General features: G+C 44.0%; 1 protein-coding gene and 1 non-coding gene across 3 annotated transcripts; one reads left to right on the forward strand and one right to left on the reverse strand.

Annotated features, from left to right (window-relative positions):
• Positions 1 to 39910: 39910 nt before the first annotated feature.
• Positions 39911 to 39982, reverse strand: TRNAC-ACA. The gene has a single exon. It is a non-coding gene; the product is annotated as a tRNA-Cys (tRNA).
• A 13647-nt stretch (positions 39983 to 53629) lies between these two features.
• Positions 53630 to 115116, forward strand: ZNF366 (zinc finger protein 366). Of its 2 annotated transcripts, none has more exons than XM_006078182.4 (5): positions 53630 to 54025; positions 96144 to 97495; positions 100160 to 100351; positions 111078 to 111252; positions 114123 to 115116. In XM_006078182.4, exons 2-5 carry the CDS (start codon positions 96158 to 96160, stop codon positions 114644 to 114646), a joined length of 2229 nt encoding a protein of 742 aa, XP_006078244.2. In that variant the 5' UTR covers positions 53630 to 54025; positions 96144 to 96157; the 3' UTR covers positions 114647 to 115116. The 2 variants fall into 2 exon arrangements, with proteins under 2 accessions (XP_006078244.2, XP_006078245.2); XM_006078183.4 differs by lacking the exon at positions 53630 to 54025 and adding an exon at positions 72337 to 74357.
• The last annotated feature ends 29063 nt before the right edge of the window (positions 115117 to 144179 follow it).

Genomic DNA, 144179 nt, shown 5'->3' on the forward strand with positions numbered 1-144179 from the left:
AGTGTTCTTGCCTGGAGAATCCCAGGGATGGGGGAGCCTGGAGGACTGCCGTCCATTGGGTCACACAGAGTTGGACACGACTGAAGCTATTTGGCGGCAGCAGCAGCAGCAGCAGAGAGCAATAGAGAGAAAGAAAGAATGAAAAGAAACAAAATAGTCCTAGGAGTGCAAGTAGGATGGATTATCAAGAAAGGATAGGGTCTCCAAGGGTTGAAGCTTAGGGGAGGGGCAAGAAACCAAGAGTGTTAGAAAGAGACTGCATTGCTCTGAAGCAGCACAGACCTATAGAACATCATGAGACTTCAGCCTGCCCCAAAGGTGCACACTTGGTGTTGTGAGAACTCCTGTTCTGGCACAAATCCAGCACTATTAGATTGGCCCTGAGGGTTTAGGGAACAGAGTTGGAACAGAACAGGGTCAAGAGTTGCCAGAGGCAGCCCTTAGAAGTGAACTCGTCTGGCCACATTTTGATCTTTGGGTCGGTGGCATTGTAAAGTTAGCACATGACTGTGAGTAGAGGAAACACAAAGTGAGAAGCCCTTTCTATGAGGGCTTGCTCTGGAGGAAACCTCACTAGTTCATAGTTGAAGTTCTGAGAAATCTGTCATTAACTTTCAATATAATGTGTTCTTCAGAGTGCAGGTTCTGAAATCAAATGGATTAAAGCGCGAATCTTCACTCAGCCACTCAGTGACTGCTGTATCAGTCAGCCCTTTAGGAAAACAGAGCCGTGTCAGTTACTGCTGCTGCTGCTGCTAAGTCGCTTCAGTCGTGTCCGACTCTGTATGACCCCATAGATGGCAGCCCACTGAAACTTAATAAAGAAAACTAATTACAAGTGGAAAGAAAGATGAAAAGCTGAACAGGAGACATTGTGATCCATCCCTTTTGCTTCCTCTCCATCTCAGGATCTTTCAGCTTTAGTTCACACTGAAAATTGTTTACTTCTTCATATATTTCCCAATCTAATTTTATTGGAACAATAATCTTATGAGATCAGTTCTTTTTCATTTGGTGAAGCTCTTTATTCCAGGGCCCTATGGCTTAGATGCTTTTGAGTAAGGAGCTCACCCTTGGTCCAGTCAGCAGTTTTGGAAGGAGTAGGGCAGGATGATGTGGTCCAAAATATGGCTTCCTAGGGGCTTCACTGGTGGGTCAGTGGTAAAGAATGTCTCTAATGCAGGAGTTGCAAGAGACACAGATTCGATCACTGGGTCAGGAAGATCCCTTGGAGTAGGGCATGGCAAACCACTCCAGTCTTCTTGCCTGGAGAATCCCATACACAGAGAAGCCTGGCAGGCTACCGTTGATAGGGTTGCAAAAAGTTGGACACAACTGAAGCAACTTAGCGTGTACGTATGCGTGACTTCCTAGTGCTGTTCCTCTAGAAGGGCTGTGACTGGGTAACCAGCAGGCGTCTCACTTCTGTCCCCATGTTCCTGTGCTCTCAGGAGTATTTTGGTTCCCATAATTCCACAGGAGCTAGAACTCCTGGCCACTTCTGCTCACTTACGGCTCAGACCTCTATGGTCCCTCTTTCTACTTTTTCTTTTCTGATTATAGTACTTACGGATATTTATCTTGTTTGAACATGGTCATGTTTTTTTATTTTCTTTTTTGTATATCACAGCAGTGCTTTTAGTATAAAGCAAAGCCTCAAATTTTAATTCACCACACCATCTCAACTAGAGTTCATGTCACTAATTTCTAAAATTTATGTGTAATACAAGGTTGGAAGTTATCAAAATTAAGTTCATATGAGAAACTCTTTTAAGAATAACAGGTGACCAAACAGAAAATAAGAAAGAGATAGAGGTAACCTTAACTCACACGTTGAAGGGACATGACATTGATGCCAGAGAAGGTATATAAAGAGTATTGTGAAGACTATAACTTCAGGCATAGACAGTTTTGATGACCAAGGTCTCCTTATCTCAAAATCAATAACTCTCTTATATTAACAAAGCAAAAACAAAACCCATAAACAACAATAACAATAAAATAAAAAAACAACCAACATTCTGATATTGGTGAATGGATGACTCAAGTGATGAAGGGAACATGAGCTCAAAGACAGTTGCAGAGACTGAGATGAGGGTAAGCCACTTTGTCTTAAAAATCATCAAATCCTCTTTGCCTCCTCCCAACACACTGGCCAGAAATCCCAAACCAACCAAGAAAAAATCATGAATAGACGGGGACTAGGCAATATATGAAAGCATGTGAAAAAAGTGAACTGCCCACGGGGTTAACTGTTGAGTGAACAGAGTTTCTAGGGAGTAAGGATCATGGCAGAGGATTTCTCAGCCCATCTCAGTTTCTGCCGCAGAGGTGGACGGAAAGGAGGGGAAGACAGAACTAAGCAACTCAACTCTGTCCCCCAAACTCCCGGGTCTGTGTGAGTCCTAAGCACCCCCAGACTGGCTGTGGGTGAGGACTGTCTCTCCTCAGTTCCTCAGTGGTCTGTCAGGACTTACACCTAAGCATTTTCTGGTGTTTTCTTCACCAAAGTATTTGGGAGAGTCCTCTCACCCTCTGGGTTGGGGATATGGCAAAAGAGGACTGAGAATGTTCTGGCCTTGGCATCCGAGGGAGAGAAAATCAAAGCTTCCTGATTATTAGGATGCAGTGGAAGGTGGGGCTTTCTACTACCTTTCAGACTTACAGAGTGAGCCCAGATTGATTAAGGAGTGAAAGAACTGTCTTCATCGACAGGATTCTTCCTGGCTGGAAATGTTGGGGCTGGACTTGCTGATTGGAGAAAGGAAGGCTCATTTAGTGCTGCCAGAATAGAAGGGCCTGGATGACATCTGCAAGGTTGTTCTTGTCCTCAGAACAGACAGGATATCGACTAGCTGCCTCCTGAATGATTGCACTGGGGCTGAAAAGTAGATCAGGCCCTGGAGAGTCAGAGGGGGAGAAGTCCAAAGTGAGGTGAAACTGACATGGAGGAGGGGAGGGTGAGCAGGGGAGTCAGGGGACCTGAGACCTTTTCTGGGCCCTGAGACCCTCTCACAGTGTGGCTTGGTCTTTTCTTTCCTCTTCAAGAAAAAATGAGGACAAGATCATTTTCAAAGTCCCTCCAAGTCTAATACTCATTCACACAGGTTGGGTAGAGGGATGGGGGCACCCAGGGCATGGAGACCAGCTCAACTGGACGCTAAGGGGACAATTTCACTTTAAACATCAAAGTGGCAAAAATGGTAAAGAGAAGAAAGGACCCAGTTTCTCTTCTCTCAGAAATATCAGAAGATTTTAGATCTGATTTCATCAAAGTTTTTTCTTTTTTTCTCTCTCTCAAAAAAAGATTATACTGTATTTTACTCATAATCACTTCCAATGACTTCAATACTTCACCAGCCTCAGTGTAGCTGCTGGTTTCCACATTTAAGGTGGAAGATCTTCATTTAATGATCTTAAAAGTGGTGGTATGAAGCTGGCCCATGGCCACAGTCCTGGAAATTACAGAGGTTGTGTCTAATGTTTTTGTTCCTTTATTGTTTATTCAGATCCAACCCTCACCTTTTCTTCCAGATAGAAGAGTCCCAAGGGAATGCCTCTTTAGAGTCACTCACTATTTATCCAATATTTGTTAAGAGCTGCTGTGTGTTGAAATCTAGCACTGAGACAGACGCTGGTGACACAGGGGAAAACAAGACAGACGAGATCTCTGTCTTCTTGGTAGCTACAGACGGGTGTGCACACGGAGGGGCACAGCCTGAAACAAGAAAGCAGAAAATAAGTTATGAAGTTATGTACTGTGATAAGAGCTGTGAAGTGGACAAAGAGCTGAGAGAGGGGAAATGACTGGGTGAAGATGAAGCCCTTTGGGTGTGGGGCAGAGGTGAGGGGACCTCTTGTGTGTGGGCAGAGGTGTCTTTGCAGCGGTCACATTTCCTCTAAAACTTGTCAGGCAAAGCAGCTATGCCAAGAGTGCAGCCCTGACTCTAGGCAGAGCAGAACTACTGTGGCGTCTGACAGGTAAGAGTGACCAGTGAAAGGAGCTGATGGATCCTCAGAGAACTGGAAAGATGAACGCATGTGCTCTTTTCTACACACTGTCGTATGTGGGGTTTTAATTTGTAAGATTTAGTTTAGCTATCAAGAAAAGCTTCCTAAGTCTACAATATTAATATGAAACATTGGCAAAGGCTCTTAAGACGAGCTGGAACCACTCACAGGCCTGCCCCTCTTCAGTCCAGGACCTGTCAGAAATGAGCTTGCTGTGTTGTCACTTGCCACGTGAAGACCAACAGGCGTACTTGTTTGCAAAGTTTGGGACTGGAAAAATCTCCCTTTAAAAAAAAAAAAAAAATCATTCCGTCAGTGGAAGCCCAAATAATGGAAAATGAATTCGAATGATAAGTTAACCCTTATTGAACCTAATCTTTGCCAAGCTCTTAGAAATTGTTTTACATGTTGATTTTAAACTTCATCTTTATGAGGTGAGAGTTATCATTATGCTAGTTTTACACCTAAAAGCAACTACAGAGAAGTCCATCTGCTAAGACCCCAAGGCCATAGGGCCCCAGACCCTGTTCACTTACCCATTTGGTCACACTGCTTGAGGCATCAGTTTCCCATAAGGAATTCAGCGCATACAACATTAGTAAGGAGGTGTGAAGTTTCTCTGTTTCTAGACTTCTTTAAGAGAATGTCACTATTCCATCCATGGGTGAGATTTGTGGAACTCGGGAATTTGCATTTTTAGATTGTTGTCTGCTGCTGCTGCTGCTAAGTCGTTTCAGTCGTGACCGACCCTTTGCGACCCCATAGACGGCAGCCCACCAGGTTCCCCCATCCCTGGGATTCTCCAGGCAAGAAGACTGGAGTGGGTTGCCATTTCCTTCTCCAATGCATGAGTTGTCTAGTTGATTCTAAATGCTATTGACTAATGTTTGAAAAGCACACAAAGGGCATTCACAAGTATGGAGCACATAGGCTGGATGGATTCTGAATTCCTTCAATAATAACAGTAGTAGTAGTAGTAATAGTAGCAATATCATTTCTTGAGTGCTTTTTCTGGGTCAGACATTATATTCTGTTCAGTTCAGTCGGTCAGTTTTGTCTAACTCTTTGCGACCCCATGGACTGCAGCACGCCAGGCTTCCTTGTCCTTCACCAACTCCCAGAGCTTGCTCAAACTCATGTCCATCGAGTCAGTGATGCCATCCAACCATCTCATCCTCTGATGTCCCCTTCTTCTCCTGCCTTCAATCTTTCCTAGCATCAACGTGTGTTCCAATGAGTTGGCTCCATCAGGTGGCCAAAGTATTGGAGCTTCAGCTTCAGCATCAGTCCTTCCAATGCATATTCAGGACTGATTTCCTTTAGGATGGACTGGTTGGATCTCCTTGCTGTCCAAGGGACTCTCAAGAGTCTTCTCCAACACCACAGTTCAAAAGCATCAGTTCTTCGGTGCTCAGCTTTCTTTATGGTGTAACTCTCACATGCATACAAGACTACTGGAAAAACCACGAGATGAGTGCAATTGTGTGGTAGTTTGAACATTCTTCGGCATTGCCTTTCTTTGGGATTAGAATGAAAACTGACCTCTTCCAGTCCTGTGGCCACTGCTGAGTTTTCCAGATTTGCTGGCACATTGAGTGCAGCACTTTCATAGCGTCATCTTTGAGGATTTGAAACAGCTCAACTGGAATTCCATCACCTCCACTAGCTTTGTTCATAGTGATGCTTCCTAAGGCCCACTTGACTTCATACTCCAGGATGTCTGGCTCTAGGTGAGTAATCACACCATTGTGATTATCTGGGTCATTAAGATCTTTTTTGTATAGTTCTTCTGTGTATTCTTGTACCTTTTCTTAATATTTTCTGCTTCTATTAGGTCCATACCATTTCTGTCCTTTATTGTGCCCGTCTTTGCATGAAATATTCCCTTGGTATCTCTAATTTTCTTGAAGAGATCTCTAGTCTTTCCCATTGTATTTTTTTCCTCTATTTTTTTGCACTGATCACTGAAGAAGTCTTTCTTATCTCTCCTTGCTATTCTTTGGAACTCTGCATTCAAATGGGTATATCTTTCCTTTTCTCCTTTGCCTTTAGCTTCTCTTCTTTTCTCAGCTATGTGTAAGGCCTCCTCAGACAACCATTTTGACATTTTGCATTTCTTTTTCTTGGGGATAGTCTTGATCACTGTCTCCTGTACAAAGTTACGAACCTCTGTCCATAGTTATTAAGGCACTCTATCAGATCTAATCCCTTGAATCTATTTGTCACTTCCACTGTATAATCGTACAGGATTTGATTTAGGTCGTATCTGACCTAAATCCCTACTTTCTTCAATTTAAGTCTGAATTTGGCAATAAGCAGTTCATGATCTGAGCCACAGTCAACTTCTGGTCTTGTTTTTGCTGACTGTATAGAGCTTCTCCATTTTTGGCTGCAGAGAACATAATCAATCTGATTTTGGTATTGACCATCTGATGATGTCCATGTGTAGAGTTGTCTCTTGTGTTGTTGGAAGAAGGTGTTTGCTATGACCAGTGTGTTTTCTTGACAAAACTCTGTTAGCCTTTGCCCTGCTTCATTTTGTACTCCAAGGCCAAATTTGCCTGTTACTCCAAGTATCTCTTGACTTCCTACTTCTTCATTCCAGTCCCCTATGATGAAAAGGACATCTTTTGGGGGGTTGGTTTTAGGTTTTATAGGTCTTCATGGAACCATTCAACTTCAACTTCTTCAGCATTAATGGCTGGGGTATAGACTTGGGTTACTGTGGTATTGAATGGTTTTCCTTGGAAATGAACAGAGTTCATTCTGTTGTTTTTGACATTATATTAGATGTTTTGATGTGTGATTTTATTTAATCTTGATAATTCTGCAAGGAGGGTATGATTTTACATTTTACAAATGAGGAAATCAGCGCAGAGAGAAAAATAACATGTCTAAAGCCATACAGACAGTGAGTTGCCGAACTGACATTCAAAGTCCATCTGTCTGTTCATGTTCCACAACGTCATACTTGGTATCTGTCATTCTGCAGGGTCATTTTTCAATTCTGGGTAGCCAGATCAACCTTGATTTTTTTTTCTTGGCTCATCTCAAAGCATAGCCAGATATTTAAATGAAATCTTTCTAGGCATCTGGCCTTTGGCAAATTGTTTAGCCTTTTATTATCTTCTTTGTAAAATTGGGGAAAAGTAGTGCCTACCTCATAAACTTATTGTAAGGATTAAGTGAGATAGTCGACATAAAGTATTTAAAGAAGTATCCCACATTCGGTAACACTCAATGAATGAAAGCTGTTATTACTATTACTACCATTATGCTGTCCAATTCTTCCTCAAATGAATTGGGACAATTGTCCCATGATCAGAATTTCTGACAACCAAAAATTATGCTGGTTCCCTCTTGACCCTCTTGAACTGGCAAAAATCAACCTACTCTGTAAAAAGCAAAAGCAAAGAGTCCTCAGATAATCTTTGACCAGCCCTCACAAGATAACAATCAGGGCATAACATTTCTCATCTCAGAACCCTCCAGGGGCAACTCGAGCTCTACTTGTGCCTTTGCAAGTTCATCTTCTCATTCCTGCTGTTTTTCCTTTGTTAGGTAAACTTACACTTTTCACTAATCATTAACATCCTCTCCATCTATCTATCCATCCATCTATAAAATACTTGTTGAGGACCTATTTGGTGCCACACACTCTTCCAGGCAATGTGGATGCAGCAGTGGGAAAAAAAAAAGTTCCCTCCCCTCTTGGAGCTTACACTCTAGTGCAGGCTGAGAAATTAACATAAACAAGGCAAGTATAAAATCAATAGATGATGATAAGTTCTATGGAGGATCCTAAAGTAGGGAAAGGGTATTAAGAATGCCAGGGAGTGCAATGGCAATTTTGAAGAGTGTTTTCAGGAAACCTTCACCAAGAAAGTAATATTTCAACTAAGGCTTAAAGGAGGTGAGGGAGTAAGTCATGTGGATTTCTGGAGGAAGAACTTTGCAGGGAAGATTTTAGCAAGTAAATAGTCTTGAGGCAAGCATATTTGAGCGGGAGAGATGGTATTGGTAGCAGAGTCAGAGGAACCATGTAGACCCTTTTAGGTCGCTCTAAGTCTTTGGCTTTTACTCTGAGTGACAAGGGATGCCATCAGAGGGTTCTGAGCTGAGAAATGTTATGTTATGACTGATGTTTTCATGGCAACACTCTAGTTCCTCCATTGAGAATAGATTATAAAGGGGGCAAAGACTGAAGTAGAGTGGCAATTATATGACTGCAATAATGCAAGGTGACTAAGGAGAAAAGAAAAATTGTATTAAAATAATATTGGGTAGCTCAGCAAATATGAGCGGTCTGAAAGCCAGCTCTGTCACACTGTAACACTGGCCCTGTGATGTCCCCCACGGCCAGCACTGCACACTCAATGCTGTAGCCTGCACTCCAGATGCCGCTGATGCCAGACCCGTCTGCTAGAACCACTGTCTAATGTCATCCTCTGTCACTTCTGATCATTGGGCTTCTAATTCTAGGTCTGGAGCTATTACTCTTGGATCAGGTAGCTATGCCCATGCTCTAGCTACAATTTGTTGTTCAGTCACTCAGTTGTGTCCAACTCATTGTGACCGCATGGACTGCAGCATGCTAGGCTTCCCCATCCTTCACTACCTCTCAGAGCTGCTCAAACTCATATCCATTAAGTCCAAGACGCCATCCAACTATCTCATCCTCTGTTGTCCCTTTCTCCTCCTGCCTTCAATCTTTCCCAGAATCAGGGTCTTTTCCAATGAGTTGGCTCTTCCCATCAAGTGGCCAAAGTATTGGAGCTTCAGCTTCAGCATCAGTCCTTCCAGTGAATATTCAGGGTTGACTGGTTTGATCTCCTTGCTGTCCAAGGGACCCTCAAGGGTCTTCTCCAACACTACAATTTGAAAGCATCAATTCTTTGGCACTCAGCTTTCTTTATGGTCCAATTCTCACACCCGTACTTGACTACTGGAAAAACCATAGTTTTCACCAGATGGATCTTTGTTGGTAAAGTAATGTCTCTGCTTTTTAATATGCTGTCTAGGTTTGTCGTAGGTTTTCTTCCAAGGAGCAAGTGCCTTTTCATTTCATGGCTGCAGTCACTGTCTGCAATGATTTTGGAGCCCAAGAAAATAAAGTCTGTACTGTTTCTATTTTTAAGCCAGTCTCTTTGCGAAGAGTCGGACATGACTGAAGCGACTTAGCAGTAGCAGCAGCGTGGGACCGAATGCCAATGATCTTAGTATTTTGAATGTTGAGTTGTAAGCCAGCTTTTTCACTCTCTTCTTTCACCTTCATCAGGAGGCTCTTTAGTTCCTCTTCGCTTTCTGCCATTGGTGGTGGTAGTTTAGTGACTAAGTCGTGTCCGACTCTTATGACCCCATGGACTGTAGCCTGCCAGGTTCGTCTGTCCCTGGGATTTTCCAGACAAGAATACTGGATTGGGTTGCCATTTCCTTCTCCAGGGGATCTTCCCAATCCAGGAATCAAACCGGAGTCTCCTGCATTGTAGGCAGATTCTTTACCAATTGAGCTACAAGGGAAGCCCCAAACAGTTTTGTCCCAGATCATGTTTGGAACATTTTTTTCCATGTTAATACTGGAGTGGATAGCCTTTCCCTTCTCCAGGGGATCTTCCCAACCCAGGGATTGAACCCAGGTCTCCTGCATTGCAGGTGGATTCTTTACCAGCTGAGCCACAAGGGAAGCCCAACATTCTGCCATTAGGGTGGTGTCATCTGCATATCTGAGATTATTGATATTTCTCCTGGCAATCTTGATTCCAGCTTATGCTTCATCCAGCCTGGCATTTCACATGATGTACTCTGCATACAAGTTAAATAAGCAGGCTGAGAATATACAGCCTTGACGTACCCCTTTCCAAATTTTGAACTAGACCATTTTTCGATGTCCGGTTCTAAGTGTTGCTTCTTGACCTGCATACAGGCTTCTTAAGAGGGATGAAAGGTGGTCTGGTATTTTCATGTCTTGAAGAATTTTCCACAGTTTGTTGTTATCCACACAGTCAAAGACTTTAGCATAGTCAATGAAGCAGAAGTAGATGGTTTTCTGGAATTCCCTTGCTTTTTCTGTGATCCAACAGATGTTGGCAATTTGATCTCTGGTTCCCCTGCTTTTTATAAGCCAACTTGCACATCTGGAAGTTCTCAGTTCACGTACTGTTAAAGCCTATCTTGAAAGATTTTGAGCATTACCTTAATAGCATGTGAAATGAGTGCAATTTGCAGTAGTTTGAACATTCCTTGGCATTACCGTTCTTTGGGATTGTAATGAAAACTGACCTTTTCCAGTCCTGTGGCCACTGCTGAGTTTTCCAAATTTGCTGGCATATTGAGTGCCGCACTTTAACAGCATCATCTTTTAAGATTTTAGATAGCTCAGCTGGAATTCCATCACCTCCACTAGCTTCATTGGTAGTAATGCTTCTAAGGCCCACTTGACTTCACATTTTAGGAAGTCTAGCTCTAGGTGAGTGATCACACCATCATGGTTATCGAGATCATTAAGACCTTTTTTGTACAGTTTTCCTGTGTATTCCTGACACCTCTTCTAGTTACAGTGGAAACAAGCAAAGTGCCTGACATGCTCGATTTCTATAGTGGGAGATGGGCGACTCCCAACCACAGGACATGGATTTCAAGTGTTAATTGGCTGTAAAAGAATGACAAGTATCCACAGCTGGTGGGTTCTCCTGTTCTTTAGCTCTTCTGCCTCGTTGTGTACCAAACAGCAGTTTGGGGTAAGTCTTCTCATGGTTTTTCCACAATGGCAGCAGCAGTAGAATACAACTGTTCTCATAATTATCCACACTAGTTATCTACACCTCACCTTCACAACACTGGTGATTCAGGTACATAACGTGAGCTGTGTTGAGATGTTATTTCCATTGTTCTATGGCATCTTACCTATCCCATCATTGAAGGAATATTGATTCCCTCCTCCTGCTCCTTTCTTATCACTATAATTGACAGTTCAGAATGGAGAATATACAGGGAAATACATTGAAAACTGACATGTGAAGTCAGGGATGAATAATGAACACCCTGGTATCCTCATAGCTGTCAATATATTTACCTCAAGCACTTTGTCAAAAGATGACTCATTATTGAATGAACCAAACATTCGAGATAAACAGAATTTACCATCTGCCATTCTTCACTTATCTTAGAGAGACTAGACAACCAGCCATTATGTTACATCCTGTAAAGACTTCTCTCCCCCCACCCACTTTCTATTTAAATTCAGTATTAATAGGTACACAATGGCCAAGAGGAATTCACATGACTTTCAGACCTGTACGCTGAAATGGCCTAAAAAGGCTAATTCATTGACATTACTTGCAAAATTGTTAACTCAAAAGTTAATATTCGCAGATACTTATTAGAGATTGCAAGTGTATTACTCTCTTCACTCTTGTTTGATCTTATGCTTTCAATTTTTACTTCTTGCTTAAACCTTTCAGTGTTGTTAAGCAAAACCTTGATGAGATTTTAGAAGATAGTTCCCCTGCTGAAATAAACTGGGGAGCTGTTAAAAATGCCTACATCTGGGCTCACCCACAACCAATTAAGTCAGACTCTCCAAGGCTCAGCCCCCCACCCTCCTTCATTCTGCAGCCAGGGGCCGAAAACCTCTGGTCTAGGCCTTGGAAGCATTTGGATATTGAAATCAAAAAACATCCAGGTGGTGGCTCAGCTGGTAGCTGAACTTGACTCAGATGAGACAAGGCAAAGTATCAAGTAGTCTAAAGATAGCCTAGGCTTTACAGCAGGAAGAAGTAAGTATTAACACAGGGCTGTGAGAAGGTAAAGAGGTGAGGCTGTAGGGAAGACTGGTGCCTCCTGCCAAGGTCACACTGTTCTATTCTTGAAGAAGAGTTAAAAAGCTGAATTCCATCCAAGGGTAGCTGCTGCTGCTGCTAAGTTGCTTCAGTCCTGTCCGACTCTGTGCGACCCCATAGACGGCAGCCCACCAGGCTCCCCCGTCCCTGGGATTCTCAAGGCAAGAACACTGGAGTGGGTTGCCATTTCCTTCTCCAGTGCATGAAAGTGAGAAGTGAAAGTGAAGTCGCTCAGTCCTGTCCGACTCTAGCGACCCCATGGACTGCAGCCCACCAGGCTCCTCCGTCCATGGGATTTTCCAGGCAAGAGAACTGGAGTGGGGTGCCATTGCCTTCTCCAACCCAAGGGTAGAATCAGCCTTAAAAATGGGCAGATGACTGTCTCAAGTAAATCAAACAAGATGTAGGAAAATGGGTTGGAAAGGGTGTGTCTTGTCAGGGCTAGAGAGAGAGATCCTCAGGGATGATAACAGAGGGAACCAGAGACTTTGTTTTGGAAGGCAAGGCTGCAAACGAAGGCAGTATCCTGAGAAGTGCAGCTCTCAGAAGCAGCAATGGCAGAAGCCCTATTGAGGCCCTGCAGGCCTAGGACTAGTCAAGTAAGCCACTGGGGCCTGTGCAGCTGCTTGCAGGGTGGCGGGGGGCGGTTGGGAAGACTTCCTGGTTTCACCGCCTCCAGGTCTGATGTCCCTGGACTTCTTAGGGATTGTGGCCCCTCTGCACCTCTTGAAAGTAAGTGTTGGTTGCTCAGTCGTGGCCGACTCTTTGCGACCCCATGGACTGTAGTCCTCCAGGTTTCTCCATGTGTGCAATTTTCCAGGCAAGAACACTGGAGTGGGTTTCCATTTCCTTCTCCAGGGAATCTTCTGGACTCAGGGATCGAGCCCAGGTCTCCCACATTGCAGGCAGACTTTACTGGCTGAGCCACCAAATAAATTGCTGTTGTGATTAAGCCAACTGGAATAAGTCCAGTTTCAAAGAAGAACTCTGAATGATACACAAACATTCTTATATAAGATTCATTCAAGTCAACAAGACAGATAATATTATTCCTACTGAATAGAAAAAAAAAAAAGTGAGATTTAGAAAAGTTAAAACGTTTCACAAAAGCCAGAGAGCCACAAAAGGGGCAAAACTGAAGTCAAGTTCCCATGTGAATGATCGCAGAGCCCATGCCTACTCCTCTGTATAGAGCCTGGAAAGGGGCCGCAGAGGCTGTGTAGGGGAAGTTTGAATACCTTTAACTGGGCATTCTTCTCCTTTCATGGTTCGGCTGAGGGCAACGACCTGGGGCTCAAGTTTGCCTAAAATTTGCTAACAAATGTGTGCTTTCTTTTCAAGTTATTCAAAGAATGTGTGCTCTGACTGGATGTTTCCATGGTTTTTTATTTTTGTAGTTCATAATTTCCTAGCAATACAGTCTTTCTGAAAAATTTCTTCCTTTTCAACACAGAACTTGAAGGAGAAGGGATTTTCCCCTACCCGTCAGCCAGTGTCAAAGTGGTCACACGTCTGTGGCCTTGAGATCTGGTTTTAGAAGAGCTAGGTAGGCAGTGAGTGTCCAGGAGAGAAGAAACCAGGGGTCACTGTGGGCTCCCCTTCTGGGTGGGTGCTCACAGAGACCACCCACCTATAACCTCCAGAAACAAAACATTAATTCCACGAACCACTGCAGCCAGAGCAGCTTTATCCAGCAAACCAACTCCAGTTCTCCTTGGGAAGGCCGTGAATTTAAAGCTGGAAGGACCTTAAAAATCTCATTTTGCATGTGAGAAAGCCATTCCAGAAGGATTTTCCTGAAGTCGCGTAATTAGCGGCCTGTAAGGCTCATTGCTTTGAGTTGAACACAACAGGAACTACAGAAGCAGTTTGTAATTCGAAGGGAAAAAAAAGAAGAAGCTTAAGAAAAAAAGAGCATATGGATCTTTATGTATTTTATAACTGGGGAGACACAGAACACACCAAGAGTGACCGTGTGAACTGTGAAAGCGCTGCAGGGACTCAGGGGCGGGCGAGCCACGAAGAGCGGGGTGGGCTGACAGGCTTCTGGCGGAGTGGAGAGGCCATCGAGGGGCCGGGCAGCCGGCCGGGGCGCGGAGACCAGCCGGAGTGCGGCGGGCCCGCTGCGGCACAGCCCAGGAAAGGGAGCCCGCGTGCCCCCTGCAGCTCTGGGTCCCGGAGCAACGCCGGGGAAAGCTGTGGAGACGGCTCTGCAGAGTGAGCCCGGTTAGGGAGCGGTTTCGCCATCCCTTATTCCCGGGGGCTGCGCGAGGCTGACTCCTCGTGGCCTCTCCACTCGCTTCCTTGGTCGCCTGCAGCCGCTTCAACCGTGACGACACTGCGGAAGACGCAGCACACCCGGCTTTTTTCAAGCTAGCTGGGGGTGGGGACACGGGCGGAGCCGGCGCTCCCCCTTCTCCCCTACACTCCTGGCTCCGCAGCCCTGCTCGCATTCCCAACCGCCTCCGTCCCGCAATCCCTCCTCTTAAAAATGAGATCCTGCAACTCCAGATGCAGCTTTCAAATCTCAGTTTCAGTGTATTTGTGTTTCCTGTCTGCCGAATCCAACTAACTGCTAGTCATGGTGCAGAGGGGAAAGAAAAATGTACCTGGATGCTTCTTCAATGTATTTATTCACGGTAACCATGATGTGGAAAGAACAGGGGCACACTGTAAAATCCAGGAATAGGACTGTCCGAAGAATGGGAGCAAGACAAGCAGGTCACACAGCCACTGTTCCAGAAGGTGGCAGGGACCTTGCCCTTCCTTCTCTGGTGCCTCCACCTCCTCTGCAAGGGAGAAGGGGAGAGGAACTGGGGGGAACCACTCTTGCTCCACCCCACCCTTTATAGTTTGCAAGAAAAATAGGGTCTAAGTCAATTGCCCAAGTTTTGGTTGATTTTGCCTTTTGAAGCACTAGCTAAGGGCCTTATGGTCCTTCCAGTATAGATAGAAAGCTTTTTTCATTCATTCATTCCACAAATATTTACTGAGTGCCAGGCATCCTTCCAATGAAAAAACCTAACATCTTTGCCAGCAAAAGAATTTACATTCTCAGGGAAGAAAAGGAAAATAAAGGACATAACTAATAAATAAGTGAATTACATGTTACAAGGTATTTAAAACAATAAATCACAGTAAGGGGGGAATCAAGAGCATGGTGGGTTCCTATTTAAAGTCAAGTGGCCTAGGTAAACCTGGGCAGGACAACAAAATGGAAAGTGCCAGGCAGGAATGAGACCATCTGCAGATTAGTTACCCCTGCCCTAGGGCAGTCCCTTAGGAATGCTTCTTTGTGTTCACAGATTTGCATAGAGAGAGACCCTGGAAGAGGCTGGCTGCCCTTCACTTCTAGAATAGGATGGGAAGTGAAGCATCAATAATTCATATTTTAGTAGAGCAAATAAAGCATTATAGCTCTGACTTCCATTCCTAACCTCTGGAGAACTGGGGAAAGGGTATGATTCTCGAAAACAGGTAGGAAGCTAGGAGAGGGGAAAGATGATAAAATGCAAGGAATTTTGTGTTCTGATGGGCACAAGGGTGGGAGGTTGCTTCTGGGAAAGTTAGTGCGAGATGGGTCCAGCTTTAGTGCAGAAAACAGCTATATATGGCATAATGTCAAAGGATATACTTTAATAACCCTAAATTAGGGCTAAAAATAACAACAGTAGTTAAAATAGCTGGTGTTCATTGTGTGCTTACTATGGCATTGTGCACAGGTTTCACCCCTAATCAACCTCTTAGACTCTGGCTTTTCTTCTACTGGTGCTTCAGCTAAGCTCCATGAGAGGACTTGCTCTGTTCGCCACTGTGCCTGGAACAGTGCCTAGCACATGACTGGCGCTCTCCATCCATGAATGAGTGATTGCTTGGTGCTCCTGCTTCAGGCCTTACAGTGAGAGGTTGAGGAGGTTTTAGGCCCTTTATAGTCTTCAGAGTGTGGCAAACATAATGACATACCTCTTTATTCTTACAGCTAACTGTTCTGCCAATGATGCCAGGCCTTCTTAGAGTCCTTTTTCTTCTCCTTACAATGTTACCACTTTCCCCTCCCAGATGGTGGATGGGTGGGTAGAGGAGGAAAAGATGAAACTGAAACCATGCCCCCTAGAGAAACAGAAACTGATGGCTTACAGGAATTCTTGAGCTTGTCTTACAGAGCAACAAAGAAAAGAATAGTTTGTTAAAACCCTTCTGCTTGTAACTGGCTTTACTGATTAAGCTCGCCCAAGTTATTTTGTTTTTCTTTCTCTAACTGCATCCCCTCCCAGCTTCAAATAGCCCAGTTGTTTTACAAGAATTTGGAGTCCGCTCCTGCCCAGTGTGAGCTGGTTAGGGCTGGTTGGGATCACCCACCCTAAACTAGGCCTGTGCAGGTGTCCAGTGAATGGCCTTTTGACGTCAGAGGGCTGGAAAACTCCACCCTCGGATCATTATGAGTATGTAACTTGGATGTGCTTACACAGTTCACCAATTACCACACTTTTTAGCAATCTCCACCCTTTCTCAGTGCCCAAGAACCAGCCCCCCCACAACTTATCCCATAAATACCCCAACCCTCTCAGCCTCAGGAAGGCAGATCTGAGAACTGTTCCCGTATTTTCTCACTTGGCTGCCTTGTGAGTAAACACTTTCTTGGCTGAAAACTCAGCTTCTCAGTGTTTGGCAAGCTGCACATCTGGCAAACACACCTGGTCATAATAGGAGAGGATGGGGGGAGAAAAAAACTATATATTACCATTTATCCATTACCTCATTTAGTGTTTACAGCAATCTATTTTACAGAAGAGGAAACTGAGACAGAAAAGTTTAGTAGTTGCCAGGACCTTATGGCAAGTTAATGCCAAGGAGCTTTGGGCTCCAGAGCTGTGCCCTTACCTGTCACAGTAGCTGGGAGGAAAGAAAGCATATGCCATTATGTTGCATCACCTCCACTGTCCTGCTGCCCCACCTCCAGGTGTAGGGCAATATTTAGGGCAGTTTCCTTTTTCTCTAGGGGCCTCTCTAATAAAAGCATGCAAGTCCTTTAACAATGAATTCAAAGCAAGAGACCATGTTATTTTATTTCTTGGAACAGTGAACTGGGTTGAATTCACTATTACTTATCATTGGCTCATTGCTTGAGGAGTTTTAGGCCTCCTCAAGATAATTTGGGAGCAGGGTTGCTGTTATCACTCTCTGGCCTGTTTACTGCCTCTGAGGTTGTCCAGGGACCAGAGTTCATTAGTGCCTGTCTTGTACTTGGTGTGAAGCAAGTCCCTGAGTAGGGAGCATCAGGAGGGTCGAACACTGCAGCAGAAAACCTCCTACCCCATCTGACTACAGTGATGTTGGCAGTTACTGTGGAGAATAACTGAAAAACGATACTACACAAATTTTAGTTTTAATTGTATATATACGTGTAAATCAGTAGGTACACACATGAAGTCATCAAATACCTGTAAATTCACTTGCCATCTTTTCATGTAAGGCTACCCTTTTGCTTTGATTATGGATTGGCTGATGGGAGTTCTGTATTGCCTTTCTGGAATAAATCACACCCCTAGTGAGTCACCAACTATTTCCAATTCGGGTTTCTTTCAAGTGAATCAACAACCTAAAAACAATTTTCAAGTAAACTGAGTACAGAATACTTTTAGATTTGGGGGCTATTTCTCCCTAATCTTTTAGAGTTGTTTTTATCACATCTAATTTGATAGCGAGGTTTCTGTGTGTGTGAGATTCAACTTTATGAGTCTTTTCAAAGCATTCAAATGAGTTTTTATAGAAACAGTTCTCTTTTTTTCTATTTACATGCTTTGAGTTTACCTATGAATTGATTAAATTATGTAATTATAGTAATAACACTCCTGGTATAGGCAGATGTGGGAACAGACCTATGCTTGGCAAACTGATCTTTGGCAAACTGAGTGACATAAAAGTTGGAGCTGAAGACTCCATGAAGGCCTGTAAGCAAGCTCAGTTCTGAGGGAGCAGATGAAAAGTTAACTGAGGGAAGGTGGAGGAGCCTGTATGCAGAGAGAGGCAGGGTCTCTGGGGACTCTGATGCACAAGGAGGAGGGAATAGCTGACTCCTTGAGCCGTCTTATCCTGATAGCTTTCCAGTTCTGAATTCTGTTGTGATATATATAAGGATTCTTTGGATAACTTCCTTTTTTTTCTGGGGTCACGAGTAGATCTCTGTTCCTTAATGCTCAAAGGACAGAAATGGAACAAGGACCCATTACCTGAATACCACATATAGACCACCAGAAGTCTAAGGTGTCCAGGGCATGGGGGCCAACACTGAAGACTTCCAGTCTGCTCAGCACACTGGCCTGCTGCTATTTTTCCTAGGTTGTCTTCTGGGTTTCCCTAAGTCCCTTCTCTTCACTCTTGAGGACTCTCTTTCTTCCCAAATCATCAACATTTCTAGCTTTGCTCTGGCTTCTCTTGCCACTTGCTTTTCATTTTTCTTGACTTTTTTCTGCTGCTTCTGTTTTTCTCCCACTTAATCCTCCTGGGCTTCTGAGTTTTTGACATCTCCATGGCTGACTTCTATAACTTTCAGAGGTCCTTCTCTCCCAGATGTGCTCTTTTATCTGAGGGAAGAACTGATTGCCTTATGTCTTCTGTAACCTTCAGGGTTTGAATCTGCCCAGAGTCCTCACTCCCAGAGGCCTTGGGGAATATTTTCAGGTTTGCAGCTGTTGTGGAGGATAGGGGGTGTCAGATGTCTGAGTAATATCACTTGACTTTTAATGCGTTATTATTATTATTAGCAGCAAAGTCTTGCCTTTGGAGTCTTTTGCTTATTTTAAAATTAGCTTGCATTCCACCAGCTCAAACTAGCTGAGCTGTGGGGGGCAAATGAGCCAAGGTGTTTGTTATGCTAAATTTCAGGAAAAAGTCAACCTGAATTAAAAATTGACCTCAGGGGGTAATGAACAAAATAAATGTTGTTATATAATTAAAAACTGATGATAGTGCTGATTTTAATGCTATCTAGATAATGCTTGAACATAGTAAGCAAATGTCCAATCGGGAAATCTCTTACAGTCCACTTTCTTAAGAGATTGGGAAACCTATTCTTTGTCTAGTTTCTGGAGTCCCATGGGTCTTTTACCTCTTAGGTAAAGCTGGAAACAGAGATCACATTGGCCTAATAACAGGAGAAAGTAAAGTGACCCAACATGTTTAAAACACCACTTTCTCCTCTGTATGGTTACAGAGAGAAAATATGAAGTAAATTGGTTCAGAGTACAGCTTTCCCCCTTTTCCCTTGTCCCACCTTAAAATGTAGAAAAATAGGCTTCTCATCCCCGCCACCCCCCACCCCAGTCTTCCTGTGGAGCCTTATTACCCTGGAGTGTAAAAGACTTCTGAGCACCAAACAAATAAACAATCCAGGAATGCAACCCTTCTGAGAGAGTCACATGAAAGCAAAGCAAAGGAAGCGTTGGGAGGAAATATTGAAGGTGTGGCGCTTGGTTTCCTTCAGGGGAAAAGGTCATGGTGAGTTTCCAAGCCTCCACCCAGGCCTCCATCCCTTCCTGCAATCCTCCCTCCATCCCTTCTACCATCCATCCATATATGTAGCTTGGAATTAAAGTTTAGATGTAATTTTTGCCAAGGCATGTGTATTAACATATTTATTTGAGGTGATAAAAATAAAAAAACAGAAAGCCATATCTGAATGACAGTGAGTCTGACTTTGCTAATTAATTTTCAGTGAGAACAGTTTTGACAATTATGTAACATGGTGGACCATTTTCTATAAATTGTATGAGCTAAGTTTGTAGTTTTCAAGTTTAAAAAAATTACTGTATTGATTTAAAACACAGTGGAAATTCCACTCTTTGCTTTTATTTACACTGATGATAAAATTTTTCGATGCCAGCTTAAAAATGTGTTAATGGGTATAGAGTTTTCCAAAAATATTTTGCACTGGGAATATCAGAGCCGAAGAGGAGAATACAATTGGTGAAGAAAATTGTTAAGAGAGCAATGATGTTTTATTTAGAGAAGATGAAGAGAGGTGAGACTTCCTGCTGGTGTGTGTGGAGATTGTGTTCCAACAATTCAGTGCAATCGAACAAATGTTATAATCACTTGCTCTGCACAGGACAAGATGTAATGGGCCCACAGAAGTGAGTGAATGCTGATGGTATTTCCATGTCCTTAAACTAGGTTAATTTTTATTTTTAAAAAGTCTATGCAAAAAAAAAAACAACAACAAAACGGAGGTCTATGCAATACACCTTTGGGCGCGGGAGGTAGTAGGTGCCCTAATGAAATAAAAATAGGGTATCATAACTCCAAAATTGTTGTGAGTCTTGCAAGTGAACTGTCTTCCTGGTAGAGCAGATCAGAGCATCAAACTATTAGAACAATATCTGGCGTTTGCGGGACGTTCATGGCAGCACCCTGCACATCATGGCAAACCAGACAAAGCCAAGTGTCCGTGGACATACACATCCTGTACATGTAAGCAGCCGAATACTTTTACAAGCATCGCAAGAATCAACAAACTACAGCTATACACAGTATGTTCGAATCTCACAAACATAAAGTTGAGTAACAAAAAAGACACAGAAGGGGATGCAGGGTATGACTCTAGGTTCAGAAACAGGAGAAACAAATCCTCGGGTCAGAAGGTAGCCAGGATCAGAGTTATTCCTGAGGAGGCAGTCGCTGAAAGGGACTTGAGGAGGCTTCTGGGTGCGGACCGGGTTCCATTTCTGGACCTGGCTGGGTATAAAGCTGACCACCTATGATTTGTTTATTTTTATGTATAAATATTACACTTAAAAAATGAAATAAATAAAATAAACAAAGACAACAGTAGTCTGGTGTTAAATCAGTTTGGGATCAAATGGACAGATTTGCTACTCTGATTAATTGGACTTGAAGTAGGAAATATGAATAAAGATGTTTCAGGTGGTGGAAAGTGATTTGAATGAGTTGAGGATTTGAGAATGGATATTCAAGAGTTCTGTGTATTGTTTCTACCCCATCAGTTGTAAACCAGAGTTCTCATCTTTATCACACCTGACCTCAAGGGCTCTCAGACCTCTGGCTCTTATTTAAACTGTAAATCTTACACAATGTGAGCTCACCTGCTGGGTCAGAGGCCAGCCCATGGTCTACTTCTACACATGCCTTTCCTCAGGTGTCTGCAATACAAACATCCATTCCCTTCACTCCCCTTCTGAGTCTGAATAAATCCTGAGGTGGCTGGAGAGGAAGCTTCACCAGCCTGAGTGACCTGATGAGAAATCTCTCCTGTGAAAGCTGAGGGGAAGGACTTAGGAGTTTCAGCTTCTAGACACCCAGTGGGTGATGTTACAAGTATTAGAGGATCATCTTCATATGATTGACAGAGCAGGGAAAGAGAGAGAGGCCCATTCTATGAATCTCACAGGAGGTGACAACGAGCTACCTGAATGAAACAGCTTGGCACAGGCAGGGCTGAGAATCCCTCTTGAAAAACTGAGGCTGACTTACCTAAGACCGACACTGCTTTACAGTACTTTGGAAACACTAGAAATCGCTTTCAAGTTTTCCCAGAGATGACATGGCCCACTCCCGACTGGGTGCAGCTCCATGACATCAAAGCCATCCAGCTCGGATGGCACATGGCCCTGTCCAGGCTGTCTTGGGGCGGGTCAGCTGACTTGGAGAAAACAACACTCCTCCACGTGACAGTCCTCACATGCTGCGGACTTGAGAGGGAAATCCTCTGGATTCTGACAGCGCTCCTGGGGCTCTGCCCCGGCCCAGCCCTGAGGCTGCAGTGGGAAGAGAGCCTGGAGAAGCTGCATGGTGCTGCCATTGCTTCTCCAGTGACCAGGGAGAGCTGCAGCCTGAACGCCTTTGTTCTTCTCATCCCCTGTGGCCTCTGCTGACTGGGGCTTCAGAAACTCAGCCCGGCCTTTCCCTCTTTCTCCTCACTCACCCGCTCCTCACTCCCTCCCGCTTACTTCCACATTTCACTGGAGAGCAGAGCGCTTCTTAAACCTCACAGTTCCCCAGAGTTTGTTCCCCAGTATTGTTACCGCTCTACAGGAATCAGTTCTATCCCTCCCATTCCCTCATGCTCTTCTCTCGCTTTCTCAGATTCTCCTGCTGGTGTTCCTTCCCGTGTCTACAAAGGCAGGAGAGAGAGGAAGGCCAGCAGAGGGCAAAGAGCACCAGAGCTGAATCAGGAGGCAGATGAGCTGTTTGGGTTTGGTCACTGATGTGAATGACTTTGGGCAAACAGTACAGATTCTTGTCTGGGCACCAGTGTTGACATCTGCAGAGGGAGTTGGGTCCCCCCAGGGCAGAAACCCAATGCCACATGCTGTGTCGGTATTGGTGCCATGAGGATGCAAAGAATAAACCTGTCCTGGCTTTTACAAACTTACTGAATAACATTACATTCTTTCTGACAAGCGTGCCACCCCCTCATCCCCCCGCCAGGGACTGGATCATAGTAGCTTCTTGTTGTCAGGTATGATTTAACACCTCATTTTATTTTCGAAAATTTGGTGAAATGGAGACGATTCAAAGCTTTTCTTTTGCTGCCACAGATGTCCACATAATTGCTGGATCCTCTCAGTGGGGAAAATGGTCTTTGTCCTTACCTCAGGGTAGACAAGAACATGACAGCCAAATCCAGAGAGATGAAATAGATAAAGCAAACCAGAGGTTTATAGAGCTGAGCCTGGCAGAGCTGGAAATAGAATTGTACTAGGGAAGAGCATTGGATTATGTTTGAATTTTTGCAGAAACCACTTAACCCACTTCTTACTTTGTGTCTTATAGCTCCCACTAACCCTTATGTTCAAAGGGACAATCTTCTTTTGATTAAGCAAACCCAGATTCTTCTTATATTTGTGCCCACACCCTGGTAATGATGTGAGCATGTTTTGATTACCTTCAGGCATCAAGGATAAGTGAGAATAAATGTTTCTCACTTTCTGAACAATTTACATGGAGATGGGGTTTTGTTTGATAAGGGGGGAGGAATATAAATGGGGATTTCTGTATGAATATTCAAAATACAAGCCAAAGACTCTGACGTTTATGCTGGAGTCAATACTTCAGTATGACCTAAGGATTACATTTCTATCCGAATATGAACTATGTTGCTTTGCATTAGGAAGGAGAAGAAAATAAATATATCTCAGTGCCTGCTGTGTGCAAGGCACTTTATATATGTTAATTTATTTGATCCTGAACATAAATCTCTAAGGAGATATTTTATTCTCTTAACAAATGAAGAAACATGAAGAGGATATTCAGCAGCTATAGAACCAAAGCCAGAATTATAACCTACACTCTGAAGCCACTGTTCCATGGTCTTGTTAAACCACATCTCTGCCATCTTTCCCCACCACATTTAATTTGGCTTTTAAAAATTAATGCATTATTAGTTTATTTATTTTTGGCTGTGTTGGGCCTTTGTTGCTGTGAGGGCTTGTCTCTAGCTGTGCTGTGCGGGCCTCTCATTGCGGTGGCTTCTCTTGCTGCGGAGCGCCGCTTTAGGGCACATGGGCTTCAGTAGTTGTGGTTCCCTGCCTCTAGAGCACAGGCTCAATAGCTGTGGTGCGCAGGCTTAGTTGTTTTGTGACATGTGGGATCCTCCCTGACCAGGGATTTTCCTGAATTTGCAGGTGGATTCTTTACCACTGAGCCACCAGGGAAGCCCTTCATGTAAGTGAAAGTCTCTCAGTCTTGTCTGACTCTTTGCGACCCCATGGACTATATGGTCTGTGGAATTCTCCAGGCCAGAATACTGGAGTGGGTAGCCTTTCCCTTCTCCAGGGGATCTTCCCAACCCAGGGATCGAACGCAGGTTGCCTGCATTGCAGGTGGATTGTTTACCAGCTGAGCCACAAGAGAAGCCCAGGGAAGCCCTTAGTCAGTTCAGTTGCTCAGTCATGTCCAGCACTTTGCGACCCCAGGGACTGCAGCACACCAGGCCTCCCTGTCCATCACCAACTCCTGTCCCAAACTGATGTCCATTGAGTGGTGATGCCATCCAACCATCTTATCTTCTGCCGTCCCCTTCTCCTCCTGCCCTCAATCTTTCCCAGCATCAGGGTCTTTTCCAATGAGTCAGTTCTTCACAGGTGGCCAGAGTATTGGAGTTTCAGCTTTAGCATCAGTCCTTCCAATGAATATTCAGGACTGATCTCCTTTAGGATGGGCTGGTTGGATCTCCTTGCAGTCCAAGGGACTCTCAAGAGTCTTCTCCAACACCGCAGTTCAAAAGCATCAATTCTTTGGCACTCAGCTTTCTTTATAGTCCAACTCTCACATCCATACACGACTACTGGAAAAACCATAGCTTTGACTAGATGGACCTTTGTTGGCAAAGTAATGTCTCTGCTTTTGAATATGCTGTCTAGGTTAGTCATAGTTTTTCTTCCAAGGAGAAAGTGTCTTTTAATTTCATGGGTGCAGTCAAGCCCTTAATTTAGTTTTAATTCATTTTGTTCCTGGTCATGTGCTAGTGGTGTGGCAAATACCAAAGAACAAGATGAACCCCTTTTGGAGGGGTTAGTACTTTGAGAGAAATTAGAGCCACAGAAATGAAGTGAGTATATTTCATGTATAAAACTCAACATGTAGGAAGATGTTGAGTTAACAAGTAAATGAAATTCAACTGTGTGAAAATAGATGGGTATTAAATGAAGGCCTATTAGGAATCCATCCTCGAACAGATGCAAAAGGCTTCAAGCTAGAGGTGGCACTAGGCACTGAGAGATAAAGTTGGCAAGATGAGCATGGTCTTGCTGGTTTGGGTTAAGAAATACAGTCTTCTGTAGTGTTGTCTAGTTCTTTTTTTCTTTAGCTATACTGCCAGCAATTGAAGGTGAGAATTGAGGCATCTTCTGATAATTACCATAGTTCAGCACTGGTCACACAGTAAGAATAAACAAATACTAGTTAACAAACGCTAGCTTACCTGGTGGCTCAGATCGGTAAATCGTCTGCGTGCAATGCGGGAGACCTGGGTTCGATCCCTGGGTCAGGAAGATCCCCTGGAGAAGGAAATGGCAACCCACTCCAGTACTCTTGCCTGGAGAATCCCATGGACGGAGGAGCCTGGTGGGCTACAGTCCATCGGGTGGCAAAGAGTCGGACATGACTGAGCGACTCCACTTTCACTTTCACAGTTACTTGGTACACTCATGCAAGCTCTGAAAGTATATATATATATATATATATATATATATATATATATATACCTGCTGCAAGTCCTTTAAATTTAAATAACCCAAAGAAGGGAACCTAAGTCATAGGTCACCTTCACCGTAAGTTTCTCACTTATTCAGATGATTTTTGCAACTATGTCAGGCTGTATGGATCTTCCCTCATGGCTCACTGGGTAAAGAATCTGTCTGAATGGCAGGAGACCCTGGTTCGATTCCTGGGTCAGGAAGATCCCCTGGAGAAGGAAATGGCAACCCACTCCAGTATTCTTGCCTGGAAAATCCCATGGACAGAGGAGCCTGGCAGGTCACAAGGGTCAGACACGACATAGCGACTAAACCACCAACCACCACGGGCTGTACAGTTTATGAAAAGACCCTGATGCTGGGAAAGATTGAAGGCAGGAGGAGAAGGGAATGACAGAGGGATGAGGTGGTCGGATGGCATCACCGACTCAATGGACATGAGTTTGAGCAAGCTTCGGGAGTTGGTGATGTACAGGGAAGCCTGGCATGCTGCAGTCCACAAGGTCTCAAAGAGTCAGACATAACTGAGTGACTGAACTGAGCTGTATAGTTTATAAAGCGCCTTCAAATATGATGTGTATGTCCTTACAGTAGACTTTTGAGTAGAGATGGCAGGGATTAGATCCCCATTTCACAACTGAGGAAACCAAGGGGAAGGAATTTCCACATGTTTAGGCTATGATGTGTTGTAGAGCCTGAACTAGAGCAAAAGGCTTTCAAATCATTTTTATCCTGTAAAGATCTTACTACATCCAGTGCTGTGTATAAAACTGGAGGTTAGCTTAAAGTAAATTTAGCATATTTTCTTGAGAATTATGATCTTTCAATTTTATGACCATCCTTAAAGAAGTCCAGCAAGGTGGTTATTTTAGGTTCTTTTGCTTAATGCTTAAGAGTTTAGATACTGTCATCAGCCTATCTAGACTTCACCACAGAAGCTCTGTAAGTTTCAATTTGCCCAAGTTTAAAATGGAGAGAATAATTATGCTTACCTTATAGGTTCTTTCTCAAGATTGAATGAGGAAACATATAGCAAAGATTGAGCATAGGACCTCTTAAGACATTTGAAGTTACTTCATCACTCCTTTGTAATTTTTTCTTTTTGCTTTTCTTGTAAATCATTTGCCATTGTTTTGTAACTTTATTGGCTTAAACTTTTTAAGATTTTTTGAGAGAAATTTTGCATATAATTAAATGCACCCACCAGCAAGATGTCAAAGTTTTAGTTGCATTATATGCTTACCAATCCTCTTCTTCATTTTGGCTATTTGTGGGCTTCCCTGGTGGCTCAGACGGTAAAGAATCTGCCTGCAAAGTGGGAGACCTGAGTTTGATCCCTGGGTTGGGACGATCCCCTGGAGAAGAGCAGGGCAAACTACTCCAGTATTCTTTTCTGGAGAATCCCCATGGACAGAGAAGCCTGGTGGGCTACAATCCATGGGGTCACCAAGAGTTGGACACAACTGTGTGACTAAGTACATAGCACAGAGGTTTTGTAATTGTATCTCATTGTGGCATTTCTGAGGATCAGTGATGTTGAGCATCTTTTCATGTGTTTTTTTTTTTTTGCCATTTGTATGTCTTTTGTAAAGTGAATGCCCAAATCTGCCCATTTTTCATTGATTACTCATTATTGAATTGTAAGAGTTCTCTATATATTCTGGTACTTCATCAGAAATATATATTATAAATATTTTCTCCTAGTCTGTATTCTTTTCATTTTTTAGTGGTATTTTCCAAAGAACATAAACTTTTAATTTTGATGAAGTCCAATTTGATAAATTTTCCCTTATGGTTTGTGTCCTGAGGAGTCTTTACTCACCAAGATTGTCAAGGCTTTCTCCTGTATTGTATTCAAGTTTTATGCTTTTAGCTCTTATGTTTAAATCTATGTTCCATTTTGAGTTAATTTTTGTGTGTCATGTGAGGGAAGCGTTGAAGTTTATCTTTTGCCTAGGAATATCTAATTGTTTCTTCAACGTTTGTTGAAAAGATTATCCTTTCCCCATCAAATTGCTGTGGGGGAAAAACACATTTTATTTACTGTCTTCATGTAGGCCTGTATCTGGACCCCTCTTTGATCGGTATGCCTATCTTTCCAATGAGACCAGCCAGTCTTGATTACTGTAGTGTTATTATGAGTCTTGAAATACGCAATGTAAATCCTCCAGCTGTGTTCTTCTTTTTCAAAATTGTTTTGGCTTATCTAGGTTCTTTTTATTCTCATATAAATTACAGAATCAGCTTGTTGATTTCTATCCAAAAAAAAAAAAAAAAAGGCTAACTGCTCTATCTAGCCTTCCATTCCACACCATTCATCTCTATTGCTTCTTTTCTTTGTAGCACTACTTGTAATTATATTATTATTTCTTTATTTACTTGGATGTGTCTGCTTCTCTTGCTGAAGAGTAAGAATTGCATTGACTCTATATATCAATTTGAGGAGAATTCACATCTTACATTTTCTAGTTTCCCAATATTGAGCATAGCATATTGCTGCATGTATTTAGGTCTTTAATTTTTCTCAGCAATATTTTCTAGATTTCAGCGTAGAAGAATTGCAAAAACTTTGCTAAATGTATCCCAATGTATTTCATGTCTTTAAATGCACTTATATATTGAATTTTAAAGTTTTAATTATTTTTTCATTGTAATATTTTTGAGTAAGATGATTTTGTAAACCATATACCATATGGCCTTGTTAAAGTCACTTACTCATTTGTAGACTTCCTAGCATTTTCTATGTTTATAGCCACGTTTGCTGAATGTAAAGACAGGTTTATCTCTTCCTTTCCAATCATTTATTGTTATTGTGTGTATTTGTTTGTGCATTGTGTAATTTGTTCCTTTTATTGTTGAGTCTTACTCTGCTTTTGGATAACCCCAACTTTTTTCATCTATTTACCTAGTAATCAATATTTGGGGTTATTTTAAGTCTTGAGGTATTACAAACAAAGCTTCTATGAACATTTGTTTACAATTCTTAGTGTGTGCATGGGCTTTCATTTCTCTTTGGTAAATACCAAGGATTAGAATGGCTGGCTCATGTTCACAGGTGTACATTTACCTTTGTCTGCCTGTAATGCAGGATACCCAGGTTAGATCCCTGGGTTGGGAAGATCCCCTGGAGAAGAGAATAGCAAGAATTCTTGCCTGGAAAATCCCATGGACTGAGGAGCCTGGCAGGCTACAGTCCATGGGGTCGCAAAGAGTGGGACACAACTGAGGGACTAACCCTTTCACTGCCTTTGTGAGAAAATGCTAAACTACTTTCCAAAGTAGTTGTACTATTTTACATTCCCACTAGCAGAAAACTCCATGAATTGGGGCTGCACGTAGCAATCACGTAAGGGAAATTTTGAAAATGCTGATGTTGGGGTCCTTCTTCCAGAGATTCTGGGTTAATTGGTCTGGGGCACAGCTTAGACATGGGGGCTTTTAAAAGCTCTCCAGGTGGCTCTAAAAATAGGAAACTTTGAGGAACATCATCGTAGTAAATTATTTTACACATTCCACATAGAAAACAAAATATGTAGTTGCTATTAAAAGCTAATGTCAATAAGTACAGGATGATCAATATCTGATGTTTTTTATCCATGATAATTGTATGGCCTCTCATGTGTACCAACAAGGTTAAAACTCAATTTTAGTGTTCAGAATCATCATGTGAGTCCTCCCACCCCATCCCCCAACCTGCTGCTGCTGCTGCTAAGTTGCTTCAGTCGTGTCCGACTCTGTGCGACCCCATAGACGGCAGCCCACCAGGGTCCCCCATCCCTGGGATTCTCCAGGCAAGAACACTGGAGTGGGTTGCCATTTCCTTCTCCAATGCATGAAAGTGAAAAGTGAAAGTGAAGTCGGTCAGTCCCCCAACCTAACCAGCGCTAATTCACAGAAAGCCCTGCATCCCTCTCCAGATCTCCCCCTCATTTTGATCTTGGAGTTGTCCAAGGTCAATTACTTGCAGTTTACTCAGTTCTAAGGGCCAGTTCTGCTTCTAAGCATCTCACAGAGAAAGAGGTGTAGAATTTACTCCCTCCCCCGGTAGGTCCTCCGTCTTTTCCTGCCACATTGACACATGACACTTACTTATGGTGGTCTGTGGCCACAGGGATGGCTTTGCTGGAAGCAGCCAGCAATAGCTCTTCACTTACTAGAAAAATAATAAAGTTGTACTTCACCAGGCACCTGCCATGTCTGTTTATCTACACTTCCAAATCTCCAACTGAAAGAAAACATGAAAGGCTTTTTTCTTTTTTTTTTTTTCCAGTTTTGTTTTGTTAGCTGGTTAGATGGAACTTGAGCCAGAAACGCTTCCTTTTAAAGGTAGCTACTGATATCTTTGCCTGCCTGGGACTTAAGTGTCCCCTCTGAATTATCCAAGCATAAGATGAATTGACACTTATGTAGGTAGAATGGAAGGTAGAATGACATTTATGACCTAAAAAAAGAAGTTTTTTGCCCATCGCAGTGGTCCATGTTATGAGGTAGTGTCACTCAGTCATGTTTGACTCTTTGCAGCCCCATGGACTGTAGCCCACCAGGCTCCTCTGTCCATGGAATTCTCCAAGCAAGAATACTGAAAGTGGGTTGCCATGCCCTTCTCCAGGGGATCTTCCCGACCCAGGGATTGAACCCAGATCTCCTACATTACAGGCAGATTCCTTACCATCTGAGCCACCAGGGAAACCCCTTTGTTATGAAGAGGTGGTCCATAAAGGGTTTAAAAAAAAAGTTGTAGGGAGGGAGATGAAGAAACTTTCTGGGACGAGAGATAGGAATTCTCTTATGTTTTAAAGTCCAGTGTGATTCTGACTGAAGTATGCGCCAACAGGAAAAGACATGGAGGGCTCTCTCAGGAAAACCCACGGGGAAGGAGGAGGGTCTGGCTGGTGACCTGGGCTGAGTAACAGGCCTGGATGTCCTGTGAAAAGATCTGGTTCAGATCAGCCCGCGGTTGTAGCTAAAACACATTTCCAACTTCCCAGGAGTAAGAGGCTCAATCAAAATGCTTATCTTAGGAGCCCCAGCAGGGGGCCCTAGTCGGCCCATTTCCAGCCCTGCGTGTGGCCTGCGTGAGAGGGGCAACCCAGTCCCCAAAGCAGCCTGCTTAAATCAGCAGCTAGTAGTCACACATAGAATAAAAAATGTTTTCTACTGAAGTATAGTTGATTTACAACCTTGTGTTAATTACTGCTGTGCAGCAAAGTGACGCAGTTACACACGTATATACATTCTTTTTCCGTATCCTTTTCCATTATGATGGCTTTTAGGCTCTAAATCAAGATATGTGCTGTAAGTATAAAATGTAAACTGGACTTTGAAGACAATATAAAAAAGATTGTAAGATATCTCAATAATTTTTATGTTGACTACGTGTAGAAATGACAACTTTTTACACGCACCAGGTTCACTTCAGTTCAGTTCAGTCGTGTCCGACTCTTTGTGACCCCATGAACCACAGCACTCCAGGCCTCCGTGTCCATCACCAACTCCCGGAGTTTACCCAAACTCATGTCCATTGAGTCAGTGATGCCATCCAACCATCTCGACCTCTGTCGGTCCCTTCTCCTCCTGCCCTCAATCTTTCCCAGCATAATGGTCTTTTCAAATGAGTCAGCTCTTCGCATCATGTGGCCAAAGTACTGGAGTTTCAGCTTCAACATCAGTCCTTCCAATGAATGCCCAGGACTGATCTTCAGGATGGACTGGTTGGATCTTCTTGCAGTCCAAGGGACTCTCAAGAGTCTTCTCTAACACCACAGTTCAAAAACATCAATTCTTTAGCACTCAGCTTTCTTTATAGTCCAACTCTCACATCCATACATGACTGCTGGAAAAACCATAGCCTTGACTAGACGTACATTTGTTAGCAAAGTAATGTCTCTGCTTTTGAATATGCTGTCTAGTTTGGTCATGACTTTCCTTCCAAGGAGTAAGCATCTTTTAATTTCATGGCTGCAATCACCATCTGCTGTGATTTTGGAGCCCCAAAAGATAAAGTCAGCCACTGTTTCCCCATCTATTTCCCATGAAGTGATGGGACCAGATGCCATCATCTTTGTTTTCTGAATGTTGAGTTTTAAGCCAACTTTTTCACTCTCCTCTTTCACTTTCATCAAGAGGCTCTTTAGTTCTTCTTCACTTTCTACCATAAGGGTGGTGTCATCTGCATATCTGAGGTTATTGATATTTCTCCTGGCAATCTTGATTCCAGCTTGTGCTTCATCCAGCCCAACATTTCTCATGATGTACTCTGCATATAAGTTAAATAAGCAGGGTGACAATAGACAGCCTTGACATACTCCTTTTCCTATTCGGAACCAGTCTGTTGTTCCATGTCCAGTTCTAACTGTTGCTTCCTGACCTGCATACAGGCTTCTCAGGAGGCAGGTCAGGTGGCCTGGTATTCCCATCTTTCAGAATTTCCACAGTTTATTGTGATCCACACAGTCAAAGGCTTTGGCATAGTCAATAAAGCAGAAATAGATGTTCTTCTGGAACTCTCTTGGTTTTTCTATGATCCAGCAGATGTTGGCAATTTGATCTCTGGTTCCTCTGCCTTTTCTAAAACCAGCTCGAACATCTGGAGGTTCATGGTTCACATATTGCTGAAGCCTGGCTTGGAGAATTTTGAGCATTACTTTACTAGTGTGTGAGATGAGTGCAATTGTGCAGTAGTTTGAGCATTCTTTGGCATTGCCTTTCTTTGGGATTGGAATGAAAACTGACCTTTTCCAGTCCTGTGGCCACTGCTGAGTTTTCCAAATTTGCTGGCATATTGAGTGCAGCACTTTCACAGCATCATCTTTCAGGATTTGAAATAGCTCCACTGGAATTCCATCACCTCTACTAGCTTTGTTCGTAGAGATGCTTCCTAAAGCCCACTTGACTTCACATTCCAGGATGTCTGGCTGTAGGTGAGTGATCATACCATTTTAATTATCTGGGTCGTGAAGATCTTTTTTGTATAGTTCTTCTGTGTATTCTTGCCACCTCTTCTTAATATCTTCTGCTTCTGTTAGTTCTATACCATTTCTGACCTTTATTGAGCCCATCTTTGCATGAAATGTTCCCTTGGTATCTCTTAATTTTCTTGAAGAGATCTCTAGTCTTTCCCAGTCTATTGTTGTCCTCTATTTCTTTGCATTGATCACTGAGGAAGGCTTTCTTATCTCTCCTTGCTATTCTTTGGAACTCTGCATTCAGATGCTTATATCCTTCCTTTTCTCCTTTGCTTTTCGCTTCTCTTCTTTTCACAGCTATTTGTAAGGCCTCCCCAGACAGCCATTTTGCTTTTTTGCATTTCTTTTCCATGGGGATGGTCTTGATCCCTGTCTCCTGTACAATGTCACGAACCTCTGCCCATAGTTCATCAGGCACTCTGTCTATCAGATCTAGGCCCTTAAATCTATTCTCACTTCCACTGTATAATCATAAGGGATTTGATTTAGGTCATCCTGAATGGTCTAGTGGTTTTCCCCACTTTCTTCACTTTAAGTCTGACTTTGGCAAGAAGGAGTCATGGTCTGAGCCATTATTGTCACAACTTTATTATTTATTTTTTGGTTTTGGGTGTGCTGGGTCTTCACTGCTGCACGGGCTTTCCTCTAGTTTCACTGAGTGGAGGACCACTCTCTCGTCGCAGCACATGGACATCTCGCTGTGATGCTTCTCGTTGTGGAGCACAGGCTCTAGGGCACTCGGGCTTCAGCAGCTGTGGCACGGAGGGCTCGGCGGTTGTGGCCGCCAGACTCGAGAGCACAGGCTCAGTAGTTGTGGTGCATGGGCTTAGTTGCTCTGAGTCATGTGGGATCTTCCTGGATCAGGTATCAAACCGATGTCTCCCACATTGGCAGATGTATTCTTTACCACTGAGCTACTAGGGAAGGCCTAAAAATACATTATTGAAATTAATTTCTTCCTAATGTGGCCACTGAAAAATGTTCAGTGACATACATGGCCCATATTTTTAGCTTGCTTTGTATTTCTTTAAAAAATTTTTTTAAATTTAGTTAATTGTTTTTGGTTGCATTGGGTCTTTGTTGCTGCGTGTGGGCTTTCTCTAGTTGCGGTGAGTGGGCTTCTCACTGTGGTGGCTTCTTTTGTTGCAGAGCACAGGCTCTAGGCACATGGACTTCAGTAGCTGCAGCATGTGGGCTCAGGGGTTGTGGCTCGTGGGCCCCTAGAACATACAGGGCTCAGTAGATGTGGTATTGTGTTGTATTTCTATTCCCATTCTCAAGTCTGGAGTCATTTGGAAGCAAGGACTATCCACTAGGATGCTTCAGTGTTCTTATGAGAGAAACCTCAACTCAAGTGGTGTAAATAATAATGAGGAAACAGTCTGAGGCTAGGAAGTGCTGGGGTTGTTAACACAGTGGTCCAGCGGCATCATTAGGACAGGGGGCTTCGCACTTTTCCACTTTACTTTGATCTGGCTCAGCTCAAGGAGAATATGTATCTGTGGTGGTCCCCAAAGTCACATGCACACATTTTTAATGTCCAGAGGAAATAAAGGGGAGGGAGTGGTGACTTGTCTTATCTCTCTTCTTAGGCGTGAGGAAGTCTTCTCCAGACGTGCCCTCCCTTCCCACCTCTGCCACGCTCTTATGTCTGATGGATCAGAATTGGGTAACATAGCTCATGCTGAGCCACTCACCAGCTAAGTAACTGGATACTTCATGGCTTGAAGTAATGTGGGGTGAGACCATCTGTTGGAAAGAGAACCAGGATCAGGACAGGAAGAATGGCTATTTTGGACTAAAGAATAAGCCCTGACATTCTTGGACAATTCAGAGAGAGGGCACATTTCTCACAAGGGTCTTTATACATTCTGCTATTCCAGCTGAGCTGATTTAGTTTGAAACATGATGCAGCTGCTGTTTTATTTGTATCCTCAGGCTACTGAAGTTTAATAAGTATGTTTACATAAATATACCAACAAAGCAAATAAAATCTCATAGCTCAATGTGACATGGAGAGAGCACTGTATCTTCATCAAGTGAAAGTCACTCAGTCGTGTCCAACTCTTTGCAACTCCATGGACTATATAGTCCATGGAATTCTCCAGGCCAGAATACTGAAGTGGGTAGCCTTTCCCTTCTCCAGAGGATCTGCCCAACCCTGCGATCGAACCTAGGTCTCCTGCATGGCAGGCAGATTCTTTTACCAGCTGAGCAACAAGGGAAGACCAAGAATACTAGAGTGGGTAGCCTAGCCTATCCCTTCTCCAGTGGATCTTCCTGACCCAGGAATCGAACCAGGGTCTCCTGCATTGCAGGTGGATTCTTTACCAACTGAGCTATCAGGGAAGCCCTATCAATGGAATACAAAACATTAAAAAAAATGTCATACCAAAGGGTTCAGGACATTTTAATATGGAGGGGGAAATGGGGTGGAAGGTGGTTTCCACACCATGCAGCAATTTTGGGAACACCAGCTTAGTGTCCTGCAACTTGATTCTGACACTGTGAACTAGAAGATAGTGTTAGATCCCACCAGTTAAGGGCTCAGGCTCAGTCCCACAAGACTGCCCCCCACATTGGTGTCAGATAACAACTGAAAGTCCAAGTTGTCACCTGTGCATCTGGCTCAGAAGCTGCTGCTTAAGGCTCAGAGGTTCCCTTGACCCCCTATTCAGGTTCAATTGATTTGCTAGAGTGACTCACAGAATTCAGGAGGAAACCAGTTTACTCACTAGGTTACTGGTTTATTATAGAAGGATCTGGGACTTCCCTGGTGGCCCAGTGGTTAGACTCTGAGCTCCCATTGCATAGTGCATGGGTTCCATCCCTGGTTGGGGAACTAAGATCCCACATGCTGCTTGATGTGGCAAAAATAAAACAAAATAATAAAATAAATCTCAGAAACAGCCAGATTGAAGAGATACATAGGGCAAAGGTATGGGGAAATGCTGAGGACCTTCCCTGAATCTCCATGTGTTTCTCAATCTAGGAGTTCTCTGAACCCCAGCCTTCTGGGGTTTTATGGAGACTTTATTACCTAGGTAGGATTGTTTAAGTCATTGGCCATTGGCTTTTTTTTTTTTTTTGAGGAAAAAACAAAGACAATTTTTTTAAATTGGAGGATAATTACTTTACAACGGAGAAGGAAATAGCAACCCACTCCAGTATTCTTGCCTGGAGAATCCCATGGACAGAAGAGCCTAGAGGGCTACAGTTGATGGGGTCCCAAAGAGTCAGACACAACTGACATGACTTAGCACGCATGCAATTACTTTACAATGCTGTGTTAGTTTCTGCTATACAACAATGTGAATCAGCTACAGGCATTCCTACATCCCCCTGCCCTTGGACCTCCATCCCCCCGCCCCACATCCCCCTCTAGGTCCTCACAGAGCACCCAGTGGCGCTCCTTGTGTTATATTGCAGGTTACCATTATCTGTTTTACACATAGTAGTGTATATATGTCAACGCTAGTCTCTTGATTCAACCTCCGGGGGACGAGGGTGGGTTAGGGAGTGGCACTGAAATTTCCAGCCCTCTAATCACATGGTTGGCTTCACTGGCAACCAGCCCCCAGCTTTAGGTGCCTCTAAAGTCAAATCTTTAACATAACAAAAGACTCCTTTTCACTCACATCACTTCTGCAATTCCAATGGTTTTAGGAGCTCTGTGTCAGAAACAGTGGTGAAAGACCAAATATACGTATTTCTTATTACAAAACACAGTATCACTGATACTCAGAAACTAAAGGAAAAATCTCTTTCTAAAATTAAAAATAGCAAATGTTTGGAAAGTTGAAGTCATGGGGCAAGTGGAAAGTAGATTCTGTCAAAGTTCCTTTGTAAATGGGGCTAAGTGAACTGTGCATCATGGTGGACCAAGGTTTCTGAGTTAAGCAGGGTGCTGGGGCAGTACCTCCACAAGGGAACTGGGACTTAAATAACTCAGCTGACCATTCAGCAATGGCCAGACAGATTTTGGCCACTTGCCCAGAGGGGCACAGACTGGAACTGGAGTCTGTCTAAGGTAAGAGCCACTACACGGTAATACTCAACCGTTCTGATCAAAGGACCTGTGGCCATTCAGTTCCCAGGTAGTCCTAGGATTCATGCCATTCTCAAGGTCAGCCCCAGGGATTTGGGGCTTTACTTAGGCCTAGAGTCTCCAGATTTTTTTGGGTAGTGCCCACTCCCTACACCCACCCCACCATTTGAGCATATATCTCCAAAATGTCTGTCTAATTATACAAGCAAGCAATCATATCAGTTCACTATAAAACATATGCAAAAGAAATTTTTTAAGGATAGAGAAAAATGTAATAAACCATGCTTTAAGGTTTCGTGCTAATATAATGACCCTATTTGATCATGAGTGGACATCAACTGATATTAATTGAGGTTTTCATTGATGTTCACTTCAGTTCAGTCACTCAGTTGTGTCCGACTCTTTGCAACCCCATGGACGGCAGCATGCCAGGCCTCCCTGTCATCACCAACTCACAGAGTTTACTCAAACTTATGTCCATTGAATTGGTGATGCCATCCAACCATCTCAACCTCTGTCCTCCCCTTCTCCTCCTGCCTTTAATCTTTCCCAGCATAATGGTCTTTTCAAATGAGTCAGTTCTTGGCATCAGGTGACCAAAATATTGGAGTTTCAGCTTCAACATCAGTCCTTCCAGTGAATATTCAGGACTGATTTCCTTTAGGATGGACTGGTTGGATCTCCTTGCAGTCCAAGGGACTCTCAAGAGTCTTCTCCAACACCACAGTTCAGAAGCATCAATTCATCAGTGCTCAGCTTTCTTTTTAGTCCAACTCTCACATCCATACATGACTACTGGAAAAACCGTAGCCTTGACTAGATGGACCTTTGTTGGCAAAGTAATGTCTCTGCTTTTGAATATGCTGTCTAGGTTGGTCATATCTTTCCTTCCAAGGAGTGAGCGTCTTTTAATTTCATGGCTGCAGTCACCATCTGCCATGATTTTGGAGCCCCCAAAAATAAAGTCTGCCACTGTTTCCACTGTTTCCCCATCTATTTGCCATGAAGTGATGGGACCGGATGCCATCATCTTTGTTTTCTGAATGTTGTAAGCCAACTTTTTCACTCTCCTTTTTCACTTTTATCAAGAGGCTCTTTAGCTCTTCTTCACTTTCTACCACAAGAGTGGTGTCATCTGCATATCTGAGGTTATTGATATTTCTCCCGGCAATCTTGATTCCAGCTTGTGCTTCATCCAGCCCAACATTTCTCATGATGTACTCTGCATACAAGTTTAATAAGCAGGGTGACAATAGACAGCCTTGACGTACTCCTTTTCCTATTTGGAACCAGTCTGTTGTTCCATGTCCAGTTCTAACTGTTGCTTCCTGACCTGCATACAGGCTTCTCAGGAGGCAGGTCAGGTGGCCTGGTATTCCCATCTTTCAGAATTTCCACAGTTTATTGTGATCTACACAGTCAAAGGCTTTGGCATAGTCAATAAAGCAGAAATAGATGTTCTTCTGGAACTCTCTTGCTTTTTCCATGATCCAGCGGATGTTGGCAATTTGATCTCTGGTTCCTCTGCCTTTTCTAAAACCAGCTTGAACATCTGGAAGTTCATGTTTCACGTATTGCTGAAGCCTGGCTTAGAGAATTTTGAGCATTACTTTACTAGTGTGTGAGATGAGTGCAGTTGTGCGGTAGTTTGAGCATTCTTTGGCATTGCCTTTCTTTGGGATTGCAATGAAAACTGACCTTTCCCAGTCCTGTGGCCACTGCTGAGTTTTCCAAATTTGCTGGCATATTGAGTGCAGCACTTTCACAGCATCATCTTTCAGGATTTGAAATAGCTCAACTGGAGTTCCATCACCTCCACTAGCTTTGTTCGTAGAGATGCTTCCTAAGGCCCACTTGACTTCACTTGCATTGATGACATAGCATATTTCAAAAATACAGATTCAGGCTTTTAGTATTTTTGGCAGATTTCTTTGCAGATCTGATTATTTTGTTTTTACTTTGTAATATGGATGAAAGTGTAGGGAAAATGTCAGCTCTCCCATCTTCTTGTTCTTTGCTTAAGCTTGCACTATTAATATTCTATTTAATTTGTAGTTTTTTGGCAGGAATATTTTTAAGCCAATTGTTCAAATTGTTAGTTGGCAGCATACAAGCTGTACAATGTTACAATGTACTGAAAGAAAATGAAGGCAGGATGGTGTAAGGGTGAACCCCTTCCCATTGTGGAATTCCCAGTTTTCCCTCAGGATGATTTCAGCTCTGTACTGTATGACCATCTTATATATGGACCAGGTAAGAGCACCAGTGTCATTAGGTATATTAAATGTTGATAAATATAAATTTCTTATGGAAGAGGATAAATACAAATATCTTTGAAAGTTCTACCTAGCCTTCTCTAGAGACCAGTGGGTTGTACTTTTTCATTTGCTAATTCAAGTTGGAGATTCTGGTGAGAATATGAATGGTTGTTTAAAGGATGTTTGTTGTCGTTCAGTCGCTAAATCATGTCCAACTCTTTGCGACCCCATGAACTGCAGCACACCAGGCTTTCCTGTCCTTCACCATCTCCCAGAGTTTGCTGAAACTTACGTCCTTTGAGTTGGTGTTTATGCGATGTTTAACTAAGTCCTTTTCACCTATAAATATACCATTTCTATATGCCATCTCAGGTATCTTCTTGCCCAGTAGCTGACAAAGGCTTAAGAGAATTCAATTTTGTCTCAGTAGAGGGCGTCCCTTCCTTCTAGGACTGTAGCAAGCCCTTAGCAACAAGAGGCTGTCTTCAGACCTGGGACCTATGAAAAGAGGCCATGAGAGCAGTCTGTGTATCTGTAAGGGCTGAATGAAGTTCACTCATTATTCATTTCCTGCGGGGACTGAAGTCCAGAGAACTGCTCAGAACTACATGACTGGCTGATGACTAAACCCACACCTGAATTCAGGCCTGCCACCCTCTGTCCAGTACACTCTCGAATATTCCTCACAGCCCTCTGATGTGTGCTTGTTAAGCAATAGTAACACTAGCCCATTTTTACATAACGTGATTATTGATATAGTTGAGTTTTAATCTATCATCTTATTTCATGATTTCAGTATGTCCAACCTCTTCTATGATTCTTTTCTAATTTTTAAACTTTGTGGCTACACTTGGTCTTCTAGGTGTGAGCCAGCTTTCTCTAGTTGCTGTGACTGGGGGCTACTCTTCACTGGGGTGTGCAGGCTTCTCATTGTAGTAGCTTCTCTTTCTGCAGAGCACAGGCTCTAGAGCTCAGGTTCCATAGCTGTGGCATATGGGCCCAGCTGCCCCAAAGCATGAGGGATTTTCCTGGATCAGGGATCAAACCCACATCCTCTGCATTGGCAGGCAAATTCCTAACCATTGGACTACCAAGAAAGTCCATCTTCTGTGATTCTTTTGTTTTCTGACTTCCTTTGGATTATTTTTTTCTCCTGTCTCTTCTTCCAGTGTTAGATTAAAAACTATTTTCTTAATATTTATTACTTTAACTTTGGATTAACTTCTCTAAGTGAAGTGAAGTCGCTCAGTCATGTCTGACTCTTTGCGACCCCATGGACTGTAGCATACTACGCTCCTCCGTCCATGGGATTTTCCAGGCAAGAATACTGGAGTGGGTTGCCATTTCCTTCTCCAGAGGATCTTCCTGACCCAGGGATCGAACCCAGGTCTCCCACACTGTAGGCAGAAGCTTTACCATCTGAGCCACCAAGGAAGTCCAAAGTGAAAGTCAAGTCGCTCAGTCATGTCTGACTCTTTGCGACCCCATGGACTGTAGCCTACCATGCTCCTCCATCCATGGGATTTTCCAGGCAAGAGTATTGAAGTACGTTGCCATTTCCCTTCTCCAGAGGATCTTCCCAACCCAGGGATCGAACCTGGGTCTCCTGCATTGTAGGCAGATGCTTTACCATCTGAGCCACCAGGGAAATCCAACTTCTCTAAGTCTAGTATAAAAAATTTTTTTGTATATATTGATCTTTGCCATTGGCCTATGCAATTCAGAAATATAAGAACACTTTAATCTCATTTAACCACATCTCAATTCATTTGCTATTGTTGTCAAAATTTTAAATTCTATATAATTTTAAAATTCCATAGATACTTTGGTTTTTTGCTTTTCATATTTTCCTTTATCCCAAACTTTCCATCTGGATTATTTTACTTTATTTTGATATACATCTTTTAGAATCTCCCAAACTCTCTCGTTTAAAAAAGTATTCATTCATTTTTATTATTGAGCAAGCTCTCTGTGTGTGTGTGTGTGTATATATATATATATATATATATTCACACACATACTAGAAACAGAATTCTAAACAGGCAGTTGCTTTCTTTCTGCATGTTGATAATACCATTTTACTGTCTTGTGATTTCCATTATTGATTTTTAGAAGTCAACTATCAATTTAACTTTATATCTTTGGTACCATGCCCTTTTCCCTATGGTTGCTCTTAATATACAGTATATATAGAGTTCTGTTTCTTTGACTTACTATGATTTTATGTATCTGGGAGTGCTGAGTGCATATACTGTATAGAAACAATTAGGCTTCTTGAATCTATGGACTGATGTCTTCCATTAGTTCTGAATATTCTCAGCTATTATATCTTAAAAAACTATTACCTTTGGCTCTCTCTCTTCCTCAAAAATAAACTCTTACTCAAACAAGAGTCTCTCTCTTGCTTTCTTCTTCAGACATAGCAAGGTGGTTTTATAGTTCATGGCTAATGATTTCAACAGGTATTAACTCCAATGCTTATGAGCCTATTTTAAAATTTCTGTTGTTTTTGCTGGCTCAAGCTCAATGTGTTTTGTTTTCCCTGTATGACTCGTGATTTTTGACAGTGTGTTGGACATTATATTTCAAAAACTATTTGTAAGAATAATTTGAGGCTTAGCATGATAGCATCTTCTTCCAAAGAGGATTTTCATTTGCCTCTGCCAGACACCTGATGTCCTACCAGTCTGGATCCATCTCAAACCAAGTTCAAGGCTTGAGCTTCCAGGGCTCACCCAGATAACATACAGGCAGAAGGAAATTCAGTGCAGAGATTGGTTTACTCATGATTCACCTTACCTGAAGCTGCAATTCTTTGGGACCCCAGTTTAAAGTGGAGGCAGTTTATTAGAATTTCTACCCTTGGTATGTTGCAAGTCTCACATTTTGCTCCCTGGCCCCAGAAATTTGTCAAAAGTGCAGCTCAGTTTTGCAGCTATTTCTTTAGGACTTCCAAATGTTCTGAGAGAAAAATCAGATTTGAATATCAGTCTTGTTCTCCGGCTTCTTTTCTTCTCGATTTTGACTTTAAACTTCTCACTATTTTGTCAACATTTTGATGCTTTTAAGAAAATGTTTTTATATTTCATACAGTTTTTAAGGTTTCTTTAGTGGGAGGGTTGACCCCAATTCCCTGGTCATCAATTAATAGGGAGTAAAAGTTATATATTTTTTTAATTTATCAGAGGAAATAAAAATTTTCAGTCTTCTATTTCTAATTCACACTATCAGTTTGTTAGTTCCTATAAAGCACTTTATACATGCCAAAGATGTACTATATCCTATAGAACCAAAACTACTTTGTAGTACTCATCCTTTCGAAGAACCCAATGTAAAATATGATATGAAATGGTCCATAAGGCAATTTGAAGTCATGACTTCTTCTGGTCTTTGAAATTCAGTCTGATAAACTTGCTGCACCAACTCATAAGAAAATAATGGAAGATCCATTGACCTATATATAACATGTATACCAAATACCATAAACTTATTAAGGGCAATTTCTTTTCCCACTGACTGAAAGCCTTTCCCTCTTTTCTTGTCTCTTTCAGATGTTTCCTCTATCTTCACCATGTCAACAAGGCCTTCCCTAAAGATCCTATTTGAAATTGCAAACTCCCCCTTATTCCCATACTTCTTAATCTCCTGCTGTCCTCTTCTCTCCATCACTGTCCACTATCTTACACACTATATATTATATATCCTGGCTATATTCTTCACTACCCCTCCAATCTTGATAAATCTGCTTAACCTCTCAAGTTTTTATTCTTCTAGATGTAAAAATCAGACCAAGAGAATTATCCCACCATTCATCATATGTATGTTTCACAGATGAGTGTAGTGATAGATTTGAAAGTGATTCTAAAAAAAAAAAAAAAAACTATTTTAATAACAAAAAAGGAGAGAATTCTAGAACTGAAAAATGCCATATCAAAAAAAAAATACTGTTTGGGCTTTACAGTAATAGAAAGAATAGGAAAAAAAAAAAGTAATTAGTGAACTTTAAAATAGTTCAGTAGAAATGATCCAATATGAAGAACAGAGAGAAGAGAGATTAAAAAAAAGAAGAAAAAAAGCAGATCTGTAGGGACCTGTAGACATTATCAAAAGGTCTAGTATATGTACAATTGGAGTCACTAAGGGAGAAGAGGAAAAAATGGTGCAGCAAAGAATATTTGAAAAAAAAAAGAATAGATTGAAAATTTACAAGTATGGAGAAAGAGATGAGTCTACAGACTTAGGAAGGAGCACAAACCCCTCATAGAATAGATTTTAAAACACACACACATACACCCAGACATATGTCATTTGACATTTGACATTTAGTCAAATGGCTAAAAACTGAAGTTAAGGAGAAAATTCTTGAAAGAACTCAAATGATTTTGTTATAGACTCACTCATTCCACCCCAGGTAAAATACTTCAGTTAAATTTTAGTGGACTTGGAGTACTGGGGGAAACTTTTCAGTGGAGAAGAAATTGCTGCTTTTCTCTATAGCACATCCTTTATGTGAGAAGCTCATTGATACCGTGAGGGTTAGATAGATGGAGGCTGGTGGATGGAAAGATTTGCAGCCCTTCATTTCAGTCATGGTTGGGTAAAGTCTTCTGGAGGGAGAAGTATGCCAAAGGCTCTCTGGAAGACATAAAGATTTTGACCCAAATGACTCTGAAATCAGGGAAAGAGAAGTGAGATCCTCATGGTAAACTTGAGAATAGTCTGACCAAAAAGTCTAGTGCTTCTTGAAGCCAGGGGGATTTTTGAAGTGGAATTAGAGGAAAGAAATTTGGGGGAAATGGGAAAGACCCAGAAGATTTTGATTATTTGACAACATTTATTTCCTTACCGTTATTTTCTTCCTTTCTCTCACAATTTAGTCTAACCTTTCTTGGGGTGGGTAGGTCTCATGAGAAAGCGCTTGGAAAAATATGAAGGCTAATTCTTTCTTTCCCCTTTTACAAACAAATCACACAGTTCTGGAGGTAGTTATAGAGAATTCCATTTTCAGGGCAAAATTGTGGCCCCCATTTTAGCAAATGGGGCCTCTTTAGTTACTGAAGGATGATTTTAATGACTGAAAATAAATGAGACCACCAAAGGTTAACCCAAGGCTGGCTGCTTGTTATTTGCTGCTAGTATTTTCCATACTAGACTGGAAACAAAGTCATGATCTTTTGTTTGTGATGTAAGCCTCTTTCCCTCCTTTTGTTTCCCTTTCTCAGTCATACCAGCCATCCCTCATCATCTTCGTGTTTTAGGAAACAACATCCTTGAGGAAAGGAAGAGCCGATGAAGTCCAAGAAAGAGTTGAAGGCTGGTTGCCTGACATGGAGGCAAGGACTCAGTGTTGGTCCCAGGGCTGCTCATGGAGGGGAAGGTGCATCTCCACTGCATCACGGCAAGTCTTCCAGACCTGTCTGCAGCTCTTCCTGTAACCAAGAGGCCTTTTCCTGTGTTTAAACTCACCACCAATGGCTATCCTACCAAAGGTAAACAGCAGCAGTCTAAGCAAATGGCTCTTTTCCCAAAAGAAAGCTTTTAACTTTTCTTTTGGAGGAGACAGAAGAGGGTTGTTTGAGGACTGGGTGGAGGAGGAGAGAGGAGACATGAGACCAGAGGAAAGCCAAGTGACCCCAAACCCTGCCCTGCGTGTTTTTTCTTTCTTTCTTTTATTATTTCTCTCTTCACCTCCCTCATTATTTTTGGCTGGCTCTTTGGTGCAGGGCGCCTTCTATTCCCCGGCAGTTGCTTTGAACATCAGTCACATCAGGTCAACTGCCAAGCTGTGAGCCTCTGGTCACACGGCTCTGAGGCCTCCAGTTTGACAGCTTCAAAGTGCCCCACACGTGGTGATTTGCCTCCTTTGGGTTGGATGTTAAAAGAAGGGGAAGCCTGTACAGACTCATGACACCACTGGAATTAAGGCTGGGAGATTCTATCTCATTTTGCAGAAAAAATCAGGACCAAAGAGGAGAGCTGGGGAAACCACTGCCAGGCCTTGTGGCCTGTTAAGTGGAAGGACAAGAGGCGGGTCTGCTCGTGTGTAGACCTGTGGGGCTCTTCCCAGTCCTTGAGCTTAAAACTGTGTTTCTCAAGGAGTCAGCCTGCCTCCAAAGTGCTTCAGCGATGGTGACATCTGAGATGGGAGGGAGGGAGGAGAATGCTTAACGGATGGAATCCCACCCTCCTCCTCAATGGAGTCTCTTCTCATTGCTCTCATTCTTTCATTCACTCATTCATTCATTCAGCTAGTGTCTATTGAGCAGCTTCCATGTGCCAGTGACTTCCAGACACTGGAGATACAGCAAGGAACCAGCAAAGCCTAGGTTTTCATGAAACTTACATTCTGTTTTCTGTGTTAGTTTCTAAGTAAGATTACTTTTCGGTCAAAGGATTCTATCCATTTTTTTCTTTCAAATAGAATAAAAATCTTTCCAATATCTAGCGTTTGAAGCATTAACTGGACTCGTCTGACACTCACAACATTAAGTAGAGATTGTGCTACTACATAAAACAAATTAGCTGCTGATCTTCCAGCCTCTAACAATTTAAAATCTCCCAAGAAAATACTCCTAAAAAGAGAACTTGCCCAGAGAGTATCACACTCACTGATGAAAGTGGGAGAGAAATAAAGATACAAATTGATAGTACGGATGGTGAGCCGAACACTAATAGTCCATTATATGACTACCATGGGTCACGGGTATACTCACTTCCCAGGAATTCCATGTAGCATACGATAGGCATGTGGTCTTTTAACGCGGCCCCCTTTGTTTGGTGGTGGGTGGAGGTGAGTGTAGCAATCAGTTAACAGCTTTGATGAGTTTCAAAGTGGGATAGCCACCAGCAAATATTCCCATGTGGGAATTTTGGTTTGAAAAGTTAAGGCCTAGAGTTGTAAACAGCAGCCTTCCCTGCTAGTGTATTATTACTAATTATCTTTTGAGGTATAACAAATTACCCCAAAGCCTGTTGCTGTTTAATTGCTAAGTCATGTCTGACTCTTTTGCAATCCCTTGGACTGTAGCCCAGCAGGCTCCTCTGTCCATGGGATTTCCCAGACAAGAATATTGGGAGTGGGTTGTCCTTTCCTTCTCCAGGGGATCTTCCTGACCCAGGGATCAAACCTGCATCTCCTGCAGTTCCACCAGGGCAGCCACCCCAAAACTTAGTGGCTTAAAAAAGCAAATGTTACCTCACAGTTTGTATGGTGTCAGGAGTTTGAGAGACAGACTGTGCACTAAGTCGTGTCCGACTCCTGCGACCTCATGGACTGTAGCCTGCCAGGCTCCTCTGTCTATGGGATTCTCCAGGCAAGAATACTGGAGTGGGTTGCCATTTCCTTCTCCAGGAGTTTAGGGACAGCTTAGCTGGATGGTTTGGCTCAGGATCTCTCATGAGGTTGCCATGGCAGAGGCTTCAGTCTTCTGAAGGCTTGACTGGGCTGGATGACCCTTTGCCAAGGTCCCTTCACATGTAAATTTTACTTTTTCATGTACTCTTAAATAAATCACACTTCACTATATATTTTAAAAGCAAACCACTGCACCATTGTCACGCCCCAAAGATTGATGATTCTTTAATATCTTTTAAAAATAGTCTGTTTTCAATTCTAAAATGTCACATTAAATTTCACATTAAAATTCATATTTTCAGCTTATTATTTTTTTAAAAAATTAGATGATCTGGTCACATTAGGCCTTTGTTCTTACATGGTCACAAGCCACTTTAGATGTGTCATGGACTATTTTTCCATGATTCCCAACACACCCTATTATGTTACACATGGGGTACTGGTTAAATGAACTTGCTTGGTTCATTTAATATTTGAGTTTATCCCTGGTCTGGTCTAAGGAGGCTGAGCGGTGTGGAAATGGGGTTGAAGAAGGGAGAAGCCTGACCCCTGATGTGAGTTGGATCCCTGAAGATTAAGAAAGAAGACAGGCTACAGAAACCTTGGGTCTCACCTATGTAGTGCTGTAGAGATGACGAGGATAACCATAGAGATCTGGTTAGTATGGTCTTAAAAGACTGGGTGGGCTTTCCTTTGACAGCATTTGGCACTGAGGGTGTAGAGGCGCCAGCAGACCCAGGCACCTCAGAGGGGACCGTGAATCAGCCAACACGCACCAGGGCTTAGTGCTATTTTCTTTGGGCTGTGAAAGTCCTGGGTCTGGTACAACCAAAGGAAGGGTGTGAGGACCATGGAAAATAATGACACAGAACTTAAGCCAACTTTATCAAGGAAGGGGAACTCTAATCATGCTTAATGTAATGTATAAAAATGAAGTTGTTTCTTGTCTCTTGTGTGCTACTGAAACATAGGATCTCAAGGCGCTTGGAGAGAGCCTGTCAGTAGAAGAATAGACCTATGTGATCACTCTGGAGGAAGATTGTGGAAAAATGAGCCCTACTGAACAATGGAAGTGAGTACTGGAGGAGGGTGCTTGCTTACCTCCAGCCTGACGAGAAACCACAGGTGCTTTTTAACACAACCACTGCCAGTCCCCAACTTAAAAATGACTATGTGTATGCACGCACAGTCGCGGCTGACTCTTGCGACCCCACGGACTGTAGCCCACCAGGCTCCTCTGACCATGGGATTTTCCAGGCAAGAATGTGGAGTGGGTTACCATTTTCTACACCAGGGGATCTTCCTGAACCAGGGATGGAACCCCTGTTTCTTGTCTCCTGCATTGGCAGGAGGATATCACCTGGGAAGCCCCAACTTAAAAATACTCATTTGCTGATATCAAACATTTGGAGCTCAGAACTCATTTTTCTGTAGAAACCATGTGTTCCTTGGTGATTAAGTCCACAGGCCAGCTCTTAAGATTTAGTCCTGTAACTAACTCATCACACTATCCATCTACCCTGCTTCACAGACTTTCCTTAGGGAATTTCAGCCTGAGTCCTAACATGGAATACCTGGAGTGCATTTTCCCCAGCCCTAGTAGCTCAAACGCTGAGTTCTGCTGCATCTCTCAGAGTCATCCCTCCTGGGCCAGCTTTGAGAGTGCCCCCAGCTTTTCAGTAGCAGCACTGGGTGTGCTAGAGTGCCTGTCAGCAACCTTTTTGGCACCAGGGAGCGGTTTTGTAGGGAACGATTTTTCTATGGATGGCAGGGCGGGGGGTGGGGGGTGGGTAGGTGGTTCAGGCGGTAATGCAAGCGATGGGGAGTAATCTTGGGAGCAGCAGGTGAAGCTTCGCTCGCAGCCCTCCACTCACCTCCTGCTGTGGGGCCCGGTTCCTAATGGGCAGCAAACCTCTACTGGTCCACGGCCTAGGGTTAAAGACCCCCGTGCTAGAGGAAAGGAAACTCTGTTGGGCAAATATTAGGAAATGCAGGCACGGGGCTACATATGAGGACAGTGACGCCAAGGCAAGCAGACAGGAGGCCAGGTGGAGAAAAGGCAGGTAGGTACTCAGCGACGGAGGCTCTGGAGATAAGGGGTGGAGTGGGGCATGGGAGAGGGTGCTGCTGTTCACAAGTGTGGATCTTTCATAAGCCAGCTGTTCGTGTGCCAGTATTCACTCCCCAATAAACTCTTGTCACTGAGCATATCAGCGTGGCTCTCAAACCTCTCTAGACACTAACACACCACCGGCAGCTCCTGACAGCCCTTCTGTCCAACCTCATTTAGACTAGACTTTACAACTCTCCACCTGCTTCCACTCTTGCCCTCCACGAACCAGTCTTTGCAGTGACCCACATAGGCTTTCTGAAATGCAATCTGAGTATGTCCTTCTCCCATGTGAAATATTTCATGCTTCCCATCCCTTTGAGGATCAAGTCCAGAATCTGAGCTCGGACCCCCTGGCTGCCCCTTGCAAGACTGTTGTCTCCCCAGCTTTGCCTGACACGCGCCTACTCCTTCTTCAGGCCTCCATATATCTTTCATTTTCTTAGGGAAACTTTCTCCGACCTTTCGTCCAGATTTGGTACCTGACTACAAGTTCTCCTAGCTCTTAGATTTCCTCTTCAGAGTGTGGACTGCAATTTTAATTGTTTAGATATCCAAGCGTGTTTTACTAAATTGAAAGTGTCTCTCCTCTGCCAGGAAGTAAAATTCACATGTACATTGCCCATACCTGGCAGGGGGCCTCTGGTTCACAAGACAGGCTCACTAAATAGTTGGAGAATGCACCTTTGTGCCATATGTTTTTGCCTTTTCTACTATACAGCATGTTCTCCAGTTCTAGAGACCAAGTTTTACTGTGTGACAGGCAGTGTTTATTTAGAGGGCAGGGTAAGTTACCTTTTGTTGAAATAGGGCTCTGAGCCAGAATTCCCTGGGTTTGAAATCTTACTAATTATGTGATACTGGAAAGTAGTGTAATGTCTCCACGCTTCAGTTTCCTCATCTATTAAAAAGGAGGAGGAGATAAAGGGCAAAACAGCAGCGACTTCAGTGGGCTGTTGTGATGAGTAAATAAGTTGTGACACGTAGTTGCTTAGTTGCACGTGGCATGTGTTGGAAAGATTTTAGCTCCTCTTCTTCACTCCTAAGACTATGAAAAATGGGTGTTATGTCAGTGTCCCTACTTCTCAAATGAGGACACTAGATCCATCAGTTCAGTTCAGTTCAGTTCAGTCGCTCAGTCGTGTCCGACTCTTTGCGACCCCATGAATCATAGCACGCCAGGCCTCCCTGTCCATCACCAACTCCCAGAGTTCACTCAGACTCACGTCCATCAAGTCAGTGATGCCACCCAGCCATCTCATCCTCTGTCGTCCCCTTCTCCTCCTGCCCCGTATCCCTCCCAGCATCAGAGTCTTTTCCAATGAGTCAACTCTTCGCATGTGGTGGCCAAAGTACTGGAGTTTTAGCCTTAGCATCATTCCTTCCAAAGAAATCCCAGGGCTGATCTCCTTCAGAATGGACTGGTTGGATCTCCTTGCAGTCCAAGGGACTCTCAAGAGTCTTCTCCAACACCACAGTTCAAAAGCATCAATTCTTCGGCGCTCAGCTTTCTTCCCAGTGCAACTCTCACATCCATACATGACCACAGAAAAAACCATAGCCTTGACTAGATGGATCTTTGTTGGCAAAGTAATGTCTCTGCTTTTCAATATGCTATCTAGGTTGGTCATAACTTTCCTTCCAAGGAGTAAGCGTCTTTTAATTTCATGGCTGCAGTCAGCATCTGCAGTGATTTTGGAGCCCCCAAAATAAAGTCTGACACTGTTTCCCCATCTATTTCCCATGAAGTGATGGGACTGGATGCCATGATCTTCGTTTTCTGAATGTTGAGCTTTAAGCCAACTTTTTCACTCTCCACTTTCACTTTCATCAAGAGGCTTTTTAGTTCCTCTTCACTTTCTGCCATAAGGGTGGTATCATCTGCATATCTGAGGTTATTGATATTTCTCCCAGAAATCTTGATTCCAGCTTGTGCTTCATCCAGCCCAGCGTTTCTCATGATGTACTCTGCGTATAAGTTAAATAAGCAGGGTGACAGTATACAGCCTTGACGTACTCCTTTTCCTATTTGGAACCAGTCTGTTGTTCCATGTCCAGTTAACAGACTTTTTTTTAGCAACTTGTTTGCAGTCCTTAATAGCATCATTTCATGCTACATAGAAACTAGAAAGAAAGAAAGAAACAAATGTTCTCAAGTTTGGGGAGTTGGGGCTTGGAGGATATTAGGGCTTGGCAAGACCAAGAAAATAAATCAAAGGAACAAAGGAAGTTTCAAAGCAGCTTCAGGCGCGGGACTTGGCTCCCTCTTTTGCACGTTAGTCTAACACGTGAGAAGCCTGCACGAGGGAGGGCAGACTCAGCGGCCATAGAATCTGGAAGGGGATGGCGAGAACATGGAGCATGACTCAGAGCAACAGGAACTAGCATCTCCAGGTTGTAGCAGGAAGTGAGAACCATGACTCCCAACCTGTTCCGAAGCTCCTCCGGAGCTCTGCCAGCATCTCCAAAGACATCACCGTGTCCTCAAACTGAGTCCACTTGAATTCAAGAGAAAAATCCATGCCATGCATCCCATGTGAGAGGAAGTGGGTATAAAGAAGCCAAACAAAGGGCTGTGAATCATTGGAGTGGACATTCTTCCTGGAGAGAGGGGAGTCCTGCACCAGGCTTTAAAAAGACATCTGGCAGGGACAGGAGTATTCCTGGCAGCCTGCTGGTAATGGCCCCAAAATAGAAACAACCCAATGTCATCTTCAGTAGAGTGGATATATAAAGTGTGGTACAGTCACAGAGTGAAGTACTCTCCAGCAAGACAGGGACTGAGCCACACTCAACAATATGGGCGAATCTCACAAATGTAATACAAAACAGAACACACAGTTCAATGCCATTTGTTATGTAAACCATGTAATATGTATCTATGTCAGGTTTGAGAACTGAGGACTGTGTGACCCTTAAGGAGAAGTAATGGAGGGAGGAGTAAGGGATGGAGGATCACAGGGATCTCATGTTAGGTTTCTCTTAATCAGATGCGTTTGTTTTATAAAATGTCACTGATGTGTATGCTTACTTTTTTGCATACTGTTCTGAATATACGTGTGTGGGCTCAGTCCCTTGAGTTGTGTCCTACTCTTTGTGACCCCATGGACTTTTTGTGACTCTTTGCCAGGCTCCTCTGTCCATGGAATTTCCCAGGCAAGAATACTGGAGTGGGTTGCCATGCACTCCTCCAGGGGGTCTTCCCTACCCATGGATCGAACCCATGTCTCCTGAGCCTCCTGTGTTGCAGGCAGATTCTTTACCTAATGAGTCATTGGGAAAGCCCATTCTGGACTTATCTTATATTTCAAATCATTCTTCATTTTCCCACCCTCTACGGCAAGGGGTTGAATGAGCCTTGGGGTAAATAGATAGCCCTAGAGCTCTCGATAACCAGCAGCTGGGAAAGTGCCAGTTGGGACGCTTCAGAAATGGGGCCATTTTGAGTAGAGCTTGTGCTTCTGCAGTGCTGGTTCTGAGTCTTGGGTCACTGGTTTTGTCTCACTGAATTTTAACCTTGCTGTTTATCCTTGTCCCCTGACGTTATAGTCCTCTCTAATCAAATGGTCTCTGTAATAGCCAACGCAATGTGAGATCACTTGCTGGGTCAGAGGCCAGCCCATAGTCCACTTTCTACACATGCTTTTCCTCAGGTGTCTGCAAAACAAACATCCATTCCCTTCACTCCCCTTCTGAGTCTAAATAAATCCTGAGGTGGCTGGAAAGGAAGCTTCACCAGCCTGAGTGACCTGATGAGAAATCTCTCCTGTGAAACCTGATGGGATGGACTTAGGAGTTTCAGCTTCTAGATACCCAGCGGGTGACGTTACAAGTATTAGAGGATCATCTTCATATGATTGACAGAGCAGGGAAAGAGAGAGAGGCCCATTCTATGAATCTCACAGGAGGTGACAACGAGCTACCTGAATGGAACAGCTTGGCACAGGCAGGGCTGAGAATCCCTCTTGAAAAACCATGACTGCACAGGCCCCATCCACGCTGTCTGTGGCGGGTCAGCTGGCTTGGAGAAAACAGCACTCCTCCACGTGACAGTCCCCACATGCTGCGGACTTGAGAGGGAAATCCTCTGGATTCTGACAGCGCTCCTGGGGCTCAGCCCCGGCCCAGCCCTAAGGCTGCCGTGGGAAGAGAGCCTGGAGAAGCTGCATGGTGCTGCCATTGCTTCTCCAGTGACCAGCGAGAGCTGCAGCCTGAACGCCTTTGTTCTTCTCATCCCCAGTGGCCTCCTCTGACTGGGGCCTCAGAAACCCAGCCCGGCCTTTCCCTCTTTCTCCTCACTCACCCGCTCCTCACTCCCTCCCACTTACTTCCACATTTCATTGGAGAGCAGAGCGCTTCTTAAACCTCACAGTTCCCCAGAGTTTGTTCCCCAGTATTGTTACCGCTCTAGAGGAATCAGTTCTATCCCTCCCATTCCCTCATGCTCTTCTCTCGCTTTCTCAGATTCTCCTGCTGGTGTTCCTTCCCATGTCTACAAAGGCAGGAGAGAGAGGAAGGCCAGCAGAGGGCAAAGAGCACCAGAGCTGAATCAGGAGGCAGATGAGCTGTTTGGGTTTGGTCACTGATGTGAATGACTTTGGGCAAACAGTACAGATTTTTGCCTGGGCACCAGTGTTGACATCTGCAGACGGAGTTGGGTCCCCCCAGGGCAGAAACCCAATGCCACATGTTATGTCAGTATTGGTGCCATGAGGATGCAAAGAATAAAACTGTCCTGGCTTTTACAAACTTACTGAGTAATGTCACATTCTTTATCACACACACACACACACACATTCAGATAGAGAGATAAATTGATAGATAATTACTGGGGGGAGAAAACTGGATAAATGAAGGATCTTATAGTCCACTGAATCCAATAAAATCTTGCAGAGAATGAACCAGATTTATTCTTTCCTTGAATTCACTTGACTTGCTCCTTGTATTCAGGTGTGGTGCTCCACCCCAGTTTTTCACCATTGGTTGAAATAAGGAAGCACTTAAAGCTGGTTTTTTGTTTTTTGTTTTTTTTTTGCCGCCGCAACGATCTGCGGCTGGTTCCTGCTTGTGGCAAAAAAACAATCTTAACCAGATGAATGAAGGGCATGGGACACACAACACAAATCAGAGCTGTAAACCAGGCTTATTCCTGAGTGAAACACACCCTAAACAGAGCTTGTGCTTGCCCTTTGCACTCCTAGGACCCCCTAACTGGGTAAAGAATAGTCCCACCATTATCTAGCTCCTTGTAGTCAACGTCCCCTTCCTTATCAAACTTTGCGGACGACTTACCTAAGGCCTATGCAATATTCTGAAGACAAATTAGAAATCACCTTCTGGTTTTTCCAGAGGTGACTAATCCAAAGAGCAGTAGGAACGTGAAGGACATGAGGACATGACGATGTGAACAACAGTTCTGAGATAACTATGTCCAGCAGCAGTGTGGTGAGTTGCTGCTGCTGTTTTTCATCCATCAGCAAAGATGAAATCTTGGTCCTCTGCACGAGGCTCAGTGACCAATGCATACATCTGTTGTTTGGTCCTGGAAGAATGGAAAGCTCTAGAGTCAGGCTGAAGACTTGCAGCAATGCTGATGTTTCACAGAGCCCAGAGAGAGCCACACATTCGAGCTGACCTGTGCACGCCCGGCCTCACAGCCTGCGGGTTTGCCTTGGTTAGCATGACAGACCGAACTTACCCTCCATCAGAGTGGACGAGATGGATTTGTTCCCCTTTCGTTGTGTCTTTTCTGCAAACTAGATGCCAGGCTGCAAGCTCAGGAGAGTCTGCCTTTCTGGAACACCATTTGTTTGGACAGGACAGGCCAGCAAGGCTTTTCATCTCTTTAAAGCTCCTAGGGCAGAGAGCATATTTGAGGAATTCCTTTTTTCAAAGTTTTTTTTTTTCTTTGCCCCTTCCAACACTTTGTTTAAGAGAAAATGAGATGTCTATCTTCTGTTTCCTTATTTTTTTTCAGGAAAGCAAAGGGTTGTTGACTTCCTCCCTCTCCCCTCCCTTCCTTCCTTCTTCCCGAAGGTACTCATCTGAGAAAAAGAGAACGAAGTATTGTTCCTGTTCTCTTTCTTAAGTCATTCGAAACACTGTCCCTGCGAGTTCTTTAAGTTCCCTGCAATCTGTACACAAGGAGGGAGAAAGAGAGGGAGAAAGACAGACAAGGGACCAGGTAAACCTCGGGGGCGGCTGCAGCCACTCAGACTCAGGAGCTGGTAAGTTACCCACGCAATCCTTTCTACTTCCATTTCAATGTCCCTGCGATGGATGTTGCTGTGGGCATCTTCCACAGAAAATGCCTTACTGGGTGTAATCCTTAAAGGGTGTGACTGAAGGATGGCCCAGAATTGAAGCTTGTATGTCTTTTTTTTTTTTTTTAGAGAATACTGATGTTCTGCAGGGTTGAGCCTGGCAGAACTGGACATAGAATTGCACTGGGCTAAGAAGGACATTGTGTTAAATCTGAATTTGGGCACAGATAAGCTGGTGGGTTAACCAAGAGCCACTGGAGTGCCGTGGCTCTCCAGAGAATTCACTCTTCCTCAGTGCTGTGTCCTGGGAGCCTTCTCAGGGTGTCTGTTAAGAACTGTGGTTTGCTCTGGGGATTTTGTTACCCATTGTCTCGATGGAGGTGCCTGCTCTTGTTCTTTCCTTTTCATTCAACATCCCCCACCTCAAAGAGGACTGTTAATTTGTGACTGTTATCCTGCCTCACTGAGGCAGGAGGAAGAAAAAGAAGAGAATGTCACTTTGAATTGTACTGTAAGGGGGAGGGTGTGCTTATGTGTTCAGGCTCCACATGTGGGTTGAGTATAAATTTATTATCCACTGTCATTTGAAGATGTCATCTGCCACACAAAAGAGGGCAAAGATTTAGGGGCAAGCAGCTTTAATTTTGGAAAACAGCATGCCTGTAGGATAGGGAGATTGAGATCGATCACTTGCATCAGTAAGGGTGAAAAACCCAGCTAAACACTGAAGAATGTTTATCCAGTGCCTGGTTTTTTAAGCATCAAATAGAATACAGCAAACCAGTCAAGATTATACACACAATTAATTTTTAAAAGTCTATCTTGCTTCCTTTAGATTCATCAGAAAGTATAATGTTACAAAGAACTCATCATGGCAAGCCACAAGGGAGTCAAGATCACATTGTCAAAAATAGACCAGCCAGGTTGCTCTGAAAGACTGTGTATATTTACTAATATTAATCATCCAACCCAGAGAGGTGTTGAATGGCTGAAAGACAAAGGACAGGCAGAGGTTTTTTCTTATATTCATTTCTATGAAATTTACCGATTGAAGTCATCTGGGATGTGAACAGTGTAATAAAATTAGCTGTTCTCTCGTTTATAAATTAATTTGGCCAGACTATGCATTAACCATGCTCAAGTAATTAATCTTTATTTAAAACTGAGCCATCTTAATAGGAGTAAGAAAATATGATAAAACTGGACTATTTATGTGGGTTTTGTTCCATTAGTCAGACTTCTTTTTTCTTCTCCTTTTTCTCCAAGAGACTTTCCTTAGGAGCACTATAAAATGAGCACTGGGGAAGAGATATGATAGCGTTTTCCTGCTTGTGGAGGCACAATTACACTACTAATAACTGAAAGTGGTTTCTAGCTCCCCTCCCACCTACCCTTATTCACCCCGTTTCATAGATCTTCAGGTCAAAAGGTAGCCGGGACTGATCAGCTTGGGCATTTTTTTTTTTTTTTCATCTTTTATCAGCAACTGTGACTCAGTAGAAAACTCAGGGCTGCAATTTTCGTGCTTCTTTCAGTTTCATTTTTCCTTGATAATATATTTAATTTTATGCCCAGTTAGAACGACATCAGAGGATACTATCTCACTTGGGTTATTGAATAAAAGCATCAGATGCAACACAATACGAAAACAAATGGCAGCAGAGTCACACTGGCAACTTAGGCAAAAGGTTAGTCTGTCTTTGGCACAGAAAACAGCCCCTCCTGAGGCTGTGTCTCCAATGTGGCCCAAGATTAAGGAGCTCAGGGTAGGTTCTTTTCTGTAAAAGAAAAAATACATATTTAGTATTTCCATTTGAGTTGTTAAGTCATTGCCATGAGAATGTTGGATACTGGGGAAAAAAATGCAGCTCCCTAAAGAAGAAAGTCATTGACAAGCTTAACCTAGTTGCTACCAATCTGTCTTCACTCAATTCCAAGGAGTGAGTTGGCATTTGCGGAAACTTCCAGTGTGTGATTCTTACTCGGAATCATCAGAAGCTCTTCTGTGATATCATTAAGGAAACTCCAGCTTGAAATGAGCCAGAATTTGACACACAGAAGGTTGCATTAATTAATTTGCGCCAAAGCTGTACATATAACTAAACCATAAGTTTGCTGTATAAATGTTAAATCATGTTAGCGTGTGTCCTGTGGGCTGATATGTGAATTAAATGCGAATAAGCAGAACATCAAAGCACAGGCTTTGTTGTTATCCAAACCTGGGTTTGAATTCCAGCTTTGTCGCTTACTGTCTGACACTTATTTTGGCCAGGTAATTAACTCCTCTAAGCTGCAGTTTCCCCTAACATAAAATTGCATCTGTGTAATTGAGTTGTAGTGAGGATTAAACAAGATTATTTATGTAACACAATTAATACAAAGTGTGGTAAGTAGTAGGAGTCAACCCATGTCAGATGTAATTTTAAAGTCTTATATTAATACTTAAAGGTACTGTCTTTTGAATGCAGAGAGTAGAATATATACACTATAATTTGTATCAGATCCTTGATCAATACTATACCAAGAGTCTGTCAAAAAAAAAAAAAATCATCCCTCATAGCTTTAGAGTCGGGCACACATTGAGTTAAGCTATCCTGAATCCCAAAATCTTGCAAAACAAAGGAAAGCAGAGTTTAATGTTTTGATGTTTATCTCTGCTGATGGCAGAAACAGCCAGATTTCGCCTCATTAAAGTGCGAGTTGTGTTCAGCAGAGGAGAGAGTAGGGGAGAGTTTGTCTTGGGATGAAAGCCTTCAGTTTTCATCATGAAGAGACTACATGATGTTGTAGACTTTTCATTCTCCCTTTCACCCACTTCCCCAAGACCGTGAGCTCTGAGCTGTTGATGACCTTTTCCCTGGCAGTGGAGGGCTAGAGACTCTTTTTTTTTTTTTTTTGGGGGGGGGGACCATTGTGGCAGTTTGTGACTCAGCCAGAGACGAAAAGATTTGAAGGGACATGGTCTCCTCACAGTAAGGACTAAGCACACTCAGTGACCCCTCTCCTCAAACATTTTAGCAGCAAGCCACCGATCACCAATAAAGAGAACACGGGTATCACTACTGTGTGTGTGTGTGTGTGTGTGTGTGTGAGAGAGAGAGAGAGAGCTCCAACTGCTATATTTCTCTCACTCTAAACTTTAAAACCTACATGCTAGTTAGTCTATCCAGTAATAATGATACTTTAACTTAGTTAAACTTCCCTCTCCACTTTACCAGAGCAAAACACAACCACAAAAATGACCAGAAATCGACCACCAATATCCCGAACCGTTGAGGCTCCTTTGTTAGAGTCAGAGGCCCTGACACAATAGAGACTCGCTTGCACAACTTAACCTTTGGAGAGTAGATTGAAGCTGTGTTGTTCTACCCTGAAGTGCAAAACAAGCGTCTTCTCAGGTGGCTTAGGATAAGAGAACAAAGACCAGACTAGAGTCAGGGCGCTTCTGCCAACCTCTGCCGCCCTCTCCACGTATGACCTGACAGGTCTGCACTTGCTTGGACCTCGGTTTTCTCGGTAAAATGATGAAGTTGGATGACACCCGTGACTCTCAGGGGCGACTGTGTGTGTGAGTGTGTATTAGAATTCATCTGGGACTTGTTCACACTCTTCTACCCACTGCACTAGATGACCTGTAAGACTCTCATGCTGACATCCTGTGATTTTCTAAAATGGGTGATCACTGTTTTGTTCTATCTTCTTCAGGATTGCATTGACATTAAAATGTATTTTTACATTTTTGTTCTAAGAACCATACTTTTAAGCATAATTCCTATTTGGCATTGGATGTACTCTTTAGAAATTAGTTTCAAATATATCAATTGCTATTCTAGAAGCTGTTAGTTTTATGGAGTAAGGAATATGCAACCAATCTGATCAATATTCTATAATGACATATATTATAAAGAGCAATTACTTACAATTATAAATATTGGAATTCTATATGAATAGCGCTTTTTGATTTATGCTTTTATATATTATTTGTCTCTTATAGTGAGCATGCATCCTTTCTTTGATCAAAGAAAACACAGATACTGTTTTCATATTCACTTTAAAGAATATAGAGTCTTTAAATATAAGATTCTTTATATAAGTTTTTTGGTTTTATTTTCACCTTTTTACAATGTGTGTTTTGCTGAGCCTTTATTAGAAGTTAGATCCTTGTCCCTAAGTTAATACTGACATGGAAAGGTGAAAGATTGATAATGGTGTTTGAAAAACCAGCACCCACAAGTCATGTTTAATCTGCTATTAAAAGAAAACTTTGTGTGGCTAATAAGTAGAGCAGCGATGGATATAGTTCTCCACGTGACAGAGAGACAGCAGATACTTTGATGTGCACTGTCAGAAACAGCTAGCCTAATGATGGCTATTCTTTTTAACTATTCAAATATCAAATACATTTAGATAAAAGAATAAGAGCTTATCTTCATCAGAAGTTATGTATAATACATAAGTTCACTAGAAAGTAAGCACCATGAGGACAGGGCCTTCTTTTGTTCACTGCTATAAGCGTACAGCCTAGAACATATAATAGATGCACAAAATATTTGTTGAACGAATGGTAAATAAGTGGGCTGTAGAGTGAAACATGCCATTTTTAGTTAATACTAAACACAGCAGTTAGTAAGTTAAAAATCAGTCAAACTCTCTGGGATTCTGGACAATGCCAAACTGCCGGCTTGACATGTTTATTTCCCACCTGAATTGACTGAATGGCTTACTCCTCCATCACATGCCTGGGGCTGCTACATGTATATTAATGTGTCATCTTGGTAAGGACCCTACCCACTTGTTCATGGGTGATAAATATTTACCAGATACACAGAAAAGACTGTTGGTTGCATTTTGTTTTCCATTTCTTTTCTGGGCAGATGATGGGTTAGCACATTGTTTTTGGCGAGAGAGAGCATGGTCATTTGTTTTTCCTTGACTGAGGCAGTCGTGAGCCAGGATTTAGCCTTGTAGGAAATGCTCAGCGCTCTCTGGTTTTTACAGGCAGGGCTGTAAATCCAAGTTAAAGGGATGTCACTTGGGTTGAGTTTACACAAACATGAAGGAGTGAATTCAGGGAGGGAAACATGATATCCTTGTGGTGCACAATACCCTTTCCTTTATATAATTAGGCACTGGAGACAGCCAAAACGAACCAATACTGGCCTGTGGCAGTTTTGCACTTACATGGCAAATGTAAAAGTCGTAAATATATGTATAAATATGATAACAACTTTGCTGTCTTAGTTGTTAAGACCTCTCATTGGTAAAGCCTATCTCTTTGGTGCCAAATACCAGGACCACACAAAGGAATTCTTCCCCCTTCTCTGTTCCTATGATCTGTTACGGCCCCACTTTGACCTCATTCTGTGATGGCCACTGGTATTAATGGGGAATGAGATAACCACAAGAGCACCACCACCACCCGCAGCATTTATGGAAGAGTTTTTAGCAAGTCTGGGGCCTGCCAAGAACTTTACGTACATTATTTCACTTAACCCTCCCATTCTAAGAAGTAGGCGCTTTATTCTCCCCCACTTTAGAGATGAGGAAAGGCATCTACCTTGTTTAACAGATAAGCTAGAAAAAAATAAATGATTTACGCAAGGTCACTGAATTGATGTTGCTTGTTTTCAGGTTGCTTATTAAAGAGGAAGCAGCTGATAACTTTTTTTTTTTTTTAATTAGGTATCCCTTAAGGTGTGCATGCATCCTCAGTCATGTTGCTTTGTGACCCCCCCCCACGCCCCCACACACAGACTGTAGCCCACCAAGCTCCTCTGTCCATGGGATTCTCCAGGCAAGAATGCTGGAGTGGGTTGCCATTTCCTCCTCCAGGAAGGAAAGGTTTGACCTAAGGGTCGAACCCACATCTCCTGCACTGCAGGCAGATTCTTTACTGCTGATCCATCGGGGAAGCACATCCCTTATGGCAGTGTTCCTCAAATGTAGTCAACCAACAGTGTGGTATCACCTGGGGATTTGTTAGAGAAGCAGAATCTCAGGCTGTGCCCCAGACCCCCTGAATCAGAATTGGCATTCCAACATGATCTCCATATGATTCAGGTGCACATCCATGTTTGAGCAGCACTGCCTTAGGGTTTTGACCTGTTGTATACACAGGTTGACATAGGTCCCTGTCCTATGGAGTTACAAAGCCTTTTCATAAACTCTGAACTTGTCCAAGACAGCATTACTCCCTCTTGGATAATGGTGTTACTCGACAAACTTCAAGTCTATTCAGCTCTGAGCAACATTAGGCATGACTTTTATGGTCTCAACTAGCAACGTGATACCATACAAAGGGACCCTGATAATCTCAGAGAGTAAAGGTCTGGGGTATTGTTATTCAGGTGTGTTCTGAGAGCCCAACATCAGAGTCACTGGGATAGATTCCTAGACACTTCTCCAGCTCTGATGAATCTGGGGAGGGGCCTCAGAGGGGAACATCTTCCTTGTGGTATCATCTTGTGACTTAAGGAAGACCTAGCAGGGGCAGTGACAAGTATGGGGAACATCATTCCAAAAAGGTGTCCAGCTTTTTCAGCAGTTTGAAAAAATATTTAAATGCAAGAGTACAAGATAGAGTATCTCAGATTATCTTCTTCCAGGAAGAAGAGGTATTCTGCCAGCTTCTTCCTTTGAAAGCTGGAGGACGGGGACAAGAGACCCCCTGCTACCAACCTCTGGGAAAAGAGGGGCGGGTCCCCAGCATCACTGCCCAGGAGCAGATGCCAGCACACACCCCTCACTCTTCCCAGTTCGAAAGAATCCTTAGAGCTTCCTCTGCACTGGGGACTCACCGTTCTGGCTTAGAACAGAAATCAAGAGGGGGCTATTGTTGGAGGGGTGGGGAAAGGAAGCCGGGCCGGAAGATTGCAAGGGAGAGGACCGGAATAGCCTCTGGTTGGCTTGGGCCCGGACAAAACGCCTCTGCTGGATGGAGGTAGTGGCTTCTCCCCCTTAATCGAGCCCCTCTGGCCCTCTTCCACAGGAAGTATAGGGAGAGAAAGAACTTTGAGTTTTCGGTGCTGTTTTATGGAACACCCACCACAAAAGCCACTACTTGTCTCTTGCTGTTTTTCTAATTCAGGTGGTTTTCTTCCCCATAGCATAGTGGAGCTTCCTCTCCTTCCCTCCACACCTAGTAGCTTTTTCAGTTAAAAAAAAATGTACAAAGAGGGATCTTTCTTATCCTGAAAAATGTATGAAATGAAAACTTTGAAGGTGCTATAAGGAGCACCATACTTAATCCATCAAGGTGGGGCTCCTGCACTTATAGAACTTGAACTCTTAGGGTGAAGAACAAGCAAAAAGTTCTACAAGGTTACTCCTCGGTATATCCAGAATCCTAGCCCCTACTGGATTTTTTAAGAGAGCGGGGCAATCATGGTGTTTCTCGACACTTAGGAGATGGCCAGTACACAATGCAGCAAGCAAGCTGCGGTCTGCTCCCACATGCCCACGGCTCCTCTGCGCCCAGCGTTGTCTACACAACCCCCCGGGGTGGAGAATTCTTATCTGCTGGCTGCAGCCTAGGCCATGAGTCTTAATGAGGATGTTGGAGAAGAAGAGAAGAGCCTAGGTTTTGGAAAAGAAGGTGCAGCTCAGTAATACATCATTTTGGTGTGTCTGCACAACCTTTAAGTGCTCAGATGTCTCACACTTTACACTAGCTCCTCTTGCTCTTTCGGAGCCTCCTAGGAAAGGAATTGTGGTATCACATACTTGGTGTCTACAGTTAGGAAGGACATTCAGCTGTGAGCAGATCCTACCCCAGAAGGATTAGGATAGAAAGTGCCAAGTGTATTTGCCTTCAACCAATGTGGATTTTTTGGGAGACAGTGTTGGTTTACTTAATAATGGGTTATCTCTTCTGTTCATGGCACATGTGCTTTACACACATGTGTATAAACACAGATACATAGAGACTATCCAAAATCACGGGCTCATATAAAAGGAAACTATGGATTAACCCCTAATTGTTCATTTGACCAAGAATGTAGTATCTGATTCTCAGTCCCCTGTACTTTCATATAGATTTACTATTGTAATTAAATTTTTCCTAGTGATGATAAAAAAAAAAAATCCCTGAGTTTTGTTAGCTAGTGGCAGTGGAGGAGAAGAGAGGACTTGTGTTATTGCAAGAAATTCATAAAGTGTTCCATTAACTTATTGTGTGTTGATTTGAGAATGTTATTAATGCAGGCGAGAAAGCTAAACTCTGAGTTAGTGATAGAGGCTTGAGTGTGCTCATTGACACATGGACAGAAGGCAAGTGAGTGAACCTAAAAGCATGGAAATTTAATATATGACAAAAATAGCCTTGCATATCAGAGAGGAAAGTTAGATTATGTAACTAATTGTTGGGACACCTAGGGAGAAAATCAACTTATATCTGTTCTTTATTTTGTAAAATTCAAGGTAGATCAACGATTTAAAATGTTAAAAATAAAAACATAAAAATAATAGGAAAATGGTAGATTTTTTTTTTAATCTCGAAGTAGGAAAAGTCTTTCTGGTTTCATCTAAAAGCCTTAACATTTGTTATACATTACAATTAAAAAGCTTCTATAGGGCCCAAATTCAATAAGCAAGATCAAAATAGCAAATAAAAAACTAGGGGGAAAATTGTAAACATATATATCACAAAGAACTTAATATGACCAGAAAATGGGCAGATGACATGAAACACATTTCATATTAAATGAAATGTAGTTAGTTCTTAAACATGTGAAAAATCAAAGATAATATGTTGTTGTTGTTGCTCAGTTGCTCAGTCGTGTCCGACTCTTTGTGACCCTGTGGACTGCAGCACACCAGGCTTCCCTGTCCTTTACTATCTCCCACAGTTTGCTCAAATTCATGTCTACTGAGTCAGTGATGCCATCCAACCCTCTCCTCCTCTGTCATCCCCTTCTCCTCCTGCCTTCAACCTTTCCCAGCACCCGGGTCTTTTCCAATGAGTCAGTTATTGCATCAGGTGACCAAGGTCTTGGAGCTTCAGCTTCAGCTTCAGCATCAGTTCTTCCAGTAAATATTCAGGGTTGATTTTCTTTAGGATTGACTGGTTTGATCTCCTTGCTGTCCAGGGACTCTCTAGAGTCTTTTATTCATAATAAATAAATGCAAATTAAAACTATGAGATACTACTTTTTACCTACTTGATGAAACAAAAGTTGAGGCCCTTGTTGGCATATTTGTTTCTGTGGATCTGGAGAGTACTGTCATACATAGATGGTGGAATGGAGAATTAGTAAAACTTCACTGTAGAGAGCAATTTGTGAGTGTCTATAAAAATGTAAAAGTGACTCTTCTTAGAAATTATCTTACAAATATACTTAGATGATGTAAAAAGATATACCTACAATGCAAGATTAAAAAATAAGATTAGTATAGCATAATTGTTCATCAATACGGGATTGGATCAATTAAGTACATATCGATATATAATGAAAGTGCTTCTGATTTTAAGTTCCATGTTCTGATAATTTCCTTAAGGATGATCACTTCACATCCATCTACATCCCTCTTGTCCTTTCCCTGCCAGCATGTCACCAAATGCCAGATATAAAGCCACAGCCAGAGGCTATGTTCCTTCTCCTTCAGTTGCCTCTTAATTTATAGGGTCCCTATTCCCTTGGCAACATGTGAAATATGAGTGTAAACCAGGATGAGTAAACAGTCCTGGAAGCCAGCTATGAGGCGGGGTGGCAAGGCAGTATAGAGGAGTGGTTACAACCCCTGCTCTGGGGGCAGCTACTTGAGGTCAAGTCCCTACCCTCTCGCTTGCCAGTAGTGTGATCATGCATAGTTTAATTTTTTCATCTGCATGACAGGTATTAAAATAGCACCATCCTCTTAGGGTTTGTTGTGAGGATTAAGAGTGAAAATTCATGCAACTGCTTACTCACATTGCCTGCCTCATAGTAATAGTCAATAAATGTTAGCTCTTTTAATTATTAATCTGAACTTTCCCTCCTGCCCACAGGACCTGAAACTCTCTTGGGGGAGGTGGGAAGAGAGGCATCTAAGTTATCAAATTGTGTACTCATTAGCATCATGAACTTGGAATGCTGGGATGATTGAAGGGTTTGTTTGTTTGTTTGTTTTCAATCCAACAAGAATAAAGGGAGAGACTGGAGTAATTTCTGCTGCCCCCAAGTCAGTATTATTGAGGGAAACTTCTTCCAAAATTCTATGCCCTGGAGTCAATTATATCCTGAAAATATGATGAATGCAGGCTGTAAAACTGCAAGATTGTATGTAACATTATGCTGGGAGTTGAGCCAGTTAAGCAGCAAGTTTCAATTTGCATGAAAAATGTGCCTTAAATTACATTTGGATCAAACTACCATTAAATATTAATATTAGGGCCATAGTATAACTTCCTCGCCATGGTAGCCATTTAATAAATATGAGTTGCAGTTTCAAACCAAACCAAACCAGACCAAAATCTTCCATCACTATGATGTGCATATGCCCCTGTTTCCCAGCTTTACTCTCAGTGCAGCACAGCAAGGGATGAATCTAAACCCAGCCAATCTGTGCATCCCTGTAACTTCAAGGGTCCCAGCCATGGATAGCAGACCTCTGGCAAAAACAATAAAAAATATTGGATGGCTTTTACATGAACTGAATTTCCCTTCTGTGTGTAAGGTGATAGTGAACCCTCTTTACATACATCTTACATATATATAAGGAACGAGTCACAGGAAGAGATTAAACAACGACCACTTCCAGACACTTTCTATCTAGACTTCTATTGGATGTACAAATTTGCTATAGGTAGCAGTTGAAGAGTCGAAAACTCATTGCTGCCAGAAGACCTGGATTATTCCAAATATCTTCCTTTGTATGCCTTATATGTTATTAGATCACATTCTAGAAGCTTCCAGAAGACATAGTTTAGCTTAATGGGTTGCCCTGCTTACTAATTCTTTCATGTGTGCCTGTTCTCCCTAACTACGTTGGAACCATATTTGCCAGAGACTGTTTTTTAACCATTTTTATACTCCCTCAGACAAGAACCCTCCAAATTCTTGTTGGTCTCATCTTAATTCTCTCTGAGATTCTTTGTAAAAGCTCTTATTATCCCCACTTTAAAGATGAGTAGACTAAAACTGAGAGAAACGGATGATTTGGCAGAAGTCATGCAGCTCTGTGAATCTGCAGGGTCTATGGAGTTATTGCAAGGAGTCAAGGGGTCTCTACTTGGATGTCAAGTGCCTACTGTTTGTACACTGACTAATGTTTTGAAAGTATAGGTACCTCTGCTTTCAAATATGGTTCTTTATATCATGGTAATTAATATAAATATAAATTAATTTAAAATTTTATTTTATTTATTTATTTTTTTTAATTTTATTTTATTTTTAAACTTTACATAACTGTATTAGTTTTGCAAAATATCAAAATGAATCCGCCACAGGTATACATGTGTTAAATTAATGTAAAATTTTAAATTACTGAATTAAAAATAGCTTTTGGTTATTTTGTATTTTTACTGGGGATTTGCAAAATGAGTTTAGTTCGTTAGTTATGGAATTTATGAAATTTACAAAGGGAATCATGCTGAGAAACCTGGAAACCACTGTCTGTAGACCAAAGCTGGGGTTTTCCAATAAATTATATGGAGGTGCTTTGAATAATCTAGGTCTTCTGGTATAAATGAAATTTTCCACTCTAAAACTGCTACCTATAGCAAGTTTGTACATTTGATAGAAATCTAGATAGAAAGTGTCTGGAAGCAGTCATTACTGTTTAATCTCTTCCTTTGTCTAACAACTATCTCCCCAAAGACTCCTGGTTCCTTCCTCTGTAACCTGTGTGACCTGGAGCAATCTGCTTAACCTATTTGTGTACCAGTTTCCTTACTGGCAAAGTGGGGGAAAGTGGAGAGCCTACCTCAGAGGCTGCTGTGAGGCCCCATGAGTTAATACACGGGATAACTTACACATCCTTGCTCCGTAAGAAACATTCAGCAATGTGGTGCTTGCTGTGCCACCGCTTGGCCCTGTTCTTGTCGCAGAGCTGGAACCTGATGGACCTTTTTTGGGATGAATTAATGAAAAGCGAAAACGTGGCGCAGGCAGCAAGGGCAATCCAGATCCGTATAACCTCTCCTCCACATCTCTTTAGTTACAGGCAGGGTTTCATGCAGATGCTGCATTTGGGAGTATTCACTTCAGTGAGCTCGAGATAGAGAGATGATGAGGTTTCTATATCTTCTGGTCCAGTAGCCTTTACAAATCTATCAATTTTATGCATTAGATTCATCAAAATATGCATTTAATGGATCAGGCAGGAAAAGTCTGGGCTTGGAGCTCATGTCAAGTACAGGCTTTATTCCTCATCAAAAACTATAAGAGGAAACAAGACCAGTAGACCGTCTAGATGGGAGGAGAAAAGCATTGCTTTCTTGCCACAAACCAAAATGCTGAGGATCACAGTTATGAGAGGGTCAAAGGAAGTTAGAATGACCTTTCATAGCAGGCTCAATGTTTATCTAGCTTAAAATTTCACTTCCAGATCATCCCATGGATAGTTATTTAGCTTTATTCCATAAACAACCTTTGAGCCAGATAGAAAGTTTTTCTGTTTTTCTTTTTTTCAGTGTTTGCAAAATGAGGTGTTGATGGCAGGAAAAAAGAAGCCCTCACTAGACTTTTAAAAATGGGCGACCCTGAGTGTCACTGCTGGCTGACATAGTTTTTTCTAACAAAGGTGTCAGGCATATGGACCAGTGCAGACACAATCGGCTTTTCCGAATTGGGTGCTTGTCCCAAGGCCAGGTGATAATAATCCTAGCAGCTAGTCACCCTTGGCTGTCCCATGTGGGCAAGGCTCTATGCTGGTGCTATGGACACTACATGAATAAAACCCAGTTTGAGCTTTCTATATTCACCTCCATCCATTGACCCTATTTCTACTCACTGCTACTGCTACTGCTGCTAAGTCGCTTCAGTCGTGTCCGAATCTGTGCGACCCCATAGACGGCAGCCCACCAGGCTCCCCCATTCCTGGGATTCTCCAGGCAAGAACACTGGAGTGGGTTGCCATTTCCTTCTCCAATGCATGAAAGTGAAAAGTGAAAGTGAAGTCGCTCAGTTGTGTCCGACACTCAGCGACACCATGGACTGCAGCCTACCAGGCTTCTCCGCCCATGGGATTTTTCAGGCAAGAGTACTGGAGTGGGGTGCCATTGCCTTCTCCGTTTCCACTCACTGGGACCACACAAAACAAATCCAGTCCTTCCATGGGTCGGTTCTTCAAAGAATTCAAGTAGAAGACATCAAATCCCCAGACCTCCACACACCTCCTTCTTGAGACGCTGGTCTCGTCAGCCACCTCAGGAAGGTGGGGTTTTCTGTCTCCCCTCCAGCAGGCTGCACCCCTCTGCATGCTCCCCACTGTGTCTCTGTCTTTGACCCAGAAACCCCTCCCCTCCATCCCAATGGTTTGGCCAGTGCACAACCAGGGCTCTCTGAGGCCCATTTCAGGCCTGGAGCAATTGCTTAAATTTTCCCTCAGAAGGTCCAGATGAAAAGGCCTGGAATAAAAAACAAAGAACTTAGAATGAGAATTATTGATTTGTGTTATCATTTTTCTAAACTTCCAGCCCTAATCTTGTTTCAGGTCCTTCTCCTTCCTCTTTATGACCATGAGAATCTCTTCTTACCAGTGTTGTTAGGAAGCCAAAAAATACTAGTATAGTTATTATTTATTGAGTGTTTTGGTTTGGGTTTTGGTTTTTGATCAGGTGTTTTATATGTCTTATTTTATGAAATCTCAGAATTAACCTTGTGAGGTGGTTTTCTTTCTTGTTTGTTTTGCTTCCATATGAGAAACCTGAGCCTCAGAGATTAACTGCTCACAGTTGGTAAATGAAGACATAGAATTCAAACCCCTGGAAGCCTATCTTCCTCGTTTATGCTCCTTCTATCTCACTCAGCCGCTCTGTGACATAGAAGGTTGGAACATTCCTAGCACTCTATCTGACCATACTACATGCTCAGTAAATGTTAGTTTCCCTTTCTCTCTTCATCCTCCCCTTCCTTTAGTGAATGCAACCTAAAAATGAGGAAGAGGGTTGTGAGCTGACATAAGTATATGTCAGACCCCTGAGGTTGCCATGCAACATGAACCCCAACGTGAGGTGCCTTCAGCCCTCTAAGCTCTCCCATGGGGCTGTGGGCTAGCTCCAAAGGGCCCCATCGACACCTAATAGCCAACTGGTTTAGTATCAGGCGATGTCTAGGGGTTCGTTCTAACCAATTTGCACCTTTTATAGCTTCTTCCTCTTTCTTCTAATAATTCTATTCATTCCCCAAACTCCAGTTAAATTGAAAGTCTCTTCAGAACTACCAGCACCTCAAAGCTAGTCCTGCCTCATTTGGACCTTTGGGCCCATAAAACAGGGTAAGATGTAGACAGAGAGCGTCACCTCAGGGGAGGAAGGAGGCCTCGGGTGGGCTTCTCTTCGGATCCTTCTGCCGTCACTGGGGCCCTTTACGCCCCTTGGAGAGGCTTCTAATGCAGCGCCGCCAGCAGCTATCTGACTCAGGTTCGGTAGCGCTCAATTAGGGACAGTGCATTCCACTACCACCCCTACCCCCAGGCATCTGGAGGCAGGGAGGGTGCCTTTTGGTTATCACAGTGACCAGGGGGTACTATTGGCACCCAGTAGTTGGGGGAGGGCAGGGATGTTAGAGTTCTGCAGGGAAGCCTCACGAAACAGCTCCCCTTGAGAAAGTCCGGACTATGACTGTGCCCGGCACAGTACCTCTCCTTCCACAGACACTTAATACAAATCTTCTGAAGGAATGTGCCCCTTCGTCACATTTCCTATTTTTCTGCATATCTCATCTCTCACTGAAGGTTCTGAAATAGAGGTATCTTGCTTGCCTCTAATTTCTGGAAGAGACTGCAGAGGTGGAGGTCTTATTCAGCTCTGTCTCATATATACTCCCTTCCTCTTTCCTTCTTCTATTCTCAAGAATTTGAACAGTGTAGAGAACCACAGCCCTAATGAATGCCTTCTAAATGGATCAATTAGATTTACCCTCTGAATAGGTCTCAAAGACTAAATTTACTAGAGTAAATTTAGTAGGAAACTAAATTTACTAGAGTAAATTTAGTAGGAACTTTTCTCTTCCAATGTGGAGTCAAACACCCTAAAAAAGTACAAGGTTGATGATCTAATTCAATGAGTTGTTAATGATTAAGTCTAAGTGAGTTTGAGCAAGCTCTGGGAGTTGGTGATGAACAGGGAAGCCTGGTGTGCTGCAGTCCATGGGGTCGCAAAGAGTCAGACATGACTGAGCACCTGAACTGAACTGATTGGACTAAATGAGCAGCAGTGGCCCATTGGCTTCTCCTCTCAGACTCATGAAGTCACAGCCTGGATCAGGCAAAGGAAGGGAGAGACCTCTCAAGAAGCCAGTGAGGAAAAAGCTAAAAGTTTGAGGTCTGACCATCTTCGTCCTTCTCCCCAAAATGTCAGAAAAGCAGGTACTGAGTAGATCAAGGCCCTGACCTTGCTCTAGTACAGATAGCCTGTTACAGAAGAGTCAGAACCAAATCCCTACAAAAGGTCTGTGCCCTTGATGCCAACTCCTTCGCAGCACCATGTTGTTGTCAGGTAGAGCATTCTCTGCGGTGGGAAGTTTTCAGAGTTCATTGGTTTTACTTTATGGCTGATTTCCTTGATAAGACACACAGAGAGGAGCTTCTCTTCTCATTATGGGAATTCCCAACTCTGCACCTCTCAAGGGCTCTCTCGTTTTCTTAAAGGGTATGAGGGAATGCTTTAAGAAGTCTTAAAATTTATTTTCATTCTTCTCAAACTGGAAACAACCATCTCAGGGCTGCTAAGGAAGAGCTGAGAAGGATCCCAAAGCAGAGAAATTTAATAAGAAAGGAAAGAACTAGCTTTTATCTAGCACTTGCTATGTGCCATGAATATTACTATTAGGTGTCTGGTTTTAATCTTTCCCCAGATCAATGAAGTAGTGTATTAGTCTGGATAGACTAGGTAAAGCTTCAATGACAAGCAAACTCTAAATCGCCATGACTTAAAAAATAAAGAAAGAAAGAAAGAAAACAAGGATTTATCTCGCCCTTCCATTACATATTCATTACATGAATCAACAATGGCTTTGACCTAGGTCATGTTAACTTTAGGACCTGGGCTGACAGAACAGCTATACTGGAAATGTTTCAGGTTGCTATGGTAGAGGAAAAGAAAATTATGGAAATCGTGGACTGACTCTCAAAGATTCCACAAGGAAATGACACACGTCACTTGGGCTCACATTTTGTTGACCAAAGCTAGTCACATGGCCATGCCTATATGTAAAGGGAGTAGGGAGGTGCAATCTGACAATGTGCTCAGGAGAAGAGCTAGAAATATTTGATAAATGAAGAGTGATTATCCTGTTGTTATAGCTGAGAAAAGAGAGGCCTAGGGAAGTTAGTAGGTGAGGGAGCTGGGGTTCTGTGCCCTTAGCTCTTTACTCTTGTTACGTACATGCTGCTGTACCTTTTCTCCAAATGCTGCCATGAGCTTAAGTATCTTTGGGGCTCGAGGGCATGTACACCTTGGTGCAGACATGTTAAAGCCAAATCCAAGTCATTGTGGCTTAACCTTTATTTCACGTATTTTTATTCTCTTTAAAGGTCTTCAACATGTTCAGTGTGAAATTATTATGTAATAGAAATTTATCTTTGAACACATGTCCCAGATTTCTCTTTTTAATCATAGTCTCAAGTATCATAGGTTTCTTTGCTTACTGCTTTTATTTGTTGAATGATGAGAAAAAGGCCACTCTGCCCTTAGCTTAATAAAGATGCTGCCTGGTGGATATTCAAGATTCAGAGGAAAAGATGCCCCAACTTATCTTCATTACCTTCAAGACAGCCTTAAAAAAAAATTACTTGCTCAAAGGAACAATAAAATAACAAGACCGATTCTACTAGCCCTTAGAAAATCAATCCTGATATTTCATCTCCAGAGAGCTCAGAGGAAGTGCCATGTTGTATCAATTCTTGTCAGAGTTTTCTAATCCATGTACTGCTAATGGGAGAGAAAAATCTGGAAAGGAAATCCCAAGTGATCTGCCATAGGCAGAATTTCAGACTTTAGCCTGTCCTAGGTTTTGCATTCTACTCCATAACCTATCCATATTTGTTTGCATTTAAAATGTTTTAAATTATACACCACTAAAACTGATAAGCCAAAAAGATATTATACAATTTATTCTTTGGTTTTCTCCATCCATAGAAACTTGACTTAAACCCTTCTTAATCCACTAACAACAATATGCTTATCACCTAAGAGTAGGTCCCAGAGGAACAGGGATCAGGATTGGGGTAGAGCTGGTTCCTCCTAAAAGCTAAATTATCCAAGAGCCAGGAGAGAAAAAAAGCGAGGAAGAGGAGGAAGGGTAGGAGTCGGGGAGGAAGGAGAAGAGGAACGTGAAGTGGTGTCTGGAGACAAGGAGGCATGAGGATAGCCAAGGAAGAACCCCAAATATGGTCTTAAAAAACACACAGAAAGCACTCAAGACTAATTCACTGATCACGACAGTTGTTAAATAACTACATTTTTTAATTGATTATATTTTCCTTATCCATTAAAAAAAGACAAAGTACTTTGTCCAAAGCACAGCTAGTTGTAGCCTTAGGCAAATTGTTTAACTTTGCTCGGTTCTCAGCCATAAAACAGGAACTCAAATGCTGCTCAGCTTAATGAAGTGTAAAGTTTGCAAAACTCTTTGAAGGCAGAGAGTGCAATTTAAGTATTATGTATTATTAAATAAATGCCTATTTAGGAAAGAAACTCTCCATTAGCATTATGTGTACCCTAACTAGTAGTTAACACCCGGGAGAGCTGGTTGTCAAAGTTTTGATGACAGAAGGGATCCAGGCATCCATCACTTAAAATGGAAAATAAAAGAACAAAGAAACAAGCCCGGGCAGTAAGGAATGGAATGTGCCATTAAGGCATTGGCTTGGTTCAGAGAGAGATTCCCAGAGCTAAAGAAGGCTTCATTTACTGGCATGGAAAAATATGGGGCCAGGAAATTGCTCAGAGGTCTCCTGTCTTTTCCTGTGCACATGGAGATACACTATGTGTTGGCTACTGCTTTGGATCAGAATCTCAGTTTTAGAAATAGCCTGAGTTGTGTCCTTGGAAAGGGAGAGGGCTGTGTGGTATATTTGTGTGCGGTGGGGATGGAGGAGGGGGAGGTGGGAGAACATGGGGAGGAGCTATTTAGATGTTCCCTGGAGCCAGATTGCTTCCTTGGCCTCACACAGTTACCAGAACTGAGCTGGGACAGTGAGCAGCTGACCTGGGCTGAGGGAACCTCCAAGTCTCCTGAAATAGCTCCAAAGTGGAGCCAAGCTGGCCCTCCTAACACAACAGGCCAGCTCTGTGTGGTCATGCTGGATGGCTGGTTGCAAGTCCACCTGTTTTTCAGGTACATGGGCTGAACCTTAGTCTTTGAGTCAACAGACAATTATTTGGCAACAACCTCCTGACAAACACTGTTTTAGGCACTGGGGGTATAACAGGAAACAAAAAACAAACATTCCTGCCCTCATGGAGTCTGCATTCTAGTAGAGAGAATTGGACAATGAGTAAAATAAGTTATATAATTTGTTAGAAGATATGGAGAAAAATAAAACAAGGAAGGAGAGAGAATAGGGAATGTGGGGTGGAGGGATCAGAATTAGGGTGGCCTCATTGAAAAGGTGATATTGAACAAAAACTGGAAGGAAGCAAAGAGAGATCATGTAGGTATCCAGAGGAAGAGCTTCTAGGCAAAAAGGGCAGCAGGTGCAAAGGCTGTGAGGTGGGAGAATGCCTGGTGTGTGCAAGAAACAACCAGAGGCCGTTAGGCTTACAGTGGAGTAAGAAAGGGAGAGTGCGGTGGGGCATGAGGTCAGAGGGGTGACAACATCATGGAGAACCTGCAGGCCCCAGGATGAGCTCAGACTTTAAACCCGAAGATTGCTGGAGAGTTTTAGGCAAGGGAGTGAAAAGATCTGACTTCCATTTAATAGAATCAATTTGACTATCGTGTTGAGTAGGCCTTGAGGAGCCAAGGGTGAAGCAGGAGAGTTAAGAGTGGTTCTATTAAAAGGTAATTCTCATCTGTTTCAAAGTAAAGGTCAAAGATCTTGGAAGAAACCTGTGGCTTGGACCATAGTACAGGTAGTAGAGGTGGTGAAAAGTGGTTGCATTCTGGATGGACACTGAAAATAGAGCTCATAGAATTTGCTAATCCATAGCTGGGGGTGGCTTCCCAGGTGGTGCTAGTGGTAAAGAACCTGCCTGCCAAGGCAGGAGACATAAGAGATATGGGTTCCATCCCTGGGTCAGGAAGATCCCCCAGAAAAGGAAATGGCAACCCACTCCAGTATTCTTGCCTGGAGAATCCCATAGACAGAGGAGCCTGGCAGGCTGCAGTCCATGGGGTCTCGAAGAGGTGGACATGACTGAAGTGACTTAACCCTTAGCTGGGGTACTCAGGTGGTCTGTCCAGGAGCATGTTAATGAACTGCGAAGGAACAGTGATGAGGGGTGTTCCCTTTCCACTCTAGTAAAGAAAGAAGAGACAGGGTTGGTTCTTATTGGTACAACCACCTCACCTTTCTTCCTTTATCCTTCCCATTAATTGAGGGCCTGTTATGTGCCAGGCACTACAGTGGGATACAATAGTGAGTGTGAGCTAATGGGCTCACCACCATTATGGAGCAAAGAGTTTACAAAGGGAGTTAGACATTAAATGAATAATCACACAAACAAATGAAAATGACTGCTCTGATCTGTGCTGTGTGTTGACATTAGTATATACCTGCCCTGGTCAGGAAGTGCTGAGGAAGGGACGCTTTGAGCTGGATCTGAATAAATGGATATCGTTCAGGCGACAGTGGGTGGAGGGAGAGCAAGAGTGTTACAGGCGATGGGAACTGCATGTGCAGAGGTTCTGAAGGGAGGGGTGTATGATAGGGATGAGGAACTGAGAGAAGACCGATCTGAGTAAAATGCAGACAGCTTGGGGAACATGGGCAAGAAGAAATGGATCAGACCGTGCTGAGCTTGAAGGTCACGTTCAGATTTTGAATTTTATCCTGAAATAAATGGGAAGCACTAGAGGCCTTTGAGGAGGGGAATGACATGGTTGTCTGTGCTCACTGAGAAGCTTACTGCAGTGCTACGTGGAGAATGGATTTCCAAGGTGGAGTAAGAACAGAGTGGAAGACCAACAATGAGATGAACACAGTGGCTCAGGTGAGATCGTGGTTGCCTGGACCAGGCAGTTGCTTGCGGAGATCACGATGAGGATGAATGTAGAGATCTGAGAGGTATTTGGAAAGTCGAACTTACTTTTAGATCAGTCATGAAGGTTGATGGAAGGATAGTTCAAGAATAATTCCTAGTGCTTTGTTTACAATACTCATACAAGTAGATATAAGACTCTCTTACTTGTAGGACTCACTTATGTTAGACCAAGCCATGGGAAGTTAAGAGATTTATTGTTCTACAAATATTTAAAAATAAGATTTATTGTTGCATGGTTTGGTTAGCTTCCAGCCTTAGTGCTAAGAGACCAGTGGGATACATGACCTCTCCCAGGTCTCTCCAGCCGCAGGGCCTGGCTGTATAATGAACTGATGGAATCCTGCATTGAAAAGATAATCTCTGAACTACTGTTGTCCATTAGAAATGTGAGCCAAAAAGTAATTTATATTTTCTAGTAGCCATGATAAGAAAGTAAAAAGAAACAGATGAACTTAATTTGAACAATATTTTTTATAACCCAATAAATAAAAATGTTATTTCAACATTAATCAACAGAATAATTATTAATGAGATATTTTACCTTTTATTCATTGAATTTTTGAAATCCAGTGTGTATTTTATATGTACAGCAAGTCCCAAATCAGATTAGTTGTATTTCATGTGCTCAAAAGCCACATGTAGCTGATGAGCACTTAATTGGACAGCACAGCTCTAAACCATCAGAGTAGCCACACAGACCTTAAATCCACACACAAAGACCTAGACATAGAGGTCCTTCTACAACAGTTTTAAAAAACAAAATAGGTAGTATCCTAAATAGAGCTTCTAAGAGTTTAGAATTGAATACTTCATCATTAATTAGCGGTGCGAATTTGAGGAAGCCAGTTTACTCCTCTGTGCCTCGGTTTACAATAGGGAAGTGTGGTGAGGCTGGATAATGTGTAACAACCTCTTCAGTATTAACAATCATTGACTTCAGGTGAAGGAAGCCCAAATAGTTTTTCCTTCTGTTTGTATTAATCATCAGAGCTCCCAAAAGAGATCTTTTCTTTCAACCTTCCAAACTCTTCTATGACATCTGAGAGGTGGAAAATTGGCTAAAATTGACAAAATTTCAAAAACCTGTTTTTCACTCCAAAGCCAAAAAGTTGGATTTTCTAGAGAAACTTGAATATTGACTGGATATTTAATGATTAAGGAAACTTGATTTTTGCAGATATTACATATAGTATTATAATTAAGTTTAAAGAGAAAAGTGCTTATGTTTGAGATATGTCCTAAAATAGGTATAGATGGAACAATAAGTTGTCATGGATATACTTCAAAATCATCCTAGTTGTGAGGTAGGAGAGTGGGTAGGTATAGATGAAATAAGCTTCGTCATAAATCAAACTTGGTGTGAGACATGGAGATTCATTTTACTATTCTTATAGTTTGAGTATTTCCATAATAAAATTTTTTTTAAAAGAGAGATTTCCAGACTTTTTTAGGTTCTCCTACTGGTAGGATTTTCAAACGTCCCCCTTAAATACTGTGTATCCTTCATGGTACAAATGTACATGCCTGCTTCAACTTCAAGAATGCACCATTCTTATTTAATACTGTAGCAGAACAAAGCCCCAGGCACAAAATTCCCATCATAGTTTAAATATGTCTGGTGGTTTTAGTGGTAATATAACCTTGCCCTCTTGTCCTTCCCTTTGGGACAGGTTTAGGGTCAATATTTATAAGCAAAGCTTGTGCCCTCTGTGTGTCAGGAAGAGCCCCACACTCTACCCGAGCCACAGAGGGGCCCAGGGAGCACAGTGATATAAACACATGGACAAAGTACATTGCAAAGCCACAACAGTGCAGCTGCTCAACCCACAGGCATCAAGATTTACTTCTGGCCGGCATTATGGAGACTATCTGCTGCAGGGGTAGGTAGGGTCAGAGGAGCGACTCAGAGGGAATGTGACCTCAAAGGTCGGTCATGAGGCCCGGCAGCTGGGACCCACAGGCAATGTGTCCGTATAGGTCACTTGTCGCCCTGGGTTGCCAGGGCACTGTCTAAATTTCTGGTGTAATGCCCTCTCTAAGTTCAGTGAGAGATTTCCAGCCCCCTCCTCTCCACCCTGCCCTTCTGAGCATCATGATGATGGATGAGGTTCCACTGCCATGGTGGATGAGGAGAATGAGGAAGCTACCTCCAAGTTTCCTCCAAGGCATTGTCTGGAGCTGAGTAGTAGATAGGCCCCATCTTGTAGGACCAATACTTTAGGTTCCCTTGCCTTACAAGCTGGCTCTTCTGGGTTCCACACTTTTGGGTGTTTGACCTCCCACCAAGAATTACAGAGCAGGCACTCATTTTCACTCCTAAAGAATACCATTGCTAACGCCTGCATAAAACAGTGTCTAAAAGAAAGAGAACAGAACTCAGTCTGAGAATGTTTTCTTTTTGCATTTTCATCAGTCAAAGTAGTATTGATTTTAGGGTACCAACATATGGCATGAATGTTAATTTTAAGGAAAATCTGGCACATTCAACAGGCTGAACCGTGCTACTTTCTACACATGTGATACTTGGCAATACAGGGCCAGATTTTCTTAAATGTCAGGCATTTTAAGAAGTGGTTTCTCAAAATTTAAAATTACATACACATACAAAACAAATGGAAATGCTATGGAGATATTTTAGAATAAAATAAATTTGACCCCTGGGAGAAAAGTGAAAGAAAGTCAAAGTTGCTCAGTTGTGTCTGACTCTGCAACCTCATGGACTATTTAGTCCATGGAATTCTCCTGGTCAGAATACTGGAGTGGGTAGCCCTAGTTCCCTTCTCCAGGGGATCTTCCCAACCTAGGGATCAAACCCAGATCTCATGCATTGCAGGCGGATTCTTTACCAGCTAAGCCACCAGGGAAGCCCTGGGAGAAAATGAAGCAACAACTGACCAGAGGCTGTGAAAGACCATCAAACATCAGCAGAGTGCTGTTTTAACTTCTATGCAACATATTGTAACCCACAGTGCGTTAAGCAGGTGATAATCTGCAAAGAATGTCCAGTCTTTGGGGTGGATGGAGCCTTGACTGTTCTCGAGGATTCATCCTGTCTGTTGACAGAACTCACCTATTCTACCTAGTTCATTGAACAGGTGAGAATTACTAGTGAAAACAGTTTCCCCTGAGTCTTAGAACACTCCAGCATTCGGCAGTCCTCATGATCAGAACAGTCTGGTACTAAAATATATTGAGCCTGGAGTTCTAAACTTGTTTTCACTATTTCCCTTAACCACGTTGGTTTATCAAGTTCACCGCAAGTTCAGACCTGACTTTCTCATTGTCATCTACATACTCTTGGGGGTACTTTTCTAGGTCATCATCCACATCATTGATAAAGTGCTTCTTTACAGGTTGCTCTGTCTCTGCTTATGAGTCTCAGTCCAGATTTCCATATCCCTATAACAAGGAGAGAGTTAATGGTGTAGTTCCCAATAACACTGATAAAACAATGCAGAGGGAGGAGGCAATTAGGAGTGACACAAAGCCTTAAAGGGACCAACACAGAGTTCCCTCATCCAGTGGGAAGGTAATCTATGGACCGAGATTCCAAACACTTAGACTCTAGAACTTTAAAACTCCCATATCCTCCCTATCCCTCTGTCAGATGGAAGCATTCATAAAATCTGAACAAGATAATGCCTGAAACACTCTCTCATGCTTAAAACATTCTAAAATTAATTTTCATCTCAGGGATTTTTTTGTGGGGACTAAATGTATAATGGATATGAAAGTTTTTGAGAAAGTTGAGAATTATCTCAGTATGTCACCACAAAGTCACAATTCTCTGAATAGACCTAGATTTGTTTTTTATTCCTATTACAATGTTGAGCCAAGTTTAGGAGCTTATTTAATTTCAAGTGAAAAATGAAAGGTTCCATAGAAGGTAAAAAGATACATTTAAGGAAGTGGATAATTTAAGAATAAATTAGGTTGACCTTCCCAGAAATCAATTTTGTGATATGTGTTGAGACCTGAAAATTCATATCTTTTGACTAGGTAATTCTATTTCTAGAGAATTTAATTTAAGGAAACAATAGAAACTCAACCAAGATTTATGTAGGAAGTAGTCTATCACAGAGTTAATTATATATTGCATAGAGATATATAGTAAATAATCAGTATTATAAAAGAAAACGTATTCATGCATAGTAAAAGACTAGAAAGAAACAGACCAAAAATATTACCACAGTTACTCTGGGTGGTGGTATTATTGATCATTTTCATTTTCTTCTTTAAACATTGCAGTATTAAATTTTTAAATGGTAATGAATTATATTATTTAAAGGTCATTAAAAATAAATTGTGTAGAGTTGCTCACCTTAATCTAATTCTGGTCCCAATTCATTTTATCTTGTAATCTGTCTTGATCGATAGCCAGCTTACCTAAACAGATTTCATGACTTTCTTCCAGTTTTTCTGCTAACCACTACACTGCGTGGGCTTTGTATCCTGTCATTTGTCAGCAGCCTAGATAGTGCTGAGAGAGCTGAGTCACCTGTCAGTTGTAAGGTATCTACATATGGTGCTCTCTCCTTCTTTGAATATCTCACACATTCTTCACATGAAGTTCAGAAAACATGGATTGGCACAGAACTCATTTCTTCTAGAATAAGCTATACCAAGGGTCACTTATATTATGGCTTGCTTAATTCTCTCTCAGAAGTTCTAAGGCAGGATCATTCTCCACTTTCATTGAATTTTTCATCAATACCTATAGAGTTGCTGAAACTCAAAGGTTTTGAAATTATAGGCAATGCCCTAAACTCTAGATTGGCTTTGCTCACATTTTTTGTTATTATTAAATGGACCCAAATGAGTCACCTCTTACCAGGTGAGACCCTCAGTGGAAAGGTGTTTAGTTCTATCTGTTAGTCTCATCAGTTCTTCAATCAGGACAAACGCAGATGAGCACTTGAAAGGGGCCATTTCTCAAGTGCCCCATTAAATGATGTTATCAAATGTACCCTTTTTGTAAGAAAGCCAGAAAAGATCAATAATCTAATAGAATCAACCCATTATTGGAGGGGCCAGGAGGAGCCAGCCCATCCCAACCACTCAAAGTCAAAAATCTATAAAGGACAGAAAACAGGCCATGGAAAAGCCCTTAAAAGAACTCTTTCTTTTCCTAATCCTTCCAAGGAAACAGTCTTTACCCAGAATCTTCTAGATTCAGCCTTGTAGCATTCAGATTCTCATAACACGCCCATCAGTATCTTAATTGACTTTTCCTCACCACCTCATCAATTTGTCACACAATTCTTATTCAACTTATATCCAGTTATTTCTGCACACTTTTACGCTGATTTAGAAAATGTCCTTCACACCAGTTTCTGTCTCTAATCATAAAATGCCATTTGCATTAGGATGAGTTAGTTTCATGAATGGATTTTTCTCCCATATGATTTTGTCTTTGATGGAGCCTCAGGCTCTGTAAACTTCATTCCAGACATTTTTGCAAAACAAGAGTTTTGGAGACTGCTTCCTCTTTAAATACATCTGCTTCTTTCTCCCTCTGTCCAAATCCTCAGAGTTGAAATCTTGGCTACATTTGTATATGTGGTTTCCATAAGTTTTAAATTTGACATTCAGTTCAATCCTTGACTCCAATAGCATTCTCTCCAGTCAACCAAACCGTCTCAGACAGGTGTAGGTTTTTATAGAGAGATTACACACACCCATGTGAGTGTGTGCATGCACACACACAATTTAAATATGCCAGATATAACAGACATAATCCTGTATGTTTTATCTAAACATTTCCACTTTGATGATTCCATAAGAATTGCATATCTGGAGTTACTTGAAACTAGCCAAAATCTTTTTTTATTTGTCTCTTGAATTGGTCTTGTGCATTGCTTTTTGATGGTTTTTGCCCAGTTTTCCACTTTAAGTAGTTACTTTTGTGACTGATTTGTAGAAGATCTTAGATATTAATACTAGTTCTGTGTCCTGTGTTGCAAATATTTTTCCAGTTTGCCATTTCCTTTTGAATGTTATGTGACTTTTGACATATGGAAATTTTTTCCTAATATAATCAAGATACTCCACTTTTCTAGTAACTAACTTTTTGTTGTTATTGTTCAGACGTTCAGTCATGCCCAGCTCTTTGCGACCCCATGGACTGCAGCACAGCAGGCTTCCATGTCCTTCACCATCTCCTGGAACTTGCTCAAACTCATGTCCATTGAGTCAACGATGCCATCCAACCATCTCATCCTGTCTAACTTTTAGCCAAGCGTTTTGAAAGGTCACAGGTTTGAGGCAAAGACCTGTGAAAGTCATCTGATACCACATTCCCTATCATGTCATTGAAAGAGCAGAGCCAGGGTTAGATATGGGAGAAAGGATTGGATTTACATGTATGCTTTCAAAAAGAACCCCTTTTGAAACTCAAGGAATGGAAGTAGGAGGAAGGCAATGTGGGGAGGGGTGGGGATGCCACCAGCGCCTTTATGAGAGTAATTTATGTGAACAGAAATTGGATGACTATTCCATAACCTTTTCAAAGTTCCTAAGCTTTGGGATGATTTCAGGGGATTTTGGGGGGGCTAATTCCTGCCCAGACTTGGGCAACCTGAATGATTCAGTGGCCCGGGGCTCCCTGGGGGCAAGGAAACCCTTTCAGTGGCTAGCAGTGTGGCAAGAGGTGAAAGTTGCTGCCTTCTCGCAGCTCTGACCAGTCCTCTGACACATGCCACCAGGGTACCTTCGCAGGGTTTCACACTTTGCTAGAATCTTTCACATGTTCTATCTTGCTTGACTATCTTTGCAACTATGTCAAATGAGTAGGATGCACCAAGGTTTCCCACCCTCATTTTTACAGAGTAGAAGCAAACAATTTCAAATTGAACTGACTTTGCAAACTCACTCAGTGATTGAGTTATGAAGTAAGGTGAGGAGCACAGGCCACTACAAAGGGGCAGTGTGGCCAACTAGAAGGTAAACAGGCAAAGAAACTGGGCACGTCTGCTATGAAATGCCAGCCCAGCCACTTACTTACTGTCTGACCTCAGGCAAGTAACTTACCTTCTGAGCTTCTATTTCTTATCTATAAAATGGAATAATGGTGACTGTCTTGCAGGATTGATGTGGGGATTAGGTGATATAGGATTCCATCTTCTTCAGGTCTTTTATCTTACTGGTTTGTATGTTTTTGAGGGCCTCCTTGAAGATATATGGAAGGAGCTGTCTATAGACATTCTGGAGACATAGAGAGCACGGAGAGCCTCTGCACAGGGCTTGGCACAGAGCAGATGCTGGAAAACCCAGCTCCTCTTCCATAATGTGGAGAAGGAAATCGCAACTCACTCCAGTATTCTTGCCTGGAGAGTCCCGTGGACAGAGGAGCCTGGTGGGCTGCTGTCCATGGGGTTGCACAGAGTCGGACATGACTGAGCGACTTCACTTTCACTTTCCACTTTCATGCAGTGGAGAAGGAAATGGCAACCCACTCCAGTATTCTTGCCTGGAGAATCCCAGGGATGGGGGAGCCTGGTGGGCTGCCATCTATGGGGTTGCACAGAGTCAGACATCACTGAAGCAACTTAGCAGCAGCAGCTTCCATCATGCCAGCTTACAAGCTCCTGAGACCTAAGATGCTCCCAGAGGCTTTCCTCTGAGGGGTCTTTGTTGGCTTATAATCCCACTCCTCCAGAAGCCCTTTCCTATCATAACATTTAGAATGTTGCTGGCATTAAAGAGAATACGACTCACTAAAAAATAACAATTATTTGCTCAGTAGGTCATTGTATAAGTAGGCTCAATGGCTCATACATAAATGTAAATGATTCTGAAAGAAGATTATTGAAGTAAGAGTCCAGCAAAAGGCCTCAGGAGAGGCAAAGAGCAAGAGTTAGCAAACTACTGCCCCAGGACCAAATCCGGCCCCCCACCTGCTCTTGTAAATAAAGGGTTTTTTCCAACCATACAGTATGGTAGCCTTTAAAGTTAATGTAATTTAGTGATGTTTAATTAATATTTTTTCCAATTTTATTGAGATATAGTTCTTTCTCTCTCTCTTCCATTTATATACATATCACCAATAAAGTTTTATTGGAACACAGACACTCCCATTTGTTCACATGGCAACTATAGCTGCTTTTGCTCCAACAGCAGGGTTGACTAGTTGCAATGGACTCTGTAGGCTTCACAGAGCCAAAAAAAATTTACTCTTTGCTCCTTTATAGTAAAGGTGTGCCAACAAGTGGTTTGTGAGCTACCACTTTCAAGATGTGACCTTAGACATTATTTATACTCATTATACCTCAAGTACCTTATCTATAAAATAGGGATTATAATAGTAGTGAATGAACAAGAGAATCCATGTATAAGCCTTGCATACAGTGAGTCCTCAGTTAACAATAGCTATCATTATTAATATTTATGCCATTGATTTACAGCAAAGGCCCTTGGGTAAAACCGTTACCTGCCCCAGGAACAAACACCCATGTATTTACCCTAGTTTCAAAGGTCCCCCATGCAGATATCAACAGCAACTAAAAGAGCCACCTTTTCTTGCCACAGTCATGTTTTCTTAAGAAGAGCCATTTCAATGCCATTAGCTCAGCTTCTAGGATGTTAAAAGCTTACGCTACCTCTCCTCCACACTTAATGTGGACATTTGGATCAGTATTACTATTTTCCAATAGTCTGTGTACCCTATCTGGGAGAGGGGGAATTGAATGAGGCATTTTGTTGGAATTAAATGTCAAGAGTACCAGCTGCTTCCTTCTAAAATTGTGAGCTAGATATTCCAAAAGGTATGAACCATCAATCAAAGTACATTGGAAGATTTTACATCTAGTTGTTTGTTGTTAGAAAATTAAAAAAAGATTTTTAAAGAAAACCAACCTTGACAAATGGCATTGAAATCCATTAAGGAAGCTGAGAAAATAGTAGTCCCACTTGTCTCCTAAATATAGTGGAAAATGCTTTCTCAGTGTAAAGAAGAAGTCTTGTCCTCAGTCCAATCAGCATATGGAGGTGATTTCCAAGAGAGAAGTGAAAAAAAAAAAAAAAATCCCGCAACTCAACCTTTCAGAAGTATCATAGTCATGCAGGGAGAAAATCTTGTACCCTCTTCCTCATTGTCAACCTTTGCAGGTTAAAAGAGCCAAGAGGACCCATCCCTGTGGTGGGGGGTTGGGGATGGGTGCAATTCTCCAGCCCAGCTTCTTGCAAGGTGGCTAGGCCTGGGAGGAGAGGGATCAGGAGGGTCTGCCCACTCTCTCACCAGGTACAGCATGACCTATCCAGGATGCCTTCTTTTGAGGATTACCTGCACCCCAGAAAGGCCACTGCTATGGGCTGTATTTCATCAACTCAGCCTTGGCATGGAGAAGAATCTTCTCCTCACCCTCACAGCCCAAATCCAGGAGCCTGAGTGGGTGGTGGAAAGGCAGGGATGACTGCGAGTCACAGGGGTCCTTTCATCAGAATCCCTCCTCCACCCCACTCCCATGCCCGTTGTATAGGCTCTGTATTCAGGCAACTCCTTAAAGTAGTTCTTAAGCTTGAATGACCATGACAATCACCTACACAGCCCTTCAAAAGTGTCAATGCTTGACCTGGGGCCCCACCCCCAGAAATCCTGATATAATATAGGTCTAGGGAGGGTGCTAGGCATTCCTTTTTTTAGGTGTGTGTGTGGGGAGGGCTACATATTCAAAACCTCCCAAATAATCCAAATGTGTTGACCTACTATGTGTCAGGCAGTCTTCTAGGTGGGTTGAACAGTGACAAGCATAGGCAAGGTACCTGGTCTCATGAAGCTTACGGTCCAGCGGAAAAGGTGGAGAATAAATAGATGAATGGCCAAGATATTTTCTAACGCACTATTTTCCAGGTAGTGCTTACCAGCAAAATAAAGCTGAGGCTGAGTAGGAGAGAGCTGGCAGATGGGGGGTTATTAACTTTAGATTGTGTGTGCTTAGTTGCTCAGTTGTGTCTGATTATCTGTGACCCCATGGACTGTAGCCCTTCAGATTCCTCTGTCCATGGAATTCTCCAGCAAGAATGCTGGAATTGGTGATTGTTCCCTTCTCCAGGGGATCTTCCTGACCCAGGGATCAAACCCAGGTCTCCTGCTTTGCAGGAGGATTCTTTACCATCTAAGCCACCAGGGAAGCCTTTACATTTACAAACTTTAGATTGAGTAACTTTAGGTTGACTTAAGTTGTTTTCATACCTTGGCTATTGTGAGTAATGCTGCAACAAATATGGGAGTGCAGATATCTCTTTGAGATAACAGCTTTGTTTTCTTTGGATATGTACCCAGCAGTGAAGTTGCTGAATTGTATAGTAGTTCTATTTTTAATTTCTTATGGAATCTCCATACTGGATGTACTTTTATTTCGTTAATACAAGACACACACAGAATAGAGCAATGCCTGTGAGTATGTGTACATGTATGTGTGTGTGTGTTTGAGACAGAGAGGAAGAAAGTGAGGACACAAATGTGGTAACATCTCATTGAAGAAAAAATGAGAAAAACTGAGACATTCCAATAACCTTCATTTCTGAATTTGGACAACTCCTCCCTACACTAATTTCCTTTTGGATTTTCACAGTTGAAATGCCTAGGGAAGGACACAAAACTGTCCAAGATATGAGTCTTGCTATTATTTCAATTTCCTAGACGAGTAATTAAGCCCTCGAAGGTCTGATCCACTGTGGCATTTTCCCCTCTTCTCTCTTTTCCTCCTTTGCCTTCAGCAGGGGAACTCTGCCCTCCAAGGAGGCTTTTGGGCAGTTCTGTCCCTGCAGCCACTTGGCTCAAGCTCAGAACAGGAGCCTGAGAGCAGGAGCCTGAGAGTAGATGTGTGTTTCTCCCCCAAGTCAAGCCTTTTAACTGGCCACTGTAGCTGCTTCTGAGACAAGGAGAAATGGGAGCCATTTCTCCTTGTTTAATCTCACATCCTCTTCATGCCCAAAACTCAGATTTAAGAGACTGGAGGTTGATCTCCAGTACCAATAGATGTGCTACCAACAACATATGAATCCAGTGTAATGCTCACAACAATAAAGAATCAGTGATGTTTGCTACTGCGAAATATTTCCACATGGCAAATTAATTCATACTGATTATGAACTGGCAACTAATGGTAATATTAATTTTATCAGAAGAAAACACAACCTAAATTCACATGTGCTGTTAAAGCCAAAGACAAATCTGTTTTAAAAAGCAAATATAGCAGTGGATAGTAGGAGAATCCGAGCCCAGCAGCACCTCTGTGTTGGGTACCTCCGTGGCAATCTATGTAATGCAGGGTACAATGGGAGAGAGAAGAGGATGAATCCCGGGCTGAAGGCAGCTTACATATGGATTGGAAAAACAAAACCTAACCATGAAATAATTAGTTTAATACAAGGAAAAACACTGTATTCACGCCTCCTTAAGATCATGCAATAGAATTTATCTTCTTGGAGAGATAATTGGGTATAAGAGTAACAAAAGAAGTTATAGGAAGAAGCTGAATTTCAGTTCAGTCTGGAAGATGAGGTGGGTCAATAGAAAGAATATTCCTGGATGACCAACCAGTCTAATCAAGGGCAAAGAGGTAAGAGTTACTTTGTCCCATGTAGAAAACAGTGAAAGAGTGTTCTCCACTGGGTTGAGGGGATTTTAGAGACAAAGGGAATTGAATTGGACCTGCTTATAAAGGACTTTGAAGGTCAAAGAAAGAGATTTACACTTGATTCGCTCTGTGTATCAGATGGGGAATATATTTAGCTACAAGCCACAGAACTCTGAATACATTTTCTTAAGCAAGTAAAGGATTTATTTTCTTAAATAACAAGAAATGCAGCACCAAACGGGTGCAGGAGTTCCACAGTGACACTTTTCCTCTTGCCTTCAGCCATACTTTGTGGAAGGCATTGTCATTAACCTCATCACTTCACTGTTCCAATACGACTGCTCCATCTCCAGCCTCGTATCCATGTTTCAGGCAGAAAAAAGAGACAGGAAAGGATAAAGCGGGTGGTTTCTGCATTAGGAGTGCAAAAGCTTTCTCAGAAGTTCCTAGCATCCTTTGCTTACATCTCATTGGCCAATACTGTGGCACAAGGCAACTCCTAACTGAAAGGATGTCCAGGAAGGGGAGTGTTCTTGCCAGGCACATCATCACCATAAGCAAAATTAGGGTGATGAATGTTCAGAAGATGGACTTAGCATTGGTATTAAAGCGATTTGGAAGAAAGGAGAACTACGATCTGGAAAAGTGGATGGACACTGTTGAAAGTAATCCTGGAGTAATGTGGTGGGCACTTGAACTAGAGTCCTAGGTATGGGAATGGAAAGAAAATGAGGTGCTAATAGTCATGTCAAAGGAACAATGAACAAAATGTTGTAAAAACCACCCAAGAATGAATGGTCAATGTGGTTAGGTGTTGGCAAATTGACTTCTCGGTCCTTTTTTCTATGCAGAAAGTTAACATTTGGGGTGGATGAGAGACAACTTATTAGAAAGGAGAACCTGATAAAGAAAAACTCCAGAATCAGAGACATGCTGAAGCAATAAAAAATCCTAAACTGTATTACATTATATATTATTACTGATAAAAACAGAATAAAATCATTTTAAGACTAGAAAATTATTGCAATTTGAAAATGAATCACTTAAAAATGTTAGTGAGTACCAGTCATTGTACAAGTCAGAGAAGGCAGAGAAAAGTTTGTGAACTGGTCCTGACCTCAAGGGGGTCACAGTGCGGTGGGGAGGCAGATTGCTGCAATACTCTGGGAGGAGGCTACATCAAAGGTGTGGGTACAGACTTGGGGACTGAGAGGAAAGAGGGACTAACTCTATCTGAGGGCTGGAGCATGCTTTGTGCTTTGACATTTTATGATTTTGCAGTGGCATAAATAGAATCATACTTCTGAAAGGAGATTTTAAATTAACTACCTCGAGGTTCCGGGGTGGGGAGGACTTGACATCGCCCACATCCAACAGTCTCATCCTTAGCGTCTTGGAGTTCCTTCTCAGTCCTGGGGAAAGAGCCGAGGAAAAACTCAGGGGTGGGCAGAATGGAGAAACTGGATTCATCATATTTGAGTGTGATTCTGTAATCACTGTGAATCCTGAAGTCAGACTTATCTTTTTGGGGAAATGAGACAGTCAGTTCAGATGCTCAGTCATGTCCAGCTTTTCGCGACCCCATGGACTGCAGCACAACCAGCTTCCCTGTCCATCATCAACTCCCGGAGCTTGCTCAAACACGTGTCCATCAAGACGGTGATGCCATCCAACCATCTCATCTTCTGTCGTTCTCTACTCCTCCCGCCTTCAATCTTTCCCAGTGTCGGAGTCTTCTCCAATGAGTCGGCTCTTCAAATCAGGTGGCCAAAGTATTGGAGCTTCAGCTTCAGCATCGTTCAGTCCTTCAGCATTCATTCAGTCCTTCCAATGAATATTCAGGACTGATCTCCTTTAGGATGGACTGGTTGGATCTCCTTGCAGTCCAAGGGACTCTCAAGAGTCTTCTCCAACACCATAGTTCAAAAGCATCAATTCTTTGACACTCAACCTTCTTTATGGTCCAACTCTCACATCCATACATGACTACTGGAAAAACCATAGCTTTGACTAGACGGACTTTTATTGGCAAAGTAATGGCTCTGCTTTTTAATATGCTGTCTAGGTTGGTCAGAGCTTTTCTTCCAAACCTGAACTTTCAAGATTGAATGTAGTTTACCTGTGGTTGAATGTGGTTTATTCGTGACTTTCTTAATGCGGTCTTTGTGGTTGCTTACACTTATTTCCTTGATGATATAAGCCTGGGTCATAAAGCTGCATGCCCAAAGTATAAACCAGGGTAAACTCTGCCGTTAGGTAAGCAGAGGAAGGTTCAGAGGTTCAGTGACTTATCCAAGGTCAGAGGTAAAAATGTGGGCGCCAGAACTCTAATTATTCTGCTGCCCGGGCATCAAAAGATGTTGGGCAGAAAAAGAGTCCAGGGAAACGTATAAAGAGAATTGTTCAGCTTTCAAAAGGAAGGGGATTTCAATACTAATTTTGTCTGAATATTTGCTGTTTGAAAGACAGTATGCATTTTTATATTTTAAATGCAAGTATTTGAATAACTAAGTTACTCACAGTATATAATTGTATCAGTTGAAAGGGTATGTAATTAAAAGTCTCCTCTCTGTGCAGGGAGTTGTACAACTGAGCAGCATCTTCCTACAGACTGATGGAACTGTTCCCTCAGACTAGCAGCTAGACTTTCAAGCTTTCTTCCTCCAGCCATACAGTCTTTCTCTGGCGAGGCAACTAAGTACAAGATTCCTGTATTTCTTTCCAAAAATAGACTATGTGTACAAGTGCATGGGGAGATGAGTCTATATATTTTATAAGTATATATATTTTCCAAGAATGGGTTTTAGTGAGTAGAATGAATACAAGAATCAGCAATGAAGCAGGTCAATGAAAAAATCTTGAATTAAAAAGCATAAGGAAAAATGGAATTATTATTCATCAGAAGGCAGAAAAAGAGCAGGAACCCGACCCATGTAAAAATAAAAAGAAAGGATGAGGTCACAGATTCATATTCCCATTAGGATGGGCATTTCCACAAAGCTAGTGAGTATTTGCCTGGAGATCATGGGGCACTGGGTGTTGTTGAGTAAGCAAGAGAAATGGTGGTGGCCTGCCCTCCTGGGATATTGTTTGCTAGAATGGAGACACACTCCCTCAGAGGCCTCCCTCAGGCATGTGGTCACTGTCCCCTTGGGCATTTCCAGAGCCCTCCCACATTCATTCATTTCAGTGTTACAGGACATTCCATCTTCCAGGTCAATGGAATAGGCCACACACTGGCCAAAGATTCTGAGCCAGGATAAAGCAGAGGGGACCATGTTTTCTGGAAAGCACAATCCTAGTCATTGCCACACCTTCCCTAAAGCCCCTTCCTCACTGGAGATGTTCTTGGCAGTTCATTGATGTGAAGTTGGCTCAGGATGAATTGGAACAGGCCAAGTAAACCAGTTACTTCTTCTTTCATGTAATGGCAAAATTCTGCTTGGGATCATAGAGCAAGAGCAAGCTAGAACATGGCATCTGCCAAGTAAATTCCCAAGCAATTAGTGAATCCCAACAATATATAAGGAAACAGGCATGTTTCTGACTTTCTACCAGACTCTGTTAGAAATACAAGCTATCCACCCACACAGAAAGGAGACTGGCAGCACAGGATCCAGTCAATGAGTGGAGCAAACATGACAGAGTTAAGAAAAGTGAGGAATGTTCTTCCAACTCTGGTGGAAAGGCAAGTTTCACCTCTGAGTCTCCATAAAGCCTCCAATAGGTTAGGTTCTTTCCACCTCCTGCCCTGTAGAAACTTGGGACACTCTGGTTAATATCTTCAATGAAAGGTATCAGAGAAAGAAGATAGCTGGCTTCACAGGTAGACTTCACAGAGTATCGGCTCCTGGTGGGACTGCCATGACTCAGGATTTGGTCAGCAGGCTTGCAGATTCACCAGTTCCATTTTTTAAGAGACTCCATTAATCAGTCTTGGGGGAAATGATTCATTCACAAGAGTGATCTATGGACCTAAATGTCAATATCAACCTATTAATTGACAAGGGGTAGGAGCATATTTTCTAGTCACCAGAATGATCTTCCCCACTAAAGGCAGAGTAACTTACATTTCAAAGCATGTTGGAGCAATTAGAGAAGACTATTTGCTGAACACGCAAGCAGGGCCAAAGACTAGAAGACCTGGAAGGATACAGTTTAACGCACAATCCCTGCCTCACAAAGTTCTTGCTGAATAGAATACATACAAAAGCAAAAAAACCCTGGTATCAGCCATATATAACATCTCCCCTTTGGACAGAGCAGGAATTTAGATCATCAAATTCTTAAAGACAAATACCCCTCTTTATATACCATATGCATGTTATTGGATGCTTTCCAAAGATATGAACTGATTAGAGTGTAGAGTCTGGTCATCTTAACTACTGCTGGGTATTTCTCAAATATCCTTAACTGTGTCTTTTATAATATACAGAGGGGCATTTTGTACGTTTCTTTTATATTTTTAAACTTAGTTTGAATTTATGCACAGTACAATTCATTTCTTTTGTTCCATGAGTTTTGACAAATATGACAATTATGATACAAAACAGATTTTTGCTCCCCTTTCCACAAAACTATTGCCTTGAGTGACATTTTTGAAATAGGTTCCTTCCACACATGGCTAACTGCATCTATTATGTGTTGGTTCTTACTACTTTTGCTTGCCAGAGGGTCACATTTTCTGGTATTATCTACCGATTCTAAGGTCCAACAGACCAAATATGCTGTCATTTTCAGAGACAGACTAAATTCAGACTAAATTTTAAATATGCATGTATTTATTGGCTTAGCTAGGAGTGGGTATATCAAGTTTACTTAATTTATGAACATGGAATAATAAAATTTAGATATATTCTAAGGATACTCCAAAGAAATTAGAAAAATTCTAACATTCCAGTTGGAGCTCCATCCCTGGGTGATATATTAGCTCTGAGAGTTGGGAGAGAGAACTGCTAAGTCATTATCTCCAATTCATTTCCTTCCTTTAAATGGGTCACGAGGACAGTGATAACCCTCCATGCTAGCAGCTGTTCCAGTGTTCAAGTAACTAGTGCTTTTCAGAAACTAGATCTAGGCATTAAGCACTTTCCTAAATGAAAACCACATTCATTTAACCTATGCAAGTTAGTAGCTGAATTTCTTGTTGTTTTAAGAAGGACTCTTTAAAAGCATATCTATATCTATATGTAAATAGTATGTATGCATGCTCATTATGGACAATTTAAACAATGGAAAACAAAATTTGACTTTATGTTATGTCTTGGTGGTATTTAGTAACTTAAAAAAAAAAACATTATGTGACTTCAATTAACTATTGCACATGTGAATAGGTCTCATTACCAATTAATATTTTCTGACCAACCTAGGAAACTCAACTCATGCTATGGGTGGATAGATTACTTTTTATAATAAAATGAAAGGAATTCAGGTTTAGAAACTAAACAGGGGACACAGGAGCATCCAGAAGGGCCCTGGGGTCTGGCTACCAGGCATCTGGTTCCCTCTTCTGGAGTCTCCGTCTAACCCAGGGAGTGACAAGGCAGACCATTTATTTCTGGAGAACACGATACTCTACCTGCCAGATGCATACAGAGATCCTTCTGTTCCTGCCAATATTGGGAACTCAAGACTGAATCATTACTTGCCAAACACCTGCAGATGAGGAAATCAGCAGTACAACCACATATATAGTAAGACAATTATGTTGAATCATCAGAATGTTTAATTCTAAGATTCAAAGTCTTTTTCTGTTACCACAAATTCAGAAAGAACCAGGTGATCCAATAAAATCCCATTTTGGAGGAGCCTTATAATAATATCCCTTTGTACGAATAGAGAGAGGTTGGCAGTCAATTCACGCATTTCCCCTCCTGCCTTCCTGTTATCCTCCCACGACTCCCCACCCTTCGCTGCTCTCACTGCTGCTTCTTATGCTTCAACTTCTCCACTTGCACCTCCTCCCTGCTTGCATCTTTGCTGAGGTCAGAGCTGCAGGGCTGAGCACGTAAATACAATGCCACTCTCTCAAACTAAAAGGGAAGCCAGCATCTCCAATAGGAAAATGTAATGTTTTCCAAGGAAACACTGGGAACCTTCAAGGAATAAAGAATATCAGAGAATATATTCTTTCACCAATTTCAGAATGAATAGAAATCAGTGTTGTGGAATGAGGATAAACAGATCTGCCCCTGGGATGCTGACTCAGAGTGACTCTTCTAATAACATTTACTGGACTGAACTTCCATTCCAATGAGAACCACAAAATACCAGTAATTTTATCTGGGGGATATTTATATTTTGGTGCAGTAGGTGAATTCCCAATTAAAGGGCATTATTAGAAGAATTTTTTTTCCCCAAAACTAAATGTAGTTTCTTCTTGGTCAAGCCTTGTATTTCTAATTGATCTTTACGGTTCAAAGAGGAGATTTTGTTTTTGTTTTTAAAATCCATTCATTCCCCATTTCCTCATTAACTAACTGTCATGGGTAACACCTGTTAGAGAAGACATCCTGAACCCCATTTTCCTCTAGAATAGATCAACCCAATATTCTCCTCCTCAAACCATGTGCTTCGTGACTTGCAGCCTATTGGGTTTGGTGGCTGAGTATACATGGAAGAAAGCCAGGGACCTTAGAACATTCTCTGACTACAGCAATGAAAATGCATGATTATTCTAAGGCCGCTCCCTCTCCACCCTCACGTTAGTACAAAGGATAGACTGCTACTAACTTCCCAGACATTTCCTTGGGGTGGAAGAGTGAGGGTAATCACCCACTCCTGGTTTATGCTTCACAGTTTCAATCCAGGGGTCTTTCTAACTGCCACCTTTTGGACTTTTCAGGCACCTCTTTTCTGACTGAGTTGCGGAACCTTGTACTCTAGCATTAGTACAGCCAGGATTTAGGGCTTACCCTGAATCTGAGAGTCAGTTCAGAGGATGATATCCTTGGGAACTGAGCCAAACAAAAGCACACGCAAGGTGTGTATATTGGGTTCTTCCCACAGTGACTGCCTGAGAATTTATGTGTCCTCATGATCTGATTAGGTATGTCCTCCAAAAGTCACCTGCAGTCTATATAAATGTAAGATATAATAAAATTCAACATAAAAGTTTCCATATGGAGACTTTAAGAATAAAAGTAAGAACCATTCATTTCTTCTCTCATCCCACAGTGGTTTATTGATCACCTGCCTTGTGCCAGGCATCATTGGGGACTGGAAACCAGCAGTGTGTCCAACAGACCCAGTCTCTGCCCTCACAGTCCAGCAGGAGCTGCAAGAGCTGGTTTGCCAGCGTTGACCCAGCACTGCCCCAGTGTCTGAGACTTTGAGTTTGACATACAGGTCCCCTGTCTCTGGGAAAGTGACCTCTTATATTAGGCAGGGACAATTCCTCAGCTTCCCACAGACTGGCTAAAATAGCTCATGAGACCACCCCGTCCCCTTCGTCCCAACCCAATCCCAAAACCCTTTTGTAACCAAAATAATCTGTTATGAACGTAAGACTTGAAGATATGTCCATAATAGTAAAGAACCATAGAGAAGGGATGAGAGAGTATCCTTACACTAGAAGGTTGATTTCCATACTAAGTAAATAAACTCATCCTGGTCTTTCCCATTGGCTTTTTTGAGTGTGGTTCACAGTGCCTGCTGGGACAAGATCAGCTCGAGGCAAATAGGTATAGCCCTGGTTTGAGGAGGCCCAAAATGCCAGTCACTATTGACCAAGAGCTTCAGCTTGGAAAACAGAGATGAGGTCAGTTGGCTTCAATCCCTGATTACCACCTCAGGCCTCCTTTCCTGTTTATCCTTTCTTACCACGCGAGAGTACAGTATTAAACTGTCCAGTGTTAATAAGCTTTCACAAATACACCTTATTTTAAGTATCCAACAACCCCATGGGGATATTTCAACCCCTATTTCACGGATGAGAAAATCAAACCTCCAGATTAACTTCCTCATTTTCCCACAGCTGCTAACACAAAGCCAGCGTTCAAACCCAGATCCTCAGGCTTCAAACCAATGCTCTTTGCATTCTCCCATAGCTGTCTACTTTGACAATTTCAGTTCTTTATTTTTGCACATTATTTCAGCACATCCTGGTAGAGAACTGGCTTCTAACCTGCTGTTTTTCTGGGAGCAGCCACAGACTATGAGCCAGAGGGCTTGCAGTTCCTCACCCTCTGTGCCGACCCATGCCTCTCTTGCCTCCTGCATGGGGATCCCACATCTTTCATGGATGCCAGTGGGGCTATTTTTAGAGATAGAGGGGAACGTGTAGGTTGCAAACATTCAGGTCTTTCGGAGTCTGTTAATATTTTTGCAGAGGCCATTCAGGGTTTTAAGTTGACTGATAAAAGGCCTCCTGAGGAGACATCTGTTCTCTGCTCTCCCCTTCAATACTCCCCATCCCTGACACGGACTTGGTTTTGGGGTGTAATTCTTTTACCGCCCCCCCCCCCAGGGCCCTCTTTGTCACCTTAGATTGAAAAGACAGCTGACTTCTGTCTCAAGAAGATCAGGAGGAAGCAGATCTAGTTCTCCTTGACCTCTGTAGGGATCGGCACTGCTCCTTAAGATCTTTATGCAGGAAGGGGATGCTGCCTTACGAGTCTGGAGAAATGTCCATGGACGAATCTCAATGCTTTTTGAAACCTCTTGAGTTACAATTTTATTCTAGAGAGGGCAGACTACTATTTTAGAGGTGGGGTATATATATGCACAAGTCAGAAACTGGGGGGGGGGGGGGTGGAATTTTTGCCATATTAAAATAGGAAATTAAAATGTGCATATGTAAAATCTCTGAATTTGCAGACATAATTCTGCATTTGTGTTAAAAATCACATCATCTCTGTTCAATAATGTTTCTTCACTTTAGTAGGTCAGTGGCGACAAAATAAAATTGCATTTGCCTCACCAGGGTCTACAGAAAATCACTGGTCCTCTCACCTCTGGAACCCTCACACTGCACTGCTCAGCAAGTGGTCATTCCCAGGGGCCAGAGCCCTGGGTGAATCCAGAGCCTATCCCAGCCCTGTCTTCAGTGGCTCGAGGCCAGACCTGACTCCTGACCAGGCTGACTGGTTCTGTGAGCGCGTCTGCTGAGCAAAGGGGGCCAATTCCATTCAGGCCCAGAAGATCTAGGTAGAAAGGGCCTTTCTGGAAATGTGAAGTCAGCCATCTGGTTCTTTCCACCTGTACTCAAGCAAGGAGGCTACAAGACTGGCAAGGAGACATGTATGAGGAAGCATGGCCCCTGGCTGAGATTCTGGCCCCAGAGGCTCTCCCAGACATGCCAGAGAAATCAGAGGTACCACAGGAGTCACCAACACCAAAGACCAAGCTCTATGATGACGCCTGTATGAAGGAAGAGACACAAGTGCAGTCTGAGAGACTCACAATCAGGATTTTTTTCCCTGATGTTGCTTCAGGTGGAAGAGTAGAACGCACAGATTGCCAAAATGACTCTGTTAACACTGAAGTATATGCTTTTCTGAATCACATTGATCTTGTCTGCTCAATATACCCCAGCAGCCTTGCTGGGGGTGGATATTCAGATAGTCTGAGATCTGTAAACAGTAAAGTCTGCTCTCCTGTGTGGCCTTCAGTATCCCCATGCCCCAGCAGCAAAGGCCCTTAGACAGGGAGAGGCAGTGGAGATCAATTCACTTAGGGAAGAAATTATCCTAAAAGACATTTAAATCACCATTTGGCAGATGCAATTGCATCTCAAGCTGAAAGAAGGTGTCCTAGTTCTGACTCCTGAACTGAGTAGAAGTGGGATTTCAGCAGTCACTTCATCTCTCTGGGCCTTGGTACTCTCGTCTTAGATGGGGAAAATGCCCAGTGAATTCTCAGGTTTCTTCTCAATCCAGCCCGTTCTCATACCCTGCTCCCACCCCAGCCCCAGCTATGGTTTTGTGACTGGATTTTCACTGGAGCCCTAGGGTCCCACTCCAAGAGGCCAGTGCTTTCTACGTTAGTAACCGAGTTTGCAAGGGGGAAAAATGATATTTTAAACAGCCTTAGGATAAACGGGGATAGGTATTAAACAAACATTACTCTCTATAAATTGGTACTGACATGTAGCCAAAAATGTTAATGGAAAAAAAGGGATTTTTTTTTTTAACAATAAATTTCTTTCTTTTTAAAGGAGAATTGCCAAGGATGCAGAAGGAACTGAAGATGGTCAAAGACGAAGATGTGCATTTCAGTTTGGGTGTGAAGAGGGCCCCCTCCTTTCCCCACGGCCTGCAGCCTGTGGTTTCCCGAGGGAAGGCTCCCCCAGGACACCCCTTCCCGGAAGCTCTCCGGGGGCCGTTTTCCCAGTTCCGGTACGAGCCTCCTCCAGGAGAGCTAGACGGATTCCCAGGGGTGTTTGAAGGAGGAGGGTCTCGGAAACGCAAGAGCATGCCCACCAAGGTGCCCTATAACCACCCCGCGGAAGAAGGGGCTCTCGGCCTGCACCCCGAGGAGAGCAAGAACCCGGGGGCCCCGGACCTCCCCCTGCTCTTCCCGCCGCCGCCGCCGCCGCGGCCCAAGTACGACTCGCGGATGATCGACCTGTGTAACGTAGGCTTCCAGTTCTACCGCAGCCTGGAGCACCTGGGCGGCAAGGCCGTCAAGCAGGAGCCCGTGAAGCCCAGCGCCGTGTGGCCTGCGCCCGCGGCCCCTCCGTTCCTGCCTGCGCCCTACCCCTACTACCCCAAGGTGGCCCCGGGCCTCGTGTTCCCCTTCTTCGTGCCCTCGGCCTCACCCTTCCCCTTCAGCCGGCACACCTTCCTGCCCAAGCGGCCGCCGGAGCCGCCGCTGCCCCGCAAAGCCGAGCCGCCCGAGAGCGAGGAGACCAAGCAGAAGGTGGAGCGGGTGGACGTGAACGTGCAGATCGACGACAGCTACTACGTGGACGTGGGCGGCGCGCAGAAGCGCTGGCAGTGCCCCAACTGCGAGAAGTCCTACACCTCCAAGTATAACCTGGTGACCCACATCCTGGGCCACAGCGGCATCAAGCCGCACGCCTGCAGCCGCTGCGGGAAGCTCTTCAAGCAGCTGAGCCACCTGCACACCCACATGCTGACGCACCAGGGCACCCGGCCCCACAAGTGCCAGGTGTGCCACAAGGCCTTCACGCAGACCAGCCACCTGAAGCGCCACATGATGCAGCACAGCGAGGTGAAGCCGCACAACTGCCGCGTCTGCGGCCGGGGCTTCGCCTACCCCAGCGAGCTCAAGGCCCACGAGGCCAAGCACGCCAGCGGGCGGGAAAACATCTGTGTGGAGTGCGGCCTCGACTTCCCTACCCTGGCCCAGCTGAAGAGGCACCTCACCACGCACCGGGGCCCCATCCAGTACAACTGCTCCGAATGCGACAAGACCTTCCAGTACCCCAGCCAGCTGCAGAACCACATGATGAAGCACAAGGACATCCGGCCCTACATCTGCTCCGAGTGTGGCATGGAGTTCGTGCAGCCCCACCACCTCAAGCAGCACTCCCTCACCCACAAGGTACTGAGGGGCTCCCTGCCGGGGGCGGGGCTCCCGGCCAGAGGCGGGGCTGGCCCGTCTTTGGAGGAGAGGACCCAGGAGCCCTGCGTGGCTCCCCACCCCTAACACATGTAGAGCCCTAATGTTCTTCTTCACCTTGAAATGGGAGAGAATGAGGAGCCCAGCCATCAAGCCCTTTCCCACCTAGACTTCTAGAGTCTCCGGTGGGCCGAAAAAGAAAGAATGCGGTTTGGAGAGGAGGGTGAGGAGAGATGAAGGACACGTCACAGCGGGTCCTTGTGCTGTTCTTAGCCTTCCAGATTTCCTAAGAGTTCATGTTTGGAAACTTCATCCAGGGCACTAGCATGAGTGTGTCATCAGTCCCAACCACCCAAGACCAGCTTTGCACCTGGGGTACACTAGTCAGAGCCTTCTAGAAGACTCTGGAAAGTTCTCTTGGTCTTTTTCTGCTGAATCTGTGGCTACCTTTTGGTTTAGTTTCTCCTTTCAAGTGCTTCATTTACAGGTGACTCTGTGGGGAGCAGAGTCTTGGCCTGGGTCCAGCAGGGTCCTGCTTCCCCCGCTGAGCTTCTGCCACATGGTTGCAGTGCTCTCTGGTTTGTATTATAGGAGGCATGAGTGCATTCTTCTTTTCTGGGTTTGGTTTTCTCTTCCCCTGTCTCAGATCTTCAAGGAGAAATACAGGCCCACATGCTGCCTTCAGCCTAGTTTGCAACCAAAGCCCTCGAGTCCCTCAGGATGAACTAAAACAAGTCCCTGGTGTGTCCCTGAAATCTTACCCAGCTAAGCTAACTTAGGTCAACTTTGAGCTTCCAAGAGGGGAAGTTTGCCCCACTGACCTCTACTCTATCACCCTTGACTTCAAGTGGTTTTCTTGGCAGGAGAGACTTCTAGCGAGCCAGAGTTGCTAAAACAGTCTTTCATTCTGAAAGGTCAGTGGAGAACTTTGCCCAGCCAAAATAACATTTCTGCTCTGGCTTTGTGGGTTTCATCTGATCGGTTAAGACCAAGCAAGACAAAATGTGTAGCTGCCTTGGCTCTGCACAAACAGCTGCCCTGCAAAAGACTCCTTAGAAACCCCCAGAGAGGAGGTCCCTGCCTAGTGCAGGAGCCATCAACAACGAGCCTGAACTGAGAGGCAGCGGCCAGAGGGACTGTGTGCTGATTTCAGGGATTCCTATATGTGTGGAAAAGGAATCAGATACATTGTAGAACGTATGAAACTTCTGTAAGATTGTTCCTATACTTGGATATATGATCTAGTTATCATCTCGATCACAACCAAGTATAGGAATAATCTTGAGAATAAAGATACTGAAGTAAATTTTAAAACTCATTAAGAAAATAGTTTTTGTTAATAATTTTAAACTCACTGTTTCAGTATGCAACACATTTTAAAAATTCATCATCTTAGGAGGACATTAAAATTTAGATCTCTCCATTAGCATAAATCCTTTCTCATCTGCAGTCACCGAGACTAGACAGTATTCCAGTTAGGAAGAGCCCAGCACTCCATTTGAGCGCTTCATCTAGAAAGGCTGAGGGACCCAACCAAGATTATGCAGTCAGTAAATGGCTAGGCAGGGACCCTAACTCCCACCCTTTAGTGCCAGGGGCTCACCAAAATTGAGGAGTGGTACTTTCTTATACCATGTCCCAAATTAAAGAAATGGAAATATAGGCAGAGAGAACCTTGGAACAACCCCCCGCCCTAGTCCCTATGAATGAATACCAGGCCATATGGGTTTTATAAGGTACAGTTGTTAGCTAAAGACTTGTCTAAACCTGTAATAACCCTAGTTTTATTACCATGGATCACTACGTTTTCCTCCCCAAAAGTCATTCTGGGTCAAAATTTCTTGCAGCAGCCGTTTCAGGGAAGCACTGCTCGGCCAGGATTAGGTAATATTCTACTCAATCCGTGAGTGAGTCCCTAGCCATGCTTCAGTTGAGGGTGTTGACGCTTAAATATTCAAACACTTCTCCACAAACAGCAGGGAAACTAGAAAATCTTCTTTCCTGTTTTCTAATCGAGAAAGCTATCCTCTGCCAAATTTCTCTGTCGGACAGAAGCTGGCTTGGAGGAGCTTTATAGTCAAATCACACCGAGGCCACCATGGCCTGCGGGAACCCAGGGTACCATCTCAAGAGGTGATTATCAAGCTGTGATTTTTTTAAAGTGTGGATCTGTTTGTTTTTGAATTTTCAAGTCCATTAATGAGAACTCAAGAGAACGTTGGTTTTCATACAGGAAATGATATTATAAGTTTAGGAGGTTTTGTTTTTTCATTATTGTGAAAGCTGAATTAGAGACTCATTTTACATAACATTCTGCAGTGCTCTTACCCAAATCCTATTAATCCACGAGAGCTGTGACTGCAGAATTAACCCCAAGCAAGCAGCAGGAACAACAGAAGCAATAGCTGTCTTTTCCTCTAACCGTCTGGCTAGTTCATGGTTTTCAGAAGAAAATAAAAGATTATGTAATCAACACTTTTTAAGAAAATAGTTATTTGACAAGGCTACAGCCATACTGTTTGGAACTCAACATCTGTCACCAAAGTCTTGGTGGATTTATGTGTCAGAGAGAAAAGCAAAGACTACTGTCCTGATGGCAGTCTGTACCTGCTCACCATAGTTCTTCTGAATCTTGCCTCCTTCCAGGGCGTGAAGGAGCACAAGTGTGGGATCTGCGGGCGGGAGTTCACGCTGTTGGCCAACATGAAGAGGCACGTGCTGATCCACACCAACATCCGTGCCTACCAGTGCCACCTCTGCTACAAGAGCTTTGTGCAGAAACAGACCCTCAAGGCACACATGATTGTCCACTCGGACGTGAAGCCCTTCAAATGCAAGGTGAGCAGTGGGCCTGAGGGAATGCGGAGAGGAAGGGCTCAGCGCGTGTGCGTGGTCAGTGGTGTTCAACTCTTTGCAACCCTGTGCCCTATAGCCCGTCAGGCTCCTCTGTCCGTGGAATTTTTCAGGCAAGAATACTGGAGCAGGTTGCCATTTCCTACTCCAGGAGATTGATCCAGGGATCACACCCCCATCTTCTGAGTCTCCTGCATTGGCAGGCGGATTCTGTACCCCTGAGCTACCTAGAAATCCCGGGAGAGCTCAGAGGGCTCTGCAAATGCGGGGGGAAAAGTCTCCAGGGAACCTTGTCCTCAGTCTCCTCAGAAGGGCCTCTGCGGCTCAGCGTATGTCTGTGGCCAGACCCAGGCCATCTGCTGTGTCTCCACCACAGCTGTGCTCAGCTGTGCCCCAGGAGTTGCCCTGCTTGTCTACCTGTGGAATCGGTCAGTGTGCAGGGCCTGGAAGCAGCCAGTCCTGGGAGAGCTGAGGGTGGAAAATCCGTTTGGAGACTGAGGTTTTTACAGGATGAAGGTGATGTGGAGGGCTCCTGTTCTAGAAGGCAGCAACCAGGTGCAGCCCTCTTCCCCTGACAAGCCAGAGACAACACAGGGAAGTCAGAGAAGCTTCCAGCCCTGTCTGCTTCCCTTCCCCTATGCCACCCCCGCTCCTGCCCTCCTGACACTTGGACTGAGCAGTGTAATTTGAGGGCAGGTCTCCTGGAGGGGATGAAAGAGATTTAAAGGTTAACCCCTCCTGTGACCTCGGAAATGCTTGCTTGGGCAGAAGAACAACTGAAGTGCTTCTTGTTTATTCCTGAGTACCGTGGAGCATCTTTGTTACCGTCTCTGTGTCGCATTACCTTGGTGGGGTTTTTATTTTGTGTGCTGAGATAAAGTGTGAGCTGGAGACTTGTCAAGCCTAAGGCACCGGCGGGCGCTGCTCAGAAGCGCTCGGGGTGTCCAGGCTGCCCCCTCTCCCCATGTTGTTCCCACTCCTCAGGAGGAGAAATCTCGCTTAGGGTTGGATAGTTTGACTCAAGGAAGGTACCGACAAGTGACCCCACAGCCATGAAGGGAGGGCTGAGTGGGGAGCAGAGGGAAATCACCGAGTTCAGATATCATTAGAGCCTTTCTGTTTGACGTGGCTGTTCCTTCTGTGCTGCGCGTCTGACAGAGTCCCAGTGACTTTCTCTGTCGATCCCTGTTTCTGGAGTAGGGTTCCCTGCTTCCAGGGGCTGTTGCTGCCTCATCCCTCCGCAGTATGTCCCCCCACTTGAAGGAACCCCCTGTGAAGCTGACTTCTTTCCTGTGCTGGCCCCTCCTGGACGGGGTGAGAGGGGTCAGGAGCCAGAGCTTCCCTAGACCTGGTGGGCATTCTCCGGAGGTAGGGGAGGGAGGGGGCTCCCTCCAGCCCTTTTCCTGCCACCCACTTGTGTTTCCCCTGCTCTCCTTCAAGTTCCCAGTGGTTTGAAAGTCAGTTTATGTCCATCTGGAGTGATCTGAGCTGAAAGGGGAGGAATCTGTATGCAGGACAATGTACATAATTTGCAGGGCCTGGTGCAAAGTGAAGATCGGGGCCCCTAGTTCAGATGTTATTCACAATTTCAAGATGATGAAAGCAGAGCATTACACCAGACCCAGGACCCTTCTGAATTCAGGGCCCCATGTGATCGCACAGGGCACACACTCATGAAGCCGGGCCCAGCTGCACGAGCCTGTGGATGCCACAGACCAGCTCTTGTCTCCCTTTAGACATGCCTTGGGTTCCTTCCCACCTCACTAAGTCTCTTGAACCCTTCACTTTTATTTTTTTAGATTAAAATTTTTTTTTTCTGGTCATGCCATGCAGCATGTGGGATCTTAGTTCCCTGATCAGGATAGAACCCCTCGTCCCTGCATTGGAAGTGTGGAGTCTTAACCACTGGACCACCAGGGAACTCCCAAAGCCTTCACTTTTCACAGAGCTGTTCCCACCCTCCTGGGGTTTACTGTCTGCTACAGTAGAGGTGCCATCAGGGGCTCATTGCCCCTCTTCGTTCCTTGTACCTCTCTTCATTCCTTGTGCTGAGTTTACTCTTGAGCTTCAAGGAGGAACTGTATTTTTATCTGCTGGTGGCGGAGCACACAAAGTTGTTAAAATATGCAGGCGCCATTGCATGGTTTGCAGTCCCCTAAAAATCTGTATTCATGCAGCCCAACCCCCTCCCACTTCACCAGTTCAGGGCCAGCTGTAGCGGTTAAACCAGGTAGCAAACGTCTCTGAAATGGAGGGATATGATAAAGCAGAGCCAACTCAGGAAAAGGGCTTGCAGGCTGTGTGTGATTTGGGGGCACAGAGGCAGTTCTGTTTCTGTACATCAAGGGCCTCAGAGGGGTGCAGAGGATCTTGGACCAAGGGTCCCTGAGAATTCAGACGGTTCTCCCTGGTACCAGGGCACAGAAGACTGGACTCGATGGGGCCAGTGATGCAGTGAGCCAGGCCTCCACTCTCCCTGACGATAGAGCGCCGCACGTGCTTCACAGGGTGTCAGCTGGTCAACTGAGAAACCCAGTCGGACCTCTCCTTGACGGTGGATAAGGCTCAGATATCTGCTCCAGATATCTACATGATAAAATCCCATAAGAGAGGGGCTTGAAGCGTGAAGTGCCAGCTCCTATATGAGGCAGTGGAACTTCCCAGTGGGAGGTGGGCTTGGCCATCTGCAAAGGTCACTTCTTCCTGGTGAGCAGGTCCTCCAAGGAGACCACAGGAGGTTGGAGGCTGCCTGGAAGGGAGTGTCAGTCATTTAAACAGAAAGGCCTGGATGTCAGAGTGTATGTTTGTCCAACTTAGGTGGCCCTTCTCCGTTCTTAAGACAGTTCTGACACAAGATTGGGTGTGAGTCGCCTCATCTAGAGCGCGTACCTCCCGACAAGGGCGGACGCGCTGCCAGGCTGTCCCTCGCTTTGTCTGCTCCTCCCTGCCAAGCACTGCCTGCTTGGTGTCTGCATACCTTCACTCTCTTTCATCTCAAAGGAATTTCAGAGCATGTCTGAACATGTCTGAACGTACAGATTATGTAATGAGGGCATGTCTGTGTGTCTATAGACTGGTTCCAGACACCACTATGGGATGGGCCACCTCCAGATGGTGTCCTGTGACTTTGCTTCTTATTCATGTCATGCTGGACTCTTGGAAATCTGGTCCTGGGTGGGGTTTCTTCGGGTCTGGGAATTGGGAGAGGAACAGAAGGCCATTTGCTCATTGCCATGCAAGTCACACCCCTCTGAGAGGAGTGGCTGGCTGGCTGCATGGTGATGCTAGAGAACAGGCCTGGACAACTAAATCTGACCTTTATCATCCGGAAGGGTATTTCCCTTTATGTGATTGACATGGCTGAAAGAAAAGAGGCAGAGCTTGCTCCAGCCATACTCCAAGAGTTTACTCTTATCTGTTGTTGTTCAGTCGCTCGGTCATGTCTGACTCTTTGTGACCCCACAGACTGTAGCCTACCAGGCTCCTCTGTCCATGGGATTTCCCAGGCGAGAATACTGGAGTGGGTTGCCATGCCCTCCTCCAGGGGATCTTCCCGACCCAGGGATCGAACCCGCATCTCCTGCTTTGGAAGGCGGATTCTTTACCACTGAGCCACCTGGGGAAGCCCTGACTCCATCTCTTTTACCCCAAAACTTGCAAAAAAAGGTGTGGGGAAGAGTCTTTAAGTAACAGATTCTAATTTCCTGGGATTCTTACCACTAAAAATCCTTCCTAACATCAATCCCTCCTACTGTGGTCACATGAACTGATTCTCCCTGGCCCTGGCTCAGTGGAAACAGCTGTCCACAGCAAGCAGAAACATTTGTTTAGTGCGGGATTAAGCATTAACAATAGGATGGAAAATTGGAGGAGAGGAAAGGTTTCCATTTAGTTTCTTTTTTTTTTCTTTCTTATGAAAAGTTACTGCCCTTCTGGGTTCTTTTGCTGTTGGCTCGACTTCTGGACTCCTTGCTTCTTGGAGCCAGCTGGAGCTTCTCCAGAGACCTGTGCCTGTAGACTTAAGCCATGTTTCAGAAATATGCTTCCCAGATTCTGCGTAAGCACGAAGGACTTGATTTGGATGCTATCCTTGTAGCGGCCACGCTCCATAATAGCAAAGAACCAGCTGCCGTCTTTGGGAAACCTGTCCAGGAAAAGCAGTCATCCAGAATTTCCGGGACAAATTCTCCTTTGAGATGGGTGAAGCTGGGAGCTGCCTATGTTATGAATCACCAGGTCATCTGCAGCCTGCCCGAAGCAGACGGCTGAAGGCTGAGGGAAGAACAGATAGAAAAGGATGAGTTCTCCCTGAAAAGGGTCCCCACTGCCTCTGCCAACTTGGCTCCATCTCCCCCTCAAGCTCTCAGATGCTCCAACCCAGTGGGGACTTGTAGGCACCTGGTGCTTGGGATCAGGGTTCTCAGGCTGGCATTGAGGGGGTTAAGGCAGTGACCAGATAGCAGCCTTTTGGCAGCAAAGCCCTCCTCAGCAGAAGGAAGGATATAGCTGTATGAACTGCCTGCTTAACAATGCCTCGCATGTCCCCAGGGGCCCGCCTGCAAATAGATTTCATCTTGCTTTCTCTTGTACTTTTCAAAGCTTCCTGTTTTCTCACGGTCCTTTTGGACAGTTTACAGTCTCTCTCTCCCTCCCTCCCTCTCTCTCCCTTTGAGGAAAGGAACACCCTTCTTATTAAAAGAGAGAGAGAGAGAAGGATGTAAGGGAAGGGCAGCTTAACGGAGGCCATTCTCCGGGGCTGCAGGCTGCAGCTCTTTGACCTTTCCTCTCAGAGCAGGGAAACAGGTTTCCTGGAGCATCGCAGTCTCAGTTGTGTGCCTCTGCGTGTCTGGTGGGCCTCTGGCGACCGGCCCAGTGGCTGCCCACTGCCATCGCCCTGCCTCTGTGCATAGTGGCTTCTCTGTGACTCCGGCTATCAGCACTGTCACTGGGACTCGCGGGAAGTTGCCTGGACCAAGGAGGGACTGGGCGCCAGGAGGCGGAGTTAGGAGCTTCTATGCAGAGAAGGGGACAGGGCACCTGCCCGCTGTTTAAAGGGCTGATGGAGGGTCAGGGAGCCAGGTGATAGGCTCCTCAGAGCCTGCAATCTAGGGTGAACCTTCTCTCTCCATCCACATTTCCCAGGGCTGCGTGAGCCACACCTGCTTCCATTTCTATGATGCCTCAAGTAACCTGGCAGCTGTTTACTCGAAGGATTCTTCACTTGTTCCTTCCTTAGTGGGCCTTCCATGTAATTTGGTTTTAAAAGACAGCACCCTCATCCTCAAGGAACTTAACCATTTCTGGAGGGTGAAATGTACGTGATCGTGGCAGTAATGAGCTAATATTTATCGAGCGCTTACAATTTGCTAAGCCCTTTACCTGGACCAAGAACTCGCATGGGAAACTGTGATTACCATGGACATTTTACAGACGAGAAAATGGAGCAAGTTCTGTATCGCTCTGGGGTTTCACTATTGTCTCTCTGCTCTGCTGTCTATTACACTTTGCGATCCACTTCCCTTTTTAAAAGTAGGTTTAAAGGTGGGTATAGGTGGAAAAGCTAATATTTAATGTCAAAGGCACACTAATACTGCTCATTAGAGCAACTAAGAGTTAAGGAGGGCTGGACTGGTTGAGGCGACCACCTGCAAGATGAAATCTGACTCCTCACCACTCCAGCAGCTTCCTGCATGAACACCTATCCTGGCTTTAATTTCCACAGACCTCGGCAGGAGGCGATTCAGCAAGTCTTGACTTGGGCAGGCTCTGCACCTCACATCTTGTCTTAAGGGGGCTGTGTATATGACTGCTTTCCAGGAGAAGCTAGAGTTTTGATGCTCCCCCACAACCCTTCTCCCTGTCCACCTAACTCCTCTCCTCCACTACAGTGATTCTGCTTAGAGATCACACCAAACCCCACCTGAGGGCACCATCTTTAATTGACACAATCCTCTTTCTCTGGCCTCTCTTCACTAATGGTTACTGAAAGGCCTCTCCAACTTTCACAGACACAGAAAATCTCCATATATTTGTGTGTTGTCATGTGAGGACGATCCTCTAAGGATGACAAGGCCAGGTGTTCTGGATAAGAACCCAAGGGCTCCGTGGAAGGGCCAGAGGCTGAGAGGAAGAAGCTAAGGGTACCTACCACTGAGATGTGAATGGTGTTCAGGTACTTCAAGTCCTGAGTTAATTGCTTCTATCTTTCTGCCACTGAGGATTTTGGTTTGCAAACTAGTGTGAATAGCTTTAGTGGTAACAAGAGAGAGAGTTAGTGATGGCTGCTTTGTGGAACTTCTGCATGAGGAAGTCATATTTTCCCTGACTTGGTTGTTTATTTCCTAACCATACACTTAGACATTCATTAAATGTTATTATGTATGTAGCCTTGTGCTGAATTATTGGGGTTGGCCACACAGAGAAGGAAGGTGGCTACATTTCTGAATACCAGAAATGGTATCTTATTTGAGGACAAATAAAATATTATTTGTCCTCAAAATATTATTTATTTTATTTGATGACACTTTTAGTGTCCTCAAAATTTTCAGAGCTAACACATTATTTCTTATCCCTGGGAAAGCTCTCCACTGGCTACCAGTAAGCTATCATAAACCATAAAAAATGGTATATAAAACCATGGTATATTAAAAATATAAAAATTTTATAAACCATGGTGTATAAAAATTAAGTTTTATCAACAACAACAAAATTTGTCTCCTTTACCAATCACACATAAGAATATATAGCTGATGAGTCATGTCCCACAGTGGATCTTCTTCCCTGAGGCAATAAACCTTGACTTCAGGAGATAATCAGTTCAGTTCAGTCGCTCAGTCATGTCTTTGCAACCCTATGAACCGCAGCACGCCAGGCCTCTCTGTCCATCACCAACTTCTGGAGTTTACCCAAACTCATGTCCACTGAGTCGGTGATGCCATCCAACCATCTTATCCTCTGTCGTCCCCTTCTCCTCCTGCCTTCAATCTTTCCCAGCATCAGGGTCTTTTCAAATGAATCAGCTGTTCACAAAGTATTGGAGTTTCAGCTTCAACATCAGTCCTTCCAGTGAACACCCAGGACTGATCTCCTTTAGGATGGACTGGTTGGATCTCCTTGCAATCCAAGGGACTCTCAAGAGTCTTCTCCAACACCACAGTTCAAAAGCATCGATTCTTCAGCACTCAGCTTTCTTTATAGTCCAACTCTCACATCCATACATGACTGCTGGAAAAACCATAGCCTTGACTAGATGGACCTTTGTTGGCAAAGTAATGTCTCTGCTTTTTAATATTCTGTCTATGTTGGTCATAACTTTGTTTCCAAGGAGTAAGCGTCTTTTAATTTCATGGCTGCAATCACCATCTACAGTGATTTTGGAGCCCCCCCAAAATAAAGTTGGACACTGTTTCCACTGTTTCCCCATCTATTTCCCATGAAGTGATGGGACCAGATGCCATGATTTTAGTTTTCTGAATGTTGAGCTTTAAGCCAGCTTTTTCACTCTCCTCTTTCACTTTCATCAAGAGGCTCTTTAGTTCCTCTTCACTTTCTGCCCTAAGGGTGGTGTCATCTGCATATCTGAGGTTATTGATGTTTCTCCTGGCAATCTTGATTCCAGCTTGTGCTTCATCCAGACCAGCATTTCTCATGATGTACTCTGCATAGAAGTTAAATAAGCAGGGTGACAATATGCAGCCTTGACGTACTCCTTTTCCTATTTGGAACCAGTCTGTTGTTCCATGTCCAGTTCTAACTGTTTCTTCCTGACCTGCATTCAGGTTTCTCAAGAGGTAGGTCAGGTGGTCTGGAATTCCCATCTCCTTCAGAATTTTCCACAGTTCATTGTGATCCACATAGTCAAAGGCTTTGGTATGGTCAATAAAGCAGAAATAGATGTTTTTCTGGAACTCTCTTGCTTTTTTGATGATTGGAAACAATATCATTTATTAAAATGATAAAACATCCTGTTGTCCCCATGTACCACTAAAATGACCCAGAAAGTTCAGAACTGAATGAATTGATCTAGAAAAGCATGAGTATAGAAAATACGCCCTCAGCTATAATGATCATAAAAGGTTGCTTGTCCAAAACTGAGGAAGAATCTGGCAGTAGCCCTCATGCTGTGTGCACGCCTGTGTGTGTTGGGTGGCGGCGGGCTATCATGAGGGGCAGAGGGGCTGTGGCCACAGGCGGGGAATTGCTCTAACCCCAGAGTCACAGCCAGTTGCAGTACAATAAGCTGTGGGTCGTTATCACAATAGTAATAGTTCCCTTGTCTATAGTGTTAAGGTTGATGAAATGTCTGAAGACAATGAAGAGACTATTCTTGTGCCACAACAAAAACAAAAGGCACTCCACATATTCTTCAAGGTTAGGTTCAAATTTTGTCTCCTTTATAAAACCTTTTCAGACCAATCCAGCTTCTAATACCTCAGCAACCAGAGATGATAACTAAAAGTGGAATATCAGCCTCCATGAAGCCATTGAAGGAAGAAGGCACCCATTTATTCCTTCAGTTCTCTCTCTCTGTCCTGCCTATAATACCACCAGACCCATCCAGGCTTGGACAAGTGCAGTAGCTTAATTGATCTTCCAGACCCTAGCCCCTCTCTCCCTGCATCTCTTGTGCTTATCTCCCCATGACTCTTGCTCTTTTCAGACCTGCTTAATGTGCCTCACCCCTTCACTCACTCAGCAGAGGCTTAATAAGGACCTATCGTGTCAGCCTGGTGCTAGGCAGGGATTATAACAAAAAGGCAGGCAGAGCCTTTAGAGATGCCTCTGTCTAATGAAGGGCTGTTCAGCTCAGCAACTTCAACAGCAGCATTGTTCCAAATAGTCAGGAACTATCCCGTGAACCAAATGAGAGACATCTTTTCTAAGATGACCCATGACTGGAAATACCTAGTGTAGAATCTCTAGATACATTTTTCTTCTTAGCCAGGGCAGAGAACTGAAACTAAGCTTATAAAGAAAACTCTATCAGAACTTTCACATGTGAGCAAAATTGAGCCACAGGCTGATAGATCTTTATGAACTGTCTCTGTTGAGGATAAAAAGAAAGCAAGTGTCCATACTTTTTCTTAAGTCAGACCCACTCTCTCAGCATCTCCCCTCTTGGGCCACCTTTTCCAGATGAATGTGGTGAGGATGCTCTGAACACTGGGTGTGGGGCACCAGCATGCTGCATTCATTCTTGCTAGTAAGGAAGTGGAAAGGGGAAAAGCACGTAAAACCCCCAAATGTGAATCATTTAAAAATATAGAACCAGCCATTCATTGCCCATGCATAGATTATCTGTGAAAAATCTGCAGTCCCAGGATGGCTTCCTCTTACTGCCCAGCGTTCTGTTAGTCTGAGTGCCCAAGGTCACAGCTATTGGCCAGCTCAGCTCTCAACTGCCATGGCCACCTGAAGACAATATGGTCTGCATTAATAAAAGTTCCACCCAGAGCCTCCTCACTGGCGCCGACACCATGTCTCAGTGAGAAAGGAAAACTGGCGTCTGCTTCAGTGGACACCTCACTCCACGCGCTCTCTGCAGGCCCTGCTCACTCCGTTTCTCTACCCTCTGGTGTGGGCCTCGGAGGCTGGGAAGGGAGGAGGGAGAGAGCGTTCCTCCCCTGAACCTGGAGTCCCAGCACAGACACAGAGTCCTTCTCGGCATTCCTCACAGCACAGCCGAGCAAGGGCTGGAGCTTCCAAACCCCACTCTGGGGAAGCCTGGGGACAAGAAAAGCAAGGAGAGCATGCACAACAGCTGCTCCTGTCTCCCACCCTCAGCATCTGCACGTCCTGCCTTCAAACAGGCAGTTCTGCTGTTCCCATGGGAGCTAGGGAACTGCTGGTGTGGTCCATCATGTATTTGCAATTTGATGGAAATAGGAATGAGAAGAAAAGAAGTGACTAAAACAGGTTGGCTTTTGGATACCTAGGATGATATTTTCAGTACTTCAAATCTCTACCCAGAGAACAGACACAGTCCTCCCTTTATACACTGTTCCTTTTAACTCCCCATAGTCAGCAAATTAAAAAAATTAGAGAAGCATTGTTGATACAGTCTAATGGAAGAGTTATGTTGGGGGAAACTGTGTGATACATGCTGACTGATGATATGGTCTCTGGTGTCCAAGGCCCTGAGTTCATCATCCCAGATCCAGCACCCATAAGCTGTGTGTGCCCTGGCCAGCCTTTCATCTTAACCCCTCAGTTTGTCCATCCGTAAAATGGGGATGAGAACAGCACCTATCTCATAGGACTCATGTGAGTTAAGTGAAATAGTCCGTGGCAGACTTGGGATAGGCCTTTCCATATTGTAAATACTCCATAAATACTAACCAAGTCATCATATCCTTATCATTATAGTGAAGCATACTTTCAGCAATTGCTTTTCAGAGAAGATCTCGTTTTCGAAAGGTTGTGTTCAAAAGAAGCTTCAATAGCTTTGCAGTTTTTACCTTGAGTTTAAAAATCCCTGTACAACAGGAATAAAATCTCATGAATCCATCCCTCCCTGCTCCACCTCTGAGCCTGGGCTCAAGGCAGCCACTCCCTGACTTCCTTGGGGACACTTTATTTGGAAGCAGTTTAAAAATGCCAAGATTCAAACAAAGTAACAGCTCGTCCATCCTCACCCAGGCCTGAGTGTGGTTATCTGGGCAAGGGTCCCACCCATGAGTAAGCTGTATTCTCCTGGTCACTGTCTCGACAGCTTTGTGGGAAGGAATTCAACCGGATGCACAACCTCATGGGCCACATGCACCTGCACTCTGACAGCAAGCCCTTCAAGTGCCTCTACTGCCCCAGCAAGTTCACCCTGAAGGGGAACCTGACACGCCACATGAAAGTGAAGCACGGGGTCATGGAGCGGGGCCTCCATTCTCAAGGTAATCGCCCTTCCAGGAGCCCCGCGGTGGCCGGGCCCAGCGAGTGACGAAATGGGAGCTGAGCTTGTCTTTAGGGAGCTCTACTCTGGGGGTTATTCCTACATTTAAAAAAGGGAGCATCGTCTTCAAGACCACAGCAGAGTAGCAGGAGCAGGTTGGCAACATAACTATAACAAGCGCAGAGTGAATATCTGGAGGTTGTAAGTGAAAGTGATGTAGGTTAGAGCATCATAATGGTGCCGGTCGGCACCACTCTTCATTCTGTGTTCCAGGCCCTGCAGCAAGTGATCTGTCTCTGTGAATATTTATAGTAACTCCAGGTTGGAGGAACTTCTATTATCCCCATATTACAGATAGGGAAGCTGAGGCTTTGAAATATTAACCTGACTCAACTGAAAAGTGGCTGACTGAGAATTTGAACGCAGACCTTTCTGACTCTAAAGCCATACTATATCCTCTTGATCGCACTGCTGTTAAGGGGCAGGCCTGCAAGTTCTGCTGATAGCTGAAGTGTGTCTAGTCTAGGTCTAGGTCTGGCAGGATAGCAGGCTAGGTCTCATCCACCTGCTCACAATCAGAAACTCAAGAGGACAGTTTTCCTGCTTGGAAGGGCCGGTTGGCCACAGGCCGAGCAGGGGCTTCTGTCTCCCCCACCGAGTCCTAACTGAACTGATGGAAAGTTCCTGCCTCCTGTTATCTTCTCAGTCCCTTTCTTTGCAGGAAAGAGTTAATTTCCAGAAGTACTGAACTCAGTAGGTTGTCCTTCAGTAAACAGGCATTAAATGCACTCTGTCCAGTGTGGTGTGCTCCATGCCCTGGCAGGCGCAAGGGGAACTGAATCGCCTTGGTTCACCCTCTGGGAGGTCTGTGTGCAGGAAGAGAAGACACATATATGTAACTTGCAGTAGCATGTTAACTGGGCTGATGATCCAAGCACAGGGCAATGCTCTTAGATGTTATTGCTTGTCCCCAGTATTTCACAAAGTAGACTGTGGTGTTCTCATTTTATGTAAGAGGAGACCATGGCCAAGAGGTGTTATAGAAACTGCTCAAGGTCAAACAGCAAGTTGAATGCAGAATTGAGATTCTAACTCAGGAATTTCTGGCTCCAGCCAGTGCTCACTGCACTGGGTAAAAACATGGGTGGTTTGTTCATATCTGCTGCTTCTTCCCCCCCTTTACAAACGATGTGGTCAACTAGGCACCCATATTCATAAGTAGAATGCATGCATGCACACCCAGCATGAAGCAAAATGATTGTAGCTTTCAGATTTCTGAAACGCCCTCTGAGTTTATGATGACTCCTGGGTGACAGAAAATTGACCATCCTAAAACAAGGCATGGAGTGTGTATAAAAGCCCTGAAAAAATGCTTGTTAAAAACAAAAGCATTTTTTCCCCTTGAGGATGTTCTTTTCCTGAATTATTCTTTGCATCCAGCTATTCTGGATTTTTCCAGAATTAGGTGAAGTTTGCTCAGCCACCACGGCTGGAGACATAGAAGGCAATGAGGAGACAGTGCTCCATCTGAAAGTCTGACTCGGTCACCAGAACTTACCCCATGTGGATGCTCACATCCTTACAGGCACCTAAAGACTGTCATTCTTCTGGAAAAATCAAGAGCATCACTATATTATCAGAGAGTTGCTTTGAAAGTTTGTAACAGACTTCCAACAATGTTAATGCTTTCATCTACAAAAGGCTTTGGCATTTCTTCACTCTAGTTTTTGAAATAGCTCAAGAATCATGACCCAGATTAAAAAGATCCTCCCTGTGTCCCTGACAAGATTAAAGCTACAGATAGCGTCATCGCCTGACAACACCGTAAAGTAGGCAGCCCTGGACATCGGCTTCCTTGGTGTGTCCCCAGCTCAGCAGCCTGCTTCTCCCTGGGCACCAGGGTCTGGCCACCCCCCGGCCCTCCCTGCTCTCCTGTTCCTCCCCACCTGTTCCTCCAGGCCTGACCGCTGGCCCACCACGGAAGGGATGGGTCCCGCCTCCCACGTGTCTGTTGGCTGCTGAAAAGCCCATCCCTGAAAGTGAGGCCCGCCCACCTCCCCGTGTCCAGCAGCGAGGACACCTGTGGTTGGGCAGGGGGCTTCGAACGTCTCACCGGACCTTCGTCTGCCCTGCCAGCTCTGTCCGTGCTTGGGGAGCCCTGGACCCAAGTGCAATATCTGGTTTTTTTCCACAATGAAAATATCTTTGTTATTTTTTTCTTATGGTAAAATATGTGTTCACTGTTAAAAGTAAAAAGAAATATATTCGAAGTGAAAAGAAAAATGTAAAAATCACCTCATAGTTACCCATTTTTGAGATTTTGACATATATCCTTCCAGATATTTTTTGATAGATAAAATAGAGTCTACACTATAAATATATATTTTTTTACTTAAAGTATATAGAGAATACCTTTTATGAGCACTAAGAGGTATCGACATATTATACACATAGAAATACCTTTTATACATATAATACCTTAACTGTTCTTTATGGTCCGAGCCACCAGGGAAGCCCCATGGAGGTACTACTATTTATGTAAACAAACCTCTGTCCTTAGATGGATACGTTGTTTTCACCCATCCTTATACAGTTTGTGCATCTGCCAGACTATTTTCATAGTTTAAGTTTTCAGTTGTGTGATTGGCTAAGTCAAAGGTGTGCTTATTTTTAAAGTTTTTCATGCATGTTGCCACAATCCCCTGAAAGGAGTCACACGGATATCGATTCCAGCTGTGACAAGGCCCATCTCTCTACAGCCTTCTGGGGATTTATCTAGTTTTAAAATGCAAAAATCAGGCTATGCTAACCAGCCCTGGGTTCCACCCAGCGACCCCTTCGGCGGCCTGAACGTGCCTTTGCTCCTGGCAGGTTTTGGAAGGGGGAGAATTGCGCTGGCGCCGACGGCGGGGGCCCTGCGGAGCCTGGAGCAGGAGGAGCCCTTCGACCTGTCCCAGAAGCGCCGGGCCAAGGGGCCAGCCTTCCAGTCGGACGGGGAGAGCGCCCGGGGCAGCTCCTGCCACGAGGAGGAGGACGAGGACAACTGCTACGAGGTGGAGCCGGACAGCCCGGGCCTCGGGCCCCGCGGCCCGCCGCTTTGCGCGCCGCAGGACCTGTCTGCCAAGCCGGAGCCGGGCCCCGGGGAGGAGGCGCCCGCCGAGGAGGCCTCGCCTCCGGGGGCCCGGCCGCTGAAGAGCCGAGATAGCCTGGGGCCCGAGGGCGGCCCCGAGCGAGAGTTCGCCCGCAGAGACGAGCGGCCTGGCCTCCGGGTCCTGCCGAGCACCCGGAGGGGCCCAGCCTTTTCTGATTACTTGTACTTCAAGCACAGAGATGAGAGTTTAAAAGAATTACTGGAGAGGAAAATGGAAAAACAAGCAGTGCTTTTGGGGATCTAAGTGGACGGTTTAAGAATTACACTTGGAAAATGAGAGCTAGGCAGTGCAGATACAGCTTTCCGCATGAGCTCTCATTTGCTGGAGAGGAGAAGGGCACAAATCTTGACAAAGGGCGCAGACTAAATGAGTAGAGAAGGAAATGCTTCTCAGATCTTGCATTTGGGCCCTTGATTTTTAACACACATGGAGGGCCTTCTTCAATGTTGTTTCATGGATCTCCAATACAGTTAACTGTACATTCTCTTCTAGACATCTAATTGTAAGCTGATGCTGAGGTGCTTTTAGAAATTCTATTTTCCATTGACTAACATGGTAAATTTCTTTCTAGTTGCAAAAATATGGTGCTTGACATATTACTTTATTAATGACTCTTTAGTTGAATTTGTGAAAGTTATATTTTTCCAGATAGATGAAAATTGTAGTAGTGGTATATATTTTTAAAATCTCTTTATTAAATAATCAAAAAAATATCAGAAATGACAGAGGGTGAGTTTTTAAAGAGGATGTTCTTGAGTAGTTGCTGCAGATATAAGATAAAATTTCAAGAGAATGTGATTCATTTTGATTAAGGAAAAACCAGCAGTGCTTAGATTCCTGCCTGGGTCTGCCTTGTTCGGCTCCCGCTGCCTTCATCAGATGTGGCATTGGAGCATCTTTTCTGATGGCCCAGCAGTGCTCAGTGTCTGCAGGCTAACCCTGAGTCCTGAGCAGGGCTCCCTCCTGGAGACCTTGCTCCAAGGCCTCATCCTGTGAAGCGGCTGCAGGAAGAGCCGGCAGCCTGTGAGCAGCGGATTTCTCCTCAGTGCTGGAGCTGCGGGGCTGGGGGTCGGTGGGGGGAGGAATTCTCCCTGAAATTTAAGCTCTAACTTGTTTAGAGTATTGGAATAACCATTGCTAGGAAAGCAGTTGCGGGGCTGTGTTCTCAGTGCTGCCTGCACATTAGAATCATCTCAGTAGTAGTAGTGTTAGCTGCTCGGTTGTGTCCAACTCTTTGCGACCTCACGGACTGTAGCCCGCCAGGCTCCTCTGTCCTTGGGATTCTCCAGGCAAGAATATTGGAGTGGGTTGCCATTTTCTTCTCCAGAGGATTTTCCCAACGCAGGAATCAAACCCGGGTCTTCTGCGTTGCAGGTGTATTCTTTACCATCTGAGCTATAGGGAAGTCCCAGAATCATCTCAGGGAGCCTTAAAAAAAAATACTAATGCTGGGGCCTGGGCCCCTGAGGCCCTGATTGAATTGGTCTAGAGGGGAGCTCTGGCATTGGTTATTTTCCAAATTGCCCCAGATGACTCTTACGTGTAGCGAGAGTTGAGAAAGATCGACTAGGATAAAATAGTGGCTCCCACGACCCCCTCACAAGGATTCCATAAATATTTCTGCTTCTGGCTTTACTCATTAAGATAGAAAGCAGGAGACCTTGAGATCATTCTGCTGACTTAGGCCTTCTTACCTGTTCTGTCAGAACCTCACGAGAGGAGACACACACACACACACACACTGTATAAACACACAGTTTTTTTTTTAATAGGACATGATGCCTGTGATGTTTATGATCACTTAATATGTTTAAAAGTACATAGTCAGCCTACAGTGACTAATTATTTCTTCCTAGATTCGTGAACCATGATTCCAGTGAGTGGTGGTGACTGAAGCGTGGTCTGAGCCCAGCAGGTGGGCTTTCCTTAGGCGCTGGATTCTGACAGAGCAGTGCTGGCCAGATGTCACATACATGTGACTGCCCGCAAGCAGTGACCCTCTGGTACTGTGTCTGTGTTTATGTAAAAACTGCTTCTTGGTAGTTTCAACTCTTATTTGTAGAGCTAGGTACTGTTTATTGTTTGCTTCTTCTCCTCCCAAAATTCCCAGTACATTTCATTAGACAGTCTGACCCATCTCTGACTGTGGGATGCTGTTTTTCTTTTTCTCTTGGTAAGGTGCTTCCCCATCAGCCTCATCTAGTCCTCGTCAGTCACGCACGCACTTTGTCAGCCCCTGATGCAGCTCCTCCTGCCACTTTGCTTAGGTTCCTTCCTCCAGCATTACCACCACAGCTTGCCAAAGCCGTTTGAGTTCCCTGCAGCCTTCCTTGCTTGTCTCAGGGTCAGGGCACCTGCAAAGGGGATGGTAAAGGGAGGATCATGGGTTTCTGCAGTTACCAGAACAACTCTGAGTCAAGAACCTACCCAGAGGATAGGACCCAAAGGATCCAAACCTATCCTTCCGAGGGGCCATTTGCTTTCCATTCATCATTTTTAATATAGCTCGTCAGTGCCTCCAATGACGTCACTCAGAGACTGGCAGAGTGGTCTCTGAAACCTCCAGCTCTCAGGGGCCTGTTACATATTCATTCTTTCAGCAGCCAGGTGTTGAGCACCTGCCATAAAGGCTGCAGATTTCAGTTTGTTCTGGGTGTGCCAAACTGAAATAGGAACTAGGAGATCTTGAATAGCAAGTTTATAGACTTTTCCACCCAAAAAGAGTCAGGTGGGAGTGTTTGAGGAACAAGTTAATGTTGAGATGGAAAGAGTGTGGTCCAGAATGGTGGTTTCCACATTGTGTGTTGAGAAGCAAGAGGTCCTCTTAGACCTTCTAGAGCTGCTAGAGGAGAAGAAATTCTCAGCCTTCATTCCCACTTCACTCAGAGCAGCTCCAATTCCATCTGTTTTATTTGTTAGACTTCCAAGTAAAATTTCGTTTGGAGGAAGAAAAAAGGGTCTAGGAAAAGTAATAAAAAAAATTGTTATGGAATGTATTCTAAAGCCTGTTTTTCATTCTTGACTCTATGAGAGATGTAGATATAATTAGCTATAACCTGCTGATTAATACGCCTTGACCTTCTGAGAACCAAGTCTAAAACCTTGGTTTTGTGTGTGACCAACATCCTGATTTGCCTGGGACAACCTAGGTTTATACCTCTTGTCCCCACGTAGTCACTAAGAGTGTCACCTTAACTCTCAAAAATGTTCCAGTTTGGGTGATGAATTATATGGGCACCCTATGCATAAGTACAGAGCACAGAGCTAAGGGAAGGGATGGCCAACCTTGCCTAGAGCTGTTAATAAGGCAGAACGCAAGCCTGAAAGAGAAGCCATAAGGCCTTTCTCAGAGAACTAAGGGATGAAACCATCCAAGGTCATCAGCACTTGCGCGGCCAGGATAGCATGACATGTATCACGTTGTGCCACTTTGAAAATAGGTCCTGACCAGATGCTTTCCAGGCTTTTCACCACTGTCTTTGAACCGACCAACTGACCCATCCAAGTGGCATATTTTCTGTTAATCTTTTTATTCCAGCCTATGATTACCTGCTTTTGTTGCCTTTCAACTCATTCTCTCTTTTTAAAAATTTATCTTCTCACCGGCCATGAGACTGAGGCTGACCTTCCATGATCTCACAAGGGTATCTGGTATATTTGTATATGAGAAGTTGCGTGAGACAGCCAATGTGCACACTGTATTTATTAAGCCTTGAAGGCATTTAATAAAATATTAACATCGTGTTTTGAATTATGATCTTTGTCTGCTTTGCGGGAACAAAATGTAACAGAGCTAACATTTAAAATCCTTCACATATTTGGACAATATTACACCAAATGTTGATTTTGTACAGAATTCTGGCTTGCTATTTAAAACTAAAACTTGAAGTATGTAACAGCCCAAGTTGTGAATATTGCTTTCTGCCTCAGTGAAAAAGCAGTTTACCTGAAAATAGCATGTAACCTATATTTTGTTAATTTAAACAAATAAAGACATGTTGGAAAAAAACTGAGTTAATCATTTGCGAAACCTGAAATTTTACAAGGAAGCTGCCTTTCGCAGTTTCTCACTCCTGCCCTGAGACCTCCCGGCAGAGCAGTTCCCACCGGGGTGCGTCTCGGCCCCAGGGAGACGTGGGTGATGGATTCTCGCACCAAGCCTCCAAAAACGGATGAATGAACCTCAGCCCATCAGCAGGCAGGTGACATGTTCCACACCGTCTTCTCTCCTGTTCGGAAGAACTAGTTCTGGAAGGGTGCCATGGGAAAGTGGAAGGTGGAGGCAACACTGTGTTGTTCTGTGTCAAGTCCTTTGTGCAGTGTGCGCTTCAGTGGGCAAGAGCACAGACTCTGGGGCCAGGTTCCTGGGCTCAATGCCCAGCTCTCCCACTTCTAGTCTTTGGGTCCTGAGGCCAGTTTGTGAACTTCTGTCTGTGCCTTAGTCTCCTCATCTGTAAAATGGGACCAGGAACAGCGCCGTCCTCACCAGGTCATTTTGTGGGTTAAACGAGGTAGTACATGAAGACACTCGTGTGCATGGCTCACAGCATATGCCTCGTAAGACTTAGCTGTTACTATTCACATCAGTGAAGCGGCCAGGAAATGGGACACTCAGCTCCCCCTCTTCAGCAGAGCACCCAGAGCTATGTCAGCGTGGGAAGTTGTCCATCTCCGAGGAAGCTTCCCTTATAAATGTTACTTGCTGTTATGTGCCAAGCGATGTGCCAGGTGCTTTGCACGCTCAACCTCCTTTGAACCTCACACAACCCTGATAGGCAGAGGTGGTTGTCTCCACTTTACTGATGAGGAAATGGAGGTTCAGGAGAGGGAAACAACTTGCTTGGAACAGCTTCATCAGCAAGTTCTTCCTTTGCCCGCCAAGCGTATGGCCTGTGGCAGGCTCTCTGGAAGCACATGCTAAGACAGATTTGGGTGCAAGGTGTTTATTAGGGATGAGCACCAGTTAAAAGAAGCACGAGGAAAGAGCACCGAGTAAGAGAGAAGCAGGACTGTGCTGCTCTCATCCAACATGGTGGGCAGCTGGGGGCAAGGTCCACTCATCCGAGCGGAGCCACGCTGGGCAGAGACATTCAGGCCTCGGTGCCCCCCGCCACCCCCACCCCTTGCCCTGTCAACAGAAGCTGCACTCCCAGGAGGAGCCTGACCTCAGGAAGGTGTGACTCTGCACAGGGGCAGACCCTGAGACAGTCAGGGAGCTGGTGGCTAGAGGTGTCTGCTGCCTCCACTCCCCACAGCTCAGCGCGAGGCCCTCTCTGAAGAGAGACTGGGTGACTGCGTCTGCCACAGCCTACCGCTTGCATCATTCCAATCCACTTCCTCCTGTGCAATCACAGAACACCGCCTTCAGGATTCCAGTGGGCCTCTCTGCCTGAGGAAAAACTAAGAAAAGGGAGATTTGTGCAATAAACTTCAGCCCTGTTGCAGCAGTCAGTCTCAGAGACACACTGATGCTCACTTCCTCCTTCCTCCATTACCTGTCTAGATCCATCTCACTGTCAGGTACCACCTCTGCCCAGTCAGGGGCTTTCCATGTAGCGTGGCTCAGACGCTCGTCTCCAAAGGGCCTGACCTTGGTCATGGCGTTGCTGCAGACTGAGTGCTTTGGTCTCCCTTCTAATTTGTATGTTGAAACCTTAACCCTAGTGTGATACTATTTGGAGGTAGGACCCTTGGGAGATAATTGGGTTTAGATAAGGGCATGAGGATAGAACTTCATGATGAGACTAGTGCTAAGACCAGAGTCTTCTCTCTCTCTGCACTGCAAGGATGCAGCAAGGAAGTGACTGTCTGCAAACCAGGAGAAGGGTCCTCACCAGACACAGGAGCTGTGGGCACATGATCTTGGACTTCCCAACCTCCAGAACTGTGAGAAATCAATGTTTGCTGTGTCCGTCAGTCAGTCTGTGATATTTTGTTCTAGCAGCCCAAATGGACTAAGATAGATGCTCTTCTCAGAATGGGGTTACTGGGTTTGTCATTTGGAGTCATGGGTGGAGAAGGAAACACCAAGAGAACCCCAGGTGGGTTCCACGCATATTCCTCCCTGACCCCTTATGTGACAACCGCTCTCCTCTCTCCTGATGATCAGGTCTTTTCCCTCTGCCAAGATGGTGACTCCTATGCTTGTCTGCAGGTCCCTGGAGACACGGAATAAAAAGTGCCCAGGTGACAGATATGCTGCTGCTGCTAAGTCGCTTCAGTCGTGTCCGACTCTGTGAGACCCCAGAGATGGCAGCCCACCAGGCTCCCCCGTCCCTGGGATTCTCCAGGCAAGAACACTGGAGTGGGTTGCCATTTCCTTCTCCAATGCATGAAAGTGAAAAGTGAAAGTGGAGTCGCTCAGTCGTGTCTGACCCTCAGCGACCCCATGGACTGCAGCCCCCCAGGCCCCTCCGCCCATGGGATTTTCCAGACAAGAGCACTGGAGTGGGGGCCCTTGCCTTCTCATGGCTTATCATTAAATGGTCCTCTTGCCACAGGTGGAAGTGTACCCTCTTTGAGTAGGAGCACTTCTAACCCTCCAGAGCCCAGAGTCACAGCGATGAGAAATACTGAGTCCCCCACATGTCACTACAAGTAGGGCCGCTCCTGCTTCCAGCCTTGGTCCAGGATCCATGCATTCTTCCTGCTGAGAGTATAGGACCATATAAAAGTCTTTGATTCAGTGCATATGCTGGAGGACGACACTCCATCCTCGTGGAGTATTTCCTCCAAGAAGAGCTCCAGGCAGCTGGCCCCTTCTGGGTGGTGTGTGTGTGATACGACCTGTAGATCCTATGGTCACGGGCCCATCCCTCACCTCATTTGCTGTAATGTGAATGCTATCGTCTGATGTTACACTATCTAAGATTCTGTGTCTATAAAACAAACACTCCATAACCATACCACTTGCATAAGCATGCTGGCTGAGGTCCTACCAGCCGGAAGGGCAAACCTACATATGAAGTATGTGTCTATTCCTGTGAAAAAGTCCTTTCAAGTCAAAAGGGACTCAATATAAATAAATAATAAATAATAATAAAAGGTCAGCTTCTCACCAAGTGACTAGTTGTGCTTCTTGAGTAATGCTGCCATATTGGAGGCTCGGCACCATTCTTTGTGGCTGGCATGTTGGATATTCAGCAATAGGTTAGCCTTGGTAAATGGAGTTCACGCTGTTGCACTCGTGTATAGCTTCCATCTGTGCCACTGTGGCCACTTCATATGTGCTTTGTTATAGCACTGGACTAGCTGTTGACAGAGGGTTGAAGTCAACTCACAAGGTCAGTTGTCTGCCTGACTTAATCTCTGCCTGACTTTAATGTTTTTTCATGGTGAATGCTATCTGATGGGCATTAGCATGTGATACAAAGACTCTCATACTCTGTGTTCACTCCCATATATCTATCCACTCAACTCTACTCTAAAAGACAATAATAGTGATTACTTTAATTAGAGTGGTCAGAGAGTGACATCTAATTTGAGAACTGAAGGGTAGAAGGGGCCAGCCGTGGAAAAGACAGGGGAAGACAATTTCCGGAAGAGCAGGCAGCATGTGCAAAGGTCTTCGACTGAGGGGAACATGGCCAGGGAAAGGACGGCATGGAGGGCACAGCAGGAGAGGGACCATGCTGCGAGGTGAGGCTGGCGTGGAGAGCCTCTGAGCATGGGGATGAAATAATGAGATCTGCGTTTTCTAAAGTTCATTCTGACTATTGTGTGGAGAGTGGGTTGGAAGAAAGCCAGGATGATGTTGGGAGACCATTAAGGGGCAGTTTCAATAGTCTGTGCAAGATAATACTGGCCTGGATTAAAAAGATAGCAAAGAGGAAGTTAGGAATGGATGGTTCTAAGTCTGTCTGGGGGCTTCCCAGGTGGTGCTAGTGGTAAAGACCCTGCCTGCCAGGGTAGGAGACATGAGAGACTTGGGTTCGATCCCTGAGTCAGGAAGATCCCCTGGAGGAAGATATGGCAATCCACTGCAGTATTCTTGCCTGGAGAAGCCCCATGGACAGAGGAGCCTGGCGGGCTACAGTCCATGGGTTGCAAAGAGTTGGACACGACTGAGTGACTAACACACACACATATCTGTTTGGAGGTCCAATTGGCTTGTTCTACCGAAAGCAAATTTTAATTTTAATAGATAAACATACATTTTTCCAAGTAAAAAATAAAATGCCACTTGATATAAAGTTCATCTCCTCACATAATGATGGAAAGGGTGAATTAGATTTTCATAGCTATCATAAAACCCACGCTCTTTACTCGATTAGCAAGAGAACCTACTTGCCAAATAGTATATGTAAAAGTAAGTCCATCTGGTTTCTCTCAGTTTTATTCTGGGTTATGATCAGTGAAGAAGGAAATAGTCAAGACTGAGTGAAGCTTCTCAGACACGGACCCTGGGAAGAAACGGTACCAGTGAAGACAAAGGGGCACAGAGTTAGAACCCAGCAAACCGAGGGCACGAGGGGGAGCCCCAGGACCCCAAGGGGAGGCTCAAGGAGTTTGCATCTCCACAGGCCCTGGGGCCGTCTCTGATCCAGCCAGTAAAATAGTACATGTTCCTGATAATGGACTTGCACGGTCAAAGAACAGTTCATCATCTCTACCATATTTATTAACTAAATGCACTCCAAACACATTTTCATTTTAAACTATTCAATTCTCAAAGGGTGACAGTCCAGTTGTCTGGAAAATTTTATCCAGTGCACACATTACTTTGCAACAGTACAGAATAAATAAGGTGTTGTCACATTTTAAGTCCCAAAGTGAATTGGTCCATGGCACCACAGAAAGCACCTTAAGAAGAAATAAAAAACAAAAACATGTAGCAGGAGACTGCCCCTGCCCTTAAGGAACACACAGTGCTTACAGGCCTATGGAGGCTGGCAGGAACACAGCTCAGGGCCTTTCAAATCTCCTTACTCCAAACCTCCAAAGCTTTAAAGCTAAAAACTGTCCTCCCTGTAAAAACCCAGGTGGGAAGACAGCCTGGTTCCCTGAAGCACCAGGGTACTTCATTTTCTGCAGAGCAGACCTGAGCCAAGAGTAACTTCCAGTCCCATTATGAACTTGCTGTGCAAGCGGAGGAAGACGAGCTCATTTGAGAGCTGGGGAGTGACCCTTATAGGGTCCCCAGGGACCCAGTATCAGTGGCGCTCACTGCTTCCTCTTCCCTGGATGCAACAATATATTAAGAGAGAAAAAAAGGAGGTTGGCTCTTTTCATGATTTTCCTTTTTCATTTTTGTTGAAAATGGAACTGTGTTCTCTTGATCCTTCAAACAAATGGAGGGGAAGTGGAAGCCCAAGAGTTTCTCTTAGGTTCCCCGGAGAGGGTGTCTGTGTTTGTAGTGCGATGTGGGAAACGTCCTTGTGTATCTGCTGCATTGTCACGTCGTACCAGAGTGATTTGCAGTAGGAAGTGTGGGATGAATACAATTTCTGTGCAAGAGAAAGTGATGGAGCCACACTCTTTGAATCAAAGATCTCAATTTGCCCTTCATCTCCAAGACGTGCTTCCCCTGACCTCCGCCTCCCATCTTTATTAGATGATGAAAGAAACACAAGAACACTCTCTGAACTTGACCCAAACAGTAAGTCCAGCCAGAAGTCCTTGTTATTCAGAATGCACTTGGGCAGGGAGGGGAAAAAGAGGACATGCCAGAGATCACAGAGGCCACGTGAAGGAGGCGTATGAAAGTTGCTGGCATCGCACCTGAAGAATCATTTCAAATTGATGTTTGAAGTATGCACTGCAAGTCTCTTCCCTGGGAAGATCTTAACAAACAAATGGCCTTTGGAAGAAAAATGGAGAGATACATTAAGAGACATCCAGAGACGTTACAAGGATATTTCATTCATTTTCACAATTCATCACTTTGAGCATGCTGCCAAACGATTTTGTTTCTTCTTCTAGAAAGTAGTCGCAATGAAGCTGGTCTCCAGCCTGTGTCAGATGAGGGAATAGATGAGGTAAAACTTATCAATCATTCTGGACTTGCAGACACAATGGCTGTGCATTTGCATTGTTGAAGGGCAGTTTTCCCTTCCAACCTGTAGCAAGCCTAGTGAGGAAAACAGCGTCACTTAGAGTGGCAGATTATCCAAGTCAGAGTAACATTTAATATCCTCAGCTGTGGTTTTGCAAAACTGGATATACTGAAGCTTGAGTCAACTGCCTCTTCTCACTCCTTAAAAACCACCTGAAAATAAAAGAAATATGAAATCCCCAGCAATAACCACATCTTTACAGGAAGAAAAAGCAAAACAAGATTATTCGGAGCCTTAATTGACAGTGTCACCCTCCCAGGGACATTCGATAAGCGTTCTCCAAATATGACGATGCATCTGGGAAGCAAGCACTGCAAACAAGAAGTCACTCTGAGTGCCTGTCGGGAGAACACAGGTGATTTTGTGGATTTCAAAGGACTTGTATTTCCAAAAGCTGTGTGTGCCTCCGTGATGCTAATCCTTTTACCTTCCTGCAGGGACACTACACTTTTGATCTCAGGCTTATCTAATCAAACACTCTCCTTATTCAGGCTGTTTGCTCTCTGAGCCAAGGGCTTGGACACCCCTGCACAAACTCCAGCAGGTTTTTAGACAGACTTGAGACTGCGTGTGGCCACCATCTCTGCTTCTCCTTGGACTACTGTAAGAAGGGTATAAAATTAGCACCTGAACTTACCAGGAAGATCCTTTAAGAGGATCTGTACAAAATGCTACTCTTCAAAAACATGCATCTTTCCATTATGCTTAAACTCTGTGGAGTAGGAAGGGGCTCCCAGGACAGCAGTGTGAGGGTCCCAGTGAAACCTCACTCCCAGAGAGACATTTATTCAACTGGTAAAAATTAGCGAAAATAACCATTCAAAAAACTCTGGAAATTAGCCAAAAACCTTACAATTTAAGAAACCATAGGCTTCTCTAGCAGTCCAGTGGTTAAGACCCCGAGCTTCCCCTGCAGAGGGTGCGAATTCAATCCTGGTCAGGGAACTAAGACCCCACATGCCGCACGGTGCAGCCAAAACATTTTTAAAAAGAGAGAGAGAAAAGAAATGTCTATTCAACAAAATCTACAGAAACTCAGTAGGAACAGTGGAGGGCATGGCTGCACGTACCCCTCCTGCTGAGATCCATGTTGTCTCCATGGGCTTGACAGCTAAGTGGCAGTTCCCATCTGCCCAGCTCCGGGCAGAAGACCCAACCTGGGTGGGTGGCCTGGCGGTAGAGCCAGTTCCCCCACCCAAACCTTTGCCCTCTAGGGAGGAGTTGGGTGGAGTGGCCATGAGCACAGTCTCTCCTTCTCTCCACAGCCCTGTGTTGTGCAAGAGCTATTGCAGTGGATGTAGAAGCCAAGGGGCAGCTTCGATTCCTCCACAGTTCCTGGGGTAGGAAAACTATTCTAGGCCAGCCAAGCAGCCCGTGAACATCAGCAGATCCCATTTCCCGGTCTCTGTGCTATGAGACACCTATTCTGAGCGAGGTGGCAGCAGCTTAGTGGTGACGTTTGTATAATAAGGTGAAGATAATACAGTCATGGGTCATACAATATATTCTTTTTTATTGTGGTAAGATATATGTAGCCTAAAAATGGCCATTTTAACCATTTTTAAGTATGCAATTTAGTGGTATTAAGTACGTTCATAATGTTGCACAACCTCACCACTATTCATTTCCAAAACCTTTACATCATCCCAAACAGAAACTTTGTACCCACTAAACAATAACTGTCCCCTCTCCTTCACCTCTGGTAACCTATATTCTTTTTTCTGGCTCTACAAATTTCACTACTCTAGATAACTTCATGTAAGTGTAATCATATTTATATTTGTCCTTTGTGTTTGCCTTATTTTATTTAACCTTTTCAAAGTTCATCCATGTTGTAGCACATATCAAATTTTTATTCCCTTCTAAGATTGAATTGTATGATAAATGTTTTGTTTATCCGTTCATTTGTAATGAACTTGGGGTTATTGCCACTTTTTTGGCTGTTGAGAATAATGCTGCCGTGAACACTAGTGTAGGAATAACTGTATCAGTCCTTACTTTTAATTCGTTTTGATGTATACGTAACAGTGGAATTGCCGGGTCATATGCTAATTCTATCGGAGAAGGCGATGGCACCCCACTCCAGTACTCTTGCCTGGAAAATCCCATGGACGGAGGAGCCTGGTGGGCTGCAGTCCATGGGGTCGCTAAGAGCCGGGCACGACTGAAGGGACTTAGCAGCGTGCTAATTCTATGGATAACTTTTGAAAGAACTGCCCAGCTCTTTTCCGCAGTGGCTGCACCATTTTACATTCCCATAAGCAGTGCACAAAGGTTCCAGTCTCCACATCCTCTCTAACACTTCTAATTTTGCAGTTTTTGGATAAAAGCAAAAATGGCAACCCATTCCAGTACTCTTGCCTGGAGAATCCCATGGACAGAGGAGCCTGGTAGGCTACAGTCCATGGGCTCGCTAAGAGTTGGACACGACTGAAGGGACTTAGCAGCAGCAGCAGCAGAAACCTAATGGAGGTGAAATGGTATCTCATTGTGATCATAATTTTTTAGTTAAAATGTTTAGATTCCTTTATCTGTTCATCTGTTAATGCTGAGATCCATATTTTATCTTATAATCTACTTGTTTTTTCTCATGAATATAAAAATAGAAAATATGGACTAGAGCTTTTTCTTGTAAAAAGAAAGTAGTTGCCCCAGTGATTTATATGGGGTTTATTCCTGTTGTCTTGCTGTTTGGGGGTATCTCCTGTCCTTCAAAGGACAAAGACACTACTTGGGTTTTGAAAAGAAGTCTTTCTCTCAGTTAATCTAGTCTGTCTTACTAGTCCATCTTATTTTTTGTTCCCTGATCCTATTTTCCCTTGACCCTGAATTACCAGATGAGCTGATAACTATAGCAAACTGGCTGTAACTCAGGTTGGCCCTTGTAAAACTTGGACCAGAAGGATCGGGGTTAGTCTTTGCTGGGACTTGTCTGTAGCTAGTGGGTAGAGCTGCCCCTTCCATTTGGGTGGGGGTTGCCTGGAGAATCCCATGGACACAGGAGCCTGGTGTGCTACAGTCCATGGGGTCACACAGAGTTGGACACAACTGAAGTGATTTAGTGTGCACGTATGCACACACGCATGGAAGACAGTGGCGTGCACACAGCCGGAATCAGTGGAATACATATCCAATCAGGATCCAAATTGCTGGGAACTATCTCCTTGTCCAAGCTTACAATTTTAAGCTAAAACTTAAAAAAAAAAATTAACAAAAACATTCTATGAAGCTTTGTTTAGAGAGAAAGAACATGGGTGGCTAGTTTAGTACAATTATGAGTTATCTAGTGACTGAAGTCTATATTTAGTCTCTAAAACGAGGGAACAATATCCATTCATCAAAACCCTGATACTTACTCTTAAAATGAAAACTCTGTCAGTAGTATAGCCAGCCATTATTTTCCCATTTGAAAAATTTAAAAAAGGGCATCAGCAACTTCATTTACTTGTTTAATGAAAGTTTATTGAGCATCTGATATGTGACAGGTCCTGTGCTGGGAGGGTCTGGAGATACAGAATGAGCATCACACAGTGACCTCAAGAGGCCATTATATAAAGAGGCCATTGATATGCATGTTCTAATAAACAACAATCAATGGTTGTATAGAAAGTTCTCAGATTATAAGCAGATTATAAGCAGCATTATTAAGTTCCTATTGAGGTGATGATTCTGTAATTCTACTCATGTGAATTGTGTGCTCTGTGTGTGCTCATTTGCTCAGTTGTATCTGACTTGTTGTGACCCTTGGACAGTAGCCCACCAGGCTCCTTTGTCCATGGAATTTTCCAGGCAAGAATACTGGAGCAGGTTGCCATGCCCTACTCCAGGGGATCTGCCCAATCCAGGTATCGAACCTGAGTCTCTTGCATCTCCTGCACTGGCAGGTGGAGTCTTCACTGCTGAGTCATCTGGGAAGCCCTCATGTGCATTAGCTATGTATAATGCTAGCAACAGCTGCTGAGATGCCTTCAGTGGAATTGGAAGAGGTGGCCTATCTAGACACCGCTCCCTCCCCCACAGTTTAAATGTCTTCCCTGGCATTAGAGATTCCTTTTCCGGGGCTTTAGAAGCTAACTGTGAAGAAAGACTTGAGTGCTAAGTATTCTAAGAACTGTGCAGCATGCTTCCTGCCCTCCGGTGATCTGCTTCTGTTTATTTAAGCAATGAAGTATAACATTTCTCCTGGCCTCTCATAAGGTGCCTGGTTTAAGAAGGAGTTTTAAGTCAAGGCTTTAGATTGAACTGAGAAAATGTCAAAGCCCTCACAACTTTAGGTTTGACACTTGGGGAGCTCAGAAACGTCCATGGGCTTGAACTGTTGTTTGTCTGAAGACTCATCTGAGACTTGCCCCTCCCCCGCACCCCCCACCCCGCCGCCCCCAGCCACCTTATGGAGAATCAACAGAGGAGTCTGCGTTTCTCAGTAGCAGCCTGGGAATTGTTCCACCAAGCCATATTCACACTTGCATTCCGGGAAGAGCTGTATTTCCCCTTAGATTATTCCAGGTCACTGTGGGCTTTGGATGCAGTAGTACTGAGCGGTTTTAGTAAAAGAACATGGTATTAAGGCATAATCTGGCTGAGCCACCTGTCAGCTGTGTGACCTCGGACAGACTACTTAACCTTTCTGAGCCAGTTTCCTATCGGCTAAATAGAGATGTTGCATATCGGTGGTAATAAGCACAGGCTCTGGGCTTGAACAGACCTAGGATCTGGTCCTGGTTCCATCTTACACCAGTGATGTAACCTGGAGGAAGTGATTTTCCCTCTTTGCACCTCAGTTTTCTCATCTGCAAAGTTAAGAATCACACAGCATCTGACTCATAGAATCATGAGATTAATAAGCACTCAGTACAGGTTTAATAAGCACTCAGGATAGGCTACCCTCCCCAGTATTCTTGGGCTTCCCTCATGGCTCAGCTGGTAAAGAATCCACCTGCAATGCAGGAGACCTGGGTTCGATCCCTGGGTTGGGAAGATCCCCTGGAGAAGGGAAAGTCTACCCACTCCAGTATTCTGGCCTGGAGAATTCCATGGACTGACTGTGTAGTCCATGGGGTGGCAAAGAGTCTGACACAACTAAAAGTGACTTTCACTTTCACTCATTTTCACAGTACAGTTAACTCCTATTACACTTACCCCAGTGAGCACGGGGGGATGTGCCGGAACAGGACCTGACCCACAGGTGACTTACAAACCATGTGGGTGTCTCTCCCCGCTCCTCCTGAACAGACCCGAACACAAATGTGGCATCACTGATGCTGCTTCAGGGGTGATGGCATGAGGTTAGGGAGAACTCGCCCACACCTGCACCCCTTTCCTTCTCATTTTACTCCACTCCCCTTGCTTCCCCTCTAAGAAATCACTTTTGTGAGTTTCAGAGACACACACACACACCCCTCTTTCTGCCATGGAGTGCAGTCAGCTACAGGGAGACAGATTCTTGGCCCAGGCTGACTAGTATTTGCATTCTCTTCACTTGAGCTGCATCAAAGGCAGCAAAGAGGGAAAGTACCTCCCCAACTGTGACAGACCATCAAGCAGAGTGACAGAGCCAGGTGCACTTGCTGATATTCCCAGCACCAGCACCAAATTACAGCGCATTAATGCCAGCTTCTGAGAAAGTCAGATTTATGCTGCTTCCGGTACATTTAACCAGGATGACTTTTAACTTTTAAAGGAAGAACAATTTAGCAAGCAGATAGCACAGGCTTTTAAGGCTCTTATTACACAAGACAAACACCTGGATTTTACCCCAGACCTATGGTATGCTGTGTTTTTCATACTACAGACCTTGACCCATGAGTAAGTCATAAAATCAAGTGGGTTGAGACCAGCATTTTTACAAAATGGAATAGACTAGAATAGAAATATCCAAGAGTTTTATGCACGATAAAGCAAAATGCTCTGGGTGACCCTTTTTTAGATATACACAGGTGGATGGATTGCATCATAAATGTTTTGGTTACTGTTGGTCATCGTCAAAGTAGTTTGAAAGTCACTGAAATACTAGATGTACAGAAATACATTTGTGCATTTTATGGAAACAAAAGGGAACACCCACTCCGGAGTAAAGAATTATATGCAGGTATAGGAGTACGTCAAGGCTGTATATTGTCACCCTGCTTATTTAACTTATATGCAGAGTACATCATGAGAAACACTGGGCTGGAAGAAGCACAAGCTGGAATCGAGATTGCTGGGAGAAATATCAATAACCTCAGATATGCAGATGACACCACCCTTATGGCAGAAAGTGAAGAGGAACTAAAAAGCCTCTTGATGAAAGTGAAAAAGGAGAGTGAAAAAGTTGGCTTAAAGCTCAACATTCAGCAAACTAAGCTTATGGCATCTGGTCCCATTACTTTATGAGAAATAGATGGGGAAACAGTGGAAACAGTGTCAGGCTTTATTTTTTTGGGCTCCAAAATCACTGCAGATGGTGATTGCAGCCATGAAATTAAAAGACGCTTACTCCTTGGAAGGAAAGTTATGACCAACCTAGATAGCATATTCAAAAGCAGAGACATTACTTTGCCAACAAAGGTCCATCTAGTCAAGGCTATGGTTTTTCCAGTGGTCATGTATGGATGTGAGAGTTGGACTGTGAAGAAAGCTGAGCACCAAAGAATTGATGCTTTTGAACTGTGGTGTTGGAGAAGACTCTTGAGAGTCCCTTGGACTGCAAGGACATCCAACCAGTCCATTCTGAAGGAGATCAGCCCTGGGATTTCTTTGGAAGGACTGATGCTAAAGCTGAAACTCCATTACTTTGGCCACCTCATGCGAAGAGTTGACTCATTGGAAAAGACTCTGATGCTGGGAGGGATTGGGGGCAGGAGGAGAAGGGGACGACAGAGGATGAGACGGCTGGATGGCATCACTGACTCAATGGACGTGAGTCTGAGTGAACTCCGGGAGTTGGTGATGGACAGGGAGGCCTGGCGTGCTGCGATTCATGGGGTCACAAAGAGGCGGACACGACTGAGTGAACTGAACTGAACGGGAAGCACAAATCCTTCTGTCCATAATGGTGTAATTTTCCTTTATCATAAAATGTGTGTGTGTGAGAGAGAGAGAGAGGAGGTGAGGGGAAAGGGAAAGACCCCCCAGAGAGTGTGTTTGCATCCTCAGTGCCTTTCCGGCAGTCTTCCCTGGGGACTGGAGCTGTCTCCCTGATGGAGAAAACCCAGCTGACTGGACTCAGCTCTTCTGGATCCCACAGTGAGCGGGCAGACTAGATCTTCACCTCCTGAAGTCTTTTCCTTCTTTGAGCTCTCTCACAGTGACCTGGCACAGAAAGTGTTTGAGAACTTTGTATCGACCTGAAGGTCGGTGAAGGACGCAGGCGAGGACTTGCTGAGGCAGCTCTATTTTAATGTCTTTGTCAGAGGCTCCCATAAGGTTTTCACGCATTTGCCTTGAGCTCATGTGAAATGGTCCTTGTGTGAGGGGTACACTGGGGTCTTTAGGCAGTTCCCAGGTCACATCTCCCTACAGATCAGGGTTGGAGCGTGAGTTTGAAACATATGTATCCGCAATCCCAGTTCACGGGTTTTGTTCTGCACTTTGACCTGCGCTCGTGTAGGAGGACTGTGTACATAGGTACTGTGAAGGATGTTTTGAAATATCAGAACACTCCAAATGCCTACAGATAGGGGATTGCCTAAATAAATGATGATACCTGCTTCCACAAAGTGAAATGCTTTATAGCTGTGGAAAAGAATTAGGAAGACGTTTATGTATTGATACAGAATGATCTCCAACAGGGTGAAAAAATAAAATCGCTATAGTTTAAAAGAAGAATACTTGTGATTCTAAAGGGTCATGGCACTTGAGAAGTGCTGGGTGGCTGAGGTGCTCCCAGCTGAACTGTCCTGCTGCCCAAATCCAGCTCCCTCCCTCCTGCGCCTCAGGTTCCCGTTTTTTTTCTTTCTCTCTGTGTGTCATGAATCACCCCCAAACTTAGCAACTCAAACCCACGATAAGCACTGTTATCCTGTGGCTGAGGAATGCAGGCAGAGGCTGGTGACAGGTGCTGCGTATGTTTGGTTGAGGTGACTGAGCTTACAGTGCCTGAAGCAGTGAGAGTGCGGACCTCAGCTAAGCTGTAGCCGTGTTAGCACAACAGCATCTCTTCTGTTCTAAAGACCGCCTGAGGAAAATCTACTCCCAGGCCAATGACCGCCCTGGCTGGGCTGCAGCCTGTTTGCTTACAGTATGTGAATGCTGACCTCTTGGAGAGTGCTGCTGCTGCTGCTAAATCGCTTCAGTCATGTCTGACTCTGTGCGACCCCATAGATGGCAGCCCACCAGGCTCCACCGTCCCTGGGATTCTCCAGGCAAGAACACCGGAGTGGGTTGCCATTTCCTTCTCCAATGCGTGAAAGTGAAGTCGCTCAGTCGTGTCCGACTCTTACCGACCCCATGGACTGCAGCCCACCAGGCTCCTCCACCCATGGGATTTTCCAGGCAAGAGTACTGGAGTGGGGTGCCATTGCCTTCTCCATTTTGGAGAGTACATACACATTATTTACCCAATATCCCTTTTTGACTAGCTCATTAGTGCTTCCTCTCCCTTTTCCTTGATATGGTGAAACAGTCTCATTCTTATGATGTCTTTTGCCTTCACCATCTTCTTCATTATGTTCCTATTTGCATGAGGGAAAATGGAAATACAGACTGAAAATCTAAACTGTATTCCCTCACAATCATTGGTTAGTTAAATTACTGGGGTCATGCAGTGTCTTTGTGTGTCCTGTTCTCTACCACTCATTGCTCCCCACAAACATCTTTTCCACAGTTTTCTGCATCTTTCACATGTCTTAATCATTTTAGAGCAAGCTAATTTAATTATGAAAGGAAGTAGTGTGGAGAGGCGGAGAAGGCAATGGCACCCAATCCAGTACTCTTGCCTGGAAAATCCCATGGGTGGGGGAGCCTGGTGGGCCGCAGTCCATGGGGTCGGTAAGAGTTGGACACGACTGAGCGACTTCACTTTCACTTTTCACTTCCATGCATTGGAGAAGGAAATGGCAACCCGCTCCAGTGTTCTTGCCTGGAGAATCCCAGGGACAGGGGAGCCTGGTGGGCTGCCGTCTATGGGGTCGCACAGAGTCGGACACAACTGAAGCAACTTAGCAGCAGCAGCTGTGTGGCGAGGTGGTTTGAGGACTGGGCCTCGCCATAGCCATCAGCCCTCATTTCCATCACTTTAGAGCTGGCTCCAAATAAATACGCAATCTAACTCAGTCTAGCTTCAGTTAGTGCTCCTAGCCCCCTCTCTCGACAATGTTTACATTCTGAGACTGTCCTGCACTGTTCAGGAGCAGCTGCTGGCTTGGTTATACTGTGTGCCAAACCATGCCTTTGATGTTTCAGCTTCTACAGATAAGGGGATCAGCTGACTGGTCGGCATTCTAGGAGAAAGTCTCTTGATTTTTACTTTGCTCTCAGATTAGGAAAATGAATGGTGTTTCTTTCTTTAGAAGCAGTGGTTCTTATTGAGTCTGCCCAGTACCTTTAAGACAGGCTGCTCCATCCACGCTCCGGAAGGTCAGTCATACAAAAAGAGTGCCAGTCTCCTAGCCCCACTCAGAACAAAATGATCTTTCCTGAGTCCTGCCTTTCCTCCTCTCTTCTTGTGCAATTCTTGAATCCCTGGAGCTTGAAGTCCCCCATTTGATGCTTAGCATTCTTTTAGACAAATGTGTTTCACTCTCAACTGCCTTCACGTCTAAGTACCCCCAGAAAGCTACTTTGCCTAGTAGGTGTCAGAGCCTAGGATCCATCCGTGGCTGGCTGTTCAGCCATTTTCAGATCTTGTGACTTGATTAAAGATGGTTAAAAGGAAAGGAAACTGAGTCGTGGACAAATTTCAAATTTCCAGATTAGTGTGTCTATGAAACTAAAAGGGCATCTTGATGATAGGTTCCAACGTAGAATCCTCACGGGGCTCTCAGCCTGACTGGGCTGCTGGGGTTTCTCAGGTCACCAACTTCTCCTCTGAAGTCCAAGCCTTCCTGGGCTTGATGACACCTGCGTTTGACATTTAGACTATTTGTCCGCCCTGCCTCAGTTTCAAATACAGTCCCTGGAAGTATGAAATTTTAAAAAATAATTCCCCAGTTCTACTGTCATTCTGATTTGTTAGGCAGGGGAGAACTCCAGGATGATAGGAGAAAACCTTATCAAGAAACTTTGCTGTATTCTGTTACCTCTTTAACTCCCTTAATCTCATTCTTCCACCCACTGTCATCATCTTCTAAGATTTCTTTTCTCTGAATCAACGATTCTGAGAGTTGTTGACTCCTCCAGTATCTGTGTGCTCAGTGACTTTCCAGGTGAAGATGTCTTGGGGAGCTTTTCCATGGTGAGGGACAAGCTCACCTGTTCTGGTCAGTCTAGAACTGAGCCATCTGTTTGGAGAGTGTTTCTAAAGGAACGCCTGCTGTAAGTCACCTGCCACATTGGAGCAAATGATAAAATTTGAAGAAATCTACATATCTAGATAGGAGTTTAGGCAGGAAATGAGAAGAAATAGGCATCATAATACTTTTTATTCCTTCACACTGACTATCCTTTCTTTATAGAAAGGTGGTCATGAGAGATGAATGGCTAGCTACATGACAGGCACGTGTGCTCAGCTGCTTCAGTCGTGTCTGACTCTTGGCAACCCCACGGACTGTAGGCTGCCAGGCCCCTTTGTCCACGGGATTCTCCAGGAATACTGGAGTGGGTTGCCATGCCCTCCTCCAAGGGATCCTCCTAGCCCAGGGATCGAACCGATGTCTCCTGCACTCCTGCATTGCAGGCGGATTCTTCACTGCTGAGCCACCAGGGAAGTCCCACGTGACTGCCATAGTAAGTTCCTCGCAAAAGTTGAGGGCCACTTATAAAGTCTGGAAGGAACACATTTAATAGGTTGATCATAAATAATGTTCCTGAAACAATGATGAAGGAAAAAAAGTCTAAGAAAAAGAAGTAACATCAAATATTATGAAAGGTACAGGAATGAAAGAAAGAGGAAACAGAGTATCAGGAGATCTGTAAGCAGCATCTACATGAAAGGGGCTATTAAGGTTATTAAAGGGACGATTAGTAATTTTCAGGAGGAAGTAATGGGAAAGATTCAAGAACTACATTTAAGATTTTCCAATATCTAATAATAAGCCCAAAATATGGTTGTTACAGTAATTCAGTATTTTAATATGAGGTAAATGCATTCGTTTATTGGTCCTCTTTTCTAGAAGTTTTGGGAGTGCAAGGTAAATAGAATCTCAGGGACATTATTAAAATTGGCAGAGATTTTGGTATTCCTAGGACTTCCTTCCACTATTCAGATACCTGTGGGAAATCTCTCCTTGCTCAACACAGAGCATTTCATAAATTCTTAATGCTCCTTGGTAACAACATCTCTTTTCAGAAGCAGATGGATGATCAATGCTTAACTTTGAGAAAAAAGCTAGATCCTGTTGGTAAAGTGGAAGTGAGGTGACCCTTGGGAGACAATAGATAGTGGACATTTGATATTCTTCAGCAGTCCATGCACCTCCCCCCCCCATAGGTAATTGCACCCCAGCCCCCTGAGGAGTGATTCCTTGCCTCCATGTCATGCAGTTTTGAGGAGCTTGTCAGTCGGCATTTCCTGCCTTGCCCTAGCCAAGGGACGACTATCAGACCTAGCTAGGCCAATCAGATACACTGTCTTTCCTAAGACTTTTAATTTTAAGTGAATTGACATAAGGAGAGAATAATTTTCACTAAGTGAACTCCTGGTTCTTTCAGTTTCAGAGCCTGGTTCCAAATCTTCTCATTAGTCTGAGTTTCCTGATAATCTTCCCAACAAATTCCATTGTTGTTTAACTCAGCCAAGTCTGTCTCCGCAGCTACTGATCTAATAACCACATTGAGTATGACATCTCTACACTCTTTATTGAGTATTATATTCTATGTCATCCTTATGATAGCCCAGAGGAAAACAGAGGACATGAATGAGGCATCTATCTAATATTTCAAAAACTCAAAGAAGAGATAGACATGTTGGTATAGCTAGAGCCTATTAAGGGGGAACTGGCTTAAGACAATAAAAAAATAAATCTAAAAAAGTGATTTTTAAAAATTATCTTGGTGTGAGGGAAAAGCAAATGGGCCACTTCAATGAAATCAGATTGTAAAAGAACATACACACAGATCAGAGAACAGTGCATTACTAAAGGGAGAAAGACAGATTGGTGTAAAAGAGTAAAAATTGTAGCTGGAAGGCTGAAGCCAAAGAAAGAAAGGAATCAAAACTTTCAGAAAAATCTGGAGTCATCGAAAGGTCTTTTGTTAAATATGACAAGAACACAAATGACCAGGATTGTGTGCTGAGGCTGATGTCCTAAGGCCAGTGGATGACAGGAGAGAAACAGAACTTCTTCACCACTCTTACTTTACTTCCATCTTCTCTATAAAAGTGAAACATGACAGTGTGGAATAAACATGGTTACAAGGTCACTGACATCCAAGATAGGGGCCAGGATAGGTAACGAGATGTCGCTCTGTGAAAGACTGTCGGCTCCAGACCTGAATGAATTCTATCCCAAGGGGCTGAGAGAACTAACCAAAGTAACTACAAAATTATAGCCAGTGATTTTGGGAAAATCAAGAAGAATAAAAAAGGTGACTGAAAATTGGAAATAGAATGAAAAAGGTGCCTGAAAAGAGTAGCATAGTAAAATAATATTGGGGTTTGGAATCTACAAATAGTCAACTTAATATGAAGCCTGGTTATTTGGTTACAAAACTTAGATCACATCACATCACTATATAGGGATTCTTACAACTTAGGTCCATCAGAATAAGATGGAAAACTGGATTAAAGGTACTAATACGTGGATTTCTAACTGGTTGAAAACTACTATCTAATCGATTTTGAATTCTGCCTTCTGGAGGGCAGGCTCTTGGGCTATGTTGCAGCAGTCTATTCTTGTCCATCTTATACAATATTTTTTCATAACTTGTACCAAAACACAGAAGCCACTTTGTGGCTGACTCAGCGCTAGAAGAAATACTGAATATAAAATGATCTCTATGAGTCATTTATGTACAGAAGTTTGTTTATGGATAATTTGGAAAGATGTTTATTAAGAACCTGGAAAGATATACAGCAAGGTATTCATAACGATTAACTCTCAGTGAGTAGCATCAATGAAAGTTTTAATGTTCTTTTTTGATTATCTGTATTTCCTGACTTTTTGGTAATGAACAAGTATTTTTTTCGTAATGAGAAAAATAGACTTATTTCAATAAGAAAAATTCTGTTGTCTGGAAAAATATAAAAACAAGCCAGATGAAAGTTAACAAGAATAACTGTTGAACAGCTTTGTGTTAAGGTAGAAAAAAAATTATGTAAGCATAAAATGGGGAAATTATGGGTCTGAGATCAGTTTATTTGGAAAATATTTGGAAGTCTTTGGCTCAAAGTCTATATGTGCCCAAAGGGTTGATGAATGCAATCATAGCATTGATAGAATATAGAAATCTGGGAGGAGGGAATTGATGGTTCCAGTGACTTCTGGCAGATCCCATAGGAGCACTGTTCTGAGCTCCACATGCTAAAGACGGGCATGGATGGCCTAGAGGAAGCTCGGGGAGGCTCATCTGAGCAGTGACAGATCTGAAGAACAAGGCACTTGAGAACACAAGAAAGTGAAAGTGAAAGTTGCTCAGTCGTGTCCGACTCTTTGCACCTCCATGGACTGTATAGTCCATGGAATTCTCCAGGCCAGAACACTGGAATGGGTAGCCTGTCCCTTCTCCAGGGGATCTTCCTGACCCAGGAATCAACCTGGGGTCTCCTACACTGCAGGCAGATTCTTTACCAACTGAACTATGAGGGAAGCCCAAAGGGCCTAGGTTAATTGCTCCAGGGCAGAGAGGCGTTAAAGGTTATGAGGCAGTTGTAAGAGTTCAGTCAGCAGCGGGGCAGGACAGAGGGGGCCCACAGGCCAGATAAACCTACCACAGAGCGACTGTGACTGGGGACGTTTCTAGCACCTGAAAGCCCGGGAAGGGGCATGGAAAACAGGAACATCTTGCAGATGACAACAGGCAGAGGTTCAGGAAAGCAAGTATCAGGGGCATCTGCCAGCAGAGAGAGGAGACCCCGTGTATCCTGGTACTGGAAGCTGTCCAGTTGCTAGAGCCGGCGTTACAGGCAGGCATCAGAATGGGGGTCAAGAGAGGAGTCAGTTAGCGCCAACATGTGGTTCTCAAAATGTGGTTCTCAGGCCAGCGGCGTCAGCATCACCCAGACACTAGTTAGAAATGTAAATTCTCACGCTCACCCCAGGCCTGGTGAATTAGAAACACCCAGCGATCTATGTTTGAATAGGCCATCTTTGGGGTCGCACAGAGTCGGACACGACTGAAGTGACTTAGCAGCAGCAGCATACGGTGGTTGTGAGAATTAAATCTTTTACACAAATACGCAAACATATACACAAACGTACACGCAAAGCACTTAGACCAGTGACTCTGGCAGATTTAAGCATTGCAAATGTTGCTTTTTATTCTGAGTTATTAGAACTAGGGTATATTGGTGAAGTAGAGCCAACCGTCTTACTGCTCGATGGCAAGGGCAGAGGTTGAAGTTCAAGGCTGCTTCTCCCTGGGTCTCTGACTGCCTGCAGTGAGGAGTAGGCAGTTCCAGCTGTGGAAACCGCGGAGCTCAGGGAGCCAGGTGTGCGAGTGTGACAAGTGACTTTTGATGTTCAGCCCGTGCTGCCTGCTTCCACGTTACTCCTAAAACAGTGAAACAAAGGCTAAGGGATGGAATTTAGAATGTTTTGTTTTAAGACAAGGAAGAAACTGGTGAAATAAATCTCTTCCAAAACAAGAAAGCCCTTTCCTACTGTGTGCAGATAGTCTGAAACTAGGTCATCACTTACAAGAAATATCATAAAATTGACTTTTAAACGGGGCGGGAAGCTGCATCTCGGTGATAGCTTCCATTGTTTAGAATCTAGGCATCTAAATCTTTGAGTGCTGAGCGTGTCCTAGGCGCCACCTCGGCCCCTTGTTCTTTTGACATAAATGTTCCCCTCCCCCACCACGCCACGCTTTTCTTTTGACGCACATTTATTTCAGCTTTGAAATCCAGATGTGACCTGATTTTCAGTCTAGGATGAATTAATATGTAGCAGGATGAGTTCTTATAATATTAATTGTTGCCTCTTTGTCATTCTTCTCTTCCTTCCTCTAGACATTTGGGAAAAAACAAAGGGAATTTTACCCACTTCTCCCCAGTAATAAAGGATAAGTGGTTACCCCTTTTTTCTAACCTCCAAGGAGCAGTTAACAGATACTCCATATGTGATGCTACGTGTGCACATGGACACACACACCCCGAAGGAAAGGAAAGCTGCCAGACAACCCCGAAGAGGCCTTACTGTTTGGGGTTTTTTTTTTTTTTTTTTTTTTTTTTGCTTTCAAAGGCCTAGGAATGGCATGAAGAAAGCCTTTTGTGTTTTGAAGATAAAAGAGAAGAGTGTTTCTTATTTGGGTCGTTGGTTCCCGGATACTAGGAGAGAGGTAGGGCTCAGCTTCCTCATGGGCAGGGGCTACCAGCAGGACCTGTGTGATGCCTACAGAGGCCAGGTGCTGAATGACTCTGCTGGCTTTACACCCCGACCACTAATGAAGGTGGAGATCTGATGAAACTGTGGCCAGCGAGCAGCAGCGGTGTGCAGAAGAGGTGGAGTGATGCTGAGGGTGACTGGTGTGAACGGATAACCAGGTGCCATTCCTGTCCCCTACACACACACACACACACACACATATACATCTTTGGAGACACACCTATAAGGAGCCAGTGTCCAGGTGCAAACCAAAGAAAAGCGAGACTATGGAACATGACAGAGATACTGATGTGGGGCTGATACTGACTCTTCCAAATGGGATATTGGGACCTGAATTTGTTTTAGATAAGATAAATAATGAGTATTTGAGGAAGGAATGAATTGCCTAGTTTAAGACTTATATTGGTAAAAAAAAACAAAAAAAAAAAACACAAACTCTTCTTACATTTTCTTAACTCTTAAAAATCTTTGGGGTGGCAGGATGAAATGATGCTTGAGAGAGGCAGAGCAAGGAAGAAGGGCTGTAACCCCTCCCCTTGGGAGTCAGTCCACTGTGGAGATGCTGGCGTGAAGAGGGCCGCAACAGCGGAGCACAGCTGGGATGTGTCCCGGAACTTCCAGTCTGGTTGGGGCCTCTTAGCCTAGGCATCAATCACTATTGCTTCCTGTTGAGTGGTTTGGCTTAAAAATGGAAGGAAGGAAAAAGTAACTTTGGGCAGCAGTTAGCCCTAGACCACTTAAGGAAGACGAGCGCAATCCCATGACAACTCTGTACAAGGAAGAGCCAAGGGTGTCTGAGGCACCAGTAGCCCTCGCTCCCCAACTCCTACTTTGGGAAAGCTGCTGCTGCTGCTGCTAAGTCACTTCAGTCGTGTCCGCCTCTGTGCAAACCCATAGACGGCAGCCCACCAGGCTCCTCCATCCCTGGGATTCTCCAGGCAAGAACACTGGAGTGGGTTGCCATTGCCTTCTCCAATGCATGAAAGGGAAAAGTGAAAGTGAAGTTGCTCAGTTGTGCCCGACTCTTAGCGACCGCATGGACTGTAGCCTACCAGGCTCCTCCATCCATGGGATTTTCCAGGCGAGAGTACTGGAGTGGGGTGCCATTGCCTTCTCCAACTGGGGAAGCTACACTTCCGCAACCCCTGTGTCTAGACTCTAGCACCCTCTTCCCAGCTGTGTTCCCCTGGGCCCCCCACAAGACACCTGGTTTAGACCTAACACACCAGCAGGCACCCCTCGCCCACCTCCCTGCATAACTCACAGCCTCGGCTGACATGACACACACACAAAAAGCATCATGGTGAACCATGCCTCTCTCTTTTGGGAAGAAGTATCTGGAAATTATTTCAAGGGCTCAACAAAGTTGCAAAATGTCCATGTTGTATGAGGCCCCAGGGGCCTTTCTGTCATCACTTCAGTAATGCAGAGAAGTAAAACACAGAGCAGGGGCCAGTAATGAGAGCTCAAAGGCAGGCTCTGCCTTTGATTTGCCTGAGCCCCTGATGCTGTGAGCCGAGGGCTGGAGGCCGGGGACAGGCTGCTGTCTCTACCTCAGTGGTCGTGAGTGATCGTAAGCATGCTGCTTCCTCTCTCTCTGCAGGTTCGATGGGCTTCTACTTACTTAAGGCTGCCTTGTCTTTGGTCTCAGTCTTGAACGTGTTGATGGACTGCTTGATTTGAAATCTGGTTAGAAAACAGACCTAGGGGAGCTGCCTCAGCCTAGGAAGAGTAAACTCCAGCACCCGTGGCGTGTTTCATAGCCTCAGACGGAGGCCCTTCATTTCTGAGAGCGTGGCCAGAGGCGGTAACCACATTAGGTTGTTCTGTGAGAAAGTGATTCCCTATCTTACTTTTGAGTTCGTGTAAGGCTGTTGGTATGTGAGAGTTGGACTGTGAAGAAGGCTGAACGCCGAAGAATTGATATTTTTGAACTGTGGTGTTGGAGAAGACTTTTGAGAGTCAATTGGACTGCAAGGAGATCCAACCAGTCCATTTTGAAGGAGATCAGCCCTGGGATTTCTTTGGAAGGAATGATGCTAAAGCTGAAACTCCAGTACTTTGGCCACTTCATGCGAAGAGTTGACTCATTGGAAAAGACTCTGATGCTGGGAGGAACTGGGGGCAAGAGGAGAAGGGGACGACAGAGGATGAGATGGCTGGATGGCATCACTGACTCGATGGACGTGAGTCTGAGTGAACTCCGGGAGTTGGTGATGGACAGGGAGGCCTGGCGTGCTGCGATTCCTGGGGTTGCAAAGAGTTGGACACGACTGAGCAACTGATCTGATCTGATCTGAAGGCTGTTTGTGCTGATGCGGCTAATTTTAAAGAAAGTACTGGTGTTCTCATTCTCATTGTTTAAACACGCGCACATACACGTTTATAAATAGGAGACCTACTATGGGTCTCACACTGGGCTGGACTTGGGGATAGGAAGTTGAGAAGGAAAGGTCTGAATGTTTGCTATTCAGCAGGAAGAATCACTAAGCCAAGGATCAGAAGGCAGAATCTGTGGGATTCCTTGCTAGATTTTTAAGTTGCATCATACTGCATATTTTAACAGTGAGGTAAGCTCAAGAATTCAGGAGAGCAAATGTTCAGAAAAAATCTTCCCAAAAAACGGACACTCATGTGAATGTCCCCCATACATCCTCTCACTTTGCATGTAATGGGGCAGTTAACGCATAAGGCCACTTAGTTCCTAGAATGTTTTACTGAGGTGTGTACAAGGCACTTCTTAACAGTGGTTATCACTGAGTGATAGGGTTAGACGGGATTTTAATATTTTTCTGTTTGCTTTTCTACTTTATAGATTTCTTACAATGAAATTAGGAGAAAATATTATTTATTAAATTTAAATACTCAAAACTAGCCAAAGCTTTATGAGACAGGCCCTCATTTATTACTGTGAGAGTGTACATTGGGAGCCACTTTCTAGAAAGTGTTTAGCAATGCATCAAACAAACATTTAAAATTCCACATGCCTGTTCCCATCTTGATCTACCTGCTCTCAACTTACTTAGCTCCTCTGCCTGCCCCCGATCTGCTGTTACTTCAGGGGGCTGATCCCCGTGGATTATGTACTCCCAGCTCCCTAGTCACCTGGTCATGGGCACACAAGTGAGGAGCTGGGGGATGAGAGGAGAGGAGAAAATGTGTCCCCTCTCACTTTCAGGAGCACCTCTAAAAGCCATTGCTGGTGATCCAGCTCCTGCCCAACAGTCCTGTCCTGGTTTTAGACGCCATTGGATGTTCGCAGAGGCTGAGAGTGGCTCCACTCTTAAACTGTAGATATCCTCACATCCCCTGGTGGCTCTGTAGCCACTCTAGAATCTGCATAGTCAGTGTTTTGCATGAATTCCACAATGCGAGAAAAACTTGAGTAATTTTTTTTTTTCCTGATCAGACTTTACCTGACCCATCACTCACTTCTAGTTATCTGTCATAGAGAAACCATCAGAGAAGGTGACATCAAAGATTTACACAAAAGAAATCCATAGCAGCATTATCATTTGGAAAAAAATAGAAACAACATATAATAAACATTCAACAAGAAGTGTGGTGGTTGAATTGTGTTCCCCAAGAAGATACGTTCAAGTTCCAACTCCCAGTGCCTACAATTGTGACGATATTTGGAAATATGGTCCTTACAGATGAAACCAAGTTGCGATTAGTCTCATTTACAGTGGGTCCCAATCCAATGACTGGTGTCTTTTTAAGAAAAGGGAAATAGAGGTATAGACACTCAAGAGAGAAGGTCGTGTAACAGTGGAGGCAGAGGTTGGAGTGATGCAGCCACAAGCCAAGGATGGTTGGCCACCATCAGAAGCCAGAAGAGAGAAAAAGGATTCTTCCCTGGAGTCTTGAGTGGAAGCATGGACCTGCCAATATATGGATTTTGGACTTTTAGCTTTCAGAACAGTGAGAGCATACATTTCTGTCTTTTTATGCCACCTGGTTTGTGATAACTTGTTTAGGTAGTCCCAAAAATCTAATATAGTGAACTAATGGTTAGTAAATGTTTTTTTAAAAATTGGAATTACCCAAGATAACTGATGTGTGTGTGTATATATATATATATATAATATATGTATA

This window comes from Bubalus bubalis, chromosome 19 (genome assembly GCF_019923935.1).
Source record: "Bubalus bubalis isolate 160015118507 breed Murrah chromosome 19, NDDB_SH_1, whole genome shotgun sequence".
Lineage (NCBI taxonomy): Eukaryota > Metazoa > Chordata > Mammalia > Artiodactyla > Bovidae > Bubalus > Bubalus bubalis.

Excerpts from the sequence above, each read along its gene's own strand:
- ZNF366 (XM_006078182.4), top strand. The coding sequence starts at position 96,158 with ATGCAGAAGGAACTGAAGATGGTCAAAGACGAAGATGTGCATTTCAGT. Across the intron at positions 97,496-100,159 it reads AGCACTCCCTCACCCACAAG|GGCGTGAAGGAGCACAAGTG; the intron begins GTACTGAGGGGC and ends GCCTCCTTCCAG. Across the intron at positions 100,352-111,077 it reads TGAAGCCCTTCAAATGCAAG|CTTTGTGGGAAGGAATTCAA; the intron begins GTGAGCAGTGGG and ends CTGTCTCGACAG.